Source organism: Eucyclogobius newberryi, unplaced genomic scaffold (assembly GCF_026437365.1).
Source record: "Eucyclogobius newberryi isolate DKJ021-1_F unplaced genomic scaffold, fEucNew1.0.hap1 SCAF_8, whole genome shotgun sequence".
NCBI classification, from domain to species: Eukaryota; Metazoa; Chordata; class Actinopteri; order Gobiiformes; family Gobiidae; genus Eucyclogobius; species Eucyclogobius newberryi.
This window is the reverse complement of record NW_027316500.1, coordinates 15,126,467-15,266,479: the sequence shown is the minus strand read 5'-3', so window position 1 is coordinate 15,266,479 and position 140,013 is coordinate 15,126,467. Positions and strand designations below refer to the sequence as shown.

General features: G+C 40.8%; 11 protein-coding genes and 1 long non-coding RNA gene across 32 annotated transcripts in view; 2 read left to right on the top strand and 10 right to left on the bottom strand.

Moving 5' to 3' along the window:
* Positions 1–639, bottom strand: part of ptpn20 (protein tyrosine phosphatase non-receptor type 20) — an 18,717-nt gene extending 18,078 nt beyond the window's left edge. For all 15 annotated transcript variants that reach the window (XR_011925326.1, XR_011925327.1, XR_011925328.1 and 12 more), the window contains exons 1-2: positions 490–639; positions 195–358 (exon numbers count right to left, since the gene is read on the bottom strand). Coding sequence is in view for 11 of the 15 variants with exons in the window: in XM_072436267.1 (XP_072292368.1) it covers positions 195–358; positions 490–613 (288 nt within the window). In the remaining 4 variants the exon portion in view is untranslated. The remainder of the gene's footprint in view (positions 1–194; positions 359–489) is intronic.
* A 1,497-nt stretch (positions 640–2,136) lies between these two features.
* On the bottom strand, positions 2,137–2,959 carry LOC140351312 (uncharacterized). Its single transcript, XR_011925354.1, has 2 exons — positions 2,635–2,959; positions 2,137–2,535 (listed from the first exon to the last, which is right to left on the bottom strand). It is a non-coding gene; the product is annotated as an uncharacterized lncRNA (long non-coding RNA).
* Positions 2,317–10,707, top strand: mapk8a (mitogen-activated protein kinase 8a). 5 transcript variants are annotated; one of them, XM_072437093.1, is made up of 12 exons: positions 2,317–2,428; positions 5,714–5,880; positions 5,969–6,098; positions 6,172–6,230; positions 6,316–6,454; positions 7,017–7,182; positions 7,632–7,703; positions 8,114–8,296; positions 8,370–8,494; positions 8,610–8,673; positions 8,854–8,931; positions 9,113–10,707. In XM_072437093.1, the coding sequence occupies exons 1-12, from the start codon at positions 2,393–2,395 to the stop codon at positions 9,286–9,288; spliced, it is 1,395 nt and encodes a 464-aa protein (XP_072293194.1). In that variant the 5' UTR covers positions 2,317–2,392; the 3' UTR covers positions 9,289–10,707. The 5 variants fall into 5 exon arrangements, with proteins under 5 accessions (XP_072293194.1, XP_072293197.1, XP_072293193.1 ...); XM_072437096.1 differs by lacking the exon at positions 7,632–7,703 and adding an exon at positions 7,330–7,401 and having other exon boundaries at positions 9,108–10,707; XM_072437092.1 differs by lacking the exon at positions 7,632–7,703 and adding an exon at positions 7,330–7,401 and having other exon boundaries at positions 2,318–2,428.
* Positions 9,396–17,838, bottom strand: arhgap22a (Rho GTPase activating protein 22a). The gene is made up of 10 exons (XM_072437091.1): positions 17,617–17,838; positions 15,393–15,589; positions 14,727–14,814; positions 13,847–13,975; positions 13,483–13,690; positions 13,280–13,412; positions 13,119–13,192; positions 12,580–12,701; positions 11,334–12,252; positions 9,396–11,198 (listed from the first exon to the last, which is right to left on the bottom strand). The coding sequence occupies exons 1-10, from the start codon at positions 17,648–17,650 to the stop codon at positions 10,979–10,981; spliced, it is 2,124 nt and encodes a 707-aa protein (XP_072293192.1). The 5' UTR covers positions 17,651–17,838; the 3' UTR covers positions 9,396–10,978.
* A 2,596-nt stretch (positions 17,839–20,434) lies between these two features.
* LOC140351277 (uncharacterized) lies at positions 20,435–38,635 on the bottom strand. The gene is made up of 10 exons (XM_072437056.1): positions 38,365–38,635; positions 37,586–37,721; positions 37,383–37,493; positions 37,171–37,303; positions 22,751–22,929; positions 22,536–22,609; positions 22,280–22,442; positions 22,120–22,202; positions 21,828–22,018; positions 20,435–21,709 (listed from the first exon to the last, which is right to left on the bottom strand). The coding sequence occupies exons 1-10, from the start codon at positions 38,483–38,485 to the stop codon at positions 21,221–21,223; spliced, it is 1,680 nt and encodes a 559-aa protein (XP_072293157.1). The 5' UTR covers positions 38,486–38,635; the 3' UTR covers positions 20,435–21,220.
* A 399-nt stretch (positions 38,636–39,034) lies between these two features.
* On the bottom strand, positions 39,035–44,337 carry LOC140351498 (inhibitor of nuclear factor kappa-B kinase subunit alpha-like). Its single transcript, XM_072437349.1, has 14 exons — positions 44,298–44,337; positions 44,114–44,202; positions 41,925–42,019; positions 41,776–41,865; positions 41,515–41,537; positions 41,337–41,425; positions 41,178–41,267; positions 40,971–41,095; positions 40,764–40,871; positions 40,561–40,696; positions 40,284–40,484; positions 39,799–39,901; positions 39,230–39,353; positions 39,035–39,167 (listed from the first exon to the last, which is right to left on the bottom strand). Exons 1-14 carry the CDS (start codon positions 44,335–44,337, stop codon positions 39,035–39,037), a joined length of 1,446 nt encoding a protein of 481 aa, XP_072293450.1.
* Positions 44,338–55,575: 11,238 nt separating this feature from the next.
* wdfy4 (WDFY family member 4) lies at positions 55,576–88,322 on the top strand. The gene is made up of 64 exons (XM_072437591.1): positions 55,576–55,764; positions 56,179–56,427; positions 56,850–56,961; positions 57,189–57,310; positions 57,382–57,510; positions 57,644–57,833; positions 57,910–58,099; positions 58,189–58,349; positions 59,056–59,288; positions 59,358–59,497; positions 59,571–59,692; positions 59,781–59,882; positions 59,959–60,149; positions 61,007–61,668; positions 61,745–61,835; positions 61,912–62,126; positions 62,203–62,294; positions 62,378–62,582; positions 62,663–62,739; positions 62,820–63,038; positions 63,107–63,285; positions 63,355–63,586; positions 63,836–63,975; positions 64,042–64,153; positions 64,222–64,412; positions 64,494–64,646; positions 64,739–64,812; positions 65,116–65,277; positions 65,354–65,442; positions 65,526–65,622; positions 65,693–65,883; positions 65,959–66,119; positions 66,189–66,308; positions 66,383–66,550; positions 66,626–66,766; positions 67,430–67,556; positions 67,625–67,776; positions 67,867–68,087; positions 68,168–68,292; positions 68,354–68,545; positions 68,619–68,725; positions 71,000–71,077; positions 71,553–71,744; positions 71,827–71,875; positions 71,963–72,174; positions 73,668–73,816; positions 73,878–73,992; positions 74,086–74,171; positions 74,248–74,310; positions 80,814–80,856; positions 80,943–81,062; positions 81,137–81,260; positions 81,334–81,443; positions 82,030–82,180; positions 82,294–82,385; positions 83,384–83,593; positions 84,357–84,477; positions 85,352–85,509; positions 86,041–86,199; positions 86,289–86,468; positions 86,598–86,780; positions 86,913–87,018; positions 87,764–87,887; positions 87,969–88,322. Exons 1-64 carry the CDS (start codon positions 55,744–55,746, stop codon positions 88,030–88,032), a joined length of 9,546 nt encoding a protein of 3,181 aa, XP_072293692.1. The 5' UTR covers positions 55,576–55,743; the 3' UTR covers positions 88,033–88,322.
* On the bottom strand, positions 74,954–76,615 carry lrrc18a (leucine rich repeat containing 18a). The gene has a single exon (XM_072437590.1). It carries the CDS (start codon positions 75,898–75,900, stop codon positions 75,136–75,138), a length of 765 nt encoding a protein of 254 aa, XP_072293691.1. The 5' UTR covers positions 75,901–76,615; the 3' UTR covers positions 74,954–75,135.
* Positions 88,323–89,703: 1,381 nt separating the features above from the next.
* On the bottom strand, positions 89,704–96,993 carry vstm4a (V-set and transmembrane domain containing 4a). Of its 2 annotated transcripts, none has more exons than XM_072437645.1 (8): positions 96,685–96,993; positions 94,820–95,263; positions 92,372–92,425; positions 92,186–92,293; positions 92,079–92,112; positions 91,527–91,672; positions 90,804–90,871; positions 89,704–90,201 (listed from the first exon to the last, which is right to left on the bottom strand). In XM_072437645.1, exons 1-8 carry the CDS (start codon positions 96,731–96,733, stop codon positions 90,049–90,051), a joined length of 1,056 nt encoding a protein of 351 aa, XP_072293746.1. In that variant the 5' UTR covers positions 96,734–96,993; the 3' UTR covers positions 89,704–90,048. The 2 variants fall into 2 exon arrangements, with proteins under 2 accessions (XP_072293746.1, XP_072293745.1); XM_072437644.1 differs by having other exon boundaries at positions 94,820–95,266; positions 96,685–96,990.
* Positions 96,994–98,810: 1,817 nt separating this feature from the next.
* cunh10orf71 (chromosome unknown C10orf71 homolog) lies at positions 98,811–111,712 on the bottom strand. Its single transcript, XM_072437643.1, has 2 exons — positions 111,559–111,712; positions 98,811–110,399 (listed from the first exon to the last, which is right to left on the bottom strand). Exon 2 carries the CDS (start codon positions 110,253–110,255, stop codon positions 99,411–99,413), a length of 10,845 nt encoding a protein of 3,614 aa, XP_072293744.1. The 5' UTR covers positions 110,256–110,399; positions 111,559–111,712; the 3' UTR covers positions 98,811–99,410.
* Positions 111,713–114,565: 2,853 nt separating this feature from the next.
* On the bottom strand, positions 114,566–119,230 carry drgx (dorsal root ganglia homeobox). Its single transcript, XM_072436900.1, has 6 exons — positions 119,048–119,230; positions 118,429–118,529; positions 118,053–118,154; positions 116,567–116,739; positions 116,143–116,252; positions 114,566–115,612 (listed from the first exon to the last, which is right to left on the bottom strand). The coding sequence occupies exons 1-6, from the start codon at positions 119,103–119,105 to the stop codon at positions 115,239–115,241; spliced, it is 918 nt and encodes a 305-aa protein (XP_072293001.1). The 5' UTR covers positions 119,106–119,230; the 3' UTR covers positions 114,566–115,238.
* Positions 119,231–120,535: 1,305 nt separating this feature from the next.
* ercc6 (excision repair cross-complementation group 6) lies at positions 120,536–131,159 on the bottom strand. 2 transcript variants are annotated; one of them, XM_072436222.1, is made up of 21 exons: positions 130,930–131,159; positions 130,634–130,862; positions 130,299–130,419; positions 130,110–130,224; positions 129,332–130,037; positions 128,157–128,288; positions 127,834–127,992; positions 127,092–127,227; positions 126,813–126,983; positions 126,556–126,732; positions 125,448–125,564; positions 124,971–125,066; positions 124,136–124,354; positions 123,492–123,602; positions 123,087–123,206; positions 122,827–122,921; positions 122,240–122,385; positions 121,716–122,159; positions 121,486–121,648; positions 121,333–121,411; positions 120,536–121,256 (listed from the first exon to the last, which is right to left on the bottom strand). In XM_072436222.1, exons 1-21 carry the CDS (start codon positions 131,123–131,125, stop codon positions 120,819–120,821), a joined length of 4,170 nt encoding a protein of 1,389 aa, XP_072292323.1. In that variant the 5' UTR covers positions 131,126–131,159; the 3' UTR covers positions 120,536–120,818. The 2 variants fall into 2 exon arrangements, with proteins under 2 accessions (XP_072292323.1, XP_072292324.1); XM_072436223.1 differs by having other exon boundaries at positions 129,332–130,034.
* Between the last annotated feature and the right edge of the window lie 8,854 nt (positions 131,160–140,013).

Below are 140,013 nucleotides of genomic sequence, written 5' to 3'. Positions count from 1 at the left end.
GCAATAATTTGAATATATCCTCCTTCAGCCACTAGGTGGCACACATGCACAATTCCTTCAACTAAAATGCTGTAGCAATTAAATTAAATAAAGATTCAATACATTTAGTACTGTACTTTTCTTAGCCCGGAAAAAGCTAAATTAACTTAAATTTATATTTGCATTTGAACCAGTATTCAGATGTGAGCACTGACCCTTTCTGTGGCAGGTTTGGTGGCACCCGCTCGACCCTGGAGCATTTCTGGAGCAGTGAAGGTGGACACTTCATCTGAGACGCCACAGTTCTTAAAGGCTAAGGTACCAGAGGCCGACAGCAGCAGAGAAGTGGGGCTTACAATGTAACACATGTTGTTTTGACCTGCAAAATAAAGAACAATTTCCTAGTAAAGTCCCACTAATTAAAGCTGTGTAAATGACTGCCACTCTTGCCTTGACCATAGTGTTTTTTAAAAAAATACAAATATCAAACATACTTATAAGTTCACATACCTTTATAAGCGACATCCACTAAAGACTCTGCAGTAGCCAGCAAAAGGGACCAGACCTCCTCCTCCAGCAGAGGGCCCCCTCGAACCTCTAGTACTTCAGCTAATGTCACAAATGTGCTGCTCATCCTGTACACATTTCCAATCTGTGCCAATATGTTCTATAACGTGGAAGAGGGAAAGATATTACACAAAAATTCAAATCAACCACTGTACTGTAGGTCAAAATAGCATATGTCTATAAGCATTTACATTCATTTCAGTATTCCTGTATTCCTTTCAGTTCAATTAAAGTTATATTCATTGAAATCAACAGTGCTATGTTGCCAGAGTTAATTCTCTGAACTTTCCACGAAATGTACCGTATTTTCCACAGACTCTTAGGTTATAATTAGGGTTACTGCATCTTGGTTTCTCAGACCCTCCCACTTTGTAATAGGCTTTAACGTCACCTGTGTCAACAATCTAAGTTTCTTTTCATCCTCCTCTGTTTGTTAAATACAGAGAGATCTATTTAACTCAAAATACTTAAGAAATAAATGTAGCTGTAGTATTCAACTCTTCTTTTGATTGATTCTGTGATCAAACATGTTCTTTTTCATCTCTATCTCACAGTCAGCTTAAGTTTGATTTGAGGAATTAATGTTGTTTAAAATACTAAACCCAACCTCTTTGTGATGTTAGTTTTCAGTTTTTAAACGGTTCATATTCATATTGAACAGTGGTTATGACAGAAATGTAAATAAAGTCTTTTAATCTCATATAAGGGATTCTTGTCTGTGTAGTGTAAAGGTTTAGATGATAATTATGCCTATGTCTTAGCACTCTTGTGTGTAACCATGTTGTGGTCTGTGTTACTGTGCAGTCTGACCTTTCCCGATTCATCTTTCACCAGCAGCATCAAATTGCTTTCTATCACTGCACTGCATTTAAGTGAATCTGACCCTCGCCATTCGTTACTCTTGACCCTATTGTGTTATTGCCACATATAGCCTACTGTAAATCCTCTATACTGACACTTGCCCCTGCCAAGATGTACTTATTTTCTGTAAGAAGAGCCTAAACCTAGAAGCTATTCCAGACTTGGGACACACTTTACCTGGGTCTCACTATATATCATATACATTTCACTGGTCACTCACTGTCAGTGTATAATTCAACTTTTGCAACAAACATAATAGACTAAGCATTCAACAGCCGTCTCTGTACTTACAGGCCTTATTATATAGTAGTAGTACTCAGTCAGTCCTGGGTAATTTGCTGCTAAATTGCCTTATGGATATATGTCCCATCTGGATGCACATTTCCTTTTGCATCAGATCACTTAAATAACATGTATGCATAATAAAAAATAGCACTTTCCTGTAAAAGAAAATGGAGACTAGCTTAAAGAGAAAGGTATTACCTGGCAACATATGTAATCAATGGCTGCGGTCTGATCCTTTGTGCTGTCTTCAGTGTCCCATAGTAATCCTGGGCTCTGGGACTGTGTTGCGATGTTCTCTCGGGGAAAAAAACACTGCTGGTCTCAACCCATCAGTCCCTCGATGACATTAACAGACCATTTAACAGACCATGGCGCCCTTTCCCTCTGCTCCATCACCACAGCCAGATGAACATTTCAAACTTTTTCTTTTTTACCCCCCCACCCCCTGTGTTTGGTGCTATTCTTGGGCCTGGCTACTTCTCTCTAAACACTTAATAGGATTTGCTTTTTGCGGTTTGACAGCGACAGGTCAACGCCACCAATAGCGCGCGGTGTGAGATCGGTGATTTGAACTAATCCGTCTGACGCCCAAAGGTGTGGTGGATCCCCGGTGGTGGTGGTGGTGGTGGTGGTGGTGCGCTACACAGCAAAAGGACGAAGGGTTGCGTAGGACTGGCTGCTGCAGGGCTGCTCCCCCATAATGATCATAACACTGCGGGCTCTCCTCCAGCACGGGGTAAGAGGACTGGTAGTAGATGGGTCGCTGCGGGAGTCTGCGCCGGGACGCCGCTTCCCCCCAGCAGCTCCGTATATTGCGCTTACCTTGTGCAGGCCCCGGGATCTCTGCGGTGGGACAAGGATAAATAACAGTCATCCGAGGGGTTTGTCAGGAGGCTGCGGTGAAAATTCAAACAACTCAGCTCTAACTTAATGTAATTCTACCTTGTGTCCTTCCACTGTCCCATGTCTTCGCGGTGTAGGTCCGCATACAGCGCTCACTGCTGGCTGAAGTCTGAATGGTGAGATAGTATACAACCACTGCACAGGATGCGTGCAGCGTCCAATGTCTGTCATGGGCTGTGCTGTAGCCTATAGTTACACGTGCGCCCTGGGCGATGGCAATACAACTGCCAGTGTGTGTGTTCAGTGTAGGCATATGGGACTTTCTTCTTTGGGAAATAGAGAAAAGGGTACAAAAAAGTCCCAGAAGAACGTTAATGGCCATGCACAGAAATATACATATTCAGTTGCAATGTTTTCCTCTTTATAAACCCCATCTACTTCATCGTTGTTCTTTGTTTGTTGTTGTTGTTTGACTAAAACATACATTGGAAAATGTCTGTACATAGGTTGACTACCTGTCCCTCTTTTGGTTGTTCTGCACAGCCACTTGGGCCACTGTCCATTGTCCCACTTTTTCTCTAATACAAAACAATGACATTTGGTAGATAGAAAACAGGATAGTGTTAATATTCCTTGCAAAAAATGTGTTGCAATTTAATTATATTTCAAACTCTCTACCTTTTTAAAAGGGATAAACACTGGAAATCATAAGGTTTTATAGTCTTTATCCATAAGCCTGGATGTATCATGTCATTTACATCCCTTTTAAGAGGAAAACGTCTTAATAATATTTAATAACACAACACATAAACACTATAATGTATTATAACAATCAATGTGAATGCAATGTAGCCAATTCTGAGCTGAGCTGAGCTACTATATACTATACTAAGGAAAATATAAACTATGGCCATGCACAGAAATATTATATAATATCAATAAAACATTTTTTAAACCCATCTATTATTTTTAAACACATTTATTTTTCATGAATATACTTACCAATAACCAACATTAAAGTGATACGCCTCGTCTTACTGATAATAACTCCTAGCAGGTGATCTAGTGCGTGTAGCTCCATGGCGTAGCTTCATGGTGTAGCTCCATGGTGTAGCTCCATGGTGTAGCTCCATGGCGTAGCTTCATGGTGTAGCTCCATGGTGTAGCTCCATGGCGTAGCTCCATGGCGTAGCTCCAAGGCGTAGCTCCATGGTGTAGCTCCATGGCGTAGCTTCATGTTGTAGCTCCAAGGCGTAGCTCCATGGTGTAGCTCCATGGCGTAGCTTCATGGTGTAGCTCCATGGTGTAGCTCCATGGCGTAGCTCCATGGCGTAGCTCCAAGGCGTAGCTCCATGGTGTAGCTCCATGGCGTAGCTTCATGTTGTAGCTCCAAGGCGTAGCTCCATGGTGTAGCTCCATGGCGTAGCTTCATGGTGTAGCTCCATGGCGTAGCTCCATGGTGTAGCTCCAAGGCCCGGCAGTGCGCGGAGGCCGAGCGGAAGCAGCGATATGGACGTGGTGGGTGTGTCCGTAGTGAGTGACGCGGCGCTGGGACGCATGCCCCGTGCGCACTCACGTCCCCGGCCTGTCAGTAGCAGCCAGATGGAAACGTAGGCAAGTAAATTTGGTGAGGTCATGTATTTTTAAGCTGCACAACGGAATAAATCATCATCCCGGATCGGTTTGAGCGCGTAGTGCGGCACTCTGTAACATTTCGGAGCTCTTACACCGGCGGAGAGATCGATAGTTTGATTCGGTGACTTGAGGTAAGATGAGGATTCGCACCTCTGCTCCTCAGACGTGCTTATTGTTTGGCCGTGGGGGAGGGTCGTGTCGTTTTCGCCTTCGTGCGTGTTGTACGTTCGCAACCAGGTTATTTCGGTGTCGGGATAGTGCAATTACATGTAATAATCGACTCACCTTGGCTCTGCGTTATAAAGCGTTCACGAGCACGTTGTCTATTTGAGGCACACGCCGATTGCGCACCAATGCTGATGTTGCGCTAGGCCATCCCGTGTACGACTACCTCCATTTATTGTGGCCGGAGCCGCGGATCGTGTCAGTGTCTTTCGGGATCCTCAAACCCACAAAGATTAGCACAGCGCACGCTTTGCCTCAACGTAATGTCATGTAACGTTGCGCATAATCTGCCCAGTCCACCTTTGTGGTGCAACATGGACACGGCAGAGTGTGTGTGTTCTTCTGGTGTCACTCAGTTGTGATTTGTGCGTTTGAGGAGCCAGAAGGAGCAAGGAGAGCTTCTACTGGGTTAAATCTGATCATTAGCTCGAGACAGTGCAGGCATCTGACATGATTTGTTTGTCCCTGCAGAAGGCCCACTGTGTTATTATAAAGCTGATGGTGGATGGAACTAGATTATTGTAGTTGATCATTTGGGAGCTGTGAGTAGTTCAAGGATGTGCTTTCCAAACAGTGATTCAATTAATAAGAATCGTGTTAAGTCTGTACACATGGGAGTAGTTTGTCTTGAGGAATGTGACTTCTGATATTACAAATCATTTTAGGGGTGATACAAAGGTTTAAAGCTCTGGTAAATGATGATATTATTATAAGTAATGTTCCTTATACCATAATAATGATAATATCATTTACCAGATCTTAAAACAATACAGTGGCTTACACTTTGCTTATTTAAGTGAGAAAACATGAGATAATGTCAGGCTCTTAATTTAATTGTCAACCTTTCTCTGAAAATCTATTTTTGATGTTGTGAGAGAAGATGCTATGTACGTATCTGTGACTCTGAAGCAACAGACGCGCATCTCTGACTCATTTAGTTGTTCCGGCCATCATATCCCTGATATGGGCCGAGCGCCTGGAAAACGGAAAACACACGAGTGTAGTTGTAACGTGTGGTTTTATGTACGCAATAAACAAGAGTTACTATTCATAGTCTGTTTCACCACAAATCTGTTTCTGTCATTTGTACTAATATTAAATGCTTCTATTTTTGTGGCTTTGTAAATGTAGATGTATAAGCGCTTCCTGTGGCCTGCTGTTGGCACTCCTGCTGATAGTATCAAATCTGTCACAGAGTTGCTGAGTTTAGGGTGTGACATTTAGCTTGATTCTCTCTAATCCGCTCTCAATTTGTCACTTGATTTTCTCATGCACCTCCGTTAATCAGCCGCTGTATTTATCTTTTTTGTGTTTACAGAGAACATTTTTTGATGCTCAGAAAGCTGCAGTTGAAGAATTCACAATGAACAAAAATAAGAGAGAGAAGGAGTTTTACAGTGTTGATGTTGGGGATTCAACATTCATAGTGCTGAAGAGGTACCAGAATTTGAGGCCTATTGGCTCAGGGGCACAAGGGATCGTCTGGTATGTTGTGTATATTATTATATTATATTTTTCTGTCTTGCGTATTCCTCTGTACTTTACACATTCGCTGACTTGTCATCCCTTTTAGCTCTGCCTATGACCAGGTACTTGAAAGAAATGTCGCCATCAAGAAGCTAAGCCGACCTTTTCAAAATCAGACTCATGCCAAACGCGCTTACAGAGAGCTAGTTCTTATGAAATATGTCAATCACAAAAATGTAAGTACTATGACGTCATTGCGTGTTCATTGATTCTTGGTCAGCGAGTTAATTGGACATGTTTTGGTTGCAGATTATTGGCTTATTAAATGTATTCACGCCACAAAAATGTTTAGAAGAATTCCAAGATGTGTAAGTAACCGTTCCCCGTTGTTGTTTTATTTTTTGACTCTTGCGGAAGCGTTGGCACACGTGTGAACAATGTGTGTTTGAGCAGATATTTGGTGATGGAGCTGATGGATGCAAACCTATGCCAGGTCATTCAGATGGAGTTGGATCATGAACGACTCTCGTATCTGCTCTATCAGATGCTGTGTGGCATCAAACACCTCCACGCCGCCGGCATCATTCACAGGGTACGAGCTGAGGAGGAGTGTCTTTGTGATGAGAGAACTTTGTTACAAGGACAGATCAAAACTATGAATGTCGCGATTTAAATGTTTTGTATTACAGTTATTGTGGGAAGAAACATCACAGTTTAACGATTATTCACGATTTACTGACACATGACCAAAGTGGAATACTTAATTTTCTTCATTCCCCAATGTCTAATATGTTACCATTCCTCGTGTAAAAGACCAGCTAATTAAATCAAACTTTCTGAATGATAAAGTAAAGATACTATTGTGACATAAACAGCCAGATGAAAACAAAATGCATATAGGTTTACTTATTGATTCTATCCATCTATAATTGTCACCTTTTTCTCTAAGTTCTTTGTAGTTGACTTGAATAATTGTGATTATTGTTCAACTGAATAATCTCGACATCCCTAATGAAAATTCATGGCAGGTGTAAATGCATAAATGGAAAAAAAATGAATAAACTGGACTAGCTTTAAACCTCTTAGAAAATAATAAACCGCGGCAGTATGAAAATGTTGAGCATATTCAAAGGGTCTTCGTTTTATGTCCTCAGGATCTGAAGCCCAGTAACATAGTTGTGAAATCCGATTGCACTCTGAAGATTCTGGATTTTGGTCTGGCTCGGACAGCGGCGACAGGCCTCTTGATGACTCCATATGTGGTCACACGTTACTACAGAGCACCAGAAGTGATCCTGGGCATGGGATATCAGGCCAATGGTTAGTGAACATTTGTGTCTCTAACCGTGTCCCTGTTTGTCGCTCTTTTTAAATCTTCAACAAATGCTCACTAACTGTTAAAACTAACCTGATCTGATGTGCGTTTTTCTCACCTCTTCTGGCTTTATTTACCATTATGCACAATAGTGGACATATGGTCTGTGGGCTGCATACTGGCTGAAATGGTTCGTCATAAAATCCTATTCCCAGGAAGGGACTGTATCCTTGTGTATTTTAAGACCTTGTGGCATTTAAGTATTTTATTCTTAATGCGGTGCCTTGCACGTACCATTTTATCATGACCTTCACCACTCTTTTGCTTTTGCGTGATCACTCCATTTGTAACACTGTTATTTCCACATTTGTTCCATTAATTTATATTTTGTCATGTTTTTTATTCTTTTGTTTGCATGACGTTCACCTCCTTGTCATGTGCACACCTTCCCCAGTGGATGTATGGTCTGTCGGCTGCATTGTGGCTGAGATGATCAGGGGAAGTGTGTTGTTCCCTGGCACCGATCGTATCCTTCCCATCATTGATTGATCATCGTATCACCATTTCATTCCCTCAAATGAAATCCATCATTGAATTGATATCGTTGGCCTCTTCTCATTTTGCTGTCTCCTCAAAACGTCCTTGATCATTGTAATGTCATTGTTATGAGAGCAGTATGAAACAACACAGCTTAGTGTCAGGTAATTAAAAATGCAGCAGTTATTTAAAGTGAATGCACCATATCTGCTGCGTAGCCCTGTGTGTATGTCCTCTACCATGTCAGTCATGTGACATAGGTGTGGTACTGTGTGTGTATTTGTGTACTGCTGCAGTCTGAGAAGGTAAAGACGCTCAAATGTCAACGGTGCGTCATAGGAAATGTATTTTTTTTCTCTCCCGATGTTCTGCTACTACTACCTTAACGGCTGTACATAGATATTGACCAGTGGAACAAGGTAATCGAGCAACTTGGCACCCCGACCCAGGAGTTCATGATGAAGCTGAATCAGTCAGTCAGGACGTATGTGGAAAACCGACCTCGCTACGCGGGCTACACCTTCGAGAAGCTCTTCCCAGATGTTCTCTTCCCGGCTGATTCAGATCACAACAAGCTAAAAGGTAAACAATATCATTTAATGTATATGTTGACAAAGTACACTATGCTCAACGCATCATTGTGTTTTATCTTTAGCAAGCCAAGCAAGAGATCTTCTGTCCAAGATGTTGGTGATCGATGCCTCCAAACGCATTTCCGTAGACGAGGCCCTAAAGCATCCTTATATCAATGTTTGGTACGATCCTGCTGAAGTCGAAGCTGTAAGTAGGAGACTTGAAATCTTGTGATCTTTTGATATGGATGTGGAAATAAATATGTATGTGCACAGTTATGTATGATGTCTAATAATATTTCCCACTTTTTCCATGTCTTTAGCCGCCTCCAAAAATCCCAGACAAACAGCTGGATGAGCGAGAGCACACGGTGGAAGAGTGGAAAGGTCAGTCACTACTAATGAGTAAATGCTGTGATACAATTTGACCCACAAAAATCATTAGCTCTTCTTTAGGGTTATAACATGCTTGCCCGATTTAATTGCATTATTTTCTTTAACCATAAACTATTTGTCATTGTGGTAATTAAAAGTGGCCTTGTTACTTAACCTTTTTTTTTTTTGCAGACCTGATTTATAAAGAAGTCTATGATTGGGAAGAATGGCATAGAAATGGCGTTATAAGAGGCCAGCCGTCTCCTTTAGGTATGTCCTCAGCAGAACATGGATGTACTGTGTTGTAATGTAATGTAATTAGAACATAATTTTCATGGATAGTTTTACATTTATATTTGTTAATACATCTTGACGTCAAATTTCACTCTGACACCTTCCTTTGCCTTTTAATAAAAGCGTTATGTGTTGACATGTATTTTTCGCAGCACAGGTGCAGCAGTAGTGGACAGCCCCCCTCAGCCCGCCTCCTCCTCCTCTTCAGTCAACGATGTGTCGTCCATGTCCACAGAGCCGTCTGACCCCAGCAGTGACCCCACCATGACCTCGGAGACAGAGAGCAGTTTGGACAGTCACACGTCACTTGGTGCTCTGGCCTGTTGCAGATAATATCCACGTATAGTATCCCCACACACACGAACACAGAAACAAACCCTGTCTAAACCTATGCATGTATAACACATGTATAACGGGGCACGGTTTACGCCAAAAATGTGTTGTTTTTTTAGTCTGTAGAGGTGCACTGTTAATGTACAGTTTGTCTTGAACTCTTCTCCTGCTGTATGATGTGGTTTTAAAATGTATAATTATGATTGTATTTTTGCTGCAAAGAAGAATCACAATAGGTTTTAATGTGAACTTATGATGTATGTTTTGAAAGAGAAAAAATGTGTATAAACTACATGCTGTTTTTAAGGTGCAACTGCACAGTGGGTACATCACAGCCTGCTGTTACTTCAATATTCATTTATGAGTATTGATCCAAATTACTAGGTTTGCTTTTTGTATTATTTTTATGACGGTTGATTGAATCTATTTTTTATTTTTGTGTCAGTAAATTTGACAAAGCACATTTCATGTTAAAAAAACAGCCAAATGCAAATAGATTGGAGCTTCTTTTTGTAGAAAGCAAGCCTCCAAATGACCGTCTATTTGGATTGTGTGTATGGACAATGACACACGTTTGCTACACGCATGTTTTAACAGCTTGAGGAATCTTTTTGTCAGGAAGAACAGGGTGAATGTATGTTCAATTGTGATGCGCTGTGACACTAATATAGACCACTCTTTGAATGACTGAACTGAAGATTGTTATAAAATCTTAATCTGAACCAGACACTTTTTGTTTTGGCAGATTTCATTTCAACACTTTTTTTTTATTCATTTAAGTGTCCTTAATCCCTTCAGTCATTTTGTTTTGGTGCACCTTTGTTAGTTCTACCTCTCACACACACATTAATGAAGTTGCAGTCAGTACTGTAAATCAAGACACAACATTGGTATTTATTTATGTATCTATTTATTTCAGGCTACGAGATGTCCGTTTGTATGTACTGTACTATTTATATGCATTTTTTGTTCTATAGTATCCTGTGCAATATAATTTTTTAGAATAGCGAATATGTACAAATTTACAATAGGCTTAGATGTACATAAATGTTTTCTGAGATCCAGGAAACAGACATTTGCCATATTATCCTTTGGCTCAGACAGTCAGCATGCTCGTTTAGGAGCGACCCTGATCCAAACGATCAATACCCAGTGGAATCCTGGGAGGTGTAGTGGCTTCCTTTTTTGTCTCTTTCATATTTCAAACGCAGCTCAAAATCTGTGTCACATGAGGAAGAAACAAGGAAGTCCCATTAGTGTAAATTATGAACGTGCTCAACACTGACAACAAAGCGAACCTGTATTTTACCAAGGCCACCTGTGTCCCACTAACAGATCAATGATGTCCCGTGCATTAGAGATGCAGTCTTGTCACCTTTTAACTCCCAACAAATAAATAACTACAATTACAATGTCTAATGTTTTCTCTTTTCTTTTAGGACATACACACACACACACACACACACACATTGTACCTCATGTCAAGGCTTTCTGTGATATTCTAAAGATTTGCTAATAAGTTAAAAACAGCAACATCATTTTAAAACAAATGCTTGGTCCAGTTGAGGTTTTGCACCAGCATTAATCAGTGTAGGCACAAGATGGCCGCTTAGAGGACACAATGGTAGTAGTACAGCAGTAGTGGTCTATCTTTGCTCCTATAGACCTCCTGAAGACATGTAGGCCTGGTTTAGGTTGTCCGCGCTGTTCCGGTCGTCAGGTCCCCCAGTGTTTTAAAAAAGTCCTCCATCTCTTCTTGAAGAAGGATGTTGCGTTTTTCTGCATCTTGATGAGCCCTTTCGGAGTTCCTGAGTCGAATCTCTAACATGTGGAGCTTCTTCTTCTCCTGGTCCAGCTCCTCCTCGAGCCGACTCACCTGCGTCTGGTATTTAGAGCAGGACTCCTCCAACCTCAGTCAGAAAGGGAAAAGCATGATTACTGTAGTTGCAAAATGTGTCCCCATTTAAAAAAAAAAACGAATAGCGTTTGTTTCTTTATGACACACAATGTTCTAGCATAAAACATAAAAAGTAATAAGGTCATACTTGCGGATGCGTGTTTCGTAGTTCTTCCTCTGATTTTTCAGCTCTTGCTTGAGCTCACTCACTGCCTCGTTACAACCCTCCTGTTTCTCTGAGTCTGGCTCATCCGGTTCATTCACAGTAATGCTCACAGTTGTCTCTCCAACATTATCAGTGTCCTTCACCTCTGTGTCCTTGTCTTTAGCTTGTCCTACTTTTGCGTCTTTATCACTGCCCTTGGGTTCTTCTAGTGAGATTTCATACGATGTCCACAGAGAGGAGGTATCTGCAGGCAAGCTTAGACTGGACGGTGCTACATTGTCGTACGCTGACAGTCTGTGGGTTGGAAGAGCTCTGTGGCTCAGCGAGGATGAATTAGTCCCAGAATCCTCATCTGAATCCTTAAGTGAAACAGTGGAGTCTTTTAGTCTTTCCCCAGACGACGTAGTTCGCCTGTGAGATCGCAGGGATGACAAGCCGTTCATCAACCAGTTACTGCCTCCTGCTGCAGACACATCTCCAGCTGACCCCCCTATTTTACCCCTTGGGCCTCCAGATGCTGCCCCGCCCTTCAGTGACGACTTCCATGTGGGTAATGGCTTGGATTGTTTGCTTGGACTCACAGTCAAATCGCTCCCTACTTTCCCATCATGTTTGCTTTCTGACTTTTCCTCGACTATGTCCTTCTTTTTACACCTCTCCTCAGTTTTAATGTCCAAGCTTGTTGCACATTGAGGCAGATCATCATGAGTGGCGTCTGGCTCTGAAGTAGAGGGCGTCTCTTGGTCTTCTTGGGGCAGCCACTCAGCTGTCCCACGTGGAACAGGGGGAGTATTTTGAGGTTGCGAAGGTGTTTTAGCATCTGGTTCAGGCTGAACTTTTTGGTAAAGCCTAGAATGTTCGCTGATCAGAACGGTCATTAGGTGCTGGACCTGAGAGCTACCTGCAGTAAACACACAAACATAACTTGAACATAAACAAAGAGAGTTCTCAAATATCTCAATATCCCGCTACTAAATGATTCTAAAATAAGCTAATTTGAACGAGTACGAGTGGGAAAAAAAACCTACTTACCGGTAAATCAGACTAAATTAACCTTGACTTGACCAGTTTAGCAATGGTCTTGATCCTTTAGTATCTAAGTATCTAAGTCCAATAAACCTTGAACAGTGTTTTTACCATAAAGATAAAGATGGCAGATTTGTTCTGGTTTAAGGAGCTGTTAAAGGAGAGGCGTTTACTTGTACATGTATTAGATATTATTACTAACCCTCCATCATTGTGACAGGATCCTCCATTCTGGGTCGAAGGACGTTTGGTCCAAACACAGTGGCCAGGTTCTGAACACTCATCTTATTCTCATTTGAATGACTCTGAACCTCGTCCAAGAACCTAGAAAATAGGAAGGTGTTTAGTGATGACTGCTGACTTTAATTCATCAACATGCACGCTTTGTATTTATTTAAATTCAAATGATTGATAGGGTAGTCTGAGTCATGTTTTTTCTTCTGCTGGTGTGTGGTCAGCAAATGTTTTTTTCAAAAAGCGGAAGGAAGAGGAGGAATGTAATTATACTGTCCATCAATGTGAGTCCACTTATTTGGTGAGGGAAATGTGGGAAGAATACGTCTCTATTCAAAGAATTGACAGATTGGCAAATCTTTTGTCAATTCAAACTACTTCTTCAAAGTGTCTATCAAAGTCTGTTATAGTGACATCAAATCTTTCTTTTGTGGTGCATTAGCGTAATACCAACCACATTACAGGCCATAAATGGGTAATACTATGATCATCAAAATTGTTACTTACCTGCAGATGTAGCAAAGGAGGTTGTAGTTGACCTGAGGAAGGGATTTAACCTGTTTGCAAAGCTCTACAATAGCCTGAAATAAATATATCTGAATTATTACAGAAGCAGTTATATAGTATGTGTATTTATATTATGTTTATTAAAGTTAAACATAAATTACCATTTCTCTATCCTTGGTGAGAAGTTGGGCACAAGAGAGGAATTGTGTGTATTTGGCAAATGGGATCACTGGCTCAGGCAGCTCTCTGATGAACAGCTTCAGCAGCGATGCCACCGTGTGGACATCAGTGGTACTGTTAAACGAAGAACAGCACAGGTAAAAAGACAGAAATATGAGCACTAAACACTTTCTTTTTATGTTACCTGTCAAATACAGGCTTTTCCCCTCGGTCAAAAGCATCCTGCAGCTCTCGGACATGATTGGTCTGTCCTGGAGCCCTAAAAAGACCCTCTTCTTTTAGTCCATGTTCACGAATGAAACTGACACACTGCTCCACCAGCACTGGCACATGTCGATGTGCGGACTGAGCCTCATACTGCATTGTCTCCTCTAAATGCTGTCCGAAGATGCCTGAGGACCAAAACAAATATTTACAACCAACATAATATTTAGTGTGTTTTGGTGCAAAAGTACCATTTGATGACTATATTTTATACTTGGAAAATCAACAGCAGTAAACTTAAAGAAGAAGGTTAAAGATACAATAATTAGACAAAAGCATCCTACCTCCTCCGAGCGGGGCCCAAATAGCTCTGCGTATAGCTCTGACCCAGTCCTCCATGTCACTCTGAGAGTTTGCCATAAGCAGATAAGACTCATGGCTTATTCCAGGCTTTTCCTTTTCTCCACTGACTCCTTTAAAAAAATATAAAAAAATATTACAATGTAAAATGTACAGTTTAGATATGCAGCATATGCTTAACACCCAAATGATCAGAATCAAGTGTAGCATTTCACATAAGTATTCAATTGTGCACTAACTTTTCTGGTCCAGGGTCCGTCACCTGTTTGCCTCCATGGAGATGTGATTACTTGCCTACTGCCATAATGTGGAGCATTCAAACTTATCTGTGTTCCATTTACCCGATTACAGGATTCATTCAAAAATACTTGTTATAGTGGGCGGGGTCACCTCTGCATAGCTCTGACCTGTAACTTGACCTTGTCTTTTTAGAGATAGAGTGTGTCCAAAATTCAAGGCAAAGCTGCCTCCTCTACCAGAAATGTTACACAGCACGCATTTAAGTATCTCACAGTTCCTAGACATCTCTGTAAGCAACTGGCCTCAGCATTTGTGACTGTGTCCTTCGCTGTGGTGTGCACTGCTGTATGTGGATTAAATGACCCAGAAAGGATACAATTCCCAGTGGACACCAGCAACTGTGTCATGGCTCTTACTCTGTATAGTTTCTGATGCCTTTCAAGGTTTAGTGTGCATTTCACATTCACAGTTTAATCCATTCATTTAACTCCAATTGTTCAAACATCAAAATAGGCATGCAAAAGTAAAGCAAAATAGGATTTTAGAAAATACTGGATATTTTCAAACAATGACAATTATCAAAAGGCGTCTTATAAAAGTGACCAAATCTCAGAGTAAACTGACCTGGCACTATTTCAAAAAGGTGGCGTCCAGGTTCATCTTGAGTGGCAGACAGCTCATTGACCTGACTGCCCTGAAGAGGAATACAACCCTGCAAGTGGAACCCAGAAGGACATGAGAAAGACAGGCTGACAGAGAGGCAAAAACAGGAAGAAAACATCACACCAATGCTTTTCAGTCTCCTGAAATCAATTGGTGGTTGTGGACTTGAACGTGTAGTGTATGTTAAACATTATTAAGCTCTCAGAACCGAGGTCTCTGGGCGGCCATCCAAGAAAGTAAGGCAATGATGATGGGGGCAGGAATGACTCAGGAAAACATCTCTTTATCTATTTATCCTTATTTACTTCCTGGTTTACACACTCAACCTCATCACACAAGAGGTCATAGGTCAGTGGCTAAGTGTCTGTACAAGCAGCCAGTTACCACATTACCAGTGCAGCAGCAAAGATCTCACGTAGAGTTTAATGGCAAGTGGGTAATAGTGGATGTCCAAATGGACAGTAGCAAGGGCCATTTTAAAATATGAACAACATCTCGTGTCTACATTTGCATTTTGACCACATTGTGCACATCATTATGACATTATACCTGACTGTGGTTTTGTCCATTCGTTGAATTAAAATTATTCTAGTGGAGGTGAAGTGTCATTGACTACTGGCTAGCTACCTGTGCTTTGGTCTCCTCTTGGTCCTTGTAAAAGTACAGAGCTTCAGTTCTCAGAACGAACCAGCGCAGCTGCCAGTTCTTCATAATGCTGCGCTGCCTCTTTAGCCAGCCTGCCTTTAGAGCCTTCTCCTGGTCCAGAGGAGAGCAGGGCCTGGACACTCGTGACAGCTCTCCGAGCACCATGCTCTTTGAACGGGCTGCATAGACACAAGAAACACAGGAACAAAAGGTTTGACTCTTCCATGTGGAAAAGGCTCTATTCAGTAAAAAGATTAGATTTTAAATTGAGATTGACAAAACATTGTTCACAGAAAGAGTATGCATTCAAATCAATCCTAAATAACACAGCCTACAAATGACAGGTCAAACTAGAAAGACTGGTTAATGCAGTTGACTAAGACTGTTCAGACATACTGCACCAGGCTTCAGCTTCCTTGCATAGAGAAGAGTTTTGCTGCAAATCAGCAATGCTTTAACATCTACAGGACAATTATTAGGATAGATTATAAATTAGCTTCTGCATGTAAATAGCATAGAGCAAAGGCAGTGACAGTATGGGGGCGGTCCTTAGGGATATGGCAGAAGAGAGATTATCAGAAGGCAGAGAGAGAGCAGAGAGGAGAGGAATCAATGGCGTTTCTTTCCTTGTTAATTGCATCTGGCTTTTTGCTGAGGACAGCAGTGAAGGTACAGTATCTGCACAGGCCTGAAATCTCTGTTTATGTATCCCATTTACACTCCCTTTTTGGACATTATGGAGGTCTATTGCTCTATATATACCATTTCCTTTTCATTTTTGTGTGACATAAGTCAAATAAGAGAATATAGTAGATTTGCAGCATATACAGCAATATACAGTAGCATATAAAATGACAGCACTTATTTTCTAAAGCCAAGTAACTTAGTGTCACGTGCATACTTAAATTACCTGTTAAAGTGATCTCTTGGCCTCTGATCTGGAAAGCCTAACTTCAGCAATGCATTTGGATAGTCAAATGTTTATATTGACATTTTATGTTATACATTCTTGGTTTTATCTTATCTTGAGCCTTCTGCAATAAAAATATTGAATATTAGATTGTTTAATATTAGATTGCTCTAATGTGTTTAATACTTTTTGTAATTCACCTGGTATAATATATATATATATATATATATATATATATATATATATATAGGAATAGTTTACAGTTCTTGCTTGACAGATAGTAGCTAACACATCATCTTCACTGGTGCTCCATTTGGTTTGAATGATAGAGGGGTCAGGAAGAGCAGAGCTGCAAATCTAATCAAAGAAGAATACCATGGAGCAAATGAGAGATGACGTGGAAGTGAGCAGACTGAAAATCACTGCCCTCTCCAACTGTGCTCATAAAGGAGGAAGATGAGGCGTTTCTCCTGACCAACATCTTATGACAGGACCACAACGTGTGCATTAGGAAAACCACCTTCACATTGTAAGTATCTGATGTCAAATATTTATAAAGATCAACTGCTCGGAATAGTTTCTTCATAGGCAAGTATAAGCCTCTCCTGTCAATAAGCTCTCCAATCCATATGAACGGTGTGTGGGTTGTCTATGGCAACCACCTGCTCTGTTGAATACACAAGTATTTATGTGCAGCATCATGTTAATTTCAGAGCCGGTGTTTGTTTTTATATTCCAGTTCCATCGTCATGTGAGAAGTATGCCCTGTCTATGCGGTGTCTCCTGTCCACAGTCAAGTGGATTTTACCCGAGTTAGAGGAACTATGTTTGACATTCAGCTGTCGTGATTTGTACGAGGAGCAAGAAGGGTCTCACAATCCCCAGACCAACTCAAGCGGTCTGCACACAACTCCACCAAGCAACAACTAAGCAAACCTTCTAGAAGAGGACTGCAGGTGTGAGCCAACCATTGAAGGAGGCAGCAGCCATGTTTTACTACAACCCAGTGTCTCCCCATAAGGGTCCCAGCCTTCTAGGTATAAGGAGGGATCATGAAAGTGGATGACATCACCCTGTAGTAGCAGAGCTTTAGTTGAACAAAGCAGATCAACTACTATGGAAACAGTCGACACATACATCAGATTATAGAATGACAATACTGCATCAATACAAACATAACACACACACACACACTGTTGGGACGAGCTTTGCAGACATAATAAAAGAATGACATTCACTACAGAGAGATGGATAAGAGGGAGAATAAAAGCCAATGGAGCAATGGGAGGTGCTTACCCCGGCGTGCCTGTTTTATCTTGGGGCTCAGCATGGTTACAGTTGCTGTGCGGCTCCCCTCCTACAGAGACTCGACTGCATCCCACTGTTCACGCACACACAGCAGACAGCTCCGGTGCCTCGCCCTGCTACACCTCATCCCTGCGCATCTTCCACTCGCCGGCTCTCACACACTCGCAGACACATTTGCGTGCACTTACAACCAGCACCGTCGCCGGTCAGCCCCCCCCCTCCTTCCTTCCTTGCCTCCCTGACACGCCTCTTTCTGGCTCTCCCTCCTTTTCTGCCCCCACTGGTCACGGCAGCGTGCTGTTGTTCTCCCACGCCCAGAGCCCTGCCCACTCTCTCTCCTCTTCAGTGTCTCTGCCCACTCGCTCTCTCCTCTTCAGTGTCTCTCTGCCCACTCTCTCCCTCCTCTTCAGTGTCTCTCTGCCCACTCTCTCTCTCCTCTTCAGTGTCTCTCTGCCCACTCGCTCTCTCCTCTTCAGTGTCTCTCTGCCCACTCTCTCCCTCCTCTTCAGTGTCTCTCTGCCCACTCTCTCTCTCCTCTTCAGTGTCTCTCTGCCCACTCGCTCTCTCCTCTTCAGTGTCTCTCTGCCCACTCTCTCTCCCTCCTCTTCAGTGTCCCTCTGCCCACTCTCTCTCTCCTCTTCAGTGTCTCTCTGCCCACTCTCTCTCTCCTCTTCAGTGTCTCTCTGCCCACTCTCTCCCTCCTCTTCAGTGTCTCTCTGCCCACTCTCTCTCCCTCCTCTTCAGTGTCTCTCTGCCCACTCTCTCTCTCCTCTTCAGTGTCTCTCTGCCCACTCTCTCTCTCCTCTTCAGTGTCTCTCTGCCCACTCTCTCTCTCCTCTTCAGTGTCTCTCTGCCCACTCTCTCCCTCCTCTTCAGTGTCTCTCTGCCCACTCTCTCTCTCCTCTTCAGTGTCTCTCTGCCCACTCTCTCCCCCTCCTCTTCAGTGTCTCTCTGCCCACTCTCTCTCCCTCCTCTTCAGTGTCTCTCTGCCCACTCTCTCCCTCCTCTTCAGTGTCTCTCTGCCCACTCTCTCTCTCCTCTTCAGTGTCTCTCTGCCCACTCGCTCTCTCCTCTTCAGTGTCTCTCTGCCCACTCTCTCTCCCTCCTCTTCAGTGTCTCTCTGCCCACTCTCTCCCCCTCCTCTTCAGTGTCTCTCTGCCCACTCTCTCTCTTCTCTTCAGTGTCTCTCTGCCCACTCTCTCTCCCTCCTCTTCAGTGTCTCTCTGCCCACTCTCTCTCTTCTCTTCAGTGTCTCTCTGCCCACTCTCTCTCCCTCCTCTTCAGTGTCTCTCTGCCCACTCTCTCTCTTCTCTTCAGTGTCTCTCTGCCCAATCTCTCTCTCTCCTCTTCAGTGTCTCTCTGCCCACTCTCTCTCTTCTCTTCAGTGTCTCTCTGCCCAATCTCTCTCTCTCCTCTTCAGTGTCTCTCTGCCCACTCTCTCTCCCTCCTCTTCAGTGTCCCTCTGCCCACTCTCTCTCTTCTCTTCAGTGTCTCTCTGCCCACTCTCTCTCTTCTCTTCAGTGTCTCTCTGCCCACTCTCTCTCTCTCCTCTTCCGTGTGTCTCTCTGTCCACTGCTGCTGCTGCACTCAGTATCAATTTCTCACTGTCTATAAATACGTCTGGCTGTGTGTCCTCTGCCTCTGTCTTTAAATTCCCCCCCAGCTGTTTGCTTAAGGTGATTTGATTAGCAATCTTGAGTATAAGCAGTGTACACTCAATGCCAGTAATAAGTGATTTATTATCAATATATCAATGCATTTTGATGATCAGATTGCCAGATAATGTAGGGTCTATATAGTTTGACTGTTTAAAATGTATTTAAAGTGCATATGACAGGTTAGACAACACATTTCGTTAATACATAGTAAATAATTATTATAGGATCTTACGAAAGAAATTGCCCATTCTTCCCCGTTTTGACAATTTTTGTGATATTTATAATTTCACTTCCTGGTTGGACATGAGCATTAGATGTGACGTAAGGTAGAGGCAATTCAATAACTAAGCAACCATACTGTAAACAGAGACCAAAATGCATATAAATGACACATCATTTATAATTTTGTATAATCATACATACTATTGTTTGTAATTTTCAACTTCTGTCATTCAACTTTTCTTCACAAAATGCAAACTGGTGTAAAACTATGAAAAATACAGAATTTACCACAAGGATTATCCCATACATCACACCGTATACAATCACTTACAGAAACAAAAAATATATCAGGCAAACGCGAACAGAAAATTCTACATTACCTGCCAACTCTTCCTTCCTTTCTCTTGTTGAATCGCTCTGGATTGGTAAACCCATAGACGGATCTCCAGAGTCTACTTTCTTCTCTCATTTCTGGAGTTAGGAAATGCAGGCAAACATACCAGCTCACCGAGAGGCCAAACAATAGTCATACTGATTACTTAGTCCTAGCCTTAATTGGTGGAAGTACTGAGAACATTCCAGTTATACTTACCAACATCAACACCAAGTGATGTGTGCCTTAAACATGCTGACTGGGGCAGGATCTTAAAGTTAGTCATAAGTGATTCTTTCCATTGAAAAAAATCTGGAGCTTTTCTTGAAATGAAACAAATCAGGATAAAAGACCAGTAAAATGGTATTGTAATTCTAAAAAAAAGCAGTCGAATTGTCTGTATGTTAATCACTCAGGAAGTGTGATGAAGAAGTGAAAACTGCTGACAGAAAATAAACTATTTATTTTTCAAATGTCACCCACAAGTTTACTTCTTGTTCCAAAATTATTTGACTATTAAGAGTGGAGAGATGTGCGTCCAATGGTGGAAAGAAAGATTCAAAAGGATAAAACTTTAATAGCTGACATTTTATATAATTACATTTATGTATGATTCATAAATATGTTTATGGTTTCACAGTAAAATCAAAAATACAAGTGCAAAGTGCATATCTTTACCACACATAATTAAGTAGACAACACAAAGGACAAATACAATGGTATATCAGTGACAAAAGTAATATATCATAGAGGTATTGCAGTGAGTGTGGGGTATGATCTATTATCAAGAAATATGGTGTTGAGCGACACAGGAAATGAGTATGTGTAATTGGAAAGACCAATAATAGAGCAGGGAATTTTTCTTGGCACATGACAAGGATCAGGTTATGAAAATATAATAGTCTTCTGTGTTAGTCAAAATTAACAATAATTATAAATACTGAACAAAAACATAAAAAATGTATAATCAATAGAGATTGCTTATAACCATATTCTGATCATTTTGTTAAGGTATATTAGTCTAATTATGTAAAAAGGTATTAAAACTCACAAAATACAAACAATATATATATGACTCACAGTTTGTGAACTACATATGCAATGACTTTAAACTTTTAATACAGTTTAGTCATGATCAGTGGGTGTCACAAAGATACAACGTAAAAGTATGTTCTTTCTAAATGTCTTCGGCATTAAACAGCACAGTAAGCTCTTACAAATGACATTAGAGAATATTTGGATAAGGAACAGCAGTACATCACAAGAGCACAATTAATCAACTGTAAACGCATAGTTAAACTTCATTAAGTGACCCATATCACACAACACTATAGCAGGGCTAGATATCTATGGCAGATTTGTTCTCTCGCGTTGGCCCACCACCTACCTGCTTTCGTCCCTCCAGAATAAAAGTTAGAACAGTTATCCAGCGTTGTATGGTTGACCTGTGTCTGGACCCTGTCTCACACTGCTTGAAGTAGATAGTGGTGCCATTTGCAATAGCTTCAAACTGCTCTATCAATAGCCATATCTCCCACAAGACTGTCAGTGCATTCATCACCAGCAGGACCACTACCCAAAACTCCTCTCCGACCAGTGTTAGCCAAACTGAAAGAGTGTGGCTGCCCACTGGCTTCTTGCTGAATAAGTAACTTGTTGCTGTTACTCCAAAGAGAACATGGGCTGCCACCATGGACAGAATGAAAAGGAGAAAGAGCCGATGGTTGCGCTGGCCCACGCATCGGTTCAGGAAAAGGCAATGATGGTCATAGTCTTTAATGCAGACGTCGCATAGCTTACAATGTTTTGTGTTGTCAGGCAAAAACAACTGAAAAAGCATCAACATGTCTTGGTTAATGCACAGTATTCAGAATAGGTGTGCCAATGATAAATCATATTATAAATCTGATGTATAATTTAGATTCAGGTGCAATCCCATTACTTACTTCACAATATGGGCAGAATCTATGATGACTTTGGTTATTCTCGACTAAATCAGCAACACAAGAAAACCTGGGATCGGCTTCTTCTCTTTTCAGTTGCCCAGGATCCTGGATTAACACCTTACAGAACAAGCACAAAACTATAGAGAAGTGGATCATTGACACTTGGACCAATGCAGAAGCTGGCCAAACACATTCACAAAGTTAAGGAAAATATTTTTCATAGTACTGTAGAAACATATTTCATTTGATTCAAGTCATATTTTTCTCATGCTGAGCACCTCTACAAGGATATTTGGCATGATTTTCTCATAGAAGCATAGGAGTGAATGGAACAAACCAGCTACGAGTGTTCCCAAGTAGACCGGATTAGGCAACCTGGAAAGGAGACATGATTGGTAAACTTTTATACAGAACTTAAACTTTATATTTCCCATAATAACTTCATACCAAACCTTTGATATGTTGTCATGCGATGATATTGAGTAAATATACTTCTGGCAAGCCAGGGGAACAGCAGACTACATATAAGTCCACCATACACACCCAACATGGCAGCTATGAGTAGAATGGTAGCACCGCTCAACAAGGGAAAAAACAGCGTCCAGTAATACAACACTGAAAACAAGTCACAAACATATACATATAAACCTTTATTTCAGAAAGTTAACATAACCTTACAATTGCAGTGTTTCAAGCGCATGACACTACCATGGGACTCTCTGGGCTTGTAGTATAAGGGCTCATTAATGTACCGACTCAGTAGTTTGGTGAGCTGCTGATGTCTAGAAAAAAATACAGAGCATAGCAATGTAGTAATCAGCACAAGAATCCCAAGAGAACTGCCAACATGCTGAATATTGTATTGACCAGAGGAAGACTTTCCTGCAGAGATTTACCAAAATCATTTTGAAAAACAACTTTACCTAAACGTTTTCCCCTGTTTGCAGAGATCTAATGGTGTGAGGCCACTATGGTTCTTCTGGTGGAGCATTCTGCATCCTGCTTTCTGCAGCAGAGTCCAACACACCTCAACTCCCCCTCGCTCTGCTGCAACATGAAGCGCTGTCGCTCCCTGCTGGTCAACAGCTTCTACTGCACATCTCTGAAACATGTTTTGATGCAAACATTACACACCGTTTTGGGAACAATAAAACGGACTAACATACTAACTAATTAACAAAACAACATCTTAAGATAACATATTAAGTCTATTTTTTTAATAGTAGAAAAAGCTTCAGTTGTAGTCATCTGGACTCAGTTTGAAAAAATAGACGTTTCGACTCTCATCCAAGAGTCATTGTCAATAACAGAATTTAGGTTGAGAACTCCGATATTAATACTGTTCTGTGGTAAGACCCGCCCATTGGGAGGAGCCTTCCTGAAGTAGAAAGAGTTGTTTGTTTCAAAAGAAACTCCCCCTTGTATCTACCGAGCTAGCCTATTCAGAATCTTAATGGGCTATTAGAAACCTCTTTGTCTTTGTGAGACCCTGGCTCAACCACCCTGAGTACCTGATTAGCATCTGAATGTCCTTTACCTTTCCAGGGGTTCAGAATCCCATTATAAATAACAGGAAGATGAAACCTAAGCCCTCCATTTCTGTTTAAAGAAGGTCTTTCTTTTTTAACAAAAATAGCTTCCTTAACTCCTCTTTCAAACCATCTTTTCTCCCTGCTTAAAACCTTCACATCACCGTCTTCAAACGAGTGATTAGAGGCTTCAAGGTGGAGATGCACGGCGCTCTGTGGTCCTGAACTAGTATTTCTTCTGTGCTGATAAAGCCTCTTGTGTAGAGGCTGTTTTGTCTCACCTATGTAACGTTCTTTACAACTTTCTTCACTGCATTGGATCGAATAAACTACATTGCTCTGTTTTTGAGTCGGCAACTTGTCCTTTGGGTGAACCAGTTTTTGTCTTAAAGTGTTTCCTGGTTTAAAATAAACAGGGACTTCGTGTTGTCTAAAAATTCTCTGCAGTTTTTCCGAGAGGCCAGACACATAAGGGATAGAGACACCCTTCCTTCTCTGTTCAGTTTCCCTTTTCTCCTGCTTCTTGGTTCTCTTCACTCTGTTGAGAGCCCAAGCGGGGTAACCACAGGCTGAGAGGGCATTGCGGACATGTTTTTCCTCTTTCTTCTTGCCCTCTGAGCTGGTGGGCACACCTTGAGCTCTGTGTTGTAAGGTTCTGATCACACCCAGCTTGTGCTGTAGTGGGTGGTTGGAACCAAAGAGCAGATACTGGTCCGTGTGTGTAGGTTTCCTATATACTTCTATTTGGAGTTTCCCGTCCTCTCCTCTGATCGTGGAACAATCAAGAAAGGCCAAGCGATTCTCCTTAGCGTCTTCTCTTGTAAACCTGATATGTGGGTCCACAGCATTGATGTGATCAGAGAAGGTTTCCAGCTCTTGTTTCTTGATTGTTACAAAAGTATCATCGACATAGCGGAGCCACAGTTTTGGGGCTATGCCTGAGAATGAGGACAGTGCCTTCTTCTCAAAGTGCTCCATGTACAGGTTGGCCACTATGGGAGAGACGGGCGAGCCCATGGCACAGCCATGAATCTGTCTGTAAAATTGTCCCCGGAATTGAAAGTAAGTGGTGTTCAGACAGATGTCCAACAGTTTACATATGTGTTCAGGTGTCAGTTTGGTCCTTTCCTGTAGGGTGGTGTCTTCCTGCAGTCTGATCCTCACTGCTGCTACTGCCTCAGAGGTCGGGATGCAGGTGAACAGGGACACCACATCATATGAAACCATGAGGTCATCTGGGTCCAGTTGGAGATGTTTCACTTTATCCACAAAGTTGTGCGTGTTTTCCACATGATGTTCCGAATTCCCCACAAGCGGAGCCAATATAGTTGTTAAATGCTTGGCCACATTGTAAGTGATGGAATCTGTGCTGCACACTATGGGTCTGAGTGGAACCTCCTTTTTGTGTATTTTTGGAAGGCCATAAATGCAAGGCATGGCTTCACCAGGATACAGTCTGTAATACAGAGGCCGGTCTATCACTTCCTCTTTTTCCAGCCTTTGTAAACAGTCTATCACTTTCTTCTTGTAGCCACTGGTCGGATCTCTTTTCAAGCGCTTGTATGTGGTCGTGTCCTCGAGGAGGGTGTGGACTTTGGCTTCGTAATCAGCTGCGTTGAGAATCACAGTGCAACGTCCCTTGTCTGCTGGGAGGATGTTGATGCTATGATCTTTTTCCAGTGCTGAAAGTGCTTTTCTCTCTTCAGATGTGATATTTGAAGGAGGTGGTTTGGCACTCTTCAGGGTCGCTGTGACACGTAGCCTCAGGTCTGCAGCCTCCGATTCAGTCATTTTGTTGTTTCTAATTGCCGTTTCAGTGGCTGTGATGTAGTCCTCTGTAGGGATGTGTTTAGAGGTGACAGAAAAGTTGAGACCTTTAGAAAGTACCTCCTTTTCTGCCTGTGTCAGAACACGATCTGATAGGTTCTTAATCCGCTATGTCGATGATACTTTTGTAACAATCAAGAAACAAGAGCTGGAAACCTTCTCTGATCACATCAATGCTGTGGACCCACATATCAGGTTTACAAGAGAAGACGCTAAGGAGAATCGCTTGGCCTTTCTTGATTGTTCCACGATCAGAGGAGAGGACGGGAAACTCCAAATAGAAGTATATAGGAAACCTACACACACGGACCAGTATCTGCTCTTTGGTTCCAACCACCCACTACAGCACAAGCTGGGGGTGATCAGAACCTTACAACACAGAGCTCAAGGTGTGCCCACCAGCTCAGAGGGCAAGAAGAAAGAGGAAAAACATGTCCGTAATGCCCTCTCAGCCTGTGGTTACCCCGCTTGGGCTCTCAACAGAGTGAAGAGAACCAAGAAGCAGGAGAAAAGGGAAACTGAACAGAGAAGGAAGGGTGTCTCTATCCCTTATGTGTCTGGCCTCTCGGAAAAGAGAATTTTTAGACAACACGAAGTCCCTGTTTATTTTAAACCAGGAAACACTTTAAGACAAAAACTGGTTCACCCTAAGGACAAGTTGCCGACTCAAAAACAGAGCAATGTAGTTTATTCGATCCAATGCAGTGAAGAAAGTTGTAAAGAACGTTACATAGGTGAGACAAAACAGCCTCTACACAAGAGGCTTTATCAGCACAGAAGAAATACTAGTTCAGGACCACAGAGCGCCGTGCATCTCCACCTTGAAGCCTCTAATCACTCGTTTGAAGACGGTGATGTGAAGGTTTTAAGCAGGGAGAAAAGATGGTTTGAAAGAGGAGTCAAGGAAGCTATTTTTGTTAAAAAAGAAAGACCTTCTTTAAACAGAAATGGAGGGCTAAGGTTTAATCTTCCTGTTATTTATAATGGGTTACTGAACCCCTGGAAAGGTAGAGGACATTCAGATGCTAATCAGGTACTCAGGGTGGTTGAGCCAGGGTCTCACAAAGACAAAGAGGTTTCTAATAGCCCATTAAGATTCTGAATAGGCTAGCTCGGTAGATACAAGGGGGGAGTTTCTGTTGAAACAAACAACTCTTTCTACTTCAGGAAGTCTCCTCCCAATGGGCGGGTCTTACCACAGAACAGTATTAATATCGGAGTTCTCGACCTAAATTCTGTTATTGACAATGACTCTTGGATGAGAGTCGAAACGTCTATTTTTGCAAACAGAGTCCAGATGACTACAACTGAAGCTTTTTCTACTATGGAACACGCCTGGACGAATGAGGGATTACACCGACATATTTCCAAGAATTTTGGGCCTAAAACCTTGGATTTAGTTCGGGAACTCGAATCTGTAGCCAGGAAACTAGCAGACAACAGGAACCACTTGAGGTTCAATCTTAGATGCAGAGAGAACAACATGATCCCGAAGAGCCTGCAGATCAAATCACCGGTCAGAGGACACAGAGCAGAGAAGATTTGGAGAAGGAGCCTTATGCAGATGCTCAGTGAAAGGATCCAGGAAAACAACGTCAGAATTGATAAATTGAAAGGCAGAACAGGAACTTTACAGGAGAAATTAACCAGCATACTCCCTGAAGAAGCTTTCAAAAGAGTGCTGGAGTTTACACAGACAGCACAAGAAGCACAGCACAGGAAGAGCAAAGAACGCCAAATCAAGAAGTTCAACATTCTTTTGAACAAAAAGAATGCAGGTGAGGTCGAGCTAGACATTAGGACTGAGACAGACAAATTAGAGACCAGCAAAAACAATTGGATTAAGAACCTATCAGATCGTGTTCTGACACAGGCAGAAAAGGAGGTACTTTCTAAAGGTCTCAACTTTTCTGTCACCTCTAAACACATCCCTACAGAGGACTACATCACAGCCACTGAAACGGCAATTAGAAACAACAAAATGACTGAATCGGAGGCTGCAGACCTGAGGCTACGTGTCACAGCGACCCTGAAGAGTGCCAAACCACCTCCTTCAAATATCACATCTGAAGAGAGAAAAGCACTTTCAGCACTGGAAAAAGATCATAGCATCAACATCCTCCCAGCAGACAAGGGACGTTGCACTGTGATTCTCAACGCAGCTGATTACGAAGCCAAAGTCCACACCCTCCTCGAGGACACGACCACATACGAGCGCTTGAAAAGAGATCCGACCAGTGGCTACAAGAAGAAAGTGATAGACTGCTTACAAAGGCTGGAAAAAGAGGAAGTGATAGACCGGCCTCTGTATTACAGACTGTATCCTGGTGAAGCCATGCCTTGCATTTATGGCCTTCCAAAAATACACAAAAAGGAGGTTCCACTCAGACCCATAGTGTGCAGCACAGATTCCATCACTTACAATGTGGCCAAGCATTTAACAACTATATTGGCTCCGCTTGTGGGGAATTCGGTACATCATGTGGAAAACACGCACAACTTTGTGGATAAAGTGAAACATCTCCAACTGGACCCAGATGACCTCATGGTTTCATATGATGTGGTGTCCCTGTTCACCTGCATCCCGACCTCTGAGGCAGTAGCAGCAGTGAGGATCAGACTGCAGGAAGACTCCACCCTACAGGAAAGGACCAAACTGACACCTGAACACATATGTAAACTGTTGGACATCTGTCTGAACACCACTTACTTTCAATTCCGGGGACAATTTTACAGACAGATTCATGGCTGTGCCATGGGCTCGCCCGTCTCTCCCATAGTGGCCAACCTGTACATGGAGCACTTTGAGAAGAAGGCACTGTCCTCATTCTCAGGCATAGCCCCAAAACTGTGGCTCCGCTATGTCGATGATACTTTTGTAACAATCAAGAAACAAGAGCTGGAAACCTTCTCTGATCACATCAATGCTGTGGACCCACATATCAGGTTTACAAGAGAAGACGCTAAGGAGAATCGCTTGGCCTTTCTTGATTGTTCCACGATCAGAGGAGAGGACGGGAAACTCCAAATAGAAGTATATAGGAAACCTACACACACGGACCAGTATCTGCTCTTTGGTTCCAACCACCCACTACAGCACAAGCTGGGGGTGATCAGAACCTTACAACACAGAGCTCAAGGTGTGCCCACCAGCTCAGAGGGCAAGAAGAAAGAGGAAAAACATGTCCGTAATGCCCTCTCAGCCTGTGGTTACCCCGCTTGGGCTCTCAACAGAGTGAAGAGAACCAAGAAGCAGGAGAAAAGGGAAACTGAACAGAGAAGGAAGGGTGTCTCTATCCCTTATGTGTCTGGCCTCTCGGAAAAACTGCAGAGAATTTTTAGACAACACAAAGTCCCTGTTTATTTTAAACCAGGAAACACTTTAAGACAAAAACTGGTTCACCCAAAGGACAAGTTGCCGACTCAAAAACAGAGCAATGTAGTTTATTCGATCCAATGCAGTGAAGAAAGTTGTAAAGAACGTTACATAGGTGAGACAAAACAGCCTCTACACAAGAGGCTTTATCAGCACAGAAGAAATACTAGTTCAGGACCACAGAGTGCCGTGCATCTCCATCTTGAAGCCTCTAATCACTCGTTTGAAGACGGTGATGTGAAGGTTTTAAGCAGGGAGAAAAGATGGTTTGAAAGAGGAGTTAAGGAAGCTATTTTTGTTAAAAAAGAAAGACCTTCTTTAAACAGAAATGGAGGGCTAAGGTTTAATCTTCCTGTTATTTATAATGGGTTACTGAACCCCTGGAAAGGTAGAGGACATTCAGATGCTAATCAGGTACTCAGGGTGGTTGAGCCAGGGTCTCACAAAGACAAAGAGGTTTCTAATAGCCCATTAAGATTCTGAATAGGCTAGCTCGGTAGATACAAGGGGGGAGTTTCTGTTGAAACAAACAACTCTTTCTACTTCAGGAAGTCTCCTCCAAATGGGCGGGTCTTACCACAGAACAGTATTAATATCGGAGTTCTCGACCTAAATTCTGTTATTGACAATGACTCTTGGATGAGAGTCGAAACGTCTATTTTTGCAAACAGAGTCCAGATGACTACAACTGAAGCTTTTTCTACTATGGAACACGCCTGGACGAATGAGGGATTACACCGACATATTTCCAAGAATTTTGGGCCTAAAACCTTGGATTTAGTTCGGGAACTCGAATCTGTAGCCAGGAAACTAGCAGACAACAGGAACCACTTGAGGTTCAATCTTAGATGCAGACAGAACAACATGATCCCGAAGAGCCTGCAGATCAAATCACCGGTCAGAGGACACAGAGCAGAGAAGATTTGGAGAAGGAGCCTTATGCAGATGCTCAGTGAAAGGATCCAGGAAAACAACGTCAGAATTGATAAATTGAAAGGCAGAACAGGAACTTTACAGGAGAAATTAACCAGCATACTCCCTGAAGAAGCTTTCAAAAGAGTGCTGGAGTTTACACAGACAGCACAAGAAGCACAGCACAGGAAGAGCAAAGAACGCCAAATCAAGAAGTTCAACATTCTTTTGAACAAAAAGAATGCAGGTGAGGTCGAGCTAGACATTAGGACTGAGACAGACAAATTAGAGACCAGCAAAAACAATTGGATTAAGAACCTATCAGATCGTGTTCTGACACAGGCAGAAAAGGAGGTACTTTCTAAAGGTCTCAACTTTTCTGTCACCTCTAAACACATCCCTACAGAGGACTACATCACAGCCACTGAAACGGCAATTAGAAACAACAAAATGACTGAATCGGAGGCTGCAGACCTGAGGCTACGTGTCACAGCGACCCTGAAGAGTGCCAAACCACCTCCTTCAAATATCACATCTGAAGAGAGAAAAGCACTTTCAGCACTGGAAAAAGATCATAGCATCAACATCCTCCCAGCAGACAAGGGACGTTGCACTGTGATTCTCAACGCAGCTGATTACGAAGCCAAAGTCCACACCCTCCTCGAGGACACGACCACATACGAGCGCTTGAAAAGAGATCCGACCAGTGGCTACAAGAAGAAAGTGATAGACTGTTTACAAAGGCTGGAAAAAGAGGAAGTGATAGACCGGCCTCTGTATTACAGACTGTATCCTGGTGAAGCCATGCCTTGCATTTATGGCCTTCCAAAAATACACAAAAAGGAGGTTCCACTCAGACCCATAGTGTGCAGCACAGATTCCATCACTTACAATGTGGCCAAGCATTTAACAACTATATTGGCTCCGCTTGTGGGGAATTCGGTACATCATGTGGAAAACACGCACAACTTTGTGGATAAAGTGAAACATCTCCAACTGGACCCAGATGACCTCATGGTTTCATATGATGTGGTGTCCCTGTTCACCTGCATCCCGACCTCTGAGGCAGTAGCAGCAGTGAGGATCAGACTGCAGGAAGACACCACCCTACAGGAAAGGACCAAACTGACACCTGAACACATATGTAAACTGTTGGACATCTGTCTGAACACCACTTACTTTCAATTCCGGGGACAATTTTACAGACAGATTCATGGCTGTGCCATGGGCTCGCCCGTCTCTCCCATAGTGGCCAACCTGTACATGGAGCACTTTGAGAAGAAGGCACTGTCCTCATTCTCAGGCATAGCCCCAAAACTGTGGCTCCGCTATGTCGATGATACTTTTGTAACAATCAAGAAACAAGAGCTGGAAACCTTCTCTGATCACATCAATGCTGTGGACCCACATATCAGGTTTACAAGAGAAGACGCTAAGGAGAATCGCTTGGCCTTTCTTGATTGTTCCACGATCAGAGGAGAGGACGGGAAACTCCAAATAGAAGTATATAGGAAACCTACACACACGGACCAGTATCTGCTCTTTGGTTCCAACCACCCACTTACAACACAGAGCTCAAGGTGTGCCCACCAGCTCAGAGGGCAAGAAGAAAGAGGAAAAACATGTCTGTAATGCCCTCTCAGCCTGTGGTTACCCCGCTTGGGCTCTCAACAGAGTGAAGAGAACCAAGAAGCAGGAGAAAAGGGAAACTGAACAGAGAAGGAAGGGTGTCTCTATCCCTTATGTGTGGCCTCTCGGAAAAACTGCAGAGAATTTTTAGACAACACGAAGTCCCTGTTTATTTTAAACCAGGAAACACTTTAAGACAAAAACTGGTTCACCCAAAGGACAAGTTGCCGACTCAAAAACAGAGCAATGTAGTTTATTCGATCCAATGCAGTGAAGAAAGTTGTAAAGAACGTTACATAGGTGAGACAAAACAGCCTCTACACAAGAGGCTTTATCAGCACAGAAGAAATACTAGTTCAGGACCACAGAGTGCCGTGCATCTCCATCTTGAAGCCTCTAATCACTCGTTTGAAGACGGTGATGTGAAGGTTTTAAGCAGGGAGAAAAGATGGTTTGAAAGAGGAGTTAAGGAAGCTATTTTTGTTAAAAAAGAAAGACCTTCTTTAAACAGAAATGGAGGGCTAAGGTTTAATCTTCCTGTTATTTATAATGGGTTACTGAACCCCTGGAAAGGTAGAGGACATTCAGATGCTAATCAGGTACTCAGGGTGGTTGAGCCAGGGTCTCACAAAGACAAAGAGGTTTCTAATAGCCCATTAACTATCCGGTGACGTCATTTCCGGTGAGTGTGTCGCGTTTTCAGAGCTGTTCGTTCTTAGAGCCTTTTACCGATTAATCCACGAATTATACACACTATTTACGCATCATATACACGAAGGTGAACGTTTGATTTCTCCGCAAACAATCCGGAGCCTCAAGCCGCTCGCTTTTCAGTATTTCGTGGATTAAAAAGCCCTCCTCACTTTCTAGCTCCAGCCTGAACTAGCCTAGCGTAGCCTAGCCGCTAGCGTCATGGCTGGATCTACCTTTACCTGTTTGAGCTGTCATATGTCGAGTCAGAACCCTGGCTCCTTCTCTGATGATAGGTGCGTGAAGTGCAGTGTAGTGGTAGTTTTGGAGGCCAGGGTTACGGAGTTAGAAGCGCGGATCCGCTGTTTAGAGGAGCTTAAGTCCAGTTATAGTTCGGTTTTAGCGCGAGGGCTACCGGACCGCGCTGCAGGGCGTAGCATTAGCATTAGCAGTAGCAGTAAGGCCGAGCTCAGCCCCTCAGCGTCTCCCGTGCAGCCGGGACTAGACCAGGAACAGAATAGGGACCATTTTGTGACAGTTCGGAGGGGACAAGGCGCTAAACGCCGAACCTCAGAGCGCCGTGAGCTTCACGTCTATAATAGGTTTTCTCCCCTCAGCGATCACACGCCTGCTGAACACACGAGAGAAACTCTTGTAATCGGGAGTTCTATTGTTAGAGACGTGAAGCTGCCAGCTGCTAGCGTTAGGTGTTACCCGGGGGCCAGAATGGGTGACATCGAAGGAAACCTTAGGATCTTAAAGCGGAGTAGGACCCGTTTCCGGCGAGTCGTGGTTCACGCAGGCGGTAACGACGCCCGTCGGAGACAATCAGAGGTGCTCAAAGTTCAAGTAGCCGCGGTGTGTGACCTAGCGAAGTCGATGTCGGACACTGTAATATTTTCTGGTCCCCTGCCCAATCGGATCAATGCTGAATTGTACAGCCGTCTCTCAGCATTCAACAACTGGTTATCCAGATGGTGCCCTCAAAACAACGTTGTCTTTATTGATAACTGGAGTGCGTTTTGGGGAAAGCCCGGGCTCATACGCAGGGATGGCATCCATCCGACTTCGGAGGGTACATCCCTATTAGTTCGGAATTTGACCGATAGTCTTAGTAGTGTTAAGTGACCATCTAGGGATGAGCCCCGGGCGCAGAGCAGCAGTTCAAGACGCTCCTCTGTCGCTGAACTCTCGCCCGTTCTGTTACATGTGAAGTGTTCAGATTCAAGACAGATAGAGACTGTGTGTGTCCCTCGTGTCCCTCGTGTCCCTCGTACAAATAATGCCAAAAAGTCACATCTCAGAAAAAATATTTCAGGCGTCAGACCAAATAACTTAAGGAAAATAACAATCACAAATGACACAAATACACAAATGAATAAACACGTAAAATGTGGACTGCTAAACATTAGAGCAATTTCCTCCAAATCGCTCTTAGTTAATGAATTAATTAGTGACTATAACATAGATCTTCTAGCTCTAACTGAAACGTGGCTTCAACAAGACGACTACGTCAGACTAAATGAGTCCACCCCACCCAGCCATGTTAACTTTCAGACTGCCAGGAGCACAGGCCGAGGTGGTGGTGTGGCAGTGATCTCCCACTCAAGCCTACTCATGAGCCCTAAAACTAACAATGCATTTCACTCATTTGAAAGCCTTATGCTGTCAATCACATGTCCAAATATGAAAAACCAAAAAGGAGTTTTGTTCATAGTTATCTACCGACCTCCTGGTCCCTATTCAGAGTTTTTAACAGAGTTTTCTGACTTTATATCAAACTTAGTGTTAGCCTGGGATAAAATAGTTATAGTTGGAGACTTTAATATCCACGTGAACATGAGTGATGACGCTCTCAGTAATGCCTTCAGCGCCTTGTTAGACAGCATTGGTTTCACTCAGAATGTAAATAAACCGACTCACACTCACAAGAACACTCTGGATCTTGTCCTAACGTATGGAACAGAGATTAGTGACCTCATTGTCCTCCCTCAAAACCCTATATTGTCAGATCATTTCCTAATTACCTTTCAGTTTATTCTTAAAGATCATCCAGTCCCACAAAATAAAGTTATAATGAAAAGGACAATATCTGAAAAATCTATCTCAAAATTCAAAGAAATAATAGAGCCAATATTCAGTGACATGTCATGTGATCCTGCTGAGAACAGTTTTAGTCCCAGTTTAAGTGATCAATGTGTCGACTTGACCATGAATTCTCTGAAGTCTGCTCTTGACGTTGTCGCGCCGTTAAAACAGAAGGTCATTAGGCCAAAGCGCGCCTCCCCATGGTACAACCAAGAACTGCGTTCACATAAACAAAAAGTTAGAAAGTTAGAGGGATTATTTCGTCGCTCTCACACCGAAGAATCCCTAAAAGCATGGAAAAGTTGCCTGCTGTCCTATAAGCAGGCTCTGCGTAAGGCCCAAACCAGATATTATTCAAATCTAATAGAAGTCAACAAAAGTAACACTAAATTCCTTTTCAGCACTGTAGCTAGGCTAACAAACTGTCACAGTGCAGTAGAGCCCTCAATCCCAGCTACACTTAGCTCTGATGATTTCCTCCTATTTTTTAATAATAAAATAAAAACAATCAGAGATAAATTAGATGAAATTACCCCCGCTATTAGCCCTGAACTAGCCCAAGCTGTAAATCTAACGTCCCATATAAATCCACCTGTAAACCTAGAAAGGTTCACAGCTGTTGATCAAGCAGAGATAACTTCAGCCATTATGTCCTCTAAAAGCTCCACTTGTGTCCTAGACCCCATTCCAAGCAGACTCCTCAAAGACATTCTCCCCCTAATTATAGACTCTATTCTGAATATAATAAATACTTCAGTAGAAAGTGGCTATGTTCCACAGTCCTTCAAACATGCAGTCATTAAACCTCTTCTGAAAAAGCCTAATCTAGATCCCGACCTATTGGTAAACTACAGACCTATTTCAAATCTTCCCTTCGTCTCTAAAATCCTTGAAAAAGTTGTAGTAAAACAGCTTTGTCGCCACCTGCAGGACAATAACTTATTTGAAGTTTTCCAGTCAGGGTTCAGAGCCCACCACAGCACTGAAACTGCACTAGTTAAAGTCACAAATGATTTGTTATTAGCCGCTGACGATGGACTGGTCTCAATCCTGGTTCTGTTGGACCTCAGCGCAGCGTTTGACACCATCGACCACAACATTCTACTGCAGAGGTTAGAATGTGATGTAGGTGTTGGAGGAACAGCCCTCAGCTGGTTTAAATCCTATCTATCTGATAGGTTCCAATTTGTTAATGTAAACCAGAGCTCCTCACCAAGCTCTAAAGTAATTTACGGTGTGCCACAGGGTTCGGTACTCGGTCCAATTCTGTTTACTCTTTATATGCTACCATTAGGCAACATTATCAGAAAGCATGGCATTAACTTCCACTGCTATGCAGATGACACTCAGCTGTATTTATCAATGAAACCTGATCAGAGCGATCAAGTAGACAGACTTAGTACTTGTGTGAAAGAGATAAAAACCTGGATGACACTAAACTACCTGCTTCTTAACCCTGAAAAAACCGAGGTCATTGTGCTTGGCCCTAAGCATCTACGAGACGCTCTATCTGAGCAGATAGTCACACTGGACAATGTCAGTGTAGCCTCCAGTTCTACTGTAAGAAACCTTGGAGTCTTATTTGACCAGGAGCTCTCATTTAAAGCTCATATAAATCAAGCTTGTAAAACAGCCTATTTCCATTTGCGCAACATAGCCAAAATCAGAAGAATCCTGCCTAAAAGTGATGCCGAAAAACTTATCCATGCATTTGTAACGACTAGATTAGACTACTGTAACTCCCTGCTTGCAGCGTGTCCTAAAAGCTCCATAAAAAGCTTTCAACTGGTTCAAAATGCAGCAGCAAGATTACTAACAGGAACAAAAAGAAGAGAGCACATTACGCCAGTGCTGAAGTCTCTTCACTGGCTCCCCGTCGAGTCTAGAATCAAATTCAAAATTCTACTCTTGACCTACAAAGCCATAAATGACATGGCCCCATCCTACCTCAAAGATGCTATAGAACCATATCATCCAAACAGAGCTCTTCGCTCTCAGAATGCTGGCCTTCTGGTGGTGCCAAGAGTCTCTAAAAGTACTGTAGGAGGTAGAGCGTTTAGCTACCAAGCTCCTGTGTTATGGAATCAGCTCCCGACCCATGTTAAATATGCTGACACAGTCTCTTCATTTAAGTCCAGGCTTAAAACGTTCCTCTTCGAAATCGCTTATGGTCAGAGTAGTTAGGAACAGAAAGATAAACCCACAGCTTCAGCTACGCTGCCCTAGGAGTAACTATGCTGGGGGAAGTATGACAGATTGAGCACTATCCTCTTCTTCTTATGACTACTTATGCTATCAAACAATATTTATTTTTTGATTCCACTTGCAAACTGTTCACCGCCTTCTTTTCTTTCTCTCACTCCTGAGGACCTGTGGACCCAGATGCCCCTCCCCTGGTGAAGTGGTCCCTGCCCTGTGTGGACGGTCCCTCATCTGCCTGAAGAGTGGGTCCAGCTCGCCTCCGACGGTCCCTCATCTGCCTGAAGAGTGGGTCCAGCTCGCCTCCGACGGTCCCTCTTCTGCCTGAAGAGTGGGTCCAGCTCGACTCAGACGGTCCCTCTTCTGCCTGAAGAGTGGGTCCAGCTCGACTCAGACGGTCCCTATTCTGCCTGAAGAGTGGGTCCAGCTCGACTCAGACGGTCCCTCATCTGCCTGAAGAGTGGGTCCAGCTCGACTCAGACGGTCCCTCTTCTGCCTGAAGAGTGGGTCCAGCTCCAGTCTCCTTGTGTCCGTCTGTCCGTCTGTGAGAGTCGGATCCCTCCTTCACTGGAACTCCTCCAGGTTTCTACGCTTTTTTCCCAAAGAGGTTTTTTGTAGTTTGTCCTGGCCGAGAAGGAGAGTCTAAGGACAGAGGACCCTGGGACATCGTCCCTCGCCACCACAGACATTGTCTGACTTCATCGCCACCACAAACATTGTCTGACTTCATCGCCACCACAGACATTGTTGATTCATTTCTCCCTGTGGCCCTCAGAGGCAACTGTTGTGATTTTGGGCCTTACAAAAATAAATTGATTTGATTTGATTTGATTTAAGATTCTGAATAGGCTAGCTCGGTAGATACAAGGGGGGAGTTTCTGTTGAAACAAACAACTCTTTCTACTTCAGGAAGTCTCCTCCCAATGGGCGGGTCTTACCACAGAACAGTATTAATATCGGAGTTCTCGACCTAAATTCTGTTATTGACAATGACTCTTGGATGAGAGTCGAAACGTCTATTTTTGCAAACTGAGTCCAGATGACTACAACTGAAGCTTTTTCTACTTATAACATATTGTTTTACTCAGCCGACCTGGTCTCGAAGCAGATATCGGACCACCTCTGTGTTGCCTGTGGATGCAGCCAGGTGAAGAGGAGTGACGTTGTACATATCTGTGTCAGAAAATCTGAACATCCCAGTCTCCCACAGATAGTGCACTGCAACGCTGAAAAATACAAGGAGTAAGAAGAGAAGTATAAGCATGTCATATATAGTATTCCATTTTTGGCACATTTATTTCTTACATGTTGCCACCAGTGACAGCATGATGGAGAGATGTCTTCCCTTGCAGGTCTATGATACGTATATCAGCACCATATTGCATCATTTTATATATTATATAAATGTTTCCCTGCCTGAAAGAAATACAATAGTCAAGTCTCACACTATTACTTTAGCAATTGCATTTCTTTACCTACAAAACATACTTAAATTAGAGACAATTTACCTGCAGGCAAACTGAAAGGCTGTCTGTCCAGAATCACATGTTATGTTGGGGTCTGCTCCATTGCTTAAGAATAAATCCACCATTGAACGACTCCCATGTAGAGCAGCATAGTGCAGAGCTGTGAAACCACCCCAACCTGGTGAAAGAATTCAATTTACATACACTTCATACACATCATTCATCCTCTAAAACAGTGTCTCTTAACCAGGGATACAGGACTGGTTTCTGACTTTAAAAGAACATGAATAGTTTTTACATTTTCAAAAAGGTCTTAGTAGTGATAAAAAAAACAACAACGTTAGTACCGGTAATCTTTTAGAGGATTGTGGACTTCAATACTATTAAAACTATTTTAATAATAATTATTATTATTTAAAAAATAAATAAAAAAATAAAAAATAAACAAATACAATGTACTACTATAGTGAACATATTTAATTGCCAAGAGTTAAGAAGTACTGTGAGAGAATGTTTAGGAGGTACTGTAGAATAAAAAGGTTTAAAACCACTGCTATAAATAGGTAAAATCACCACATAACATAAAGTAGTCTAAATAACCCTTCAAGATGAGTAACTACAATGTAATAACAATCAATTCAGTCTCAAAATCAAAAATGCACAACAGATCAGTTGGCCCTTGGGTTCAGCTAATGGGGATCCTAATAAATAATCCAAACAATTAACAATACAATACGAATGCAAAATCGTATAATGTTCAAACAATCATCCTTACTCATTCGCAAACACATTTATAAGAAAAGGAAATGTATGTATCTTACCTTTATGTTTTAAGATTGATCGGTCATTTTGGATGAAGTGTATGCACTGCTCTAAATCTCCTCTCTGTATACAGTCAAATATATCTCCACCACTCACACTACAAACCGGCATCGGGTGCATTGTCTCAAATGCTTTACACAAATATACACGACCAGGAAGTGCAATAGAAGTCAAACAAGCCACATCGTTTTGAAGGAAGAGACGCGAATAACGGTTATCCTACATCGTGAAGCTAAACCAAACAGATTGTGCCAGAACACGCCCTGAGAACGTCATTGGATAAAACAAGTCACATGGCCGGAAATACAGAAAATGTTTGTTTGCGGCATGGATCTATTGGTTTACGGCCTTTACCCATGGATCTATTGGTTTACGGCCTTTACCCATGGATCTATTGTAATATCGCCTATAACCGGACGCTGACGCTGATTCGCACGCTATTTGTTTCTCTGTTAATATTTTAATAGCTCCATGACTGAGTGACACATACATTTAGATTTAAGTGATTAAGTTACCTCCCTTGAGTTTTATTTCTAAATTTTGTACATGCTTCATTTTATAGTTGTTGGATGTAATCTTTGCCACTGTTGTACGTTCGTAGCTCATCATTGGCTGATTTATTTTGCAAAACCAGGTATCACAGAGTAATTTCATAAAGGTTTTGTGGGTTTAGGGAAAACATATCTGGTCGTTTTGGATACTGGTTTTAAAGAAAGACAGTTTTGCTCTGAGCTGTTGAGACCTCGAGAAGAGCAAGTTCTTGTACCGAGTAAGGTTTGTGTTGTAATGAAGCAAGCTCAGCCTAAGCAAAAAAAAAAGTTTAAAATACTTCATCAGAGATAATGCAGATAAATGTGTACTTACATGGCTGCTCTCTGTCCCTGATACAGGCGCAGATAGTCCTCTTTGAGGCCACATATATAGCTGACAGCTTCACCCCAAACCTTTCTCAGTGCTGCAAGTGGAAGCTGTGTCTTCGTCTCCCTCACTGTGCAGAAAATAAACAATAACTGAAAAAAAATAAATACATTTAGAAGATAATATGTATTGTCTCCAAGATAACATCATAGTCATAGTTTTAAGAAAGAAAACTGTCAAAGAGAGTTGAAGAAAATAAAAACAGAAAGTGTAGCCTTCTGAAAAAGACATGAATTGCTATTTTGGCAACATTTTCACTTCACTTTTTGAGTGATATTTGAACTTCAAACAAGACCATTAATGGCACTGTTGAGCACATTTCTCATGACTTGGAAATGTGATAAAATTATTATCATTATTGGACAAAGGGGAAAGAAATAAAACACAGGTGAACAATATGAGAGGAGAATGATCACACCAATTGGTAAGATCTCTCTTCGTCAAAGTTGTAAATAAGAATTAGTTCTCCATCGACCTGATGATAAATAAAATAAATATGGCATGCATTATCTTACCTATAAAATTAACACTATCTGGCAGAGTTCTAGCAGTAAGGGGTCCAGAGTATTTGATCAAGCTCTTGTCGAACAGAAAGACTATACAGTTGTCCCAGCCACGCTAAAAACAAACAAACGAAAAGAAAATATTTAAAACCGAAGTGATATGAACAAGATTATTTAGTCTACAATATAGCTAACACAAATATTTCCCAACTACAATTGACTAAATCAAGTGTTTTGAGTGAAAATAAAATAACTCTAGTTGTTTTTTTGTGACATATGATATAGTGCTACTCAATTACTCACAATCAAATAGAATTACCCCTTTTGATTGCTGCAATTATTGGCATAATGATTTATATTATAAAAATGTCCCCTGTAAACAACAAAATACTGTCTCCTGTTCTTGTCTTAGTTTAGACCTGGACAAACATGGATCTTAGTTTAGTTGTTTATATTTCAGTTCATAATGTGAAAAAGCTATGGTTCTGGTGTCATACCAAATCCTGGGGCAGACACTGGGCCGGTGGTCTGCGGGGGTCCAGAGAAATCCCTGTCTCCAATAAGAGCTCCTGGTTCAGAGGAGGAATGTGAGCCTGAGTCTGAGTCTCCAGTCGAAGCTCCAGTGAGTTCAGACTTTCATCTGCACTCAACTCTAAGGAGTGCATCTGGGCGGATGTCATGTCCAACACATGAATGATCTGAAATATAGATATATTTTCTTCATGATCCTGTTTAATTGTTATCTTTTTAATTGAATAGTTAAATATGTCCTGCCTTCATATCAAGAACGGTCTGCAGGATATTGAAACAGAATGGCTTGTCAGTATTTGCATCCTTTTCTCCACCGCGCATTGCAGGATCCCACAACAGTAAGATTTGCAGAAGAGATTCAATTGGCTCCAACAAAGGTCTATAGGCACATGAGACAGTTGTTACAATTAGTGACCCAACATAAAAACAGCAGCAATTGTTTTTACCTGCTGAGATTATTTGGATAGGGAAGATGTGCAGAGAATCTGACTTCTCCATTCATGTCTTCTATTGCCATAATATCTTTGGGACCTTTGTTTTTCACCTTACTTGTCCTTTTAACAAATAAATAAACAAACATAATTCTGTTAGTACTGATGGTGGGACACAATAATGAAATGGCAGACACATTTTTAATAGATTTATGGTCTTACCATTGTACTTGCTGCATGTGATGTAAAAACGGACGGATGCCACAAGTGCATTCAAAAATGACAGTCCCAAAGCTCCAGTAGTCCACTGTCAGAGTGTAGGGTTTGCTTTCAAAAAGCTCAGGAGCCTAGTAGTAAAGTTACAAAAGCTTTAAAACAGCAACTACAATGTTTAAAAAGGCGGATTATTTATACACTAAAAAAACTGACCAGATACTGCAGAGTTCCCACAAACAATGTGCAAAGACTCCCCTGATCAAGGTCTTTTGCATAGCCAAGATCAATTATTTTGTGAATAAACTGAAAATAAAGCAACGTAAACATAAGTATGCATTAGTGCACATGTAATAAACAAATCTGATGCAACACCTTTCCGTTGTTGTCCTGCAGAACTATGTTCTCAGGCTTCAAGTCTCTGTGGATGATTTTGTTTTCATGAAGATATTGAATACCTGCACCTGCATTTACAGAGTTTTTACCTATTAAACGTTGATTTAATTTCATTATTTAAGATTCATTAGATAATCAGAAAGTTAAAGGTCATTACCAATGTCTTTCAGAAGGTCCTGACCTTAGGCAGGTCGCCCCTATATAAGATATATCTTTATTATTTTTCCCCTCCATCCCTTGTTGGGAAATGGGAGGTTTTGTCTACAGGAGTTTTGTTTATAATCACTCTTCTATTGAGAGTGTTTTTCAAACTTCCTATAAGTTATCTGTTCTTTTCCTCTATATCTACCTGCGTTGCAACAATGAAATTTCCCCATGTGTGGACAATAAAGGATTATCTTATCTTATCTTATCTTACTCCATAGCAAGCAGAGGAAGATCATTTATAGCGATTGAGAGCAACTCTTCAGGAACGTCTCGTGCCTCAACAACATTAACATGGCTTAATCTTTCATCAGAAACAAAAATGTGTGTTTACCAAGTGGAAAAGACGGAGCTTTTTCCAACCTTTTCATAATTTGAATTTCTCTGCTCCAGCGATCCTTGTTCTTGGCGTTCAAATCTAAGCGACAAATCTTCACAGCTAGCTTTTCTCCAGTATCCTTATCGAACAAATGACCACCAGGAAAATACTTAACATTAGGTTTAAATGTAACATTTCAATTGCCTCAATGATAACACAACTGAACTCACAAGGTGCTGAAACTACACAATATTTTTGAAGTGTTCAGGACACTATGGCTGCCTCTGCTGCAGAATGACTTGAGATGAGGTCTAGCCCTTTAAATCAGGCTGTGTTTGTGTGTGGTTTTCATCTTTAGAGAATAATATGAGGCAGGAGTCAGAAGTTAAGGCTGCCCTGATGCTGGTTTTGGGTTTTACTTGTTTTATAACTGTTCAATGGTCACAAACAAGAAAGATTGATTCAAAAAGAGTTTAATACATTCTTGAAAGACACTCTTACATGGACAGTGGTAACAATTGCTCTTTTTTTTCAAAGTTAAATATATTTTGTGCATGTACAATTGTGTGCAATATAGTGTGACATTCCTTGGAATGTCACACTATATTGCTTGGCTCCTCCCACACAAAAATATTTGATTGCTGCTTTTATAGTCAATATTCATTTACAATTATATGTATCACGACCCATACTTGGTGGTAATAAGCTGAGTGGATGACAATCTGCACCGATTCTCTTCCCACCGCCATAATAACTCACACACCATATTCTTACATAGTTAAAGTGGGTTAAGTGTCTCGTCTAATTACACAATGACTCTGTGCAAGAAGCTGGCATAAATCTGCCATAGAGGGCCATCTTTCCCCATGAGCAACTAACACTCAAATACAAATTAAATTAGTTACTGTACTTGTCTATAGCTTACCTTTTGATGGAGCAGAATTATAGCTAAAAAGGACAGTTTAAAACTATTTATAGGTTTCAGCTTCTTGTTACATTCAACATTTCTAAGCCTTTTTATCCATGAAAAATAAGACAATCAGGACCGAAACTGTTCTAACAAAGTTTAAGACTGAAATAATCAGAACAGTGTGTCAGGCCAATAGAAAGCACCAAGGAATAAAAATGTGAGTGAATGGGCCAGGCTCACTCACAAGAGAAGTATTTATGTGAAAGAGAGCAGCTATTGAAGAATGTGCTGCCTGTTGCTGATGAATCACAGAATAAAGATTTATTGAGTACAAGGTTGGTGTTCCTCTAGGGGAGATACAATACATGAACTTGACCTCACTTCCTTAGAGGGGGGCTGCACATACTTAACTCGCCAAACAAACCTTTTGTAAGTAAATGTTGATTTATTTTCACTCACAAACATTCACTGGGATCATATTTCTAGCTGATCATGACAGAAGACCAAGAGGCTGAGCATAGGGGTAGACACAAGAGAATAGAAGGCATTTACTCTATATGAAAAGTTAGTAAAAGTATTTTAGAGACTAACATAGTGTTTATAGGCAACAAAAATGTAGTTTATTTGTTTTTGGTGTCTATAACATTAGTCATGGTAACTTTGCCACACTAATCTAGACGGTTATAGTTAGCCTCATATCAAACTAGTATGAATAAATGATGATTAGCTCTGACAACCAAGGCCAGCGCTTCTACAGTTTGCTAAAGTGATAAATGGCAGGAGTGCTCCCTCTACTGGTAAAAGATGTGAGTCAGTTAGATACCAACGCCAGTTGACCAAAATAAAAGGTTATTTATAAATATTTATATTTATTCATTATATATAAATATTTTTTTAAACAAGGGATTCAAACAAAAAAAAGACAACTAATTGACAGTATGGCTATATTTTATCTTAACTGATCATGGCATTTTAAACAGGCTGAAGCATAAAAAAACGTTATGTTGTTTAAGACTGAGTTGGCTGCTAATGTTATCACAATATCTATTTGAATGTAGTGTAATAGCACTTTATTCACCTCAAACAGAGAGCAGTTTATTCAGAATAAATGTAGGTTGTGAGGCCATTTGATTTCTGGTTTTGGGATTGTTTTAGTTAAAATATTAAAATTTAAATAAAATAACAGTTCTTATTGAACGTTCATTCAGATGACAAAAGTCCTGAGTAAGTACCAAAGGCATTCAGAGGAATTCTGATGACGGTCACATTTGGCACAGAAGCAGCCTTTGCTTATCACTTACATAAACTCAGACCATTGTTTACCTTGTTGGCTTCAGTAAACTCGCCCTCTTTGCTTGTTTTTGGTGGGAAACGTGACAGCAGCTGACTCTGCATCAGTTCTGGCCTTATTTCTGGCCATGAAGGCAGCATCTGTGATAGACACTATTATCCAAAATCCAAATATAACTCAAAACGTAATTTCATGAATAGAAAAATATAAATTTACCTTCAATTTCAGAGATTTTATTCTCAGTTTCTTTCTTCATGATCTCTCATTGACAGTGGATCTCTGCAACCTGAGCCATCTTCTGAGCCTCTGTGTGAAGATGAGAGATGTGGGATTCTGTAGCTATCAGGGTTTGTACAGATTTTAACTTAAGGTTTATCATGACTGTTCCATACGTTTTCCATAACCAGTTCCACAATTGTTAACAGATTTCTACGTATTAGAACAACAACTGCAAATGTTCAATTTTAGTTACAATTTTACTTGTTATGCCATGTATTATTCATCCACTAAATGGAACATGCTTTCTTAAACGGGCCTTCATTCACTAAAGGATTAAAATACAGCAGAGCAATTTTACTTTCTTTGCCATATTTCTCTTACTCTCTTATTTCTCTTTCTTTTACCCCTAAACAGCCCAGGCTTCACAGACTTGTATCAGGATGTCTGAACCTATGTTTTATATAACTTTTGAGGATAACAACCTTGTGCGTGTCTGCTGTAAACAATCGGTTGCATGAACTTGATCCTCTTTTTATTTTTGCTAAAAATATTTAATTCATACATTTCTGTTTGCCACAGGTTACGTAATACACCGTAGTATGGGGAATCCCGTAAGGCTCTGTACTGTACTAAATTATTGAATTTGTTTATTTGTGAAGTAGCCTGAAATGTAACATATATGTTATTTGCTGATGATCCCACCATTTCCAGTTCAGGGACAAATTTAAGAGCGTTAATCTTATCCCAAAATTTGGGATAAGAAATGGCTAAAATAAATAACTGTTTTGATCAAAATGAATACAGTAACTTAATAATTGGAGAAAACTAAATGGATGATTTTTTGGTACAAATAAACAGGAAGGTAAAATAAATCAAATGATCAATGATATTTGCATTGTACAAGTAGAATGATTGGGTGTATTATTGGAACGAGCGCTGGGTGAAAAAGTCACGAGAAACAGGTTAGCTCGTATAGGCTTTAATGTTTTACGACGACAAAACTCTATAACAGACAGTAACAGGTTTTTTTTTTTTTTATCAACAACCCTAACTTCCCGCTTGAACATCCCAGACCACCCCCACAAAACTTCCCGACAACCATTGCGGCAACATTAGAATGCTACACAGCCCCCATCTAGCATGATTAGCTGTCCCCAGTAAGCCGACCGTCCACCACAAAGTCTTTCAAATGCGAAGTGAGTCTCCGTCGTCTCCGCTGCTCACGCGGTAGCTCACCACTGGGGGGCCCAGGGGGGCTACCCAGTACAGGCTGGTTTTGGTCCTCTGGGGGCTCTGCCGCTGTGACCAAGTGTTGGTAGGGAGCAAGTCTGTCTCTGTGAAGAACTACTACTCTGCCCCACTGAGATAGTTTCACCCGATACACAACGTCCGACAGCCTCTCAAGGACAGTGCAAGGCCCCATCCAGTGGCTACAAAGTTTAGGTGAGTGCCCCTTCTTCCTGACTGGGCTATAAACCCAAACTTTGTTGCCCGGACTAAAATCTTGCCCCTTGCTGCGGGAGTCATAGGCCCTCTTCTGTTGGATTCCTGCGTTGGTGAGGTGTTCCCGGGAGAGATCATGGACGGCACGCAGCCGTTCTACCAGGTTGAAAAAGTAGTCCGGTCCCGCCTCCCCTCGTACTTCTGGCTCTGGGGGCGAACCAAAAACAAGGTCCACTGGGGTCCATAGCTCGTGGCCAAACCGCGTTGACTCTTGAACAGCCGTCCTGTAAGCCCACAGGACAAGGGGGAGGTGACAGTCCCAGTCCTTCTGTCAATTACTGGTGAGGATGGCAAGCTGTGTGGCAAGTGTTCGGTTAAAGCGTTCAACTAAACCGTCACTTTGTGGGTGCAATGGGGTGGTCCTGGTTTTCTTCACTCCCAGTCGCCGACACACCTCCTGGAACACCTTAGCTTCAAAGTTCCGCCCTTGATCACTATGGAGTTCCTCTGGAACTCCAAATCGGCAGAAGAACTCGTCCACCAGCTTCTGGGCAGTGGTAACAGCACTCTGATCAGGAACAGCATACGCCTCTGGCCACTTAGTAAAGTAATCCATAGCCACGAGGACGTACCGATTACCTTACCGGAACGGGCCCAAGATGTCAACACCCACCCTCTCCATGGGCGCCCCCACCTGATACTGCTGCAATGGGGCATGGGACCGACGAGTAGGCCCTTTTTGTGCACTACAGGCATCACACCGATGAACGAACATTTCCATGTCGCGTCTGCACCCTGGCCAGTAGAACCTCTGCCTCAGCCGCTGTAAGGTCTTAGTAACACCAAAATGTCCAGCTCCCACTGACCCATGGACACATTGCAGAACTTTGGGTCTCAAACTGTGCGGAACAAGGAGCTGCATGGTTTCTCTTAATCCATTTGGGGAACTCCAACGGCGATAAAGAACCCCATTCTGCAGACTGATGTTGGGCCATTGGGAATGCAGAGCCTTGGTCTTTGGGTCCAGCGCTGACACGATTGACCATTCTGCACGTTGGCCAGCCCCCACTCAGGAACGGACCCGAGCTAGGACTGGGTCCTGTTGCTGCTCTTGCTGGAGTTGCTGGGGGTCAATAGTCTCTTGGACGTCCGGCACCCCCAAACACTGCAGTGCCGCCACTTTGGTGCCTGGGTGCCGCTCTTCCACTCTTATGGCAAAACCGACACCTCTCTTCACATGGCCTCCGTGAAAGGGCATCAGAATCACTGTGTAGTCGACCGGCCCAGTGCTGAATGTCAAAATCGTAGTCCTGCAGGATCTCTATCCACCTGGCTAGCTGCCCTTCAGGTTCTTTAAAGTTCAACAGCCAGGTGAGAGAAGCATGGTCCGTCCGCAGGACAAAACGTTGACCATACAAGTATGGTCGGAAATGGCGAATACCCAACACCACTGCCTGCAGATCCCGACGGGTGACACAATAGTTCCTCTCTGGTTTGGTCAGAGAGCAACTGTAATAGGAAACAACCTGTTCCCCATGCTCCCCTTCGTGGGAAATCACAGCACCAAGACCCACATTGCTAGCGTGTGTCCACAATAAACATTTTATTTGGATCCGGATAGGCTAACACTGGTGCTTCAACGAGGGAACAGCGAAGGTGGTTGAATGCCGCAGCACAGTCATCCGTCCATTGAAAAACATGGCCCTTTTGGGTCAACTTGTGGAGGGGGCTTGCGATGGTGGCAAAGCCCTTGATGAACCTCCGGTAATAGGAAGCCAGGCCCAGGAAACTGCGCAACTCAGCAATGTCATTGGGGGTCGGCCATTCTCGCACCGCTGTAACCTTTACTGGGTTGGTGGAGACTCCTTCTCTGCTGACAATGTAGCCCAAGAAGGATGTTTGCTTCCTGAACAGGTTGCACTTCTTTGGGTTCAGGCGCAGGCCCACTTGACGGATGGCAAGGAGAACGTCCTTTAAGTTGTCTAGGGCACCTTAGTCTGCAGCATGGGCCAGTAGGTCATCCAGGTAAACCACACAACGGCTCGGGGGAATGTCTGCAAGCACCCTCTCCATCAGGCGCTCAAAGGTAGCTGGAGCGTTGCAGAGGCCGAATGGCATGACCTTGAACTGCCACAAGCCCTGGCCGATTGAGAAGGCAGTCTTAGGACGGGCCTCAGGAGCCAGCTCCACCTGCCAGTACCCACTGCGAAGGTCTAGGGAGCTGAACCATGATGAGCCAGAGATGTAGTCCAGAGCATCATCAATGCGTGGGAGGGGGTATGAATCCTTACGGGTTAGGTCATTGAGGCGGCGATAGTCCACACAGAAGCGCCATGTGCCATCCTTCTTCTGGACTAGCACTACAGGTGCAGCCCAGGGACTGTTTGACGGTTCAATGATGCCCGCCCGTAACATCTCCTCAATCTTTTCTTGTGCTGGCATCCGCTTGGCCAATGGCAGGTGGCGTGGGCGGAGGCGTATAGGGCGGGCCTCTCCTGTGTCAATGTCATGGAGGACCAGATCGGTGTGAGTGCAGTCTTCGTCCTTGGCAGCAAACACATCAGCAAACAAATCGAGTAAAGTTTTCAGTTGGTCTTGTTGTTCAGAATCTAGACCCTGGCAGCTTCTAGTGAAGAGGTCAGCGATGGCTTGGTCTGTCTCTGGGGAAGGCGGCTGCACCCGCAACGGCGGCTCTCTCTGTGGCTCTGGCAGCTGCACCCGCGACGGCGGCTCTCTCTGCGGGGCTGGCGGCTCTCTCTGCGGGGCTCTGCGGGGCTGGCGGGTCTCTCTGCGGGGCTGGCGGGTCTCTCTGCGGGGCTGGCGGGTCTCTCTGCGACGCTGGTGGCTGCACCCGCGATGGCGGCTCCCTCTGCGATGCTGGCGGTTCCTTCTGGGTTTGCTTCATGACTACATGCCTCAGGTTCACAGGACTTGTGAAGAGCTATGGTTTCGATGCCCAGATGTAGAGTGGCTCTGGACACGTCCACCACAGCCCCCCACTCACACAGCAGGTCAAGCCCAACAATACAGGAATCTTGGATGTTAGCTAGCCAGAACTGATGCCATACCTGTAGGTGGGCCACGGAAACCTGCAGTGTCTTAGTACCCAGCATCTTGGCCCGGTCCCCTGTAACTGTAGTGATGTTTTGCATAGTAGAGGCCCAGCCTTGAGGGATTTTGTCACTGCAGCTTGGCAGGGTACCAGGCTTGATTAGGGAGATTGTAGACCCTGTGTCCACCAGGGCACGACATGGAGTTCCTTCAATCACACAGTCCAAGTACAGCCCATGAGCTTGCCCCAAGCACCCGAGACGCATCATAGATGTGTTGGGGGTAGTTGTGTCTTCACTGGATGGTAGCTCCCTCTCGTTGCGATCCAGAATTAGTTTAAATCTAGCTGCTGGCCCATTGGTGCTGGTGCTGGGCAGAAGCGTGCGATATGACTAGGAGCTCCACACCTATAACACTCGCCTTCAAGTCTTCTGGATCGGCGACGTTGTGGGGTTGTGGTACGTTTTGCTGCCTCATCCACATTGTGTTCCTCACCCCAAGCTTGATTAACATGAATGTTATTGTGGCGGCGATAGCCTTCTGGACACAAAACCTGCTCCACCCTCTCTGCCTCCGTCAGTGCTGCTTCAAGTGAGGTGGGGAAAAACAAGCGCATGTGTTTACGAAGCCGTTCAGGCTGTAACCCCCTGAGAAAGGCCTGGACTGTGAGCTCCTCCTGCACCCTCTCTGTGAAATCAGGATGACCACGGCGGGTGTAGCTGCGCAGGTCTGCGGCATAGGTACCCAGGCTTTCTCCCGCCTCTCTACGGCGCTTTGCTAACCGATCCCTGGCATCATCTACAAAGATGCAGCGCTCAAATCTGCGCTGAATTGCAGCGTGAAGTTTCGGCCAATCACGGGGCTCCTCTGGCCGTAGATCCGTCAAAATCTGTAGCGCCTGTCCTTCCTGGGCGAGCGCAACATGTCCAGCTGTCTCCTCAGCCGACCAGCCGTTAATTTGTGCAGCGAGCTGGACCTGTAGCAGGTACGTGTCGGCAGGCTCCTCCCCGTTGTAGCGGGGAAGCTTGATCACCGATTGGGGAAGCTGTTGAAGCGGCTCCTCGGGTCTGCGGTCTAGTCCTCTGGGTCTCACAGACACAACGGCGTCATCACGGCGCTCTACCTGCTGTGTGTCCCGGTGCTCCGCCTGCCACGTGTCCCGGTGCTCCGGCTGCCGCGTGTCCGGGCGGCGCTCCGCCTGCCGCGTATCCCGGTTGTTTTGCCCGTGCGCCTGACTCCACGGCGTAGGGGCGCTCATGTTCCCGTTCGAGGTAAGCCGGTCTTGGAGTACTCACACGCAGTTCCTACCGCCGCCGCTGAACACGCCGGGGTGAACTGGCTCCATCCGGACGATCAAAACCAGCATTCTCGAGCTCGCTCCTCTGTGAAAAAGTCACGAGAAACAGGTTAGCTCGCATAGGCTTTAATGTCTTACGACGACAAAACTCCAGAACAGACAGTAACAGTTTTTTTTTTTCATCAACAACCCTAACTTCCCGCTTGAACATCCCAGACCACCCCAACAAAACTTCCCGACAACCATTGCGGCAACATTAGAACGCTACAATACAAACAGAGATGGCGCCACTAGCCGCCAATTACTACAGACTACAAACTAAAGCTTTATGGTGTACAGTACCAGAGACTGTGGCCGAAGAAGATGTGAAGAAGGAAACTATTTGAATCTGACAGTGTTTTCCCCTGAAGGAAAACAAAAAATGCCTGATGTGATTGACACGGTGCACCGCTTGGGGGAAGCTGAAGCTCCGCCTCCTCCTTCGGTGATGGAAACGTGACGATCACGATCTGTGATTGTGACTGCACATTATTGTATCAAGCGCTTTCCTTAGAAATGCGTAATGATGATTGTGCTTACTACAGATTGTTTTATGATTATTTCAGGCTCAAACAAGTTAATTTAAATGAAGTTATTATTTTAAATACACAAATGAACATCAATGGCCAACAATAATTTAAACTATAAATTGTCTCTGATTTCAGGCACAAACGAGTTAATTTAACATTCACAGCTAAATATTTAATACAAACAGAACTTTATTTTTTTATTTTTATTTATTTAAGGACAGCATTTACATTGGACAAACCAGATGCAATGTTTTAAGTGTATATAGCAGAATATGCTAATTTTAAACACCTGTCCATAGGGCCAATTTAGAGTTGCCAGTTCTACCTAACACATGCATGTCATTGGACGGTGGGAGGAAGCCGGAGAACCCGGAGAGAACCCACGGTAACACGGGGAGAACATGCAGACTCCACCCAGAGAGATCATGTGATGTTGGTCTGGTCCGGGAATCGAACCCATGATCTCCTTCTTGGGAGGCAAGAGCGCTAAGACCGCCATTGCCACCGTGCACCCCAATATTACTTATATAATAAATACAAATTAAGTTATAATTTTAAATACACAAATGAACATCAATGGCCTACAATAATTTAAACTATAAATTGTCACAATGATTTCAGGCACAAACAACCCTGTGCCCAAAAATATCACTAAAGTTGCAACAGAAAGACCTGGTGGGCCAGCCAAACAGAGAAAAAAAAAGGAGCGACACCGGGCCAGCCCTGTATAGGGCCGTAGTAGACACCTCTAACTAGGAAAACAAGGTACAAAACCCCCCTAACTACAACCCCAAACAAAACCAAAAATGGGACCACAACAACGCTTTCGCTAAGCGAGCCAGCTGGGGGCAGCCGAACCGAGCGTGAGAGCGGACAGCATGACGGGATGGGCGGAGCAGAGCTGCGAGAGACCGAGAAAGCACATCTGACCTCCATTTAAAGGCTCCAGGCCGTACACCTGGGACCAGGAGCCAATCTAATAAAAACTGAAAAGATCATTAAACAAGAAATTGAACAGACAAAATACACTTACATAAACTCAGACCATTGTTTACCTTGTTGGCTTCAGTAAACTTGGCTTCGCCCTGTAGGCTTGTTGTTGTTGTGAAACTTGGCAACAGCGTAATACATCAGTTTTGGCCTTTTCTCTGGCCATGAAGGCAGCATTTGTGTTAGACACAATTATCCAAAATCCAAATATAACTCAAAACGTAATTTCATGAATGGAAAATTATAAATATACCTTTACTTTCAGCGATTTTCTTCTCAGTTTCTTTCTTCATAATCTCACGTTGAAAGTGGATCTCTGCAACATGAGCCATCTTCTGAGCCTTTGTGATGAGATGTGGGATTTTGCAGCTATCAGGGTTCATACAGATTTAAACTTAAGGTTTATCATAACTGTTCCATACATTTTCCACAATTGTTTACAGATTTCAGACCATTGTTATTTAGTGTTACCTTTGGGTTCCAGTTCCAAACCTTTGCCAAAATCAAGCATAAGTGATTATTATTTGGTTGATTTGACTAAATTACTCTCAATCTCACTCCTGTTTATCTCCAGGAATGTTGAGACAATAAGCCACATCCCTTTTTATTTTATTCCTACACTTCGCTTTTGTGGTATTGAACATGTTCCTCTACCCCCAAGAAGAGGGGACCATGACCTATTATTAAAACAAAGTGAAGCATATTGGATTCATATACCCTGCACACACTGGCTCCTAAGGGGTTGAATGATGAGTTTGATCCCAACATTTTCTTAAATGGCTCTGAAGATGATCTACAGTACACATGTAGTTTTGAATACAACGCACAGGGTTTCCCATTTACCTATTTGCTTTATTCAATACATCTATGTATACTTTTCTGTTATTCATTTTGTACTGTATTAGTCACTATTTTTGACGTATATGGAATTCATTATTAGGTGTCACTATTTTGTCTTTTTTGAGTACTGACAATGTTTGTGCTTGTTAATGTGTTCTTAAACGTCAGTGATTGGCCACTTATATTTTTGAGGCCATTCCTATTTAAACCCCTGTCCCATCTTCAGTCACCCATTTGCCTGACCAAGGCCCGGTTGCCTATCCATCTGTAAATAAATTTCACTTGCAAGTAAAACAGTGTGTGGGATTTTCTCTCTCTAGTATATTATTCCTTGCAAATCTCTTTTCCATTTGATTTCACACCAGTTAGCTAAAGATTAGAGCATTCTCATCTCTAAAAAAAATGCTAAGCTGTCAAAGCCACTCATCTCCATTTCATCCTGAACAAGTGCATCATGTGCAGAAGAGTCATGTAGAGAGGAAGCTGGGGGGTCAATTACTTTCCAGTTTTTGTTTAGGTAAGTCTCACTTGGCTGCTCAGAGGACCGGGACGACTTTTGGGGACCACCGTTTCCGTCCACAAACATGTTGGGGATGTCCTGTCCAAAGTAGATCTTACTGTTGGCAAATCATGAGCCCGGTCACCAGCGCTGCCCTGAGCCCGGTCACCAGCATTGCTTATGTGGAGCAGCATAGTTGTGTCTTCTTGTTTTGTTCCTCTTGTTGTGGAGCTGTTCCAGCATCTGCCAGCTCCAGGACTAGAGTCTCTTGAAAGGACTTTTGATGGAGTGGTTTTCTTCCCTTCAGCTTACACTGTTCTTTGTACAGAATGTAAGCATTCACAATAGATATGTCCACGGAGTTATAGAAGATAGTTTTATACCACTTCTTTGTTTTATGGAGAACCTTGTAAAAGCCCCACCGAACAGCCTCTTCCTCAGCCTCTTCCTCCGACTGACTTTCCCACTGCCTCTTCCTGAAATCAAACTCAGAAATGTCACTTTCTCGTCTGGTAGACAGGGGTCTCGCTACGTACATTCAGGGATGGTGCCCCCGCCATCTCTAACATGATAATCAAAATGGCCCGCCATCCGTTTTAATATTTTTAATATATTTTCTATTCCTTATTAAGAATATAAGAGTTTTTTTTCTATAAGAGCTTCTCTATTAAGAATGTTCTTTTTAAAGCTTTCTATAAGTTATCTGTTCTTTTACTTTTGTACCTACTTGCGTTGCAATCCATAATGTAATACATCCATGGTTGCAACACCGACATTTCCCCATTGTGTGGACAAATAAAGGCTTATCCTATCTGATACAATTATTACAGTCGGATATTCACATGTATTAGATTAGACTGATTAGACTGCGCTGCCAGAGCTAGCTCATGTTAGCCGCTAACGTTAACAGCGTTCACTGTCGGAAGTCAGTCCTTCAGTACTATTATTAGCTTCTGTGCACATCTGCCACGCTACGCTGACGGGTTACATACTCAATATACAGTACCAAATACAAAATGTATTCAAAATAGTATCACAAATATAGTACTTTATGATATACATATAAGATAAGATAAGATAAGATATTCCTTTATTGTCCCACATGGGGAAATTTCATTGGTGCAACGCAGGTAGATACAGAGGTAGATACCTCTGAATATATATGATATACATGACCTCTATATTAATTTGCCTCCTCCGCTGGTTTCACCGTTCAAAGTCTTCTATCCGAGTGTTACGTTCCCGCCAGACTTTCTTTCTTCTTCGTCTTCTTTGGTGTTTTATGGCTGATATTGTGGCGTACATGATAAAAGTTCACTGCAAACAGTACGCCTGGCGACAGACAGAGGGTGCTCCTGAGCCCGTGGACTGTTGAGTCTTCGTTCTTGAACTCGTTTATTTCTTATTTACAATCCGGCTTATCAAAATGTAAAGGTAAGACCAGAAACCTTCACTTATTGGGAGTGTCTACAGAGCCGCGCAAAACTGCTGGGCTATTTGACCGCGCCGGGGTTAGACCGCGCCGGGTTAGGGTTAGGGTTAAGGTTAGGGTTAGGGTTAGGGTTAGGGTTAGGGTTAGGGTTAGGGTTAGGGTTAGGGTTAAGGTTAGGGTTAAGGTTAAGGTTAAGGTTAAGGTTAGGGTTAGGGTTAGGGTTAGGGTTAGGGTTAGGGTTAAGGTTAGGGTTAAGGTTAAGGTTAAGGTTGGGGTTAGGGTGAGCCATGAGGTTATATGGCCGCGGCTCCTGAAACTGCTGGGCTATTTGACCGCGACACGGCCTAAGTAATACTGAAATGAGATATATAGCATAAATCATTGTCTGTTGTCATTTAAATGTTCTTTAAGGTGGTCCTTTGGGTTCATTCGCATTTGTAAATCTGACTCTGAAAGAGACAGATTTCCTCACTAGCCCCATGACTAGCCCTGATCTCACCGCACGTCAATGAATCAAGCAAGTTTATATTAAACTTGTGAATTACCATTACGCTACACAAGAGGGCACTGTTTAGCTGAGTATGACTCATGACTGCTATATATGCAGTCAATGCTACTGTTTTTCTATTTATCAGACCTTGCTCAAACATCCATATTTAGCTTTATTCGATGTCAAATAGCCCTATAGTTAATATATATAATGTTTGACTCTGCAGACAAAAACAAGCTCAGCAATAAGTGGTATTATCTTATCTTAAAAGTGTAGCTTTGTATCTTGTTGCATTATAATGAATATATAGAAGTAGCTTTATTTAACCTATACATTGTACTTGAGGGGTAAGGACAATAGTTGACATATTTTCTCATATATAATTGCTCACATATAAATATTGTATTCAACAAAATGATTCAACAATTATTGCCCGTGCTTCCATAATCTGTCTTAAATATGTGGGAAACATTGCATTGTTGGTTGTTGCAATATTTAAAAGGAAAATGTAATCTAATAAAAGCAAAGATTTGAGCTGTGGGAGGGCCCCATCCAACCAGCTCGACAACAGTTTTTCACTTCTCCTTCTCTAAGGAAGTCAGAAAAGCACATGACTTGAACCAGCTGATGTGTGTTACTCTGCTGCTCAAAGTTCAGTCGGCTTGTGTCAGATTATTGCGCACAGAAGGTTCTGCAATGTAAGGACCAGTCATGCCTTAGCAAGTTTTAGCTTGTCTCCCACTGTTGACGTAGGAACATGGACAGATTCTTTACTCAACTTCACAAAACAGCTCAACAAATGTACTTCACTTCTACCTAGGGAATTTCCAGAATGTCTCTTACACAGATACAGGTATGTGTTCCTTTCTGTTCAGTGTATATATATTGTAGTATATATATATATATATATATATATATATATATATATATATATATATATATATATATATATATATATATATATATATATATCTATATATATATAATGTATATGTGTAAAATACAATGCACATTACTATATAGACTACTCAAACCATCTATAGTCTAATATAGGAACTATTTTAATACCTTGTTTGAAAACAGTTTAATCTTGTTTTGTTGTGCTTTTCATACTTCACATCTTATTTGTTTAAACATTATCTTTTAGTTTACATTTTCTAAGCAAAGGGGGTGAATCATTTAAATCTCACAACACCACAACTCTGTAGCTGCTTTGTATAAAGTGATAACCCTTTTTTTAACCTTACATTTTACATAATTTTCATAGGACCAGCCTGCTAATGGGGTGCGGATCAATAAAGAGACTGGGGAGCTGAGCGCCTCAGGAGAGTTATCTGTCTCTGTGGAGTTAAAGACAAAAATATTGGGGTCCTCTGAAGACCCTCAGCCTCAGAATGTGCTCATAAAACAGTTGCATGAGCTGAGGATTCACTCATATTTTGACCAGAAGAACGACAAATCCGTGCTAGCGCCAAAGGAGGAAGAGCTTGCCACAGTCCTCTCTCTTTATATACAGGTACAGTGGAAAGGGGAATGCTCTTATAGAATTGTACTGTAAACTGCATACAAACTTAACACACTTCTGTCAGCTCTTTGATGCTCAGGTGTATGTGATACTTCAGCCAACATACAACTCCAGGCATCAATAAGAACTGAATGAACTTGTTACTGTAGAGAAAACGTCCATACTTTGGTAGCCAGGCTTAGAAATGTAGAGTATGTAAACCTCATGATTGGAGATTTGACCAGAACATAAGGCCTTGCTTGTAAGAACAGCCAACTCAGCGATATGTGATATCCTCTTAAGGAATAGAAAAAGCACTTCTATTATTTATGGTGGCCTGCATTATACAGAGCAGTTGAGACTGTTAATGACTCATATTGTTGTGTTGATTGAGTGATATATTATTGATATACTTTAATCATCTCTTATGCTAGATTTGTGAGGATGGAGGCACAGTTGAAGATGTGAATTTAAGGGGACTTGCCGCTCTCACTGCTGACACTGTCATCCAAAACATCCACAGAAGACTGGCAGAAAAGCCTGCAGGTATTGCCTGCACATTGCACTTTAGGAGTTGTTATTGTGTAGTCACCATGACACTTCTGCTTTTTCTCAGATTTTGTTTTAGTTTTGCTGAACAACATTACATTAAATGCAAATTGTATACATATTGTGCAAGTGAAATATTTAATGCATTGGTGGAGACAGTCTACTTAGAATCTTCATACATATCCACTAATGTTGAATTAAATGGTAACAAATATATTTTACAGATGAAGCCCGAAAGGAAGTTGTGCATTTTTTCCAGAAGGAAGATACAAGTACAAACTTTAAAAATAGATGTTTTGGGTGGTTGCTGTTGAAATCTTTGAGTCTGCTCACAGCTGATGGATCTGTAAGTGATGATTAAATGTTTGCAGCTTATTATTATTAGTATTAACCAACTCTAATTCTATTTGTTCATAGGCTCTACTCTCCAGTTTAAACCTTGAGCTTCCTGTCGCTTTGGTGAAATGTCTCTACTTACTGGTGTGCTTGCCCCCCAGCCAAGAAAACCAAACCCATGAGCACTCCTTTCAGGAGCCACTTACACAAGTAAATGTCATTGCTGTTCTTATTTATGTAATTACGGTACATTTTGTCATATCTGTTTCTCTGTAAAGTGGTTTGTATATATAACATAATGTTATACGTACTAAATTTTGATTTTTCATTCATTTTCATTCAGGTTTTTCTCCACTTGTGCACGGTACCAGTGAATGTGGAAAAGTTAGTAGAGACTGAAGAGCTTCACTGTTTAATTATTGGCCTCACATCTCTGTGGGAGCAGACCAATGCTTCGTGGAGGCACCAATCATCTCGAGTTCTCAAGGCTCTTTCTGCTTCTGCAACCAGAAACATGATCCCAAGTTTGTTTGGTATGTTTATTGACTAATTATTAACGTGTTCTGATATCTGATACCTCTTAATCTAATTCCCCCCCTGTCTTATCAGGCAAGCATTGTATTCGTATCTGCATCCAAAACTTGCTGCACATTCGGACAGATATCTCTGGACCATTATTAGCTGAAGTAGCGGTTGTTGTTTTTAATTTCATTAAAGACACTTATGACATCAATCCTGCTCTTTTTGAAGAATTTGAAACCAGCAATGGCTATAGAGCTCTAGAGAACATCATGAAATGGTAAGAGAAAAAAAATGCATGCATATTAAAACTACAGAGTTTCTGACATGATTCATTTTTGTTGTCTGCTTGAATATTGTATATTGAAGTTGTGAAGCAGGTGTTCCTGATGACCAGTTTCTTCCTGTGGAGGAATTGATTGCACTTATTGCAACATTTATCATGTTTGGAAAGACGGAGCTGAAAGTGGCTCTTTGCATCAGTAACCCTCAACCTCCAGGCTTTAAATTTGATGCTCCTCAAACCACAGGTAGGTTCAGTCTTCACTCAACCTATTCATTGTTATTGGTCTCTTCTAATATTGTAAGTTTCCTCCACAAGAAAGCTATCCATAAATAACTTTGTGAAGCACGCATTAATTATTGACGGTAAGGAATGTTTGGTCCCCAAATGCCAGCATAGTTCAGAGTTTATTTATCCATCTGCCCTCTTATGACCCCCCTAATTTCCCAAGCTACCTGACTCTTCTCCCTGCTCTTCCCCATGGCAGTGGACCACACTCCTCAGGTTAACAGGAAGCTGAGATGATTATGTCTGGGATGATGAAGTGGAGCCTTCTGTACTAACTCTGTTAACATGCCTCACATCCATTCACCACTGGCCTACTACAAAAGCCATCTATCACAGACACGCAGCTTTCCATCCCACACTCAGGATCCGGGTGTCCAGAATAAATTCACATCAACAAACCTCTATCAAACAAAGGGCCAGAGCTTTTATTTTTAAATATGTGTATGTATGTTGGTGTATAATTTTAATTAGTTTAAAAAAAAAAAAATCATTATTAAGATTTATTTGTACAGGGCAGACTCGTTTGACTTAACATCTCATCCTCTCGTGGGTCTTGTATACAATATTAACCACCTCTATAACCCTGTTTAGACTAAATTAACGTTATTTGTATTGTTAGACATGTTCAGCAAGATCAGAAGTATTTATATTAACTCTGTTTCTAGGTGCAGTTGTCAAGAACCTCCCAGCCTTTCTCCTGCTACAGGGGTCGCTGCTGCGATCTCAGGACTCTCAGTTGTGTTGCCAGATCCTCCAAACCATGCAGAGGATTTGGGAAAAAGAGACTGCAAACTTTTTTCTTTTGGAGTGGTCAGTCCAGACAATGACTCAGTTGGCCTCTTGCGTGTTGTCTAAACCAGCAGCTGTACATAGACAATTTTTCTCACTCTTAGAAATGGTAATCACTGTCACATGCACCGTTTGCCTGGCAGTCGTAGAGTTATTTACTGTATGATTTTTTTTGTAGATCATTTTCAAATTAAACTTTATCCCCCATGAGACCTTGCGGGCCGTGCTCACTGTACTGAAGCAGATGTGGACAAGAGCAACTTCACAACAAACTAATGGGTTGGAGTTTGGAGTCGCAGCCGTCAAGTGTTTCCATAGGTAAGGAAACTAAATTAATAAGGAAGCATGCTCAAGTAGCATAACACATTAATGTCTCTTACTATTTTGTCAGGATTACAGCGTATAGTGGTCTTTTAACAGAGGTACTCAGTGACCTGGGCCTGCTCAAGTTGCTTCTTGGAGAACTGCGCAGAAGAGCTAAAATCCTAATAAAGGCTGTAGCTGTCACCACAGGTAAGAGTTTAGTATTTCCTTTTCTCAGGATGTGATATTGCCTTTTTAGAAGAGTTTCTAACTTGGTAAAATTAATTTTTAATTTCAGATACATCCCAATTTTCACACATTGATGATAATGAAAGTCTCCTCACTAACCACATGCTTCAAGTGGTTTCTACATTTACTTTGCGCTCAATAAAAAACATTGGTACACAACTATAACTTTTGTTATATACTGTAAATGCCAATGTTCTAATCTAATTCTAATCCAAAACTTCTCTTAGTTTCAGTTCGGGAACTCGGTATGATTCCCTATATCAAGATTTTCTTGAATGAGGATCAGTATCGAGACTCAACTTTGAGTATTTTGGAGCAGTTAGCTGAGATCAATCCTGAGGAGTTCATGAGTATAGCCATTGGAGCTCTTTGTTCCTCAACACAACAGGAAATCAGACTGAAGAAGGATCTCTTACAGGTACATCTGGCTGCAGCCCACATCACTGTCACACATCTTTAGCTGCAGGGGATTCAAGCTGAGCTGCAACTATGGCCTCTACATCAAATAGTAACAATTCCTAATGTACTTATAACATAATGGGTCAATGAATTTATTTCCTCAGCATGTGGGACTGTGATTGTGTTATAGATAACACAGATTGATTTGCTAAAATAGGTTTAGCTGTTAACTCTGGACTGATGTTATTATGCTGGCAGATTGTGCTGTGGCGCTCTGAAGATTACCACCTCTGTGAGATCAGTGAATCGGACAGATCTGATTAAAGTTAAATAAGTTACACACTAGTGTGTAGTGTCCATTTTATAGATGGCAGTGGTGAGAGCACTTACTATCACATATTTTGTATTCAGCATGTGTAGTTGTACAGGCTTGTGTTTGTTTGTGCCTGTAGAGATGTGTGTTCTTTGTGCTGGTGCTAACACAGTTAAAGCAGGTGACAACCAGATTGGGTCCGACCTGGGTTGGCAAGTGTTGAGAGTCATTGTGATTACTCCACTTTCAGTTAATCACATTCCCCTTTGCGTTCTGCCTCGCACATTACCTATCTGATGGATTAGCTGTCCAAATTGAATAAAGCTAATATGATTTGTTCACTCCCAAAAACTAGTTACACACAATGATTTATGATATATCTATATGTTTCATCAGTTTTTTTTTATTTTAATACCTTAATTGACCGAAGGAATGCTTTCAGAAACCTTTGCAAGCGCACAAGAATTGAAGGGTTAACACTTTAGTACATTTAACATAGTTTAATCATTTAAAAATTGACATTATTTATTATAGATTTTTGACTTTGTTACTTTTTATTTCAGTCTGTGTTGAAGGTCTTGGAGAGTCCTAACAGCTGGGATGCCTTCAGGAAGGCCGGGGGCTTCACTGGTTTACTTTCACTTGTGACTGACATGGAAGGAGCTTTTGCTAATCCACCTCGGGCAGAAGCACTGAAGTCTATTGGACATGAGCGTCTTTTGAAGATCCTTCTGCTTACATTGCACACTATAGCCCTGGCTGTCCACATACACAGGATAAACGGACACTGTTTTGAGACTGGTGGCTATTATGAAAGACTGACAGAGGCCCTGCTCCACCTGGGCTGCTTCCACTGTAAAACATCTGAGGAAAACTCCAACGAGGTGGACAATGTGAACCTTCCCCTGATTGCTGAGGACAACCAGTCACCAAAGAGAACATTTGAACAGTTTGTTTGTTTAGCAGAGTCCTCAATCTCCTCCCAATCGTCTTTATCTAAATCTGAATCACAACTCATGTTTCCAGTCACTCTCCGGACATGTATATTACTCTTGTCCTTCCTAAATCAGTTCTCCACAGGGACCTTCTCTTCTCCGGAGTTAAACTTAGATCCAAACTGTGATGATCAGAAACCAAATATTCCTGCTGCGTGTGATGGAGTTGAGGACAAAAGCAGAAAAGCAGCACCCAGTTTCTCTCTTGCCAGTACTGAGTCACACTGCAGGTATGATTTGTTACGTAGTTAATTCATGACATTTTTTCTGCCAAATTTGTACAGATTTTTAAAATGTATTTTGCAGATTAAGCTGTGATAGTGTTATTCTTCATCCTGGAGCAATTAGAGTTATTATGACTCTCTTTCCTTTGGTTTTTACTCTTGAGGATCCACAGGTATTTGTTTAAAAATTTAAGCCCTTATGAAGAAATATATTGGTACAAATTAAAACTATAAAGCAATCTTTTTCAGCTTTCCATGGACGTCCAATACTCAATTGTACACCACATCCAAGTTATGGTTAAATTGGAGAGAAACAGACAAATCATGTGTGAGGGTGGGCTGATTGCAACTCTACTAGCTCATTGTGGTCAAATGTTGATAGAACCAAAACACCCTTTACATCTGCCAGTCACTCGCATTTTGGAAAAGCTCTCCTCGCAGTCAATAACACTGAAAGACTTCAGGTAATATTTAATTTATAGTCTTTTATCATACACATATTTCATTTAAGAAATAATAATTATACCTTTTTTCTTACAGGAATTTCCTTTGCCTTGGAAATCCTCTCATGTGTTTGTCAGACAAAATGGCACAAAATGACTTGGAGAATGAGAAAACCCCTGACTCTAGTGGTAATGCTGTTTGTCTTACGTTCATTTCCATGTGTATTGTTTTATTGTTTCATTATGTCTTTTACTTTTCTACACCAATTCAGATGGAGGCCACTCATCGGAATCTTCAAGAAAGACCACAAAGAGAACCTTTAGCCTACTAAACTCCAAATGCTCTGTGGGGTCTGCCATTCCCGCTCACCAAATCGTCAGTCTTATATCTATGACATCACCTCGTAGCTACAGGCCACACAAAATATCAACAACGCCTGCTTTTGTTGAGTTTGATATGAATGAAAGTGGATATGGGTAAGCCAATGGGATTTTAGCGCTATAAAAAAGTTTGTTTCTATTTGAGACACCATTTTTTAAACTCTTGTACATTTCAGGTGTCTGTTCCTTCCCTCTCTGGCCACCGTGAAGGGGGTCAATGCAGACTCAATTCCCATTGGTGGAACTGGAGGAGGCAAGAACTACTGATTCTTTTTTAAACCTGCTGATCTTCAACCCAAGACATTAAACCAACCTTGTGTTATATTATTTTAGATTGCAGAGGGTTTCCTCCTACAGCTGGTCTCACTTACTCGTGCTGGTTCCAGATCAACAGGTTCAGTTCTGCTTGTGAATCTCACCCCATACGTTTCCTGTCAGTGGTTCGTCACATGTCCCGCACTGAGCAGCAGTTCATCTGTCTGTCCATTTCTCTCTCTGCCTGTGATGGCTGTTTGGTTATATCCACAGAGGAGGAGGCCCTGACATACCTGGGTTAGTCCAATTATGCCCTGTGTTAATTCCGATTGCACAGTTAATAAATTGAAGTATTTTATTGCCAGATATGATGGAGCCAGAATTTTCCAGCCCCACGTCTTTAGCAACTTCACTGAGGTTTCGCTGCTCTAGTCAACTGATCCCAGGACAGTGGCATCATTTAGTTGTAGTTTTAGCCAAGGACATAAAGAAAAGCTGCCTGGCCTCTGCGTATCTAAATGGCAAAGCTGTGGGAACTGGAAAGGTACGTTAAAAAAAAAGACTTTTACTTGCTTTCACTGTGTGTTGTTATATTGACATTCACCCCCCACAGATGAGATACATACAGCCATTTCCAGGCACGTATGTCTCCATGGAGCCAACCGCAGTCACAGATGTGTATGCAGTGATTGGGACTCCTGCTCTCTGGAAGGACTACGCTGCTTTAATATGGAAAGCGGGTCCTTCATACCTGTTTGAGGAACCTCTGACCTCTGAGGCCATCAGTGTTTTATACTCACAAGGCACTGCTTACCTCGGCAACTTCCTGTCTGTGTGCAAGTCAGGTGATATAATTTTCTTTTCCTATTGACCCCACCACACGTACAAATTACATTGAAATATAACACATTTTTGTGGTTGTTAGCTAGTGCTTGTATTATTGTCATTATGTATTATTTTGGCTTAATATCTTCATAAAGGCCCCAAAAATGTAACAGTAAAAAAGTAATTTCCCATTTCGTAGTTGCAGAAAGCTGATTTGTCTGCTTGCTTATTTAGAAATTGAAAATAATTTCATCTAATCCTCATTTTAGGTGTTGAGTCTAACCCTGTGCGACTGGTTCCTGAAGAGAGGATCTCATTTGGCATCAATCCAGCAATTTCAACAGTGACAACAGTTGCTCAAATCAGGGAGGATTACAACGAAGTAGACTGTCGACTTATTGCCAAAGAGGTGCGTTTTTGGTATTTGTATTTATGAGTCACAATAGTTTTTAGTGTTAATTCACTGCCGTTACAGGTGGGCATAACTTCACGGGATAACTCTACCCCTGTGTTTCTTGCCCGTAACATCAGTCAACACTTAAGTGGCACAGCACGGACCATTGGAGCAGCCCTTGTTGGTCATTTTGGTAGATATGGCTCATTTAAAATTATATTATTTGCAGATATTGTAGACACAAGTTTTTATTTTTCCTAGGTGTTCGTGCATTCACACCAAAAAATGCCCCCAATGGATTTTTGTGTGTTGGTGGACCTGCAGTTGTTCTGAGCCTGGTTGCGATGGCACCTGACGATAGCTCTCTTTACGCAGCAGTCAAAGTTCTTCTTTCTGTGCTGGAGACCGACTCAACTATGCAGCAAGAAATGGCACGCATTGATGGCTATAAGGTTTGTTACATTTAATTGTCAATATGAAATGTACTGTTTTATGAATGTGGATTAATACAATATTTTTATTCATTTTCTCAGCTCTTGGCTTTCCTCCTGAAGAGTAAGAGCAGTATAGTCAGTAACAGAACCTTGCAACTTGTTTTGTGCCTCTCCGACTCAACAGAGGCAAACTTCAGCTCAATTTACCAACAGAACCTTCCAGCATTTAGAGCACTGATTTCTGACCTGGATGTGAGTACGCTGTCCAGACAGGAATAGAAATGGTCCATGAGTAATTCCTTTCGCACTGTCCTCTGGAAGCTAATTAGAGCTGCATTTTTCAGGTGTGGCAGACCACTTCTGATAATCTGGACCTTACAGTTCTCAACCACTTTGCTGAAGTCTTGCAGTCGTTCAGGTATTTGTGCATGACTGGACCATAGCATTACAGCTGCAGTAGTAATTCAATTTTCTATTAACTCACACGGTCTGCTCATTACATAACATTCTGTCTCTCAAAGAAGGAGCTTCTTGTTCAGACATTGACAGACCCCAGTCGGCCCATCATTTACAGTGGCTAGTCCCCGGGATAACAAATAAACAGTATAATTAAACTTAGGAAATGTTTGGCATACATTTTCACAGTCTGACAAAGATGTGCATGACTGAGAGTGTATGAATCACTAAATTAGATTTTTTTTTTGTTTCTCTGTGATCTCAGTGATGACAACAGGAATGCAGGAATAATTCACAAAATTGGTATTTTACCAAAGATGTTGTTTGTGCTCACCAATCCTTCAATGAACCCTCGGAGGGTAGAAGTTATTTCTTCTGTCATCACTTTACTTTTGAAAGAATGTTTCAACCCCCTGGACATACACAGGTATTAAATCAGCTACTGCAGTAATTGTTATTATTTCTATTTTATATGCTTATATAAACCTTTCCTGGTTGTCAAGACTTGGACTTTTTCTAGTTTATACACTTCCCCCACAAAGCAATACAACTGAGATCTATGATCGTTCAGACAGCCATCACAATACAAGTGGTATGTATCTCATAAACCATATTTACACTGTGGGTGGGCTGTGGTCTTGGTTCGTTTTAAATCTTTCTTTTTTTGTGTTGCAGCTGAGAACTCAGGTCCAGTCAGTCACATTTATGTTCGAAACCAGATCTTGTTTGTTTTAGATGAAATCCTCAACAATGACAAGTTGCAAGAAAAGCAGTGAGTGCATAATACCATTCTATGCTGAGGTGCATAGATAATTACTAATTATGTTGGCATTTCTCAACAGGGGGCAGGTTCTATTTGAAACACTGGGCTGTGGTTGGTTCCTGCTCTTCCTTCAGTCCCACCTTCACCCTTCAACCATAAAACTGGGTCTTGTCTTGTTGAATCACATTCTGTTGAGCCCCAGTCGCCTGAACATCTTCAGGGAAGGGGTTTCCTCGTGCTCACTGATGGAAGAGCCTTCTTTTGCTTTGGGTAAACTTTGGATAATATTTTCCTTTATTGGAAAAAAATACTAGAATAATATTTAACTCACTTTTCAATTGATAGACAACCGGGTCCAGTCATCTTCAGTAGAGTGTCCTAAAACTGCTTGTTCAGGTTTTGATGTTCTGAAGGAGCTTCTAGCTTCTTCCAGCCTTTCTGAGGTATATGAGTTCATGGTGGCATTGCTACTTGGAAAAAGGTTGAACCACAAAACAAAAGAAAATGTGAGTTAAGCTTACTGTCAATCTGTTGATCTGCTAACTGCTTCACAACATTACCTTTTACATCTACAGTTGCCTTTGGAAGGCATTCTACAGACATATATTGACCTTGAAAAAAAACATCCGGCAGAACAGCTTTGTGTCGAAGCTGCAACAATACTTCTTGAATTGATCAAAGTCACCATAAATCCAGTATGTAATAAAAACTGTTGTTATATGTTTGGATTTCGATTGAATAAGGGACACATTTTTCTTATCTTTTACAGTCGATTGTTGGAGTAAAACAAACGTCAAAGACTTCAATGTCACAACCTGGTCTTGTATCAAGTGTGATGCAGTTCTTCTGTCTTCTTCATGACCTTCGACCCAGAGATCCACTTTGGACTTTGTCAGAGTTTCTTCAGACTCTTGCCAGTGTTGTGCATCCTTCACAGGTTTGTCGTAATACATAGTTTAACATCAGCTGAAATTTGTAGTCACTATGTATGTGTATTTCTCATTACTTTCAGGCCTTGGGTGATGAATGTGAAACAATCCTTCAGAAAGCGCCATCTAAAAAGCCAGTGTGTGATTTTCTTCACATTCTTCTCTTAGACAGCCTACACAATAGTTCTGCCAGCAGCAGCCACCCTGTTGTGATCCTGATGGAGGTGATTGTAACTAATACATTTTAACATTTTACCGATACGGCAGGAGTTTTGAGAATTTGGGATGGAGATTGTTTTTAGGCACATGGCTCTGTTGTGTCACTGCAGTACTAGCTTTCTCCCAAAAGATGTCACTCTTTGCTCAGTTACAATCCAACGTAGTTCAGCTGCTGTTGTTGAGCAATAATAATCATTTTAGTGAGAATAATGACAGGTAAAACACAGAAATCGAGTGTTTGTGGCTAAGGAAGTTTGACGGTTAGATCACAGCTTCGACCTGTGCATTGTTGTGTTGTCATTGAGTAAAACTGCATTAATACATTGCATGAATATGAATGTGGTGTGTGAAAAAGGAATTAGTGGTGGTCATAGAAGCTGTTGTAGATGTAGATTGTCAGTCTTGTCTCTGTGAGCAGCTGTAGCAAGAGAAGTTACTGGAACTTGTCTCCACTGAGTTGAAGTGAATGAGTGATGCAATGTAAAAGCATTATAAGACAGTAACTAAATATAATCAATGCAAGTCTTTTTGGATTTTATTTAACAGGTTTTGCAACAATTATTTGACATGTTAACATTTATCATCAAGTCTAGCAGTTTTGTGTTTTAACAGCATTTTAAACAGGTAATTCATGCCATTTATGACTGTATTTTTCCATTGTTTCTCAGTTTTCCCCAGATGGAGCTTCACTGGAACAGTCTCTTCTTTTCCAAACAGAGTTGGTTGAATTTGTCATTGACATTATTTACGTGCTCAGTGGTGAGGAAGAAAATCACATGAATTTAACTTCAAAAGGTAAATTATTTTTAGTTCCTACATGTAGCTTGTGTTTGTTCGTTCTATCAAAATGCTCTTTTTTCAAGACTGTAACACCCTGAAGCCTGAAGGACATCTAAACACCTTGATGGAGAATGCTGTGCTTTTCACTCAGACAGTGGTGCAAAAACTTTATAGTGGAACAACTGCAGGAGACTGTAGGAGTTTGCTACACTTCATTGCTGATCAAATTGTTTTGGTAAGATAATTTCCTAAGACAGAAATTATCTTAATTTTAGATTTATTACTTTTTGATCGCACAATATCACGCCACTGTATTATATTTCAGGTCTTGGAAAATGGACAGGCACAAAAAGACAAGATGTTATCAGAGTTCTATTCCTGCATAAACAGAGTGATGCTTTTCTTCCTGTCTCAACACAAAGATGTGGTGATCAGAACACTGGAGACAGTGCTTGACCGCTGGGATGTTGTGATGGCCACTTACAATGCCAATGTGAACTTTATGACATGTTTTCTCTACTGTCTGTTAATGACACAATCTGGAAGGTAATATTGCACATCATTTTGTGATTAGCGTTTGCAACAACGGACATTGTTGTAATTGTGTGTTTTTTATTTTATTTTAGGTTTCCTGAGGGATTTGAGTGTACGTATGGAAAAGTGCACGACAGAAATGTGGCATCACAGATATTCCCTGTCAAAATCAGACATGATGACAACAAGTCTGGAAGCAGCAGCAGTTCTATCTCAGGTATAAGATTGTGTAAGCTCACAAGTTCGGTACATCATTATACATTTTCTGTGTAATACAGATGATCAAAGGCTAGAGTCTCTAGTGGAGGCCTGTTGGTCACGGCTCATGAAGGAGAGGCAGTGGATGCTTGAGGAAAGTTTTAAGACTGAGATTTCAGCCAGCAATACAGCAAAGACACAGCCCGTCCTCATGACTGAAATCAGCCCTTTGTGGGAGGAGATTATCCATAAAGGCTGGCAACTGCACACGGGTGAATATGTCAAATATTAGATTTTATGATGTAATGTTTATGTGCAACAATCAAAATAAACTTTTCTTTACAGACTCTTTGAAGCGGATGTTTAGCAGTTCCCAGAAGACCTTTGACCGCATTAGTAGTGCTGTTTCTTCAGTTCTGAGCAAACTGAGCAAAGAGCCTTCAACTGTCGCGGTAAGCCTTGTTTGATCATTGGCCTTTACAGAGTTTGAAATCTCATGACTTCAGGCCTCTTGTCCCAAAGTCACAGCTATTTTTGGGCGATGGGCCTTCCAGCCCTGTGGGGATGTTTGATTATTTCTTTAAATGGATTTGGATTATCACAGCTGATCGCCCCTGAGTGGGCATAGTAATTGATATCTGTTAGGCCTATCCATGGGAACGCTTGCTACAACACACAGTTTGCTGTTGAAGGTTAAGGACACAGTTATTGTTGTTTTTCCCCCTGAAACACGTGGCCCACATCATTAGTTCCCCCACAACGCTTAAGACGCTGAGCCATCTGGAGCAGGGAGCGGGGACATATTACTCAGGCACACAGGCATGAAATTACCGCGTCTGTGTGTCTGTCTCACCTCCACAAAGTCTATGTGCGTTCTTGTTTGTGCACATCTTTCGCCCATAGAAATCACGTCGGCAATTATAGTGGTAGCAATCTGATGAAAACATTATTCATTTGATGTTATTTTTTATCATATCAGTCTTTGACAGGCTATCAGAGAGGGTGATGAATTGTTTTTCCATCTCAGAGGCAGGAAAGATGAGGAAGCTGCTGTTACTTCTTTTACTCTACAGAGTGTTGCACCATCATAGTCCAGTCTGCTCCATAATAGTAAAATAAATTATGTTCAAAACCTAAGTTCTATTATCTGACCGTTGCAGTTAGAACCAAGCAAGTAATTAATTTGTTTCTCTATCATGAATTTGTGTCTTATTGTGACTTATTTGCTTAATTTGAGCCACATGTTTTCAAAAGAGTATATTATTATGGTCTTCTGAAAATTAGACTTCTTATTCTTTTGTAAGTAATAAATGGCAATACATTGTCTGATAGTCTGTCTCTGCCCTCAGTCAAGCTTCAGTGCAATGCTTCGAGAGATTTATTTCATCAGCAAATGCAGTTTTCCATAATCATATCTGTGTCCTCATATTAGAAAGATAATTAACAGCACTAATGATCACGTTAAGTTCATTACACATTCTCTTGCCTGCCCAGAATGAAGTTGACATTATGTTGCCTTATCATCAAAGGTTGCATATTGTTGGGAAGCCATTAAAATGGAAATGAGTGTGATGTTCTGATGTTAATTGCAGAAGGAAGAGATGCGTTATGTATTTAATGCAGCATTTTAAAAGCCAATGAGGTTCCTATCTGCTAAATGGGGTAATTAATGCTATATATTACTTATGTTTGTCAAAATGAAGGAATGAAATTAGAAAATGATGATGCCAGCTCTTGGGGTTATCTGTCACAAAACAACTGCAGCCCACAAACTTCATTATTACTCTTTTCTTTCTATAGTTTTTCCCTAATCTCTGCTCAAATTACTGCTTTATTTAATTCGCCTTTCAACATTTGGAAAGAGATAGACAGTCACTCATTCTGACAAACCACTGTTATTTTCTAAAATGTACAAGTTTGTAAGTCTTTGGAAGGCATATACTTTTGCTGTTTTTAAATACTTTTATACTGCAATGTACTATACGTGTGTTGTTCCCCAGCCTGGATACATGGAAACGCTTTTATTGGGAAAATAATCTGTGTCAAACTTAATGCGAATTCTCCAAAAAATAAAACCTTTTGCAGCCAAAAGAAAGAAAAACAGATTAGGCAGAAAAATTATAACCCAAATGAGTGTGTTAACATCTGTAACTAAGACTTGATATAAATGGTTAGTGCACATTGATTTAGTCCATTAAACCGCTTTTCTGGGTCAGCTGTGAGGATGGACACATGTTGTTTCACTAGTCTCTGAGCGAGCACTACTGTGATGATGAGCTTAATGAAGCCGTTAACGCTCAAATACGATCGCGGTGTGTTTGCCCAACATGAGCATCCTGCAGTGTCAGTACGCCTCTGTTTTGGCTTTTTATTTCTATTTCTGTGCCTTACGCGGTCTCTTTTAGCTACAATGCACCCACAGACACAATGTTTTTTTTTTCCTTGAGTGTTGTCTGGCCCTGTAATATTAATGTTTATGCTAATTGGATCTCACAAACAAATTATTACATATGTTGACAGGGTTATTATAAGACTGTAGCCACTAGCTTATTTTGCCCACTGAATGCAATTTGCTACAAACGTAATTATTTGAATGTTTTGTAATTGCATGAGAAACAACAATACCATTATGAAAATAGGATCTCTGTGAACACGTGTGTGTCTTGTGTTAGAGATATTACTCTTTTCATTTACGGTCATTACTCCAAAGTTTGTTTTTGTTGCAGGAGTTTCTGTTTTCTATGGAGCTGATTCGACAGGATGGTCAAAAGATGTTTGAACGCATGAGGATGAATCACATACAGGTTTGACACAAAAATCTAGAACTCGGGAAGAAGAACTATCGAGCTTAGGCTTAAACATTTAAAAAAATTACATTACTATTCAGGTCAAACGTCAAAAACTCTATGTTAATGACAGCTGTGTCAAATGTCGGTAGAGATTAATTAACAAAGGATGGATACTAATGGACGAAACTTAAAATTTTCATGTGACAACACAATCCTGATCTCTATAGATATACAGATGATTACAGTATTTATTTTTGAGTGGATCCATCTGTCCTTTTACAATTTTTGTATATGATTAAATATCTATTAACTAAACAAACAAATTACTGTATTTAATTTTTTTCTATTTAGTTTCCATGTTGAGATAAAACATTTTGTGGTTCAATTGAATTAGCGTTTACCTTTGAACCTTGAATTTATATATAAATCTGCCTGAGTGAAGGTGAACCTGATTATGATGTTATCATACATTATATTATTTATCCTACAGCAAAAGGCCAGTGAGTGGGAGCGTTTGTCTTCCAAGTGGCTGGATGTGGAGGCTGAACTGTTGAGGGAGAGGGCTATTTTTGGACCCGGACCTGGAGTGCTCCTGAGCAGAGACTGGGTACAGGACGCCGCAGAGGGTCCTAACAGAACAAAACCTCACATTCGCAGAAAAACTCAAAGAAAATCTACTAAGGTATGTATACATTTAAAATGTTCTGGTGTTAAAAAACATAAAGTGGATGAAGAATGAAAACTATTTTAGTTTTTGTCACCAGGTGATGGTGCCATTGTGTTTGGGCTCAGGAAGTGGAGAAGCTGAAACAGGTCAGTATGTGTAATTGTACCATAATAAAAGCATAAATAAATTGAGGCTATTTTATCATTTATATTTACAACTATTATTCTAATCAGAGGCCAAGATATTGTGTGAGGTTGGAGCTGAAGTGAAAGAAAACATGGATGAGGAGCAGGACAGTATTCAGTTGACCTTCTTCCCTGTTCTGAGTGAAACTCCAGCAAGTGCTGAGGCTGCCTCTGAACCCAGCTCCAGCACAAACTGTTCCCAATCTACAGACTGCTCTTCCATTCGCATCATTCTACAGGAACTGCAAGAGGGAGACAAGGTACTTTGACACAAACTAAAGCAAAAGTTCTCTCCACTAATAACTTTATTAGGCTATTAATTACATGTTTGATCATCTGTGTTTTACTTTAATGTGGAGGCTCAGTCCAGTTCTTTTTATTCTTCCAATCAGTTAGAAACCAAGATACATGTTGACAGGGGCTCTCTTCACTGCGGCAACCAGCCGCGGCTTTTAATGTTTCCGACAGAAGTATTAATAAAAACAGTGGGAGGTGTTACAAGCTGTCTAACATTCACTTAGTAAGTGTGTGATCTGAGCGAGCGCGTCCTGGTGTCTCACTGTGGTTCAGTGTGTGAGTCCTGCTGAGCTTCCTGTCAAATGAACACAGTCATTAGCTGTAAAAATGCACACACTCACTCAGCGAACATGAATACTCTGAAACACACAAAGGGAGCGCTGCTCGTAATTAGCTCGCCAGCGCCAATAGTGTGATTATGGCAGTAATGTGTGCGGGGAGAAATCAATGGTCTGACATTAGGCGCTCAGTCAATAAAAGTCCTTCTTTCCTCCGACTTCCCATCATCGGCTTAATCACTCGGAGAGTGATAACGGATATCTGTGCAGCACAGTTATGAGATAAAGTCAAGTTTATTGTTTTGTATTCAATCTTCAACAACAATCAATTTAACTAATTTTAGCTGGTAGGATTTGGACACATTTAGATATTCTGCCATTAAATCAGACAGTTAAAAAGTCCTGAGTTACTGTACAGTTAATGCTCCCATCGCTTGTCTCTTAAATTAAGTTATATGCCGACTATTATTATCACAGTGGCATCTCGTTAAGTGTGAAAACAGGGGTTCTGATCACTTAGCAGGTTTACCATTGTGCATGTGGCAGTGATTAATTTGTCTAATAATGGCCAGCCCTTCTACTCCACCAACTGTGTCTGGAGTGGAGGTCTGATTTGATTAGTATAAATTGTGAGGGGCCTGGGGCTTTGTTAGAGCCCCATATGTTTTTTGGGTGCTGTGTCCCAGGGGGCTGCAGGGGGCCAGCACAGGACCACAGCCAGGTGCACGCACTCTGTGTGAAATGAAGGGAGACAATAGAATTAGCTGCATATCATCACCGCGCAGTTAGCATTAGCTACAACGGGTGCATGAGAAGCACCTTTGGGACCATAGTTACACAGCTGAAACAGAGTCTTCCACTGTCCATCAATCAGTCCTTATAATGAAATGTTCAACTGTGTCTTTTTAATAATGATTAAAATATGTGATTAAAATGATCAATCACGTAAAGCCTGAAGTGGCTGTTGTCATGTCTCTGAAGAGAGGTGTAAGGTGCCTCTCAAAGAGAGCCCCATGTTCACCCATGTTTCAGATGAGAGGCAAATTCACTTCCATTTGCTAATGTAAACTTCTTCAAAATGTATACAACAAATCCCTATAATTACTCCTCAGAATGGAATTATATTTGACACATATAACCGTTATTACTGATACTGATACTGAATGAATCCTTTTCAGGTCAAAGCTAAAATGTGCATAGTGACTGTAAGTGGCCTAAGAGTGACAGAAGGAGTACTGCTCTTTGGAAAAGATAGTTTGTACTTGTGCGAAGGCTTCACTTTAAGTTCTACTGGAGAAGTCTGTTGTAGAAATCACCACCCCAGCAGGTACGTCATCAAACATCCTTCATAATTTAGCAAATATTCATAAGTTGTTTTTCTTTGTCAGTGTGAGAAATTCCTACATTGCATCCATGCTGAGTAAAGATCCTCCAGTGTTCAGCTGCAGGCGCTGGCTCCATCAGGAGATAAAGGACGCTCGTTTTATGCGATACCTTTTAGAGGTGAGAGCGAAGCTTATATTGCTCCTTTTTCAAGTTCCTTTAAGTCTATATAAATGTAAGAGTTGATATGAATAACCTATTTGTGTTTATAAGGACAATGCTTTGGAGATCTTCATGAAAAATGGACATTCAGCATTCTTGGTGTTCCTCAACAGGGACCATGTCAATGCTTTTAAGAAGTACTTCATTTTCATGAATTAGACTGGGCTTTAATAGAATGTTATCTTTTATCTTAATCCATCTCCTTATGTGAAGGTTGTGCCTGACAGTGCCGTCATTAAAAGGAAGAGGTGTGACTGAGGTTATTGCTAATGCGAGGTAAGTTATGTTACAATCAAAATACAAAAAAATGTGTGTTACCTAGCAACCATACTGAAAACAAGAACCAAAATCCATACAAACAATAATACAATATAGCATCTTTATTTTGTTGAATGATCATTTAAACTGTCAGAAAACCAGTTTAGTGTAAATTGGCTGTTTTCAATGGCGCATCCGATATTGATGACGTCACAATTTTGCAACATAAAGTCAAAAAGGGTATGCCTTGAAGAAAAACAATTTAAATTTACTATAAGATAAAAATAGAAATAGGCTCAGTATGTACACAAAATCCATAGTTAATTGTACACATGTAGTGCAGAAAGTAAACAGTGCAGCGAGTGATTGATTCATTTAAGTGGCAGGTCTATAAGAAGTGTTCATGAGTCCAACGGCAAAGGGAAAGAAACTGTTCTTGTGGCGGGAGGCTCTGGTCCGGATGGACCGTGGCCTGCTGCCTGAGGGGAGTGGCCTCCTGCCTGAGGGGAGTAGCTCAGATAGTCCGTGTCCAGGGTGAGAAGGGTCGGCCGTGATCCGACCTACACGTCCCAGAGCCCTGGAGACGTACATGTCCTGCAGAGATGGAAGTCTGCAGTCGATCACCTCTAAACTCTTATTTTTCAAAGTTTCTTCACAATCTGCTATTTAAGGGAAGTAAAACTATGATAAATATTTACCACAGGTGCTATCCCACCAAACAAAGTCATAAAAACAAGAGAACCTGTCATATAGACTTTGAGAAACTGTTCGGTAGCAATACTATTTGATAGTAATGCATTGCTTTCACCATCCTTGTTAGAATAACAAACAAATTACATTCATTTAGAAAACCTTTCTGATCCTCCATTCATTCTGGTTGGATTTAGCCATTGAGTTTGGTGCCATCAGTCCAGCAAACCTTGAACCTTTTAATACTTTTTCCTCAACACCTTCCTTTCTACCTCCTTGTATGACAGATTTCTGCTTATGGAGTTGACAATTCCTGAGGCATGTCTGGCACAGATTGTTTTCATGAACGAGATACACACGATTCTCTGGCAATTTCGTATTATCTCCCTGAGAGAGAGACACAGGATTCCTTGTTAAATTCAAATTCATCAAGCTGGGGAGATTATTCACAAAATTAGGGAGTGTTTTGAATTGATTGTCAAATAGCCGTAGCTCCTCCAGATTTTGTAGTTTCTCCATAGATGTAGGGAGACAATCCAATTTGTTCATTCCTATGTTAAAAACTTTGAGTTTGGTGAGAGACCCCACAGTTGACGGTAGAGTATTTATAAAGTTATTTGACAGGTTGAGGTACTCTAAATTTTTCAGATTCCCCATTGCCTCTGAAACTGACTGCAACCTGTTGCTGTGTAGGTCCAACACTTTGAGTGACTGGATATCTCCGATATGGTTTGGAATCTTCTCTATTCGGTTCCTGCTCAGGTCCAGTTCATCAATGTTACCTAGTTTAAGGACACACTTGGGGAAATCCACAATTCCCATGTTTGCCAGTATGAGCCTGCGCCGGCCCTCCAAGGTGGTTCTTACAGCCCCTCTGGCCATCCTCAGGGTCACCTTTGTCCCCCTGACTTTGGGCATTGTTCTGAAACACAGAAGAGTGCAGGGTCAATTTAGATCAGCCGTTCTTTGTGATAGCTGCATCTGACTTGCAGAGATTTATTCAATTTTTGCTCTACGCGGGACCAAGTAAAAATGTGTAGTGTGTATGTTTGTGTGTAAATGTGTGTGAGGCCGATGTGATTTATTCAGCTATAAAGGCCTATGTATGGCCCGAGGCACTGGGAGAGGAATGAAACTGTGAACGCAGTGTGTCTCCATAAGTGTGTGCGTGTTTGCCCTGTGTAGCCCATGGGGGTATTTAAGAGCATGACTCTCTAATTAAGGCTAATGCAGGGGAACAATAGGAGAGAGGCGACACTGGGTAATACAACAAAAATAAATGAGAGCTGAAGCTTCCTCTCCATTTACTGGATTGAGCCCTCTCTGTTCAAGCATGTCATGAACAGGACAGCCTCTGTGTGCTGACGTAGAGACACTGTGATACTGTACTGCGTGTAAAGTCAAAGCAGGACTTTGATAAATTGGAGGGTGTTGGAGTGTGATGGGGACTCTCCGCTGTCTAAAAGAGCAAGGTGTTTGTCTGTTTGTGTCGGTGTTACACCCCAAGGCCCTCTCTCGCCTCATTCATCATCCTCAGGATGAGAGAGGTTTTTCAGCGCTGCTTGTTCCCATTATAACCTCTTATAGAAAACTATTGCGTGAAATTATTGCCTGCAATTAGATCACACATACCGGGCCAAATTCGATGATTGATTTAGTGTGGATTTATAGGGAGTCAGGAGTGTTCAGACATGGAGCTATTTGTAGGAAATCCTTTCTGGATTTTACTTTAGGATTTACTTAACTTACCTTTTGGTCTATGATGGTGGCGTAATATAGATATGTCTTAAACTCCTAAATATGACTTAAAACATTATTTAGTTAATTGTTAAGTGACTGCATAATGCATTACGTTAAAAAACACATACTTTGAAGACGTACAACTACAGTACGTTGTTGTTGTTGTTTTATTCCTTAGACTTTATTCCAGCTGGCCTTCTCCCACGCCAGACTGTATTCTTTTTTAGACTTTACCCAATAGACTCCATTCTTCAGTTCTAACTACAGTATGTAGTTGGACACTTGGATACCAACTGCCATAAAACACCAATGACAAGTCACATTCTCTGTGTGACATCATTACTGTGACTCAAGTTTGCTTTGAGGATGATGTCACAGTTGCCGTGACAATGGTCCAAAAAACAAACTAATCTGTGTGGGAACTGTAGGTGGCGGTAATGTAACACTTGGATACCAACCGGCATAAAACACCAAAGAAGAAATACATCCAGGACAAAGTCTGAGGAATAAAGTCTGGCGGTAATGCAACGCTTGGATGCCAACCGCCGTAAAACAACAACAACAACAACAACAACAACAACATCCAGGATCGAAAGATTAAAGTCTAAAGAATAAAGTAGATGCGGTGCACCTTTGCATTTGGCTGCCAGCCGCCATTAAAAGCAACAACAACAACAACAAATATAGCCGCAAGCGGCAATGATCGGCCCTCGCCACGCCGCCGCCACACCGCCGCCACGCCGCAAGAGGAGGGGGCGCTAACGCGCCCCAATTGTCCTTTTATCACGCCTACTGCTGAATCTGTGACGCTGTCACATGTTCTCCCCTTTGTTTTACCATCAAAAAGCAATTTTATTTTGAATTCTTGGCAAAATGTGCGGCTTTGCCGCACAGACACCGTGACTCTTTGAATGAAAATGTGGATAACTTTTGATGGTCCTGAAGATGAGTCTCACCAAATTTCAGGTTAATAGGGCTGACGCCCTGGGAGGAGTTTGTGAAAGTAAGTCTAAAGTGTAAACATGTTCTGGCCCCATTGGAATAACATGGGAGGTTTCGGTCATCGTTACGGCAACGCCATAACAATTATGACATGGGTCTCATTGACTTTTTTGATGGGGATGCTAAAATTGAGTTGTGTGTCAAATTTCATATAATTTCGCAAAACTAAACATTTAACCTCCATATAAAATCTGTAGGGGGCGCTGTGGCGCCAAATGAATTTATTTCACTTCAAGTAGGTTTAGGGCAAAGAGTTTAACAACTGATTCTAATTTGACGCAATTCGGACTTTATCTGCGCAAACGGCAGAAATTTTAAATATGGGAGATTTCTGAAATTTTAGTTACAGTTTGCGGCTTCGCCGCACAGAGACCGTGAGAGGTATCAATGTAATTTGGATAACTTTTGATGTCCCACTCCTCAGTAGCATTTTCACCAAATTTCAGCTTTTTAGGGCCAACGCCCTGGGAGGAGTTCGTAAAAGTACGACGTTTGGAAAAACTCCGAAGTCATGTTTAGCCATTTTTGAAGCAATATGGCCGACATTTGGTTCGGGGGACGGCGTTGCCGTAATAATATTTTTTTACTTCTCTTGTCACCATCTACCTCTGCGCCAAATTTCATGATTCTACGATCAGATTTTTTTTGGGTCATTTCCCATCTCTCAATGCATTTTTGGTACATTTGGTGGCGCTGACGCGCCAATTTTTTTTATTTTAGAAAAGGGAAATAGCCAGAATGTAGAGAGGCACGATTTTTAGAGGTGTGCAAATTTTTGTGACTTTTCGTCAATGTTCACTGGGTGAAAAATAGGGGGGTTGGTCCCGAGAAGAAGAAGAAAGAAAGAAAGAAAGAATAATATTCCGATGCGAAAACAATGTTTCCCATTTTTCAAATATCATAAACTATACATTTTCGGAAAGCGCTCGCGCTTTCCTACCTCATGGTGTGGGTCCCTGGTCACTGACGGGTACTTTCGATAATTTTGAGTGGGCTCCGCCCACTTTGTGTTTTTGGCCCTCTATACAGTAATAATGTTCAATTTTTGCATTACATGCTTATATGCACGGAACATGCAAGAGATGGGGAACGTATTCGTGAGCTACTTAGCGCAAATGAGTGCTTTATATGGGGATGACGACCGCTTCGCGGTCGTCATCCCAATGTAAAGTGCTCGTTTAGTGCGAACTTTTGCACGGGCTTCGCCCGTTTACAACGGTAATGTTCCATTTTCCTACAACTAATTAGTATGCACGGGGCGTGCATGAGTGGAGGAGTGCGTTAGTGAGTGTTTGGAAGTGGGCGAGCGCTTCGCGCTCGATTTCGTGCGCACTACGTGCGCACTTTCGCAGCCGTGCTTCGCACGGCCTTACGAGATTAATAGGCCTCTCGCCAGCTTGTTGCGCTCGGGCCTAACTAGCAGACACGAGAAAGCTTTATTTTTCTCTCTTTCTCTCTCTCTCTGTCTCTCTCTTTCTCTCTCTTTCTTTTTGTCTCTCCTCTCTCTTTCTCTCTCTTTTTTTTTTAACAGTATAGCGTAAAACACATACTTACAACTTACAACCACAGTAGGTGACTGTAAATGCACCTTTTCAATGGCTGCCGGCATTAAAAGCAACACAACTTTACCAGACGACAAACAGCCTGCTCTCATCTCGCTTTTACGGTATAGTGTAAAAAGCATACGGTACTTCGAAGATGTACAACTACAGTAGGTGTCGGTAACTGCACCTTTTCAGTTGACTGCCAACTGCCATTTAACACAACACTAGTAGACACGTGTCCGAGTTGTTGTATTTCCCAATGTGGCTGTTTTATGGCTGTAGTAAGTACTACAGAGTACTACATCTGTGTAGTAGATTTAGTGCTTCCACAAAATAATCTTCACAAATCACGCTGCCAGTTGCAATGGCTTCATTCATTGCATTGGATTTAGGTTTGTTAGTGAATTCTGAAACATGAACATACAGAGGAGTAACTTAAAATGGTCATACTTTATCATTCATAGCTGGATTCTAAAACGTACAACTGAGAAACTGACTCTTTACTAATTGCATAAAGACAAAAATTTGGAAAAAATGTGCCCAAGAAGAACTCCCAGACCTCGCTAACTTGAATAGTTAACTTTACACAAACAAAGAAAAGTCAAGTTGTTTTACAATGTTACTTAGCAACTAATGTGCTCGGCGCCAGTATTTTACTGCCATGTTAAAAGCCCGCAGAGGGAAAAGAGCACACACAGGCTGATGAGCCTACCTAATTGAAATAAACACATTTTCACAAAAAAAATGTTTAATACAAGTCACAGATTTTTGTAGTGTTGTTTAATTTATGCTCTTAGTAGTATAATTTTCATAGAGCGTTTACCAGTTTTGTTGGAATTCCTTCAGTATCATCTTACAACAGCCCTATTTAAACAGGAACTGCTGTAAAGTAAATTATGGCTGGTGTTGGCTAATGAATTTGGAAAAGTTGTACCTTTCCCATGCCCTTTGACACATTTTCACTCCATTTAGCTCCTGTTAACATTCTATTTCTTTGATAAGACTTTAAATCACAAAATGCAAGTTCACTCACAGTCTACAGATGGCATCAGATACTGCGTCTTCTACTTTCATTACTCTAAATTTCCCTCTTGTTCTTAACTGTTCCTACAGCTGTGTACACAAGATTTAAGTTTCCTCCATGCTCTGTCTTCTTCACTGCTCTGGTGCTCTCTGTGTGTTAAGTTTAAACATTGGTTACCAAGCAACAGCCGGGAGGAGTCGGGGGAAGCTTGGTTGGTTTCCGGTGCAGAGATTTTAAAATGAGGTTAGGTTTTAACTTGTCAAAAATTAGCGTTACAAGAGGAATAATTAATACAAGACTAAAGACGGACTATATGGCATGATATTTGCACTTGTTTGGCCCCGGTTTAGTTTCAGGTTTAGTCCTAGTTTAGTCCCAATTTCAATGTGGCATGTAAGTGTGGACACGCCCTAAAAAACAGGAAACCATGCCTGAATCAGTGCAGGTAGAACCATAGACATAAACTACAAATAAAAAGGGCAGTTCTGAATGTATTTTTGTATTTTTTGTTTGTTTTTCAGGAAGGTGCCTGTTGTTGAGAAGGCTGCTCTTCTCAAGTGGCAGGTACTTTTTTCACCTTTTTGTTTTTTGTTTATGTGATTATTACTATAAATTCCACAAATTGACTCTTTTAACAACTCTTTTTACAGCGAGGAGAGATGAGTAATTTTGAGTATTTAATGCATTTGAACACCTTGGCTGGTAGAACATACAATGACCTGATGCAGTATCCAGTTTTCCCATGGATTTTAGCAGATTACGAGTCTGAGGTATATCTAATCCTTATGTAACTGACATATTATGCTTTCAGATTCATACAAGTTAATCTGCATTTCTTGTATAGACACTTGATCTTGCCAGTCCGGCCTCTTTCCGTGATCTTTCAAAACCAATGGGAGCTCAGACGGAGAAAAGGAAGCAGATGTTTATCCAGAGGTTCAAGGAAATTGGTGGCAGCGAGGGCGAAGGTAGTTAAAGCCTTTTGTCGTTACCATATAAGAATGTTATGTTACTTTTATTAATATATCTTTACTATTATAGGAGATTTATCAGCACAGTGTCACTACTGCACTCACTACTCCTCTGCCATCATCGTAGCCTCCTTTCTCGTCCGAATGGAGCCATTTTCTCACACTTACCACACACTGCAGGTGAGGCCGTAGATACTTCACTTACATGCATGCAGTGGAATATAAAATATGACATTTAACGCTATCATTTCATTATTATTATTTTATTTTTTATCTTGTCAGTTTTAATTCCTAGTTATTTCTATGCCTTTGATTTTGTTAACATTTTAGGTTTGCAAACTCATTATGGCTTGATCTCAATATATATGCAAATAATTGCAAAAAGTGTCTAAAAGAACTCAGCAAAAAGCCACAGATGTTGCTCATTTACAATTCAGCATGCAATTGATTATAATAAAAAGCCATGCATATTTGATAGTCTGAATAAAGCAATAAACAGGTTTGCCTGGTGAATTACACTCCCTTTTTGTCTTCTAAAGCGCATTATGAGTGTGAAGTAATATCCATAACTGGATTTCCATCTCTAACTCATTTTGCCAGTATATATGCTATTTCTGTTCATTTGGGTAATTGTTTTAGTCCAAATTGCATTCTCTCTCATGAGAGCTCTATCCCAGATTATGATTTTTTACAGAAATAAAATAAAATGTTGGCCTCTTTCATGCATGCAGAAGCATAATACACTGACTTACCTGTCTCTACACAGGGCGGCTTTGACATCCCCGAGCGCATGTTTCACAGCGTGAAGAAGGAGTGGGACTCGGCCTCTCGGGACAACATGGGCGATGTCCGAGAGCTGATCCCTGAGTTCTTCTATCTGCCCGATTTTCTGGTTAATTCCAATCATATCAATTTGGGTTAGTGCAAAACAATTGTCAGACACTATTGTTAAACATTTGTGTGATCATATTATTTCATGCAAAAAAATTATAAAATAGAAAAATAATGAAAAGATTGTATTTGTCCTTAGGCTGTTTGGAGGATGGGACTCCTTTGGGAGATGTGGAGCTGCCTCCATGGGCAAAGGGTGACCCGAAGGAGTTCATTAGAGTCCATCGAGAGGTCAGTGACCTATGACCTCTCAAGTCTTTTACAAATGTCCAATCAGAGCGACCTTACAGTTTGTATTATTATCAAAGTAGCTCAGTGACATTCATAATGGTAAAATGATGATGGAAAGTGACTGCATTGTCAATTTCCTAGGCATGTCTGTATTTCATTCATCTAATGTTGGTTTAAGTACATATTACAGTCATTTTACTACAGTATTAACAAACCCAACAAAAGCTCAATTCAAATAAATGTCTCTTTATCCAGTATAATAGCAGACATGAAACTAAGTATAAAAGAGCAAGTGCGCTATACAGAAAGTGCACAATGACACAACAGTGCTTCTTTGTCTGTATTTGTCCTCTTCTTTTTGCACTATTTTCTTTTCTAAGTCACTTCTCTCTGTGCTTCTCTGTTCTGCATTTTATGTTGGCCTGATTCTTTTACAACCTGACCCTACTTTTTCTTTTCCTGGGGCAATGGCGATCATTATCTCTGTAATCTACTGAGCTACGCATATTGCCTACCACTGTCATAAAATTAGTGACTTTGGAAGATTGTTTTTCTTCTATGGACAAATTAACTCAGGACAATATATCCTAGTTATGATTTTTTGCTGCTTTTCTTGGAGGGAGTTATTAAGATTGGGGCACAGTATGGATGGTCATAACGCCCACTTTTCTCTGATTAACTGTTCAAAAACAATCTTTGCCTAATGCTACCGAAATCATTCTTTAATTGTTACATGAAGATAAGCTCATAATACAGCTGTGTTTCTGCTGTGTTAGACTTTAAAATGTAATTGTAGAAGATACTGTACAACATCGGATGAGATTGTTTGTGCTTTTATGTAGAAGTTTCTTTCCTATCCAAACTTAAATATTAACAATTTGACTGATGCCTTCCTCTTGCCGTAATAACAATTCTCTCCCCTGGATTGTGTCACCTTAATGTGGGTATAGTAGTTTTACTTTATTACTAAGTTTGAGAGTCTCTTGTTCTGTCCCCAGGCCTTGGAGAGTGACTATGTGAGTTCACACCTTCACTTCTGGATCGATCTGGTTTTTGGATTCAAGCAGCAAGGACCAGCAGCAGAGGAGAGTCTAAACCTGTTTCACCCATACTTCTACGCCCAGCGAGGAAGGGCCGACTCCAAAGACCCACTCATCAAAAATCTAAAGTTAGGATATGTGAGCAACTTTGGCCAAATACCAAAACAGGTACGGAATTACCTGATATTATTACTTGATTGTTTAGTAGAGATGGGACAAGACTCAATTCCTACGAGATGAGACACAATATTGGGTCCACACGAGACAAGATTTTGGCATCTCTGTGTGCATTTATGGCCTCACAATTATTTTTGTTATTTTATCCTTTTGCTGTCCTTATAGCACAGCTTTTTAACAGATTTTCATAAGGTATAACCATAGACCGTAAATATCTATGGGTAAAACTCACCAGCACTTAGCCCTTTTTTTTGTCCGAGCCAAGTGTAATAGGATACTACAAGATAACATATGTGTGCAGAATTATAAGAACTTGTGGCTTGAGATCTTGTCCCATCCTTATTGTTGAATGCATGAATGTATACAACGAGAAACAAAATATATGATCAGATCAAATCTTTTGATTTGAAAGTTTGATTGGGGCAAAGTTATACAAAAAAGGGTGTGAATCCCTTCCTAGACAAATAAGTATACAGTATATAATGAATGTATTGTGTATGGATGACATTAGTATCTTCAGTCCATACAGTGTGGTATATTAAAATGGGAAGCTTTTAAAACAATTTTAAAACAAGTAAAATTTTTCAATTATGTCTTTTGTACATTACTTTTCCCAACCAACGTTATTAAAGGTAATACAAAAAAGCAAAACAACGTAATTGCTCAGCATTTATTGAAAATGATTTGTGGATTTTTACACCTCACTTTAAGTCTTCTGTGCATTATTGTACAAATGGATTCTTCTAACCCACAGCTGTTCACCAGACCACATGCAGCACGTATTGGCTCAAAGAAAGAAGCAGCAGCACTTTCTGCTCCAACTCCATTTTTCTTCAAGCTGGACAAACTCAAGACCACTACACAGCCTTTCAGAGGTGAAAACTTTTATAGAAACTACTGTAATAGTTATAACCCCATAATGCTTAAACATCATTGCTAGCATCTGTTGAGCAAACTGGACTGCATTTAATTACTTCCCTTTTCTTGTGGTACAATTTGTATGGCATCTTACTTATTTTATTTTGCCCCATTTGATGCCAATTATTATATATAAAGATGTAGCAAAGTCTAGGGGGAATTGTTAAAAGCGGGTACATCCATAGATTAATTTACACTGGAGCGATCCGTTTGAGCCACAATATGGAGATGACTCTTTGGCTGAGCCCTACTTAATAATCTGACTATCCCTAAAGGCCCGCTGAGACAGAGGAGATGAATCCACGAATGCTCAGGGAGAGATTCCTGCATATTACGTTTCATATTAAATCTCACTGTGTCTGATCTGATCAATAAGCAGATAGAGATGAATAGGAGCAAGGGAAGCCCAGACTAATGCAACTCGTTCCTGGATTTTAAACACAGATCTGGTGATAGGATGTAATGATTTCTGCCTGTAGCTGCATGAATAGGTCAATTACAGGTACAATTATGGGCCCAAACACATACAACTTGTCCTGTCCAGAAAGAAGGTGTTCCCGTTGGACTCAGCCTCGCTTGGAGTAATCTGGGAATAGTTTTTAATTGCCCAGTTTTCTTCAGTCAATTTAATGAAAATCCTCTACAAGTTTACTAAAGTACCAGACTCTTTAATGTGATGCTTTTGAAGAGCCATTATCTTTTATTTGGTCAGGCAATTTTATACACATAAAGGTAGAATAAGGGCACACTTTTTGTTTTACTTTTTCAGTAGTTGCATTTTTACAAACAAATCACGCATGTTCTTTTATCCCTTTTTATATTAAAATCCAGAACTCTCCAAGGGACCAGTTGGGCAGATAATGTGTGTAGACAAAGAGGTCCTGATTTTGGAGAGAAACAGGCTTTTGTTGTCACCGGTGCTGAACTGCTTCTTCAGTTGGGGCTTCCCTGACAACAGCTGTGTTTTTGGAAACTGCAACTCCGGAAAGGTACTCTTCAATATAGCCTTTAAGCAGTGGTAGAGAGTATAGTATAGTACAATAGAAGTATGAGACTTTGTAGTTATCAGTACTTAGTCATATTCTGTGTATGCGTTTTACTTTTTAGAGTAGGCATCTGTACTTTATTTTCCACTAAATGTTTTAACCGGCCTGAAATGTAGAAGGTACTTTTCTTATGGTTTGAGGAGTTATTTTTAGCACATTCATGGTGACCATTGACTGTATGATGGCTACATCCTGCGTAAAGGTTTTAAGTTCAAGCCTGAGTTTTGAGGAAACAAAAATGTTATGTATAAAATTCACTAGAAAAACATTCAAATGTGGCTTTTGTTGACCAAAAAAATCACCACATTTAACACTTTACTTTTCACTTAAACATTTTTAAACGGGTACTTCAAAACATTTACTTAAGTAGATTTTTTATGTGACACCTTTCCTTGAGTATTTTCTCCTGTATCTGTACATTTAGTTAATTTTGCCTGAACATAAGCAACTTTTAATTTGAATGAATTTCCGTAGACGTTTGCAGTGTTTGAGGACTTGTGTGTCTGGGGTGAGACACTGTGTGCCGCTTGTCCATATCCAACCACCGTCATCACAGCAGGGAGCAGCACAGTGGTGTGTGTGTGGGACGTGGTTGTCACTAAAGACCGGCTCAGTCATATGAAACTCAGACAGGTGAATATGTAAATAATGTATCCATGATGTGCGCATTTGTGTTGTGCCTCATTTGTCATTTTAGCAATTTAACATGACTGTTTTGGCAGCCATTATACGGGCACATAGATGCAGTGACATGCCTGGCTGTGTCTGAGGTCCACAACATTCTGGTGAGTGGGTCTCGTGACTTCACCTGTATACTGTGGGATCTGGAAGAGCTCAACTATGTCACACAGCTCACAAGACACACAAGCAGCGTTTCTGCAATAGCCATCAATGAGCTCACTGTAAGTCAAGCAACAAATGTACCTCCTGTGTACCCATTTTTGTCTTTTTCTTGTTATTTTGGCTCTAAAGTAAGGGAGGATTCTTGCAGTTGTTACCTTGTTGTTCCTGTTGTGTGCACTCTTTGACAGGGAGACATTGCATCATGCGCGGGGTCCCAGCTGTACCTGTGGACCATGAGGGGTCAGTTGTTGGCCCGCTCAGACACTTCCTGTGGGCCTCAGGCAGACCTTTTGTGTGTCAGCTTCTCACAACGACTCGACTGGGATGCCAGGAACGTCATTGTGACTGGCTGCTCTGACGGCAGTGTCAGGGTGAGTAAAAGTTTGTACTGAAGTTTATATCTTGATTAGAGCTTCAAACATAGAAAGTGTAGTAAAGGGTTTGTGATCATTCTTTTATTTGGGTAATTAATGTGAATGTGCTTCTTTTTGCGTCTCCTCTAGATTTGGAGGACAGAACTCACACAAACACAATTCCCTGACTTTCCAGTGGAGGTTTTGTCTATGGAGCAGGGACGAACAGCACCAGCAAACACCAATGTAGCTGTTGGTAAGAAATAACACGCAATAATAGTCAATTCATGAAGTCAATATGGAGAGTAGTTGACAGGAGGAGATCTACTCCTGTTAATGTTTCCCATTAATGTTGGCTCCCTATAGTCTAAGTTTCCCCCTAAGTGTAAATCAATAACAATAACAGTTATGACAAATTATGAAAATTATACTGTTCAAAAAGTAGCTTTAATTTTCAAAACTGTATATTTAATTAAGGATTGTCTGTATCGCCATAGTCTCTGCAGAATCTGTGTAAAACAAAGGACTTGGTGTAGTAAAACAAATGTATCTTCAAAGAGAATGTAAGAATCCTATCACTGGGTAATTAGATAAAATGTGAAATGACTATTTTTAACTGCTCATTACGGAGCCATACAGCATGCTTCCAGATAACTACAATGCTTTGCCCATCCCTCACTAGCGATAGGGCTAGCAGGAATTATGTTGTTATAAAGTTATTAAACATAGAGGCCGTAAACACTGATGAGTAATTCTGCTGACGTGTGTGAGCGTGTTAGAAAGCAATAATACCCGGATCCAATTTGAGATACGTTGGTTACAGCCTCCTCAAGGAGTTTGTGCTTCAGAAATCACGATGAGACAGGTCTTTATGTAACACGGAAGCCTTTATATTCAGCCTGTTTGTTTTTTTCATAGCTGACCACATATGATAAAGGCTTTGGTGTGCACTGTAGGTTATAAAACATACTGCTAATAAAATACATTCCTTTTATCTAAAGTCGGCAGCTTACCTAAAACATGGGAGAGACATCTAGTGTTGTGTCATGAGCTGAACAGAGGACATCCCGTCTCACGGAGACGCTACAAAAACAACCCTGCGGTCACTGCGCTGGCCATGTCCAGGTATGGTACAGAAAACATGCTGAATATATTGAGCATCTCACCATAAAGTTGCCAGTCTGTGACATTTTGAATGTTGTGCAGGAGCCATGCCACTTTACTGGTGGGTGACGCTTGGGGCAGAGTTTTTACCTGGACGTGTGAGTGAGCCAGTCCCAACTGGATATCCACATTTGAACTACTACATCAACTAAATATTCAGACTACTGTTACATATCTATAAAGTAAAGTAAAACATTTATTCATTTCATCTTGATAAATGTTTATTTTGTTTTGTTTTAAAATATATTTATAAACTGTAAAATGTGATACAATTATTTCTGAACTACTTCTGTAAATACAATATGCTTTGCCTTTTGTGCAATGCCTTGAAGAAAAGAAACATTCATGAATATGCCAATGAATAAACTTTCTATTATTTAGTACTTTCTATTATAACTTACTTGTTACTATTTATTCAACATCAATTGTTGTTGACACATGAAAGTAAAAAGATGGATCTTGTTCTTAAAGCATGAAATTTTGTCTCTGTGTGTTTCTGAAAAAAAAAAGTTAAAAGTCAAACATTCCCTTCAGTCAGCACTTTTGCTTTTTTCAAGCATTGTAATGTATTTCTTTGGTGCATTTTTGTGGTATCAACAGTTCAGAGTGCTCACTGGTTGGGAACACAATTTCTTTGTTGTTTTCTCCACAGAATTTTCCATCAGAGTTGGAATGTGAATTTATGAGTATTTGAAGAGTCGTATTCACTTAATACACTCCATGTCCAACGTTGCATATCACCCATTAGTGCTGTGATCAGGGTAATATGTCTTTAAGGGACATCAGGGTAGCGTTCAATCTTCAATGGCTTACTTCCTATGAGAAATTTTATGATACCATATATTGTCCCAGTAATGACCGTTTGTTTCTAATAACCCTAACTTTACATAGACACCACTGCAACATTTATGCATAATCATCAATACTCCAAATATTGATAGTTTTGTCTTCCTTTCAGAAGTTGCCAGTGCTGTGAAGGCTTGTTTTCCTTCTGAGCCGAGTTCTCATAAGCACTTAAGCCACTCCCCTCTGTCATAACTAAAGAGGTCTCTCTCTTTAACCTTTATGTGTGTGGCTAATTGTGCTAAGTGGAGTAGCTTAATAGAGTGGAAAATAGCGCTCTTAATTTTCCCAGAGAGCGCGCAATGACCTTCTCTAAAGACAACGGCCATCTCCATTCTCTCTACCCCACTGGTTTTATGATATGAAGTGTCAAACCACTGGGTTCCTCAGAATAATTAAATCAAATAAATTATTGCACCTCGGCAGAACCATCTTGTAGCCTAACCCAATTATAATGCACTGTAAAGCTAATTATTAACCATGATTACAATTAGTCTAATTTGAATAAATGTAGTCATTAGCGGGTTCAAACTCGTCAGGGGCTGTGAACTGTGGGGGATGATGTCCTCTCTCTCACTGTGTGTCTCCCACTTGATGGCGCATTATTTTCCTTCAGACGCCATCTCCGTCTTCATTGCTTTTTTCACACACTGACCTTCACAAAATGGCCTGAACCCTTCACCTTTTCAGGGGGTTTGAGTGTGACGTCTGGAGTTAAATCTGCTTTGTCCTTTGATTCTGGAAGAACTATTACCTAGTTTTGTAAAAAAAAAACACCTTTAGACTAAACACAACCTGCTTGACAACTTTTTGTTGTGCAGTGTTTCAAATGTGTCTTCCCATGAGAGCTATGGCGCTTCAATAGCATAAATTACTAACCAATGACAAATCAAAACCAGTCCAAAAAATGTTCCCACAAACCCCTGAAATGTACTCTAGAAACCCACAAACATATTTATTGACCGCATACATTAATTATGATGTTATAAATGATAATGAAAAGCAGAATTTACAGATCCCTCAAAAGCGGCAGTAAAACAGCCCAGCCAAGAGTTTTTCTACATCATCTCCTGAGTTTAAACAAGAATAATACGGCATTCTTACATGCCCACACATCTGGTGAACAGACCAGCCGAGCCAACACACAATGTTAAGAGTTGAGGCATAAATCCAGTTCACTAATGCCATACAAAATGACAGTTTAACGTCAATAATTGTCTATAAATATTGTCCAGGATTAGTTCGGCTTGATGAGTTGAGAATCCTTTTGCTGCCCACTTTAAACCTGCCTTTCCTGGAAGAGGATCTGAGCGTAAACGGTGTCCGAGTCGGAAGGTGCAGGGTCCACACTTGGCAAGGTCGAAGGGTCAGGTCTTGGCCGGACCAGCTCCAGCTCTGCGTAAGTCAAACTGTCGTCCTGCAAAACTCGTGCCTGGATACGAGAAGCAGAGAATTTAGGTCGAAACGATAGACACAAAGATGAAATGTTGTTTGCTTATGTTTTCTCTATAAACAGTAGTGGTCAGCATTGTTATAGTCAACATCTGCCTTGGATTCGACATAAAACATTTGTTGACTGGATTTCAAAGCTCTGTCAGGACATTTTATTTATTCCGAGGCTTGTTTTCTCTAATCTGATCAGTGTGTTCCTGTGACAAACAGAATAGCTCAATTTCTGTATTTCACGGCAGAATCACGAAAATAGCACCCTTAAAAATCACTTCAGGAAACATCCGGCATGTCTTTTACACTTTTATTGTAGATATAAAACTAATGAAGCGCTCTAAATAAATAATAGTGTATGAGAAGCAATAAAGCTAAATAGAATTATCACGCTCATAACTGAATGAAGAGACTGTAATAAACTCCAGTCGACAATCATGCAGTCGTGAAACAAATTCCCCTTTGCATGTACTTCAGCGAGAGTCTGCCAGAACAACAGAGACATTTTATATTTTGAGAGATAATATGGAAACAGCGGAACGTCCCCAGTTGTGTCATTTAGCAGTAGTGGACTGAGTGAATATGACTTACATTAGCAGCTCTTTGTTGTAGCAGCTTTGACCTTTTGGGCTTTTGGGGTCTCTTTGCAGCAACAGGGACTAAAAACACAATAATGGAAGAAATACATGTGAAATAATGAGACTTTATACTTTATTCAATAAGAATTAGCACACTTTTACAAATACTGCTGCTTATATTATTATCGTTATCGTTGATACTACAATTAATGCTGATGCTGCTGCTGCTGCTACTACTACTACTACTACTACTACTACTACACAAAAGCAAAAAGATCTCAATGAAGACAAGCAGGTGGCGGAAAAATGATTCAGTGAACCTTTAAAATGTAAAAACACCTGAAAATGACCTGTTTTGTATTATCTGCTATGCTTTTAGACAAAGCCAGACATTTTTCTCACAATATTTACAGTGAGACTCGATATTTCTGTGTGGGGAATGTTATTATTTTCCATTTAGTCCCAGTTGATGTCTTTTACCACTATTGTTTTCCTTTCCAACGAAGTCCTCCTGTCAGGATCATGGGGTGCTGGAGCCTCTCTCAGACTTCTGTAAATGTCTGGACGAAATTTCATCCATAAAAACATCGACTGACACTGAAATGACTCCTCCACCCTCTGACGCAAACAGAAGACTGAAAAATCCCTATAATCTGAAGCCAAATTCTGCACTATATAACTCTGGCTTGCGACAGTGGGATAAGTGCCGTGGCATAGTAGGTTACATTACTCTTACCCTTGTTTGATGTATGCGGTGGGGGCTCCAGCGGGAGTTTAGGTGGTATTATTGTTCTGGCAGGTATTGTGGGTCTTGTGTCTTTTCTCAGAGCTTTTGGAGAAGAGCTGGACGAGCTGCTGGAGCTGGTCACAGTTTCGCCTGAGCTGTAAGGGAAAATACACAAGCTCAACATGTGGTTTGGGGCAAAGCTGGATAATACTAATACTAAAAGTATTCAAGTATATGCGTCTCACATTACTTTAGCAGAGGATATTGAGTGAAAGCTTAGTCAAGCTCTTTCTACTACTCTCACAGCAAATTACAATACTGCTACTGTGAGTGCTGCAAATACTATAAAAGTACATCTAAGACTAATCCTGCTGTTGTACTAGTAAGACTACTTTTATACTGCCATTGTTGCATAAAATGGACTAAAGAAACATACAGTTGCTATTCTACTCGGCATTAACTACTGATTTCAAATGCGAGATTTGTATTTATGTAATAAACGGACAATGCATATTAAAAACAAGAAAATGCAGGTGGAATATTATTTGAATTCAAACAAACCTGCTTTCTGGACACTTGACAAGAAGATAACTGGCTGTAAAAGAGTCAAATGTATTAGTCTAATGTGGTGGTGAATTAACAAACAATATGCTAAGTTTTCTTTTTACTTTTGAGTCTGTGTCTTCTGTAAAAGTATTGGCAGGAGAGGACCAAAGTGAAGAGGAAGATGGACAAAAGACCGAGGCAGCAGATCAGCACTGCACCCAGGTAAACATCTGAAAATGCACAAAGAATGAGCAAATGCAGTGGTGAAGGTGACAAAAGACATGAATAGTCAATGTTAGTGAGAATACCTGCAACCCACCGCCCCAGGCCTTCCCCTTTGCTGTTCTCATGAGTAAAGTGCACTGGAGAAACAGAAATTAAGAGTCTTAAGAGTATTATAAAAACATTTGTTGTCTGGAGGCACAGGTCCAACAGAGCCGACCGGTTTAGTGGTTTCCAGAAATATCATGAGGATAGAGACTACGACCTCATCCGCCAAACCGACCACACAAACACTACACACAGCAGAGAGGCCCAACGGACTGCTGTTCTTGGACTGTATTTGGGAGTTCCCCATTTCTCTACATAACCACTTCCCTTCAGGGTTTTTACATTCAATTGTTTACTCTTTTAGGAGAAGAACATGCATAGTCCTGGTCACATTGAGTGACATTTACAGAAGATTGTACAGGAAGAGTAACAAAAAGCAAAAGAACAATACTATTCTTACCTTATACTGACTATGTGTACCGCTAGTTTGTGTTTTTGGAAAGAATTTTTTACTTTATGTCCCAACACTGATACCAAATATTGCGTATAGGTTGTGTTCTTGAATTTTCACATTCAGATGGAGGGCAGGGGGCAAACTTTGGCTCCACAAACGTTTATTAATGTTATGGGGTTTTTAAATAATTACACAACTTTTTGAAGCTATTCTTTTTTAAAAGCAATTTTATTTATACTGACAGAAGATGTTTAATCTTGAGCCAGTTTTGGTTTTGTGTGGATAGACGCAGTAATCATTGAGGTATTAACCTGTTTCTATTCAGGAATACTGTAACCCAACATTTCATTAAAAGATAACTGCTATTACACAAGCTGATGAGCTGAATTGACATGCAGTTAGGGCACGCTACAGTTAATAATGAGAGTTGTAAATGGCACACAGCCTCACATTGCGGTTAACCAGCGGCGGGCATCAATAATCCACTGTTCACACGACTCCAATCTCACTCCTGGACACCTACTGAACAAAAAGTGAGCTGCACAGATTTCGTTTCAAAAAATCATCAGGTACGGATTAGGCCCATGTGTTTTGCCTCCATTCAACTGTGAAGACTCTGGAAGAAACCAGATTCTGAACTTGGAGTAGTGAAATTTAAAGTATGCGCTAATAAAACTAGATTTTATCGGAGCAAGACCCTTTCATTTTGAGAGAAGAAACAACAAGCGCATGTGGTCTGCAGTTGGGATTTCAACTGTCTCCCCAGAGCATTTTGTGGTGTAGGAGGCAGATACCAGCTTTGTTAAAATACTCAAACAGGGGAGATTCCTGGTGTAAAGCTATAACTTAGTTTCCTTTTTGTTTACCCTCAAAATGTCAGCGCTTGTGTTTCTGTCTCTGTGGCAAAGAGTGGCGGAGATGCCTGAGGTCGAGTGGCTTCCTCAGTGGGACATTGACCCAAATTTAGGTCAGGGCGTTGTCACATAAATTTCACTTTTAAAGCTTTAAAGTAAATTAAATATCTTGTGCGCCTAACAATTTCAAAGTATTGTAAAAGTATATGTCATTTCCATTGTGCTGAATTGGTGATTTTGAATTAAGTAACAAGCAATTATGTCCTAAAATGTTCCACCACGTTTGAAATCTGCAGTGTCCTTTCTTCCTGAGGTTTGCAGAGGCCTAAACTCAACATGCTGATGTAATGTATTTCAGTTTAAGCTGAGCCAGCTCAGCACTCTCTCTACCTTTCCCTCTGCGCTGGTGCAGACAGAGCTGCCTGTGTGAGGCTGTGAGCTCATTGTTTTGAGATGGAAATGCCAGAGAACTGGGGTCACACTCAAACACACGTGTGCAAGGTTTTTAACTTCAATAAATAGACACATACAAAATAAATAAATCCAATGTTAAATGTTCCCTCTGTGTTCCACTATCAGCTGTCGATTTTCCTTTATCCAGTTGTTTCCATTAGAGGATGGGAGCTTGAGTGCAGAGGGGATTCCTTGGAAAGAAATTTATGGATTTTGCATAACACTGGAAGATCACAGAATTCCCTGGTTTCTGTTTGTGTGTGGAGTACATTTTAGAATATTGTGAAAGAAAAGATACATAATGCAACATTTGCTAAAGAGCAAAGTAAAAAGGGCAAATTTGACATTGTTTAAAAAACATTTAAATATAGCATTAACACCCAATCAGGGGCACTTAAGTAAGACTGAGTTGAAGATGAACAAAACTGAGAATCTCTATATTTTTTTAATTATTTGAAAAACAACATTCAACATTTTTTTTTAATAATTACACAAAATATGTACTGCTATAAATGCATTGAGTGAGGTTCAGTTATCAAAGAATTGTGTGTTATTTATGCATTTTAACCACAAAACTTAAGCTTACAAAACAAATTTAATCTATTTTAATTAATCATCAGCTGTTTGTTTTCACTGTTTGAATCTATACATTTATTGTATTATAACCTATACTTAACATTCAAATTTTGTAAAATGATGTTTCATAGGATTGTGTGAATACTTGCCCATTAGCTGTGTGCTGCTTGTACCATTAGACGAGGCCCTCCATGTGTTCCTGAGTTTGTGTATCTCCTGAACCCTGCAGCTGTACAGTCCCTGGTCCATCCTGGACACATTAAATATCCACAAACGGAATAACTCGCCCTCCTGCTCCTCAAACAGGCGAAACTTGGGCCGAGGGAAAAGTCGAGTGTAGTTTCCATAGAGCTTAATTTTCTTGATTCCCAGTTTGGCAATGAGAAACTGATTTGGTTCTTGTGAAGGATGGAGCGATGAGCCCTGGGGGATTGTCGTGGGGGACACTGGAGGGGAGTAGAACCAGCGCAGGATGAGGACACTGTTGCTCCTCTTGCGTTGGGACACCAAGCAGGACAGGGTCAAATTGTCCCTCTCCGTTACCATAACGACAGGGCCCGGCATCACCGTTACGTTTAATGCATGGCAAACCTCTGCTGCATAAAACAAAATTGCATTCATTTTTCATCTGTTGTCAAGTATGGCTGCCAAGATTAATTGGTTAATTGATAATCATGATTATTCAGGTCATAATATAACTGCAAAAAAAAATTATCAAATCTAAATAAATAAAATTGTGAACATTTTAAGTTAAGTTTGATTTTAAAAAGCTAGTCACATACTAGGTAAATTATCTATTAGACCATCAATAATCATAAAATATTTTCTGTAATTATTATATATTAATTAATATATACATATTATATTAATCAATTATGTATTATTCATTATTAAATGTGCGGTCAACAAGATTGACCAATTTACAATGTTTAAAAGACACACTCTTGTGATCTGGGAATCTAATAATTTTGGCCTTTTACTGACCTTTCCTTAAATCTTCAGTAACAATGATTGTAAAACCAACCGTATAATTTGCCTTCTCTTGTACCCCACATGCATTAATTTCTGCAAATTGATTGATTTCCTGCCAATTTAACATAATTATTGCATTTTGGACTCAATGTTTTATGAGCACACCCTCAGTGGTGGCTCAGCTTTACAGCCTTGGACAGGCTCAATCTTTTTACAGCTTCTGCTTAACCTCATACAATGGGAATAGTCAGTCAGTGCTTGAAAACACAAGGGGTTTTGGGAAAACAAGAGTAGATTTCACCCGGTTTTTTTCACTTTTCTGTGTGTGTGTTTTATCTTTGTCCAGATGGGTCAAGTCCTTTTTGCAAGAGACACAGAGTCTGGACACAAGATGTGATCTGAGAGGAGAGGAGCATCCACAGGTGGAAAACATCCATCTTTGGTACAGTATACTCAAAACAGGCCGGTACCAACACAACAAGCTAACAGGGACCATCTGGGCTCCCATGCTGCTTTCTTGGTTTTTATGTTAGCTGGAGAATCTGCCTCAGGGTCCTCCACTGTTTGAAGTGACAAATCACAAGGGCAGCATCATTAGCAGCATCAAGGCATCTTCATGACATCTATTCTGGAATTTCCCCATTGTGGGACAAATAAAGGCTTATCTTCTTCTTCTATCTTATACAAATGACAAAATACCTACCACTGAGCATGTATTGTGTTCCCTTGATGATCATCTCTATTTACCTAAATTTGGGACTGGCTTGTTTTATTCTGTTAATTATCAAAAACATTTTCCCAAATGGAACAACAGATATTTCTAAATTAAAATGTTTGCTAAAGGGGACGAAAATGTTTTCCTAAATAGTTTCTTATGTAGTTTTCCAACAAACAATAAACCAGATAAGTTACTTTATGTTGTTAAGGTGCACAATCGTTTCCTGACTTTGAACTTAATAATTGATGGTCGAATCGATGATACAGCTAAGGTATGTGTTCAAATGCATTTTCTCTGTAGTTGCTGTAAACAAACTGAACTTACCTGTGAGCAGAACTTTAGTTAGGACAAAGGCCACTATAGAGAGGTACATTTTCCACAGTCAGTGAATCCATAAACAGCTGTTTCTCCGGAAGCTACATTGAAAAGTGCAGCTGGCTGCAGGACCTGCCAGAGCCGTACCCAGCATTAACTCCTCTTCTCTTTCTCCTCTTCTCTCTGTAATGTGAAACAGTATATGCTCTGTTCCTCAAGTTAGAAACTCCCACTTTTCTCTCTCCCTCTCTCCATCTGCCTCTGCCTATTTCGTTGTGTCCTGCAGAACCTAGGACATGTAATTTCCTGTGTTCTTGTGAGAAGTCTTGGACCGAGGCCCAAACCCCTCAAACGCAAGGAAAGTCTAGTGTTTGTTTGTGTGTTGGCCTCCATGTCTCATTTTTTGAATGTTTAAAAATATCCCAGAAATTGTCAAAATTTCATATAGTCTACTTCCCTTTAAAGATTAGTACCCTAAAATGGAAAGCACACTTCATTATACCAATCTTGTGAATGCTTGTTTAAATGGAAAGCAAGCTCTTACTTAAAGTTGTGTGAATATTGTGTGTACAGATGTTGAACTGCTTTTCCCTGTCTGGCTGCGGGACAGAGTGGCATGGGCCTGTCTCTCTGTGGTTGTCAGACAGTCCCAGTGGAGCGAGGCCTGCTGCTTTATTGGGCAGGGTAAAGTGCTGAGACAGGACTTCTGCTGCAACTCTGAGTCCTGCCAAAGCCAAATGGAATTACACAACACAATTAACCCTTCAGGTATTAAAAGACTTCTCACAAAGCTGCACAGCCTGTGTATTACAGTCTTAAAAGGATTAAATAAATATGATAGAACTTTCTTTAGAAAAAAAACACACAAAAACACATTATCATAGGAAAAGCTAATGACATAGCCTATGTTGTTTTATGGCTTATTGTAACTTTAGTGTGTTTGCGTATGTGTGTGTGTGTATGTGTGTCCACTGCTCTATGTTTGCTCATCTCTGCCTCCTAGTGGCGCACGATGCTACTTTCTAGAGATTGTGTGTGGTAACAGGAGTCGAGTACAGGTAAAATCCTTGTTAAGTAATCAATTGCAATGAATTATATATAATGATTATTAGAGACACAAATAATTTTAAAAGCACTTGTACAGAACTGAGGGTATAGGCAGGCTTAGTCAGCATAGCCCAGATGAACTAACGTTAACATTAAGCATTAAGAAGCTAACTAAATGTTTGGGTTATCAGCATTTTCCATGCAAACATTTGGTCAAAAACATCCAAATCATGCAGCAGATATGCATCAAGATGTACACTTACAGAGTGATGAAAATCTTGCTCCGTTGCCATAGCCTCAAGTCTTCTTAATATCACCTCTAAACAAGAGGCTGAAACCCATGAATGGTTATGAACAGTTCACAGCTTTTTTCCCCTGGCTAGCTTTACATCGATTTGTGTTTGCTTATTTTATTACAGTATATTTTTCTCTGTAATTTATTTCTAGAAATTGTTAAGGTTAGAATAATAAACAAGTTAGAATTGTTAATGTTAGGGCTATAAATTAGACCATAACATACTGTACATGTATGGGAAAACATGCATGTATTGGGAAGAATACTGTAAATATAGAATACAGAATACCTGCATTATTCTGTTACTTATACAGTTACTTTGTCTAATCTGAGTATGTGCGTAAATGGACACATTTACATTACTGTATTCTCAATACTTTTTCCTAATTTTCCACAAATGATTTCCTGATTTCCACAATGTATTCCTCTGGTTTTAGAAAATTAACTCTCTTCTGAATACCAGCAATAGCCATTTAAAGGCATGCACTGGTAAAAGGAATCAAAGGACTGCTATTAAAGGTGTCCACTACCTGCTTGTCTTCATGGAAATGCTATTATTTTTTCCCCAAATGTTCCACATAGCATTAAAGGCATCTTGCATTTATTCAATTACAGGTGTTTTTATTGTTCAAATATACCTTATTATACTATTATTCTTCTGTGAGTAGGCAGACCTCTCTGCAGTTCTGAACCTTTAACTTGTCTCCATATTGTGGAACATTTCAGCCAAATAAAAGGTTAATTAGGTTAATTTTCGTCTTAATTGATCAAACAATGATGCAAAGACCTCACACAAATTTGATACTTGTTTTTATTAATAATTCTTAAACATGTTTTTTACACAAAGCTTTTGTGATCATAGTGTGCTTTTTATTACAATCATATTACACAGCAACACAGACTCAAAACCTCAAGACCACATGAAAATGATATTCTTCAAAACAGAATTAGAATCACATAATTTCTTACACTGTCACACTGTGCTTCATACCATCTCCAAACGTCTTATTTGTTGGACACTCTTTAAAATGCCATGCAGATCAAAAATAAGTACATTTTTATATAAGTATCAGTATGGATTTGCACTCACATAAAACCTGCTACAGAATACAATAAAGTTTTTGCGTAGTATCTCAACATTCATAAGTTAAATGGAATGGTATTTGTTTTTAAAATAATAAACAGCTCGATACACTCAAAAGCAGCAGCAATAAATATTACACTCTTTAGCCAACACATTTTATCGATTGGGTCGATCGATCTTTAACAGCAAATTTGACTTTAAATATCTGATAAGCCTTCTAGCTCAATTTTGAACTGTTGGCCCTTTAACATTGTGTATTGTGAACTCAACCTATAGTAATTTATCTTTTGATTCCTGTATCCTTCCTTCTCACCAGTCAGACACTTCCATAAAGTCTTCCAGTTCACCCATGGTAATAATATCACGTTTCCCATATCTTGTGTTGACTAATTGATTGTCACCTTCTGATATTGCACCTTGAGATCCCTGTGTGTTGTAAACTGCATGGTGTACTTTGTCCACATTATTTACTGTATCCATATAAGGGGTTTTATCTGGACTATAGCTAAATCCCGTTTCAGGGCCTTCATGTTGGTGAGTCCTGCTTGATCTTGGTTGTTGGTCCTGAGTGACAGTTCCTGGTGTCATCGACTGGATTACTGGGCCAGAGGAGTTGGGAGCAGAATGGTAGCCTTTGGAGTTGCTGGAGTAATCTTGATATTGCGCATTGCTTGGAAGATTAGATTGTGGCTGTGGGTGTATTTTAGGTTTCAGGTGAGGTTGTGGGTACCCTTGGAGGGGTTTTCTTTGGGTAGTATTTCTACCAGACTCTCGTACGTTCAGCTGAACATACTTTCCTGTTTCTGGGTCAAAGAAAGTTTTTGTTTTGACCTCAACAGGCACGTCCACAACATAGTACTGACCAGAGCCTACATCTTGCATAACTCTTCTCTGTGTGTAGGCCTGAGGAAAGCCAGATTCGACTTGGTACTGCGTCACTGGTTTGGGAGCACGATGATGAGTGGGAGAAGAAGGGACTTGAGGAATTGACCTTGGGGAAGCTGAGGTGTGAAACAAGCCAGGGTTTTGTGATGAAGGGACAGGCACTGGAATCGAGGAATGTGGGGATGTATTGGCAACTGAACTAGGCCCAGTACCATGAATAGTGCGGTGTTGAGAGTGCTTTGAATGAGATGATGACAGATTTGAACCAGGAGGGGGGGCACGAGCAATGGAAATTGGAGGCGTAAAGTGAGGGGAGGCCACAACATCAGAGTTGGCAACTTCTGTCATGGAAGCCTCATATGAGTCCTTTGTCATATCTTTGGACAAATCCTTTTTTAATCTCCGCGTAGCTAGTCTTTTAGCTCGGCGGAGGGCCTTCTCACTCTTTGGAAGAACTGCTGGTGGTTTTCCAAATGAACGTGACACGTCACTGCTAAAACTGCATGCCGATTCAGGCCTGTCTGAGTCGTACAATGTCCTTATATCTGCCAGGTCAGTTGCACCGGTGGCAAAACTCTCCATGTCCTCTGACATGTTGCTGATGATGGAACGGGAGTCGTCTTCGTCTAGAACAAGGCTTCTTCTTGAAAATGGCCTGTACTGTGGGAGAGGGGTAGAAGGAGTTCTGCACCTCAGTGCATTTTGATCTCCTTCCATGGGGGAACCAACCCTGAATTCTTCCCCAAAGCTCTTATGGAATCGTGGTTTGATGGACTTGGTGAGAGAAGATCCTCGGATGGTGTTGTCTTTAACTTTGAACATGGAAGGTTTGGTTCCAAAAGCTGGGGAGGATGCACTGGAGCGGGGCAGAGATGGGGCTGGCGATACAAGAGCGTGGGGCCTGCCGGTGTCCTCTACGGTTTCAGGTCCATTAGAGTTGCTTCTCCTTTGTGGAGGTGATGGTTTCTCTGCTTCTGCTGTAGTCAAGGAGTAGTATTGGAGAGTTTCTGTTTTCTCACACTTAATTTTCTGTTCTTCTATTTCAGCAGTTCCCTCCTGATATACAGCTGGTCTTGCTCTGACGTCCTTCTGATTCTGGCTTCTGAAGAGTTGTTTATCTTTCCCTTTGTGTGTTTGATTTTCCTCAGAGCTCTGCTGTTGCCGAGTCCTTTCCTCTTCGATTTGAGCTTCTCTCTCTTCCTCAATCTGTCTTTTGATTCTCTCCTCTCGGATATATGCCAGTCGCTTCTCTTCCTCTTCTTGTCGAGTATGCCTTTGTTTTTCAATCTGGGAATCTTTCCTCCTCTGTTCTTCTTTAGCAGCATTTTTCTTCCTTTCCTCTGGTCTTTGTTGCTCTTCCTCTACAGCTGCTCTTCTCTTTTGCTCTTCAGTCTCAGCAGACTTTCTCATTTTTTCCTCACGAGCAGTTCTTCTCTGCTGTTCTTCAACAGCTGATCTCGCCTCTTCAATTGCAGCGGCTTTATGTTGCTGCTCCTCCTTAACCATCGTTCTGAGCTGCTCTTCATCAGCTGCTTGTTTTCTCATTTCTTCAATTTGAGCTATTTGTTTCTGTTCTTCTATTGCAGCTTTTCTCTTCTGTTCCTCTAATTTAGCTTTTGTCTGTTGCTCCTCCTGTAGAGCCGCACTTCTCTTTTGCTCCTCAATCACAACAGACTTTCTCAAATGCTCCGTATGAGCTGTTTTTCTTCTTGTTTCTTCAAATAGAGCTAGAGCTTCTTTTCTTTGATGTTCCTCTTCAGCCATCTTGTTTTTTCTCAGTTGCTCCTCTAAAGCAGCTCTTCTCTGCTCTTCCATTAACACAGCCTTTCTCTGCAGTTCCTCTACTGCAGCTTTTCTTTTCTGTTCCTTAATTAGAGCAGCTTTACTTTGCTGTTCTTCCTCTGCCATATTTTGGAGCTGTTCTTTTTGAGAAGCTCTTCTTCGCTGTTCCTCTAGAGCAGCTTTTTGCTTCTGTTCTTCCTGAGCAGTTTGTCTTTGTTGCTCCTTTTGTGCTATTTTCTGCTGTTCTTCAAGTGCTGAGCTTTTCTTTTGTGTATTGATTCTTGCAGCTTGTCTTTGCTGCTCTTCCTCAGCCGTCTTCCTCTGCTGTTCCTTTAGAGCAGCTTGTCTTTGCTGTTCCTCATGAGCAACTTTTTGCTTCTGTTCTTCGAGGGCAACTTGTCTTTGTTGCTCTTCATGTGCCATCTTTCTCTGTTGTTCTTCAAGTGCTGCTCTTTTCTTCTGTTCCTTGATTATTGCTGCTTGTCTTTGCTGCTCTTCCTCAGCCATCTTCCTCTCCTGTTCCTTTTGAGTAGCTCGTCTTTGCTGTTCCTCCAGAGCAGCTTTTTGCTCCTGTTCTTCTAGAGCAACTTGTCTCTGTTGTTCTTCAAGTGCTGCTCTTTTCTTCTGTTCCACGATTATTGCAGCTTGTCTTTCCTGCTCTTCCTCGGCCATCTTCCTCTGCTGTTCCTTTTGAGCAGCTTGTTTTTGTTGCTCTTCATGTGCCATCCTTCTCTGTTGTTCTTCAAGTGCTGCTCTTTTCTTCTTTTCCTTGATTATTGCTGCTTGTCTCTGGTGCTCTTCCTCAGCAATTTTTCTCTGCTTTTCCTTTTGAGCAGCTCTTCTTTGCTCTTCCTCCTGACCAGTCTTTTGCTTCTGTTCTTTCTGAGCAGCATGTGTCATATTTCTATTTTGTTCTTCCATAGCAGCTCTTTTGTTCTGTTCCTCGATTACTGTGGCTTGTCTTTGCTGCTCCTCCTCAGCCATATTCCTTTGCTGTTCCTTGTCAACAACTCTTTTCTGTTGTTCTTCTAGACACAATCTTCTTTTTTGCTCTTCTATCTGAACAGTCTTTCTCTGCTTTTCCTCTAAAGTGGCCCGTTGCTGCTCTTCATTGGCTCTTCTTATTTGTTCTTCTTGGACTGCTTTTTTCAGCTGCTCCTCTTCAGCAATTTTCCTTTTCCGTTCTTCACTTTGAGTCACATTGTTCTGCTGTTCCTCCAGAGCAGCTCTTTTTTGCTGTTCTTCTAAAGACAACCTCTTCTTTTGCTCTTCTATTTGAGCAGCCCGTCTCTGTTGTTCCTTTAAAATGTATTTCTTCTTCTCTTCTTCAGCTTTATGTGATTCCTCCAGAACTGCGCTTCTCGGCTGTTTGTCTTTATGCTCGACAAGAACAGGGCTCTTCCTTTCATCCTTCTGAACAGTTGTTTTACTGAGTGCATCGTTTTCCTCCGCTGTCCCTGCCTGTTCTTTATCTTCTGGGTGGATCTGCTGCTCCACCACTTTGCCCTTTCCCTCCTCCTCCGGGTGCATCGGGTTAGGGTTCTCTGCCTCTCGCTGTTTCTTCCGTCTTTCGCGGATTTGTGCAGCAATGGTCTCTCTCTCGCGCGCTCGCTGCTCTTCTTCTCTCTGAGCAGCTCTCTTGTCTTCCTCTGCTTGTTTTTCCCTGCTCTTATCCAGCATGTTCTTAATTCTATCAACTGTGTTTTTCTCTCCATTGTTCGTTTTGTCTCGAGGGCTTTGTTCGATTTTACTTTTTTGTATATTTTGTACCTCGCTATTGTTATTTTCTTTGGCTCCCAGTTTAAACATCCCAGTCCTTTGGTGTTGTTTCTCTGTGATGGGGAAAACAACAGGAGTGGGTTCTTTGCTCACTTTAATTTTTGCGTCTGACTGATTTTGTGAACTTTTCTCTTCCACATGATCTTCTTGTGAATCCATTGTAAACACTGGACGTCTGCTATGGCGACTCTGAATAAGTGGGAAAAATCCTTCTTTTTTATTTGGTGGCTGTTCCTGGAGAGTGTCTTCATCATCTTTAGAAACAATCACTTTTAGTCTGGCGTAGTCAGCGAGGGCAGATATCTCAGGTATTGGGACTTTTGGTTTTGGTTTTACTTCTACAGTACCGTCTGTGCTGTCCTGGAGACTTGATAAACCTCTTTGTCTGCCCTTTGCCATCGGATGTCTTCTGGTGTGATGCGAATGACTAGCTTCTAGTTTCACATCTTTATTACTTTTATCTTTTGGGGCGTTGTCGGTTTGTTTGGAAGTTTTAATATTCTGATCTTGCGTGCTCGCTGAACTGGATTTGTTTTGCAGTGATCTTGGATATTCTCGTTCCTTTGAGACAGCTTCTGCATTTCCAACATTTGAGCTGTTCTGTGGCCCAGTGTCTCTTTTGTCAACTTGAAAGTAACCCTCTTCAATTGGAGACTTATTGGTTTCATCCCTCTTTTTATTGTCAGTACTTTCACTGCTCGTATTGATGAGATTCGGTTGGTTAGTGTGTTTTAGTAACTGTGCTTGCTTTCTAACACTGGATAACACGTTTTGAACATCATCATTTGAAGGAACACTTTTCTGTGAAGAAAACTGTGTGTTGTTTTGAGTTTCCTTCTCAGTTACTGAACTATTGCTTTGTTGAGTTTTGTTTACCTCTTCAATTCCAGCTGTCACAATTCGAATAGCAATGTTGTCAATATGCAGGTTATCGTCTTGAGTCTTCTCATTACCCATGGTAGATACAGATTTGACTTTGTTCATTTCTGTTTTAGATGGTACTGTATGTTTTGTCTTTGTCCCAGCAATGTCTTCTTGACCTTTGATGCAAGTGGTCTCCAGGGCAGCATTAGTAGGTTTGTTTGCATAGACTTTAGTTTCTTCTGCTATTATGTCCTGTTTGTTGGGAAGGGGTCGTGTTTCAACCGACACTTGATTTTTAGCTGGTACAGTAAGTGTTGCGGGGACAACTTTTTCAGCCAGGTGCTCGGGGAGTAGTGTTTCACTTTGGGGTCTGTCATTTGTTGGAGAGTTTTCCTGTTGGAGAGTTTTCTTAGTAGTGCTGTCAGACAAGTTATTTTGTGCACTTTCCAGTGTTGTCATTGAGTCACTTACATTTGTAATATGCATTGTTTCATCATAATCATTTGCATATTTTGCCTGGGCCACACAGACTTTGTTAGAAAGTCTTGTGTTGTTTGCTTCAACATGTGAGCCATGTTTATCTCTATCATGGCTCCTGACACAGAGGATGTCTTGGTCTTTGTTGTCCTCTCTCTCGCATTCTAAAGGATTTCTTTCTCTCACTGTCACCATTATTCCCACGATATTTAAAGAGTTACTTTGTGCAGAGCTTTCATTATGAAATTGAAGAGAAGGTGTTGTGTTATTAAGATCAGTTCTGTCGACATTATCTCCTTTACTTAAATGATCTTCTAATGGTTTGTCCTCATGTGGTTTCACTGACTTGTCATCTGTTGGAGAGGTAAATTTTTGATCTTTTTGAATTGTGAGGTTCTCTGTGATTGTTGATGAAAATGTCTTAGTAGTATTTAATTCCTTATTTGTTTCTGTAGCCACCTTTTCTTTTGCTTTCTCATTGTTTTTTATATGTTTCTGCGGTTGCTCAGCAGGACGACCTGAAGCTGTAACTGCAGCTGGAGGTTGCAACACTTTGCTTGTGTCACCACTCATTGGCCGCTCTTGTTTTTTGTACTCCTCCTGTGATGGTGGCTTCTGTCGTATGTTTATATTTTGACCCAATGGCTTTGTAGGATTTTTAAGTCCGTCTTTAATGGCAAAACCTTCTTTGATTGCTGATATTTCTTTTTCAGCATGAGCCTTGATCTTTGATGTTAGAATCTCCTGTTTTGTTTGTGCTTTCTCTTTATGGGTCAGGCCTTTGATTGAGGTTTCTTTATTTGTTCCTAGTTTTTGATCAGTGGACTTTGCCCTTCTTTCTTTAGGGACTTGTTTTGCCACATCCTTTTGCTGAGAAATGTCATATTTGTCTACTTTCTCAACAGAAACATTGTTAAGCATACATGCATTATTTTTAAGAACGGTCTCATTATTTGTATGATCAGTCAAATTACTTAGTGATGTTTTGCATTCATCGACATGAGGTTGTTTGGCATCATCTCTCTGCTGAGATTTGTTAGATTTGTCCACTTTTTCAACTGGAGCATCTTCTTTGGTGGAAAAATGTTCACTAACGTCCTTTGTATCTTCATGAGCTGTTATATTACAATCAGATAATTTGAAATCTTTGGATGATTCACTATAAAAATATTGACTCTCTGTTGGGTCAGCATTAACTTTCTCATTGCCTTCTGTTGTATCAGATATTACATCACTGATTATACAATTATCCTCATTTGTGTCCAACTTGTTTTCTATTAGTTCATCTTTTTTGTCAGGTGTCATTGACAATTCATTGACATTGTCAATGGTAGATGTTTTATTTCTAGCAGTAGCTTGGCTAGAACCCTGTTTTTCTCCAATGTGCTCACAGTCATTTGCTCCTCTGTCAGCAAAGTCTACACTTGACATTGTGACTGGTGGTTCTTTGAATAATAAATTACCATTATCATTTCTCTGCTCAATATGTTCTCCATCTATCTGACCTTTCTGCTCTCCCTTCATCTTTTCCTTTATTTTGACCAACTCAGCTTTGGTTTTAGCTAATTCTGTCTTTGCCAGCTCCACGTTGTCTGGTTCACATGTCACTGACTGTTTGGACTCAGATTTGGATAAACTTTCTGCTTTATCTGTTGCATCTTCTTTGGGTATTTGTAGTGTTTTTGCCATTTCCTCACTTATGGTATGTTCAGTAACTTTAATGGCTGTAACTTCTTCTTCTTTTTCTTCCTGTGATTTTTGTTCCGCAATTGCAGGGTTTGTCCCTTCAACAGCAACATTTTCTATGCCTTTATTTGGATCTGGTTTTGTATTACCTGGGCTCTCCATTATTAGCTCTGTTTGTGCTTGTTTGGCTTCCTCTATCGTTCTCTCAACGTGCTCGACTCCTACTTGCTTCTCAGTGGCCTGTTCTGCTATGACCCTCTGCTGCTCACGACTGGGCTCAGGTTTAACTTGCTCTATTCTGGCCTCCTCACTACTTGCTGCCAATTCACATTTTATGGACTCCTCTTTTAGCTCCTTGGAGTTAGCATGTTCCACTACGAGCTGCAGCTCCTCTGGCTCTGGTCTCTGGGGCTCACCCTCCATTATGCACTCCTGTTCGTCTATTACATCCTGTACTTCAACGTGATCACAATTTGAGTTTTCTCCTCGTAACTGTTTTATCATTTCCTCAGCTGTGGGGAGGTCTTTGTCTTGTACACATCTGTACTTTGCAAACACATCCTTTTCCACACCTACTTTGTATTGCTGTGGTTTAAAACACCTTTCTTTCATTTCATTCATCTCAGTTTTATGCACATTTGTCTTATTCTGTTGCAAAAAGACCTGTCCATTTGAGGCCTGGTCTCTTATTGAAATATCCTTTACTTGTTCTTGTTTCTTCTCCTGTTCACTCTGTTCAAAGTGGTTTGTTCCTTTGATCCGAATCTCTTTTATGGCTTCGTCTTTTCTTTGACCTAATTCATCTGTGGCTATAGGCATTTCTGCTTGACTAGAAATGGCGGTTTGTTTTTTAGACTCTTGATCATAATATTTATGATTGTCTTGAGGAGCATTATTTTCTTTCATTTTGATTTCCTTATTGACCTCGTGGGGCGTTGGAGGGGCATAAATGTCTCTATATGTTCCAGGCTGCTGCTGTGTATTATAGCCAGCATTACCTGTATTTGCCAGATGAGGTGGGGCATACTGTAGCATCTGATTTGAAATATTAGAGGTCCCATGCGGTCTAGCGCTATAATTTTCCATTAACTTTTGTTCATATTTGTAGTTTAGCACATTTTCCTGCGTGTTTGTTCTTGGATAAGCATTTATATTTTGGTAATTTTGTGCTGAGGGAATTCCTGGCTTCTGTATTTGTTGGCTATTGGTCTGCCTCCACACATCTTGGGAATAAACATTATTATAATCATATTTGTTCTCTTTTAGTTGATTATATCTGTCCACCCCTGTATATTCCCCACTTGCTGCTTCATTAAATTGCTGCTTGCTATTATCTTTACTTACAAAGTCTCTGCTCTGAACGACCGCACCAAACCTCTGCACTTCTGTGTTCTGCTCAAGCTGGTTTACATAATTTCCTCCTTTATCACTCATGCTTTGCTTATAGGGAGTAAAAGATGATGTATTTCCATAAGGATTTTGTCCATTAGCCAGCTGAGTGTTCGCATAATACTCCGGTGTGTATCCAGTGAACCCGTGATGAGGTGCCACTTCACCTTGCATCGCAGCTCTATAGTATTCACTAGAGTTTTGATTCGGATAAAGCTGTTGGGAATTCTGCATGTTTTGAAAATATTGTGGAAATTGGATATTCTGCTGCATCCCAGGGCTATGGGTCTGATATCCATATTGTGCAACATTTAACTTGGTCCCTCTCTCTTCCCTGGGACTCACAAGTTTGTGTTGGGAATTTTGCATATGTTGGGAATTCTGTTGCATTCCTGGACTGCGAGCCTGGTATCCATATTGTGGAACATTTAACGTGTTCGCACTGTTTTCTACAGGATTCTCTAATTCCGGTTGAGAATTGTGGCCATATTGGGAATTCTGTTGCATTCCTAAACTATAAGACTGGTATCCATATTGTGGAACGTTTAACTTACTCATGTCTATGGGATTTTCAAATGTAGGTTGAGAGTTATTTGTGTGCATTCCTGGACTAAGTGCCTGATATGCATATTCCGGAACATCTGACCTGTATGTTCTATCATCAATGGAGTTCAAAGGTTCATTAGCAGAACATTCAGGAACATCGATGATAAAGTCTTTTGGTTCCTGCTTGTATTTCTCTTGTGTATCTTGGCCTTTAAATGTTGCAGGATTGTAGGTTGCTTTGACTCTCTTCCTGTTGTCTTTTAGGTTGTAAAGGAGGCTGGCAGCTCTTGATTTGTAGCTGGACATTTTCACATCTGGAGTTGAACCTCTGCTTTCTGCTCGGACAGGTGCATGCGCTACTGGTTGTGGTGAAACTGGATAGTGCTGCAATAATTGTTGTGGTTCTGGAGGCGGGTAGACTGGTGACTTTTGCATTTGATATGGGGCTGTGTATGGATTAGAATTCATCATATTCAATACCATTGGATCGTATGAGTTTAAGTAGTCATTGTTGTAATATCCATCTTGGCTCTGAGTCTCTATATTCCGTTCTGCCATCATCTTGATTTTTTGCTGGAGGGATTTTACAGAGCTGATAGTGTCCCGCACACACCTGGACATCTCACTGGAGGGGGATGCGGTGGAGGGCCGCTGTGATGGTAGCCTATTTGCTCCCAAACTCTGAGAGCACTTCCTATATTGTCCTGCAAGCTCCGACTCACAGCGTTTCTCCACGGCTGAAGCTCTGGGCATCATCGTTGAAGCAGATGTCGAGCGCTGAGGATTTATGGGAATAGGGGGTGCAAATGTGTTAGTGTGATATCCCTGAGAAAACATAGAGGGATGCTGTTGGGCCTGCAGTGAGAGCTCTTTGTACATAGGAGTCTCGTACCACTTTTGAAACTCTGAATGGGGCATAAACCCGGACAGTTGACCCCTGTGGAAGGGAAACCTGTTTTGGTCTCTCCAAACTTTGAAAGGACTAAACTCGCTGTGAATGAAGAAGTTAGAGTTGACCTGTGTGGACATGCTGTGAGAGGATGTCATAAAAGAGGAGGCAGAGTTCATTTGGGAAATGGCTGCCACCTCTGAGGAGTAGTAGTTTGTGTTTTGTGAGAATACTCCAGCGGAGGGGAAATAACCTGTGGTCATGTTTTGAGGATAAGATGAGAACTCAGACAGCTCCCTCTCTATACTCATCAGTGCAGACTTATGCCAGCTTGTCTCATCATTGTACATCGTCTCGTCCCCCTGTCCCTCCGAGTTAAAAGCCCTAATCAAAGAAGAGACTCGTGAGTGGCTCCGGTGTTGCTGGGAGCTCACCTCTGTTGTCCCATTGCTGAATTCACTGGGGGGGTGCTCCTGCTGAGGGGCCTCCACAGAGGATGGCTGAAACGAAGAAGAAAGCCTCTCCTGCGCCCCCCTCTCCCCATACACCCCCCATTGCTGATCCTTGTGGATCTCTGCTCCGTAGGTTCCTCTGTACATCCAGTCCTGCTGCACTCGGAGGCTGAAGCTCTCGTGTGCTGCCCTCTTCATCTCCTGTCTGTCTGTGTCCTGTGCGCAGGGTGACGCACACAGGTCCGAGTCATTGTACACGGCCTCATCGCCGATACACAGGCTCCTGAAGGCCCTGTCTGTCAGACTGCTCACCTCCCGGTCTGTCTCTGTGTCGCTGTAGCCGCCATCGTTGTGTTTGCGATGGCCACTTTTCCGACCGGAGCGGCGCTTCTCCACTGTCGTCATAGCGCAGACTCGCTGGAGCACAGAGCTCTGGACTCAGACCTGGTCATTCAGACCCAGGTGTGTCTGAGGGGGATCTGTCCTGGGATCAAGCCCACGGCATTGTGGCCCTCTCCTCAGTCTTCACTATAGGGGTGCATTTGCGTTCTAGAAAGACGAGAAAGTAATATAATTGTTACCTATTATTATCTACAGTATTTGTGTTTGAGTAAGCACACTTTCGTATACAAACATGATGTTCCTTATGTGAGAGTGGATCACTGATGGGGATACTTTCCTTCTACATTTAGCTTGAATGTACATTATGCAGTTCTGAGGACAGCCTGTAATCCCTGTTCTCAATAACTGCGACCTTCACAATCATGTTGTGGATAAAACCTAACTGTTGCTAGGCTCTGTGAAGACAGCCTCACGTGAGTTATTTTTGGAGAAGAGGATGCACCATTGCAATCTTAGATGGCCACTTACAAACACAGATGTCCTCTAAAACAGTCCTACAACAAAAGCCTGAATAATCAATTCTACATGTGTCACCAATGATTTTTGCTTGTGCTCTGTTGAGCTGACTTTGATACAGCAAGCGTTTGTGCAAGGTCTGTAGTATGTTTAAGTTACAAATGGTATGGTTTCATGTAAAATTCAAAGAAAGTTATATTTTAAGGCGTTAAGGTAATGTCATAGTTGTGCCCTGGTTAGATTCCCTGCAGCTGTTGTCACTTAGTTCAGAATATCCAGTGATTTATTAATACCTTCTGACCTGGAGGCCATTAACCTAATTTGTAATACATTTTACAGTCAAACTTGAACCTGTGGAATTATGATGATAAAATACATCCAATGTTATTTTACAACCCCATGAAAAAATATTTAACTTTTAACTACATTTGGACTACACATTTAAATTAGGATTAATTCATTGACTTAATAAGATGTGGCACAGATTGTTTGTGCTGCCTAAAATATTTAACACCTTTTTAATGTGCTTTGACACTATTAGGAGTGAAATTTCTTATCTCTTCACATGAAGCTAACTCCTGTGTTCTTCTGATTTCTCTTCATCGCTGCATGTTTCGGGTTCATTTTTGTCCAGTGACAAGACAAATAATTCCTGCGTTTATCACTAAAACTTAAAAATCAGCAATTCTACCTGGCCAAATGATAAAGAAATCGAATTTAGCAACTCACAGTACAAGTGATTGAAATTAAGAGGTGAAGTATACTATTATGTCCAACTTTGGCAACAGTTAATTTGGCTTAAAATTACATTTGCCTAGTGTAGAACATGTACTTGGCAGTTCAAACTTACATTGCAATGGTGAAATCCATGTAATCCAAACCCAATAAGTACAGTCCGTCTTGTAGTTGTAGTGTCTCTTTGAGTCTTGACTGGCATTAATGGAAAAACCTCAAAATAGTCCTGGATCCACTGTTTGTGCATTTGACCGATGCAGAGACTTAGGACCAGGGATCAGGGACAGAAATAGAGGAGTTGTCCCAGAGCGAGCATTCACCATGTAGGCAAGTATGAGTGTGCGACTAGCATGTGTGTGTCTGTGAGATCCTGGGGTGTCAGGTGTCCCACAGATGAAAGAAACAGCCTTACTATTTTTAAATCTGAACTGAGTAAACCACGTTGACAGTTACGTATGGGAGACTAACTGTCAGCAATATTAGATGGAGAAAAGGCTTGGAGGGATAAAATACTACTTTCAACTGTACGCTTAAAGGGGGTAAGGTGTTCTCGGGTGCTTTTAGGGCTGCAAGATTCATGAATTATTCAATTGCCCCCCACTGGAGTCCCGCCCACTGTTATATGTACAACAACAACACGTGGCCAATGGTCTGTGAGGATAGTTAGTTTGGTCAGTAAGGAAATTAATAGTGATTTAAAATAGAATGTCTCTCAAATGGGTGGCTTTGAAGGTAAGTGGAGAATTGAACTTGAGTCTTTAATATAGCAAGAGGTGAACTGTAGGCATCAGCTCTCAAGACGTAGTGGTAATCAGAGTTAATTCCAATTAAATTCAGTTTCGAAGTACAAAGTCTTGTAGTTATCTTGGTTTATTTAATTTTTGATGAGGAAAAGCTTGTGGCTCTGTTTAGTCCAATACATTTGAAGTTGGGCAACCATTTGGCCTATGTATGTGATGTAAATGTTAAACTAAAACTAGTGTTAAATGTTGTATTGCGTATGTTTTTAATTCTTGGACACACAGACTGTTGCCATAGCCTTACTGCAGAAAAGGCCAAAAGGCAGAGTGGGCGTGATCTGTTCCCCTCGCTCCTCCTGTAAGCCCTCCCCTGTCCCGGGCCACTGATGCTATAATAAGAGATTGCTGGAGCAGATAGGGCGCTGGCGGGTGCAGGGCTGGTCTGGCTGGATGATGGACACACACACATGCAGCTAATGGAGACACACTGCTCTTCACTGTCCACACATGGAAAACAGCTCACAGTGTCTCTGAGGAATCACTTTTCTTAAACCAGCCCTCACTCATCTCTCAGTGCCACTGTGCCAAGTCGATCTAAGTTTAGCATCACTTATTGATACTTTCGCCCCTCAAACTTCTCGCTTTAATTACAGTTTTTTAACAATAATAAATTACGGATGAATTATTTAGTTTGACTTTTAATATAATGTAGCCTTTGTGAATGGACGGAATGTTGTGATTTTACATAGGGTTCTTAGTGGTGTGAGTGGTGTGATCTGGCTCAACTAGCCCCCCCTGGTGGACAAACAAAATATATGCTATGAGTTGTAACAACATTTGGGGGAATTGTTTGGTTTGTGTTTCAAATTGATTGATTTTTTTTTTTTTGTGTGTTTTTAGTGGATATCACAAACATTTGTTACATAAAACATATTTTGTTGTTTACACTTTTCCATTCATAAATGGTTCTAAATGATTCTAAATGACTGTGTTATTGATAATTTCTGTGCACGGGTAAAGCAGTGATGACATTGTGTCTTTTAGAGTCCCAAGTCTGAAAGCTGTGGTTTGGCTAAAGCCTGTCTATAAACTGCAAAGTAAAGACGCAGCCCGGGGCCTGCCTCTGTCACCCGACAGCTGTGTGTCTTGATCTATTTTGTTTGTGCTGCCTCTGAATGGGTGAATGTGCGGTCCGGCCCCTGTTTCAGGACATATTTCCCCACATCGCTGCAAAAATATTTCATTACTGCAACAAAAGAAGCCCATTAACTGCACTGTAAGAACAGAGTTCAACTGCTGTCCCCCGTATTCACCATGTTTGTCTGCTTTTCTGGCTGCTCTCCAGCTAATTTGATATAACAATGCTCCACAAAACTGCCTCAGGACTTTTTTTAGGTGACAGAAAATTATCAATGATGCCACATGCACAGCTGAATGTCAACACCAACTTGACTTGTTTATGAAATATTAAAGCCGTGAATTATAGGCAGCTAGCGGAACTTAATGATGATCGGAGTCATTATAACTTCAGCTTCTTTTGTTTTGGCTAATGATTAAATTCCATGACTACTGTATTCAATTTTGAGGATATTGAATGTGTTTTCTGCTTCTTTTGTGTGACTTGGCAGCGTTTGCTTGTCCATAATAGTACATTTTTGGAACAGGAGACAATTTGTATAGGGATATTACGTTATCGTTAGCTGCCATGTCATAAGGCTTAACATCTTTACTCCGAGCCTCTTTCATACACTTAAACACAGATTATGATATTATAGCAGATGATGTATTAGTTATTTTGGGACATGCATACATACAAAAGGACACCTGGATTATAATAGGACTAAATAATGTATTGATGGAAGATTATAAATTATTTGTTGGGAAGACATTTTCAAACTTTTGGAAGAAATATGTGTGTAATAAAGTGTGTATTTGAGTAAAAAAAGAAGGGTATAAAAGTAAGTGTTTATTTTTCATTTTGATTATGAGTTTGAGCTGCTGTGAACAGGAGGATGTTGAATCTGGGACGACTTTACATGACATTACCCTCCTCTGTGTCACTTGGGTGTTTCCTCATCAATTATTGATCTACTACTTCATGGTAATACATAATTTCCTATCAATTATTTATGATAATGTCTGTGTAGTTTACTTAATTGCATTATTGACTATCAAAAGTAATTTCCTGAAAATCCTCAAGGACGCAAATTGAATCAAGCCCAAATACTACTAGCTTTTGTGAGTCGAGCGGCTAACGATCTGCCTAGCTGGAGACTATGAATTGAATTTTTAAAAATACATATTTCAATTTAAATCCCAATAAAATGTATTTAGATTCAAATTTACCGCAGTACAATTTGCAAGAGGCATAAGTGTTTTTTTAATGTAAATAAACCATAGTCACCCAATTGGCCCCGTCTTTGCGCTTAGAGGAAGCTGATTAATAATGCATCTGAACAGATGGCTGAAGCGAGAGGCAACAGGAGAGGAACATGAGCAGCTACATCTTTAATTGTTTTAAAGAACGTGTCACAACAGGACTGGTGTGCCCCTGTCTGCCGGCGCTATGCGCTAACAGAGGAGAAATATACACCAATCTGTCACAACACATCAACTACTGCACACCAGAGTCAGTAAAGTGCACTCCAAAACAGACTAGCATTGAGCCGATTCCATAAGCACAATTACTGTACATTTAGTCAATAAATAATCGGTGTCCTGCATTCAGTTTACGATTACATGCAATAATATTCACAATGAACTGCTGTCTTCAGTAAAAACGAGCAGTAATTCACATTATCAGATGGATGTGTCTTAGTCAGTCCTTGATGAATAAGAGTGCATAAAATACTGCAGATCCAAAACACACTTGTGCTTTTTTGGGACATAGCCCCAGATATTTCTCACAAACAATTTAAATGCATTATTAAATAAACATTTGAGTCCATAAGTACAGTACATCCAGTGGTTCAGAACTCTTTTTCCAGTGTTTTTTTCTTCAGTCGTTCAATTGTGCTTTGATTTTCAGGAACAGACGTCACAGTTTTGGAGTTCATCACTTCTTTTCCAGTGCATCTTTGGAGCAATGGCCGTGTTTGTCTGCGTGGCTGCCCAAAATTTGCACCTTAGACACTGGACTGACACTGGAGCTGTCCGGGCCCCTCCCGACACTGCTGGGCACCTCTAAGGATGGTCCCACTGTGGGTCGGGGCAGAGAGGGCGCTCCTACGCCCGCTCCTGACAGGACCCCAGCCCCGTGGCCCACGCTGGACCCAAGCAGGTTTGCGGACTGAAGCACAGCCTCAGAGTGCTCCCGGGCCTTCATCCTCAGGGCGGCTACACTGGCGGTGCGGTTACCCTGGCAACCGTAGGGCGGCAGAAAGGACAAGCCCATTGGGTCCGGTACGCAGCAGGAGCACAGGCCGTTACCTGTAAGTAAACATTAAGAATAAACTTTGATCGGAACTTTAACAAACCTCAGACATCAAACAAAGTCTAGATTTGATATTATGTCATACTTTTTGTGTTTAAATGCCTTCATAGACATAAAGGTGGGCAATATATTGAAATTTAGATTATATCTTGATTTTTGTTTTGAAGCTATGCCATTTGAATGTGTTATATATATATATATATATATATATATATATATATATATATATATATAACAAATATATATATACTAAAAAAGGAAAAAAAGGAAAATATGAAACTTAGAAATAAGGGTATAAAGTGATATTTCTGTAATTTTGTCATTCATTTTACAATTTCACATTTGTCTGATAATTGAACCTCGGCTACTACGTTGAAAGGCATGTTTTTACACATTTCTGTTGGATTGACATAATGTCTGACAATTGTTATCGGGATACTCCCAGAAAATATGAATAGATATTCATTTTTGTCAATATCGCCCATCGCAACAAAGTCATAAATACACATTGCAAATTCAGAATTACCTTTTAGTGTGGCGACCTGAGACAGAGCCTGGGCATATGTGGCTGAGTTAAGCAGTGTTCCAGGTATACACGACGGAAAGAACGGACCGGGACCCACCGCTCTGTTGATGCTGCATTATAACACAAATAACAAATACATAATAAAATACAAATCGTGATCAATAACAAAAAGACACACTGTAAAATGTAACTTTTGATTTGTCAAGATATTCTAAAGTTTTATATATCGATATATTTTGTTTTTTAAATAGTTAACTGTTAAGTAGGCACTTTCAGCACACTTTTTTTGTGGCTTGAAGATTGTTTTATTGTCCCACGTTATAGAGGACTTTCAAATTCCTGTTTGCACTTAGAAGTGATTGAAAAGGCATAAAGATTTTGAAAGCAAATTGCACTTTTCAACTCTTTCGGTGTGTTTGCTCACCTCTGTTGCATCTCCAATGGCTCCTTCTGCTTTCGGGCCTGGTCCACGGGGGACTGGGAGTTGATGCTGCGGGACGGAGGAGAGCCCTCACCCAGAGACTCTTTGCCCCCTTCAGTGTCCGCTCCCCCTCGCTCCGTCTTCCTCCATTTAGCTCTGCGGTTTTGAAACCAAACCTAAGATTAGGAGAAAACAAAAATATGAAATTTTGATGTTTCATTGTGATGTTAAAACTGTGATCTTGAATTGTGACAGAGCAATTTCCCTACATTATCCTGAAAACTAACTAGGCATTGAAAAGAGAATGTAAAGCCAAGTTGTGGTATCTTAATCAAATGAAGGTCACTGCCTATAACTACATTTAATTGAGCAATTTTTCATTATCATATTTTAATGACTTTCCAGTGACAGTTGTGCGGCGCAGGCTATGATGAAGTCGTTTATTTCCCTATTTAGTGATTGTTTGACAACATCAGATTCGATTAGGACCGGCTTCTTGTGAGCATTAATCATGATGTGTGTGAATGGAGAGCGGATGTGCCGCTCCTGCGCGGAGCTATTGTGGCAGAGGTACAAATGGTGTCAACAGCGAAACAAAACCATGTGCATTCATTCAGCATAAAGAAAAGACAACATTTTGGTGGCAGGACAACAATACACGCCATGGACTTATCTCACCCTTGCACCTTCCAGCGAGAAGTCGCGCCCCCCCATGCGCTCGCTGCTCTGAATGGGCTATAATTGCTCCATTAATCTCAATTTGCTGTGCTCTTAATGCGGGGGAGGCCCATTGACACTTTACAAAAAGGGGGGCACAACACTACAACAGAAAGGAAATTTATTTTCTAATAATAATGTAAGTTTAATATCCCTGCATACTGCCATGGATTCATGTTCAGATTTAATAATAGGAATGTGGTAATCGGATTACGAGGGGAATGATTTGTTTACAATCCCTAATTTACAGCGCTGGATTCCATTATCAAGACCGCCATTGGGTTTAAGCAATAGTAAGATGACCCTGGGGAACAAAAGGCAAACTATTATATTTCTCACAATTAGATCTGCTCCACAACAAAACCCAAAAGCAAATCTGGAATGCAGGAAATTACATACAGGACACATAACTTAATTACATCTGGCCAAGTTTATAAACGCGCGCTTGTGCAGGGCAACAGCAGAATATAAATTGACAAATTTAAGGTACAGTATATACTGCTATAGTGCTCAGCAAAGAACTCAGGTGTGTCTCATTTTGTTCTGTTTTGGGGACGTGTTGTACCGTTGAGACACGGACAAATTAGTGAGGAACATTATCGCTGCTTAATTATGAATGACCGATTAATCAAGCTAATCTAATATTCACCATTATGTTGATGTTATTAAAGTGTATCGCCAGAATGACAGAGTGGCTTAATTTACCCTCTGTCTCGCACGTGGACACACATGCCTTGGACGCACCGGGCGCACGGTATTTCTAGTTTTTTACCTGCACTCTGGCCTCGGTCAGGTTGATCTTCATGGCCAGCTCCTCTCGCGTGAACACGTCCGGGTAATGTGTCTGCGCGAACACGGCCTCCAGAGCCTCCAGCTGCAAGTGCAATAAAACAGCCTTCAAAAAACTATATTTGCACATTTAACTATTCCACGTATTCCCGCAGACGTGTGTGCAGGGGTATTTACTTACAGGCCTGTTGAACTATAAACATTAGGCCCCTGTGAAAAGCTTGCCAATACTATGTTTCTAACTTTTATGTTGAAGGTTGGTGAGGATAGCTTTGCTGCTATAAGTGTTTTTTTTATCTGGATTTAAGGCCTTCAGGTATCTCTATAACTTTGGAGTTTTTGCTTCTTTCGTAACTTACCTGTTGCAGTGTAAATGTAGTTCTGTTTCTACGTTGTTTTCTGCGCAAAAAACCGTCATCAAAGTCCGTAGGTGGGTGGTTTCCAAAGCCACTGGAATTTACTAAAATGTTAAACAAAAATATTGTTATTCATGCATGTAGCCTTAACTGTTTGGATTATTGTACATGCAAATTAAAAATAATTTAGAAGTGCTTCGGGATCAGACACACACCCTGTGAGTCCAGGGAAAGAGCGGATAAATCAGAGCTGTAGCTCTGGACATCTGTGTGTCTGGCCGGGACCACAAACCCGCTGCGCCCCGGGCAGCCGAGTTTGGGCCAACAAACCAACAGTGACACGAGAAAAGATCATAAAAATGCACTGATTTTATGGTCAACTGAGACTGAAAAAAATGACATTTAGACATTAAAAACATCACTGTGCATTTGTGCGTCAATTCCCGTCCTTTCCGGAAGACAGGGAGAAACAAGGAGAGATGGAGTGAAATTATAAGCTATACTATAACGAAAACGTAATAATAAATAATAAGGCCTTAGTATTGCGCACAACTTCACCCACGGCAGCGTTAAATATGTCTAAAGTCTTAATAAACAGTAAGAATAAGAAGATCGCTCTTACTTGTGTTTGTGCGGCAGCATTCTCCCTCCAGCTGCGGCGGACAGTGGAAGTAAAACATCCTGGCGCGTGGGAAAGTTTGAGCGGGCAGTTTGGAGCGCGCGGTGCCAAAGAAGAGCGCACGAGGACGTGAGACTCTGCGGAGGACTGAAGTTGAAGTGTTACTCCTGACACACCGCGTGTGTGTGAGAGCAGGAGGAGGATGAGGTTGATGTGGAGCGGATGCAGCACTTCTTCCTCTCTCCGCACGCGCGTGCACGTGTGCATGGGAGGTGCCTCACCCGCACCTTCTCGGATGTCACTCTCTCTGGGGGTGTCCAGATGTCTCCATAACTGTGTAACTGTCTACACAGTGTTAAGGCGTTCAGCTTGGAACAATCTCATGCCTAATTGGCCGTAATCGGATTATCAGGGCTTTGTCTCACCCCAAACCCTCGGCCCGCGCTCGTGCGCGAGTGTCAGAGAAAAGACAGTGGAAGGAGAAGTGCATCCGGGCGGCGGCGGCTCTACTTCAGCTTTGGTACAATATTCATCACAAGTGATTGTTATTCCAGAGTCAGGCATATTCCCTGATCATAAACACGCGCTCTAGGCCAGTGCACTTTTTATTTGGTTCTTTCATATATTAAAAAAAGCTGGATGACTTCTTTTGGGTTTTAGATTGACTGTCGGGCGTGTTAATGGCTCGTCAGGGTGCGTTAGGGCTGCGCTTTACAGGAGCTTGCGTATGTAGAACACTCACAAGGCCACATTTTTGATTTTGTTCACAGCAAGGGGTCCCGCGATTTATTTCGCTTCCTCAGATAAATGATGTGCTGCGGGACCCTTTCAATTAGTTTTAAAGCGCATCTGGGACGACAGAGCGCAGACGCCATGCGTCTCTTAGGTGAAGGCAAAATGAGGCTGCGAGAAGCTGCTGAAATTTAGAAGAGGAGTGTGGGATTGGACTAAACCACATAAAGTGCAGAAAATCCCTTCTAATGGCGCGTAATTGGTTCTGTAATATCATTACAGGCGTATAATGGCCAGTTACAGGGCCCCGCGCTATTAAGGCTTTCCCTGGCGTGCAGCGTTTATGTTATTAAAGGGGGAATATAATGATATTTTAGTTATTAAATGCGCGTAATTAATTTATGCACCACTGAAAATAAAGTTGTTATTATGACCTCGGTGAGGTACGTGTAGAAAATTGAAATCAAATAAAGGTTGATAACTTTATCCTAATATTTGGTCTAGACAACTCTGACAACACAGGCCTGAAGCTCGTCTTCTCAGTAAAACACTGCATGTATGAAATACACACAAACCTCGGCTGCATCAGGACCATGGTCAGCACCACTCTTAAAACACCTTTTATCTTAGGAGTTCCCTCCATTGTTTTTGGTTATTAATAGTGCATCGAAGCAAAAACTATGAATATAATTTATTGCACAGTAGCAAACACATTCCAAGCCAATTTAAATAACCATAAATACATCATGTCATTATATTTGAAATGATGATAAACATCAGGTTTCAGTTTCTTGTACAAAATCAGAATGCACAGTCAAGTGAGGCAGCTATGTTAAAAATCACCTCTGAGTATAGAATTACTCAAATCAGTGTGTTAGGTAAACAATATATCATTTCAAGTATGACCAGGTGCAAAAACAACAGTATTGACGTGGATATGTCACACTACACTTGACACAAACAAACCCTTTCCTTAAAAATGAAAAACAATATTATCAACAGAAAAGTCATGTATGGAGAGGAGTAATAATTAGCACTTTCTTTAGTGAAAGTTTGGCTTGAGTTTCCAGAGGCCTTCCTGACCAGCCATGCGGTGAAAGTCACAGATGCTCCGTAGCAGCTCTCTAAAAACAGGAGCCTGAGCTTGAGTAAGTCGTGGTTTAAAATATTCCAACACTTCATGAGTACTAGCTTGTCCGTCCACATGCGCCTGGAAGGCTATGAAGTTACGCAGATCAACTAACAGCTCGTCGTGCTCTGTGTGTTGAGCTGTTGGTCCACTGGTTTGCTGAGCATCAGCTTCCTCTTCCTCTTCTTCATCTCTTTGGCCAGGGGGGACACTAATGTGATTCCGAGCTCTCATCTTGGCCAACAGAGAGGAGGAGGCGAGAGTGGCAGACGCACCATCATTCTCAGGCCCCTCTCCACTGAAGTGCATCCCAGAACCTGGCTTTTTGGACTTCTTTACTATTGCAGCATCCTAAAAACGCACATTAATGCATTAAACATCAGTATAATGTAGAAACACAGAAAAAGCACAATAAGTCAATCAATACCTTGCACTTGCTTGGGGTGGAGACAGACTGAACAGTATGCCCAACAAGAAGAGAATTTTTCTTCTGTCCAAATCTTTTTCTAGAGGGAAAATATAAATGTATAAGTAATGACAAAAAAAAAAACAATATATATTTAAAAGCAGAAAATTCCACCTTGGTGGAGGAGTGGAGTTGTATGATTGCCTGCACCGCTGACGAGAAACTTTAAGGGCTTTTAAAGCTTCTCTGGCGACTCTGTTGGCCTCAGCTTCCACCAGAACGTAGTCTGGGTTGGAGGACTCCATGATGGTGTCATGTTGCATCACACTGTGGATACCTACAAGAAAACCGACAGTCAACACTTAGCAATAAAGGTTCACGCAGTATACGTCCTCAAAACTCACCTGATTTCTTGAATAGTTTTGCCAGAACATAGTCATCAGATTTTGCCTCCTTGTCTTGTTCATCTTCACCATCAGCCTTCTTATACTCCCTTTTCTTAACCAGGTGAGATATTCGATGTCCTTCAAAGCGCGCATCTCTGGAGTGTTTGTGTTTCTTTTCTTTGTGTCTTGTGCTGTCATCTGTGTGACAGTGTTTCCGCTTTGCTTTATGTTTCAGTGGACTGGTCCATACAGAGTCCTGCTGTCCACTCTTCTTTACGTTTTCATTGACTGCATTAACAACTGCACATTGGTTGTTGTGAGACTTTTCATTATGTTGTACATTTTTTGAAAAGTTGTTGCTTGAACAGGACTCATTTACTGAATATTGTGTCCTTGTCTGGCTCTCTGCATTAGTCCTTTGTTTTGAGGCTTTCTTTGGCGCCTTGACATCTGAGCCAGTACCTGTAATGTAAAAAACACAGGAATCTTATTTAATCCCAAGTCCCAAATCTAAACGTTATAACAATTATATAAAAACTTACCTGCAAAAATTGCACTAGTTTCTGTTCCCTGAGCACCATTAGGGTCCGACAGCGTGAAGAGCTCGTAGATGTCATTGGACTTGAAAAAGCGTCTTTGTTTTGGGTCTTTCAGCACGCGGTTGGTTAGAAACTGCTTGAAGATTTGCCTGAATTTAAAGCACAAAGAACATAATTAGATAATTGTGCTTTATTTTGGCTCAGCAGGAATTCCCAATCCCCTGTCACAGCAGAATACTTAAAGTGATTGAAGAGAAAATTAGTCAACTTCTGTATTATAGGTTAAGCCACACAGTGTATTGTTCTTGCCTTTTGGAATTTGCGTATAGACCTAAAATACACAGAACATCATTTTAGGGCTCCTAGAGAGGTAATTTAATACAAATGCAAAAAGCTTTTCAATTACTCGGCAAAGCAGATTGTAAGATTCAGTTATAAGTCATGTTATAAACTATAAATCAATGTGTGAAATCAATAGCAAACAACCAATTCAGAGAGAAAAAACAAGATTGGGAAGAATGAATGATGCCTTTATTTGATTGTACAGTTTGATTGAATGCGTTAATAAACAATATGAAATGCAGACTAACCTGTGGTAGATTTTCTCCTCAATGGTCCCTGCAGTCAGCAATCTGTAAATAGTTACTTGCTGTTTCTGACCGATCCTCCACGCCCGCTCACGCGCCTATGATAAACAATGCGTTTGGTTATAATGTTGCACCATCTGAGATGCATTAACAATAGATAGAAGCATTTGTTGGACATATTTCAAGACGTATGGATGAAATACATAAAATAATCCCTCTCTGTAAATTTCTTGATAATGTCCTTTGTTGCAGCTGGGACAGACCTGTGTGTCAGTACTGGGGTTCCAGTCTGGATCATAGATGATGACCCTGTTGGCTCCGGTCAGATTCACTCCCAGACCTCCAACTCTTGTGGTCAACAAGAAAATAAAAATGGAATTATCCTGAAAATGAAATAAGGCAATGGTCAATTACTTAACTTGTATCAAATTCTAAAAAATATATGATTTTGTTTTTCTATATATGCTGTATTTAATACGGACTTAATTTTAACTCATAGTCAGACGTACTTCATTGACCTACTGCAATACAAAGTGAGTGGTCCCAGTTTGACCAACAGATTGTCAACATTAGTGCCCCCACCTCAAGGTGAGTGGAGTATCACTGCAGCCTGCCTTAGGAGAGGATTTTCAATGGATACAGGGCCATTAGGGACGGCTAATCCTTACCTCGTTGTAGCGTGCAATGAGGGGCTGCCGGGACGCGATCGGGGTAGTACCATCCATCTTCAGATAAGAGTAGTTATTCTCCCTCACAAACACCTCAAAGATGTCCAACATCTAAGAAACATATGAGAAGTGAAAAGATGGCCGACACGGACTAAGGAGAGGTCTGAGATTTGTATTATCTCTAAAAGGATTAGAGCAGATTAATATTACATGGATAGAGATACCGACGGGAGACTCTCAGGTTGCCTGAGGCATAATCTCATTGGTATTGACTACAACAGCTGGGGCCACACTGACATGTGCTACTCGTGCACATACAACAACATGGTCTGAACTTTGAAAACAAAGAACATTTGCCTTTTGCCAAAAGGCAAATATTACATATTGAGATTATACAATATTTTATTAATACAAACCATTTACAGTAGCACATTTTTTAGAAAGAATGTGCATGTCTGTGTCAATAAATTACATTTCTATGTTTATAGCATCAGATCTTGATGAATAAGTCCAATCAAATGAGTGATTTAGGGCTCTAATTGTTTATATCGGTTTATTACCCAACTTGAATTTTGAAAAAAAAGAAAGACAATACAAACCCAAACTAGGTGAATATGACTAGTCAAGTGTACAGTGCTGCTCACCTGTCTGGACTGAGAGAAGAGCAGAACTTTGTGACCCTGTTTGAACCAGAGCCGCAGTAGAGACTCCACCACGATCAGTTTGCCAGAGCGTTTCCAGAAGCCAAAGTGCTCCTCCTCAGTCAGCTGGTCCTCGGGGATTCCCCTCAGTATCCGGGGGCCGCCCGAGAACAGGTCCGGGTGATTGCAGATCTTTCGGAGAGCTATCAATCCTGAAAAAACCTAAGATATCCAGATAAAGGTGCAAATGTTAAACACTACAATGCAATTAGGTGATGTAATTGATATTGAAGAGTGGCATGTTTTACTGTTGTACCTTAAACAAATAAGCGCTTTTACTTTAGGCAGAAGTGAGTTACATAATTTATTAACACACAAAAAGGGTACTTTTCTTGATGAAGGCCCAGTGGTCACTGCATTAGTAATGGTGGTTAATGGACTGAGAGTGACCACTGAATACGCCTCCAAAAATGAGTGTGTGAGCAATTTACTGTGGTAACCTATGGCTCTACAACTACGTCCATTTGGTCAGTGGTGATGAACAGTCAAATATCTTTCCCTCCTGGGCCTGACTAATGCAACTGCACAACTTCCTTAAGGGAAGTATCTGCAAACATGCTAAAACAAAGCAATTAGATGTTAAACAAAATTCACACAATATAAAACATGATTTAATCTGCACTTTGTGGTTTCTATAAAGAGGGGAAGCCAAAATTGAAGTTGTGAGCCATGTTTATACAAGTTCTTTACGTGACTGTATTATAACTATCCTTTTTGAAACAAAGACATTAAATAAGGTCAAATAAAGTGTATGTCAACACATTGTATAACCTTATACCTGCATGTCTCCATTCAGTATCTGGTAAACCTCTTTTGAATCCAAAAATCCTTGGTAAACTTGCCGCTGATCATCTGTTAATCTGCAAAACAGGACCTGCACACAGACAAAGGCTGTTTAAAAGAATGGTAATGAGCAGCAAACATCCCCTTTAAAGCCCCTAGATGAAGTGAAGTGTGTGAAAAAAGAAATTAGAAGAAAGTGGTGTCTTTTTTAGCACCACATGATCCTCAGGGACCAACTTAATGAGCTGAAGTGGACTGAGAAGTCAACCAGCATCACGCCAGAGGACAGACCAGAGACCAGCAACCTTAATGAATAACTGACTTTATTAGGTGTTCACCTCACAATTCAATTCATCAAATGTACATTCATCAAACACTCTTTAGGTGTGGCAGTCACAAAACATTATCTAAATCAGATGATTTTATTCAATACTAAGATCGGTGTCAAATGTGTTGCAGGACTCAAGAATACCTGCTCATTCTTGTCTGGAAGAGACAAGTTGGCCTTAACGTCTGCTTTCATCCGCCGGAGCAGGTAAGGATTTATGGTGTCTCTCAGCACACATGCACATTTATAAGCTGTCTGAACCTGTAGACAAGAAGAGCGTTAACCCTCTAAGCAGAACAGTCAACAAACTGTTTCAACACACACATAATTTAGTTTAGTCTCTTTAACAACGCCTCAACATCTGACATGTGGGTGTTTCCTGGGGCAGGATTGTTGCCGAGCCCCATTCCACCATCCCATCATCTCGCTGTCCCTCTCAGCATAAAGAGCCATGAAACATTGATCAGAGAGCTGTAGTCTGAGGGGACAAAATCCTTCCCTTTCCTGTCAAGTGCTGGCCAGCAGAACTGTAGTAAAGTGGGCAGGGGTCAAAGCCTTTGCAGGGAATACAGATGGCCTGCTACACCTCATCCACGACCGGTGCTAAAGGCCAGTTAGCTTTAAACATTAACTCACTGGGGGTCCACACACGCATCAAAGCGACATCATAGAAGCCTGGAGAGGACAATTTCAGAGGGACCCGGGACTAAGTCTTAGTCTAAATAAAGTAGAAACAGCAGATGATCCAATAATCAGTGCTACTGTATTTATGTATTCAGCTCAACTCAAAAGGCACAGTCTACTGTATCCATCGCTCTGTGCTCAGGCCTACTCTGTCTGAGTATAAAGCAGCAGAGCACAGCTCTCTCTGACCATTTAATAACATTAATAATTAGTAAAGGTTTTTATTATCGACAACGGAAGGAGCATCAATAGCTGGCTTAAATAATTAAATCCATACAGTCAGAGGGTTATTAACGATTGGACACTAATGACAAAGGGCCATATTTTAGCTCACTGACGTCTACTTTAGCCTCCTCTTTCCACACACAAGGGATTCAGTTATACTTCTATATGCTTTCATTATGTTGTTACTCAGTACCAGTGAATACCAGTGCATTTAGCACTGGTATTCACATTCTGCTGTTGTTGACATTGTATTATTGTACAACAGTGTATTGTACTTTCAATTATGATCTCTAGTCTATTGACAAATAAAGATCATACATTTAACAAGCCAGTATTTTGTTACCTGAACAGGTGAGGCATTGCTGTATCCACCCATGGTGATTGGCACAGAAAACTGCTCCATAAACACAGGCAGCGTCCCCAGTTTACCAGGGAAAACAAAGTCGAAAAGAGACCATAGCTCCTTCAAATTGTTTTGCATGGGAGAACCTGACAGAATGAATCGGTGAGGAGTGCGAAACTAAAAAAAAGAATGGGAGAGAAAAGGATCAGGATCAAATCTGTTAATCACACAATAAATGATTTTGATTAGTACATCACCTGTTTGCAAGCCACAGTAACTCCAGCATTTGGATTTCTGATTTTATGGCCCTCGTCCAAAATGATGTAGTGCCAATCATAGCGCTGCAATATGTCCTGCATGGTCCTCACAGCTGAATATGAGGTTATCAGGATGCCGTGACAAGAGGCAATCTCTGGAACAAGTTTCGCCTGCAATGAAATCAAATAATTTGACTGAAAAGAAGAGTCTCAATGTTCATTTGAATAGATCTTTGGTGCCCTCCAGGGGAGACAAAAAATCAAACTTGAGGCACTCACCTTGTTGCTTGTGAAAGAGCCAGTTTCATGTAGGACAGCCACTCGGAAAGGGGGCCACCAAGTGTGAAACTCCTTCACCCACTGGTGCATAACAGTTGCTGGACAGACAATAATACTAGGACCCAGACCAGCATATCTGCAAACAAAATTTTTTTGTGATCCTTTATCTTAAAATAATCACAAGCAATGCATTATTGCAATATTTAATCAAAATGGACACTATCAAAACAAAAAGGCAATTGATTTACAAGGGTTTATTTGTGTAGATTTGTGTCAAACAGAGCTTTGTCAACACACACACTAATGGGCTGGTATGAACCTCTGCTTGGGGAAAGCTATTGATACTGGGCCATAATTGAGTTTGCAAGCAATCAATTTGTGGGCGTCTATAGAAGACAGAGTATTGATCACAAGGGAAGCTCCACCTTCTAAATGCACACTGTTGTGCTGTGCAGTAAAAGCACATTATTACCGTCAGTGCGTGATCTTTTCAGGGACTAATTTATTGCCCTGCACCCACTTCAACCACAGTTTAAAAGTCTGAAAATTTGTTGAGTGTTCACAAGCAGACTCAACTCCACATATACAGATTTCTCTGATGTCTGCAGTAAGAAAGTGAAGAGTCTGATAATTGAAACATGTTTAATAATTCAGATGAACACTCTCAAGCTGAACTTCCCTAATCAAATATTCATACCATACAGACACACAGTCGCTGCCCACAGATTGTGTTGGTACGTACCTGTAGTTAGACCCTCGAGTTCGAAGTTTGCTGTAGCTCAAAGCGGCCAGAAAGCAGATGACCTGTATGGTCTTACCCAGTCCCATCTCATCTCCAAGGATACCTCCCGCCTGCTGACAGTGGAGCTCCCACAGCCAGCGCACGCCTGTCTGCTGGTATCTAAGAGAGATTGAAAAGGAGTAGTGTTAAAACTACACTACAAACAGCCTGTCGTACACCAAAAACTGAAGCTATATGTGGTATAGAAGGAAAAGCTTTATTGTCAGCCCCAGTCAACAGAAACTTGATAAAAAGTTGGAAGAGGTGGAACTTAGAGGTGGTACTTGTAAAGTTTCTTCCAGAGAAATCCAGGTACTTTGAAGCCCTCATCAAATTCAGCGTCACTGTCATCTGTGAGCTCCTCGCCTCTCTCTCTTCTCTCCTCCCTTTCTCGAAGTCGATGCCTCTTCCATTTCCTAATAAGTAAAAGTCTACTTTAAGTATAAACATTTTAGCTAGCAAACTTGTATAAAGCCATATAAATACTTAATACTGTTAAAATGTATAAAATGTAGTCATGGGTTACTTGTAGGTCAGTTTCCTCCAGGTGACCTTACCTCATACACAAGTGCAGTTCGAGTCCTAGTGAAATCAGCGGTTTATTTTAAGATCTGCCTACAAAGGTGTATCGATAGCAAATGTTTTGAGCGGCAGGTATTTCCCTTGAGTTGGGGGAACTTTTACAGCCAAAAGGAAATGTAAAGGAGTTTTAAGAGTGCAGAAAAGAGGGCAGTTAGAGCTACAGTCGTCGCACAGCAAATGAAGATTGATATAGACAATTAGTAGTGAGAGTTCCCCAGAAAGGTGTGAGGTGGATAGGATAAGAATCCATCTTCATTTGGGCCTGGTCCTGTCACCCTGCCTCAGAACTGGTCCTTTAGCTGGGCCTGGGAGACCACACTCTCTAATTAAGTCAAGACTAAGCATTGGTTCAGTTAATTACACTTTTCTGCCCCCCCCCCAAACTACAAATACTGCCCAGTCTAATAATATCATTCTTCATATGAGCTAGCCTGGCCATCCAGGCCATGTCTGTGCTAGTGAATTGACATTCAATCACTGTACTGTAGGAAAAAGGACACATGCCAACACAATTTATTTGGCCGCTATAAATATGAAATCTCATTAGAGCTGCTCTTCCATTAATTTGAGCATTAGTGTGAGTGTATAAAACCATGTGCAGGAGGATAATTAGGCCGATGTGAGTGGAGAGAAAGAAGTCCAACAGGGAGTGAATTTGCTTAGTCAAGACACAGCTGCCAATCTCATCTGGGATTAGCGCTCCCACTGCGTGAACAGCCAGCACAGACCAACTGCATTCTTCTGAACTGAGGGGAATAACAATGGCACACCCACACTGCAGCCTTAAATACCTAATCAGGTGTTTGTCAAGCTTGGCAAGGAGATAGAAAAATATTGTACACATTAAAAAAAAAAAAAGATATACACAGTTTCATACCTTATTCTCTGTCTGTAGTATTCAACATCTCCATCATCTTTAAATCTCTTTGCTTTCTTCTTTTTCTCAGTGTCTTCGTCTGAACTCTCAGGACTAAACTCTGCGTCACTTTCTTCCTTCACCTTCATCCTCCTTTTACCTACAGTCTTCTTTTTGTATGGTTTTAACTCATATTCTTCATCATCACTTTCACCAAAGCCCTCCCCCATAGCCTCCCGCTCCTCTTGGTCTGGGTCCATGCATTCGTCACTCGGCACATACTCTGATCCCTCACTGTCAGTTTCTCCATATTCATTTTTACGTTTTTGTTTCTGTTTAGGAATTGTTGGATCAGTCTTAGGCCGCGCTTTGGGATGAGCTTTCAAGGCAGTTATTTGGAGTTTCCGTATCTTCTTTTTAAGCTTCTTATCTTTCGGGGATATTGTTTTGTTTTTAATCTTGAATTCTCCATTTATGCTGAGGCTTGAGGGCTTTTTTTTCCTTAAAATCGGTGGCTTTTTTCTTTCTTTGGCAAGTTTGGCCTGATCCGTCAAGTATTGGTCAAAAGCTGAGTTTTCAGCTAGCATCACTTTTCGGGGCTCCTTCTTTTCCTCTTTTTGTGGGATTCGAGTACCAAATGGTGTCATGTGTCCTTTGCGAATAAGTTCCTCCCACTCTGTCTCTTGCGCTGGCATAAGCATACTGCCAAGCGTAGACGGGCCAGCTTCTAGTATAAGACAAACCTTTATGAATTAAACAATGCCAACATATTTTAATGTAATTTTGCATAACCTTTTACCTTCTTCTGAATCATCTTCAGCTAAAAGCTCAAGTTCAAGTTTCAGAGAGTCGTCTCCTCCCAGAATGGACTGGAGTCTTTTTTGTTTGGCTCTTATTTTCTTCAGCTGTTTTTCCTAAAATCAAATTACAATTGAATAAAGCAAGAATATACACCAAATATACCAAAGTAACTGAACTGTTAGGTTACCTTATTTTCCTTTTGTCGTTTCACAGATTCAATCTTTCTGCTAATATCTTTGCTGGAGGCAGCATAAGGTCCAAGCTGATCAATTATCTTATTGATATGTTTTAATTCTGTTGTGATTGACCTTAAAGCAGACACACAATGGATGAGTTTACTTAGAATTAATTAATACAACAACTTCAACTAAACACAAACTGTGTGGTACAGAAAAGCTCAGAACCCAAATATCAACACTGGCAATAATGTGCATTTGAGGTTGTTTTTTTTAATTAAAGGATTCTGTGAAGTACAGCTGTTGACGTTGTTGTCATTTTTAACTTAATAATTTAAACCTTTACCTGACATCATCAAGTACCGACTCATACTCTTTTTCTGCCTCTGCTTTAGCAGAAGCAAGACTTGCTTCCTGGATGGCTTCATCCACTTGTTGAAGCACACCTTGCTCCAGAACCTCTTGGTCATAGACAGCCACACCAAGTCCTTGCAGCTCATCTGCCCCTGAACTGGCTGACACAGCTTGGATTCGCTGTCTGTCAATGTGCAGTAAGGCCCCAGACCGCTTTGATCCTAAAAATTCAAATGAATGTCATGTTTTATGTCTGTTAGTTATCAATTAGTTGGTGTCTAAATATACCTGTAGGTCCGTCGCCTGGTCCTGAACTTGCAGGGTAAGTGGCAGCAGACTCTGAGTCTTGGTTGCTCTCTGGAAAAGGGAAAGATGCTGTGCCCCCTGCAGGCCCATCCTCCTCTGTCCCACCCAGGGTGAGAGCAGCACTCACCGGGCTGGAGAGGGAGGCAGAAGCTTGGTCCTCTGAACCTTCAACAGGCATTGTGGTAGACCCTGTGTCACATGTCAAAACGTCACTGAAACGGCACCTGTCTGTTCTTCTGAGCATCTATATACAGTAACTAATCCCAGCTTCAATGTAAGCAATCTAATCCAAGCAATGTATTATTTATAGAAAAGAAAAACACTTTTCAACATTTGCAGTAAATTTCATACATTTAACATATAACTGAGTAGTGAATGGTTGAGGTTTGGAGAAAGGTGGTTTAAATTATTTTCAGAGACAAACCATTCTTTCGATTAAACAGTGCGTAAACAAACCCGTTCATTGTGGGTCGCGACTCTCGACACAATAACAGAATGTAGCGTATTAAATGATCAACGATCACCTTTTATTGTGATTAAAAAATCACGATAAAACCTCCTTTGTTTACGTAGCTACATGCTAAGCTAACAAGCAAAGCACAGCTGGTCATTTAAAGAGAAATTGTGGTCTGTTTGCAAAACATTTTGACCAAGAAAGCGATTTGTAGGAGCCAAAAATGCACCGAAAATACCTCAGCAGAGGATAATATTTTAACATAGAGAGATAGGAAATTCATTCATACTTACAAAACGATTAGTTACACAAGCGTCACTATTTCCATAACATGTTGAAGCGCTTCCTGGTTTCCGGTGACAGGAGGCTCGTGCGCGGAGGTTTCAGCGGTGAACAGCACCCTCTACTGGTTCAACAAGCAGCTCCACTTTGGCCTGTAGATGGCGCCACTACATAAGATTTTGTATTGAGGGCCAAGAACACAAAAGGGATTCACATTTTGACTACAGCTCCACAACTCGAGACGTGTCACTAGGAAAACACGTTTCAAGGTGCATTCACACTTTCACAAACACCACATTGAAATTTAAGATTAGCCCTAATCTACATCAGGATTAAACTGGGCTCAAACCAGTACCAAACAAGTATTCGATTGGACTCAAAACATGTCAAGGTACATAATGGTGACGGTCCAAGTTACAAGTCAGATCTGTGGAGATATGAGCCTGCTCATTCATCTATGAATCTATAAGTAGGTATATTAATAATATTAAGCAATAAAACACATGGGTAAATTTAATGCCACAATGTGAATTAGAACACCCAAGGCAAAGCAATAATATCTCCATGAAGACACGCAGGTGGCAGATCCTCCACCTGAAAATGTACTTACTGTACCTTTTATTAAGGCTATTTGACTCTGGGACACTTTTATACAATTGTGAATCATTGTTTATTTATTTGATCAAACTATGCAATCGTTTTACAATTATCTGAAGAGTAGTGCCAAGAAGTTTAATCCACAGGATTTCAAAGTTTATTTTTTGAGTCCTACAATAATAAAGAAAGGCTTTTCAATTAAACTATTCCTTCTGGTGCACTATAATGAAATTGCATTGCTGAGAGATAGATGTTTCTGTCACCTTTCACCCCCACATATTAAGTCTGAGTGCTAAAACTTTATTTGCTTAGAAATGTGGGTCACTTTCATTGGCCTATTGAACCTTTTAATTAGCAGAAAACGTATTCCCTTTTGACTATGTAGCCTGTGTTCTATTGAACTTGCAGACTCAGTAACTCCAATAAGTCCTGGGTTTACTCACAACTTAAATAAACCACAATGTTTTCCGACAGTTCACCATATTGAAGGGAACCAATGGAATGTAAATATACTGTATTTAGTCTCCACTGTGCATTTAATTTAAACCCAAACTATTATTACCAAGGGCAGACAAACACGCCGTTAACAGACCCCACACAAGTATAAATATATTGGGTGGCAGACTTGTATTCGTGGACATGCACTTGTGTATACACGGCTGGAGTCATATGTAAAGGGTCAGTGGATTTATTGGCTGTTAATCCTCATGACTGCAGTATATGATGTTCACACTCCTGCCTTTAGTCGCCATGTCATGACAGTAGAATAACAAGTTGAGAAATGAAATTTAGAAAGGGAGTAGGAGTATAAGATATATGGAAACACAAGCAGTTTTATTTTTACAGACAGGCACTATGGTTTTATGCAAAAAAATGTATTTTATGCAGAAAAGGTATAGATTTAAAGGCATATCTTATTTAATTATACATAAATGTCTATATCCTTTAGAAGTATATTATCTGTCTTTGTCAACTGTGTGGAGTATGAATTAGTGTCATACATTCATCACGAAGATACAGTACATTCATCTTCCCTACTAAAAGTTCATAAATGTGTAACCACTGTTATTATGTTATTATGTTAGTGATGAAAAACGTCCAATTATAATTGCCTTGTACAGGGGGGAGTCTGACCAAAAGACAGACATAAAGATGTTGAGGTTCTGATTTGGTGTGATGGATAAAATAATAGAAAATTAAAATGCTCTATTGATAAATGCAAAACTGATTGAAGAAAGTGGACATAAAGAAGATATAGGGTAATAAGAATGGTCAAGACTTTATAAGGAATATTGTCCACCTTAAAGGAATATCTTATCTTATAAAGTCTTATCTTATAAAGTCTTGCCCATTCTTGAAAGCAGCCAGAAATACATGTTCTACTACGAATGCTCCTTACGGTTAATAAATCATCAAAGTTTTTTATCCATATTGACATTAACAATTGTCCCCCATGTGTTTCTTCGTGTGTGTCTGCTAGTCATTACAGGGGTGTTTATCCATGTGCCCAGCTCACTGACATGCCACAGGCCTGGTCCAGCTGCTTGTGATTTCAGACAGCAGCAGGTGAGTGCCCATAACACAAACATAGCAACAGTATTCTTTATGAGCAACTTGAATCTTTGTTGTGATGTAGCAGTAATAGAATTAGTGGTAGAAACAGTACTTGCACGAGCAGCAGGAGCAGCAGAAGGTATAGCATTTGTAACAACAGTAAAATACTAATTTAGAATTTATGGATGTACCAGTTTATTAACCTTTGTAATTAATCCGATGAGATCTAGATCAAGACTATGCAAAAAAAATGTCAAATAAATTAGCTCAGAGTTGTGAATCAGTTTGTACAGTGGAATCTCCTTCAGGGGTGTCCTGGCGCCAGAGGTGACCCTATTGTGAAGACACCTAGTAGTAGCAGTAGCCATTAAGTACAAGGCCCAAGTAGCAGAGGTAGTCGAAACAGTAGGAGTTTTAGCCTTGAGCATTAATGGATGTTGAAAGGTCAGAAGTTGTATTGGCAGTGCAACTTAACACATCACAGACATGACTTTATGCAATGTAAAAATACATATAATCAATCAAACCTCAGACTCAGTAGGACCAAACCCCAACAGAGAGGATCAGTAAGAGCTGTGTGCTGCTGCGACACTTCACATAAACCAAAACCCACAATGCAGTTCTGCGCCACCACTCAAATGTAGTTTTCCATAGTGGATGTGTGGATGTGGATGCGTCTTAAATCTCCCCAAAGTATGGATTACTGTTCATTGATATGTCTTAGCTCAGATGTGGCCTGGAGCGGCTGTGGGCCAGAACAATGGGATCTGGCTTGTTTCTGTGATATACAGTGGCAGCTCTGCCCTGACTCAGAGCTGCCAGAAGATGACTAAAACTGAGAAAGAAATGGGAGGACGATGAACAACATTACTGGAATTTGCTACAATAATGTGTTTTTTTTTAAATACAAGTATATGTTGTGATAGAAATAATAATCATTATTATTATTAGATTCATAAAAATAATTATATTCATCATAATAAATGTGGGGAAAGTGCACATAATTTACCTTCTTCACCAGTTTAGTTATATCACTGGAGGAAATTCTTGTAGGAATGTACGGTTTTATTTTTTTTAAGTAAACGGATAAAATATCCATGTTTAACTTGCTGTTGTGTCCAATAACCAGGATTTGGCAATATTGATCAACTAAATCCCACAAAAAGTTGTGGGTTGAGTTAAAGTAAAGCTTTTCGCTGCCAGATTTTTTGAACGGCAAAGGCGTCTAGGCGACTACTGTAACAACATTCTGGATTACACAGAATACTGTATTCCCAACGCTGTTTCAATAAATTTAGTTAGATTTGATTTTTGTGAGAATTAAACTAGGACTAGAGTGGTACCAAACAGGTCTGACCCAGCACTAACCCAGAATCAAAACAGGATATATATATATATATATATATATATATATATATATATATATATATATATATATATATATACAGTATATGACAGTATATGACAGTATATGATATATGTATGACATACAAGCCACATTGTTTGGAGAATATTAGCACCAATATTCTGAGTTTCTTGGACGCCCTCTGTAATGTCTTTCACACTAGGAATATGTGTTTATAACAATTATTATAATAGTCAACTAAGTCAGCGATACATTTTTAAATTAATCAACTAGTCTTCTAGATTGAAAGTATGTATAAAGTGTATTATTGATAAAAATCACAAATAGTTTATTTTCATATGTGTTTCAGAGTCTGTATATTCCACATAACAATTATTATAATTTTTGTTGCCACTTCCATCTTTTGGAGATATTATTTCACCCACATAAGATACATCTATTTCAGCTTTATTATTTGTGTTTATTGTCCAAGTCTTATTCAGACACATAAATGCACAGATGTGGAGCCCTGACGCTCACAGTAAATTACTATGTAACAGTGAAATGAAAATGTGCTTTATTTAATTTTTTTAAAGTACCGTAATAATATGAAGATTAATTTGTCTTTTAGATATTATTATGATTTGTTATTTATATGTGGGATGAAGTCAAAGCAAAATGTTCTAAAACATTTGATTTACTGGTAGAAAGCCTCGAGGGAACAATGAATATATTTGGACTGAGCTGGTGGTTAGGGTTAAGTCTCAAGTTCAAAATCCATTGCTCCTTTAAAAATATTAGTAGATATTCTTAGGACACTTTCTTGGAAAAGGAACACTGCAGTTTCATTATGACATGGTTTTTATTCAGTCAATACTACACGGGAATCGGGGGGAATTCTGCAAAATAAGATAAGATAAGATAGTATCCACACAAGGGGAAATTTCGTTGTTACAACGCAGTAGAACAGGAGGAGAGGACAGATAAGAAGTTTCAACAAAAAACTCTTATTAACAAAACTCCTCTCCTATCTTAATAGGGAATGGAGGGGGGGAAATAAAATAAAATAAAATAGATAATAAAAAATACAGAATAAAGATAAAAATCAGATAATAATAATAAAATAATGATAATAGAATAAAATAAAAAATAAAATAAAGTAAAAATAACTAGCACACGACTAGGTAATACTAGTAGTAGGTAAGTAAACTGTATAAAAAACAAAATAGAACACAGGTATTGCACACGGTTGATTCAGTATTGCACATGAATATGATGGTATTGCACATGGTTACATCAGTATTGCACATGTTCAGGGCTAGCAGTGTTTGTTGTAGAGTCTGACAGCAGCAGGAAGGAAAGATCTGCGAAACCTTTCCTTCACACAGCGAGGGTGGATCAGTCTCTCACTGAAGCTGCTCTCCAGAGCGGACAGAGTGTCCTGCAGTGGACAGAGTGTCCTGCAGGGGGTGAGACTCATGGTCCAGCATAGATGTGAATTTAGCCAGGACCCTTCTGTCCCCCACCTCCTGCACCGAGTCCAGAGCACAGCCCAGGACGGAGCTGGACTTCTTGATGACTTTGTCCAGTCTCCTCCTCTCCCTCTCTGTGATGCTGCTGCTCCAGCAGGCCACACCTACAGGAGCTGATGCCACCACAGAGTCGTAGAAGGTCTTCAGGAGTGGCCCTGTCACTCCAAAAGACCTGAGTCTCCTCAGGAGGTAGAGCCGACTCTGGCTCTTCCTGTACAGTGCGTCTGTGTTGTGAGTCCAGTCCAGTTTGTGGTTCAGATGAACACCCAGGTACGTGTGATGCGTTTGTTCATCACTTTGCTGACTCTGGAAATATCTTTGATGCTGCTGCTCCATCTGTTGCTGTTACCCCAACACATGAGAATAGGACTGATGATCAAGTATTTTCCCTTAAGCCCTCTTTATAGCTCTTTATAAATCCAAAAAAGCACCCTCGAACCTAAGTTACTTTTGTTATCAGCCCCAATAATAATAAATTGTTTAACTCATGTTTTCACACTCACAATTCCCACATCCCCTTACTATGGACAGCAGCTTTTCTTCTCCCTTTGCACAAAGGAGGCTAGAAAAATGATTTGAATAATTTCTGTCCAATCTCAAAACTATCCTGCCTAGCAAAACTCTAAAATGAAGCTAATAAGTAACCAGGTGGGTGCTTTCTTAACCAAATATTAATATTTAAATATTTACCAGTCTGGATTTAGACCAGTGTATAGTACTATCACAGCTGCTACCAAAGTTATAACTTATATTGCTATTTTATTGGACAATCATGAAGAATGTGCTGCTGTTTTTGTTGATCTGTCAAAAGTCTTTGATTCAGTGGATCACTGTATTCTTTTAGATCGTCTGGATGCTGTTGGGTTCAATACAATAAAAAAAATGTTTTGCAGATAACTTCACAAATAGAGCTCAAACTGTTTCTGCTGATGGCTTTCAAACTTACCTTAATAAAGGTGTTCCTCAAGGCTCTGTCTTTGGACCACTGTTTAAATAAACTCAATTGGGCATAATCTAAAACACAGTAGCATCCAGTTTTATGCAAATGATGCAATTCTGTGTGCTTAGGCACCTTCTTGTGCACAAGTGATTCAAATGTTCAAGATGATTTTCACTCCATCCAACAAAACTTAATTTAACATTAATTTAACACAGTTTTGCGTAAGACACTCTAGTGACCCAAAAAAATATATCTATTCTTAGGCTTGATGGTAATATGATTGAACAAGTACCCCATTACAAATACTTGTGCATCTGGATTGATGATAAACTCTCCTTCAATAAACAGAGAAACTTCAAAGAGCTGACAAATAATCTTAAAGCCAGATTGTCATTCTTCTTTAGAAGTAAAATGCTTTCCCCTTCACTGTAGAAAACAGTTAATCCAGGCTACATTTCTTTCAGTTCTCGATTATGGTGATATTATATATATGCATTCTACAGCAACAGTGTTAAAACCTCTGAACTCAGTTTATCACTCAGCTCTAAGGTTCTTTACAGGAGAAGGAGACAGAACTCAACACTGTGAATTATTCTCTAAAGTAGAATGGCAATCATTGGGTGCAAGACGAGAACAGCACTGCCTTTTGTTTGTGTATAAGGCTCTAGTTGGTATTTTGCCTGATTATTTATCCAGTTTATTGCTCATCAGTTCAGGTATTTACCATTTGAGGTCTCAGGACATTTTTATCTTACATTCCCATTGTATAAAGAGAGGAAACATTTTTCTTTTCTTTTAACAACTTTGCTCCCTCCCTGTGGAACAAAACATTTTTAAATTAAATAATGTTATGCCTTTTAATGACTTTAAAGAACTGGTCAAGGACTTCCCACAGTGCTGATGCTCTTGTTTTGTATAATTCATCATAAATGTGATTTTTTTGTATTGGTTGATTTTATTTAATGTTTATTTGTGTTTTAGCGTCCTGTGTTTGTTTGTTGTTTATTTTGTGTCTTTTAACAGGGTATTCATTAAAAAGAGAACTTTTCTCATTGGGGTTTCCCTGTATGGATATATAAAATGAATGAATGAATGAATTTATTATTAAAATAAGGTTTAAGAGTATTTTTTCTGCTTTTGCCTTTGTAATATGGGAGAGCTGTAAATATATTTATGTATTGTATATTTTTCTCAAGAGGAATGTTCCACTCACTGATCTCTCTCTCTTAAACAAAGTGGAATTTAAATTGGTGGTTCTGGTCGTAACACTATCCCGAGTCGGTTTATGTCTGCCCAAATGTATCCCGGGAAAACTGAAATAAAAGCATGTATTGATGCTGAACAGAGAGCTTTACGAGTCTGGGGACCTCTGTCTTTTGTCCATCACTTTGTCCTTCATCTGTTGCTGTCTCTTTCTGACACTGATTTACACCAGGTCTATGAGGACTCTGCCTGCCCGCTCTGAGTTTGTCTGCGTTTTGAGGGCTTGATTTACTTCAGGAAAGCATCACAGGATGTTAAGGGACTGAGACGGGCCCCCCATCTGTTAAAAGGAGTTATAAATTAGCCGTAAGCTTTGTTAGCAAAAGACGTGTTCCTTTGCTTTCCGTCTGCCACACTTTATCCATGTTGGGACAGCGTCTGTTCTCGCTGGGTGTCATTAGTCAACTCCAGGAGCATAATCCTTGTCTCCAGTGACTCTTAGGTGGTAGCTCTGTGTCAGTATAGATGCATACCAGTCATATTGTTGGAGCTTCAGTCTTTAAGTACCCTTTCTGTTATTGCAGACTGATCTATAGACAGATCAATTTGAAGTCCATGTCCAAGATTATAGAGTTGAATGACCAAAAATGATTTATAGTCATGGCTGAAGTGCATTAGCAAGTATTTGCCTTATTCCAGTGCAATTGATGGTTACTCCCAATGTTGGACTTTCTCAGTGTTTATAATACGTTTTTTTGTAATTGTATTTAGACATTTATTCTACAACTGTAACACACCCAACCCTGCTTTACGACGAGGTGCCCAACAGGACTCCTTTATAATTAGGAATCATTATATTACCAATTAATGAGCCCCCCAAAAATACGTATGTGTCATTTAACATCCAGTTTATCAAAGTATACAGATCTTAAAACGGTCAGACACAGAATAATTCTGTAATCTTTGCAAAATATGATGAGTTAAAGCAAATACATTTTGCATTTTGTCAAAAGTTCATAACTTACATGGCTCTGTTTTCACATTTCCTTAGTTTTAGATTTTTTACAGGATCTTGGCAAATCCAAACCACATGATTACGATTATGTATCATGCAAGTAACTGAGAAGTGCGTTGAATTTACTCCGCCAAGGTTAGGATG

What these genes read in the sequence shown, in the direction of transcription:
- mapk8a (XM_072437093.1), top strand. Translation starts at nt 2,393, where the DNA reads ATGATCATAACACTGCGGGCTCTCCTCCAGCACGGG. An exon ending in GGGCTCTCCTCCAGCACGGG is followed by an intron (nt 2,429 to 5,713) that starts GTAAGAGGACTG and finishes TTGTGTTTACAG; the next exon opens with AGAACATTTTTTGATGCTCA. An exon ending in CACGGTGGAAGAGTGGAAAG is followed by an intron (nt 8,674 to 8,853) that starts GTCAGTCACTAC and finishes TTTTTTTTGCAG; the next exon opens with ACCTGATTTATAAAGAAGTC.
- arhgap22a (XM_072437091.1), bottom strand. Translation starts at nt 17,650, where the DNA reads ATGCTGAGCCCCAAGATAAAACAGGCACGCCGGG. An exon ending in GAAAAGCCTGTATTTGACAG is followed by an intron (nt 13,413 to 13,482) that starts GTAACATAAAAA and finishes TTCGTTTAACAG; the next exon opens with TACCACTGATGTCCACACGG. An exon ending in CTCCTTTGCTACATCTGCAG is followed by an intron (nt 12,702 to 13,118) that starts GTAAGTAACAAT and finishes CCTATTTTCTAG; the next exon opens with GTTCTTGGACGAGGTTCAGA.
- LOC140351277 (XM_072437056.1), bottom strand. Translation starts at nt 38,485, where the DNA reads ATGCACCCGATGCCGGTTTGTAGTGTGAGTGGTGGAGATATATTTGAC. An exon ending in GATATCTGCTTCGAGACCAG is followed by an intron (nt 22,930 to 37,170) that starts GTCGGCTGAGTA and finishes AACATGTTTCAG; the next exon opens with AGATGTGCAGTAGAAGCTGT. An exon ending in CAAGCCCAGAGAGTCCCATG is followed by an intron (nt 22,443 to 22,535) that starts GTAGTGTCATGC and finishes ACTTGTTTTCAG; the next exon opens with TGTTGTATTACTGGACGCTG.
- LOC140351498 (XM_072437349.1), bottom strand. Translation starts at nt 44,337, where the DNA reads ATGAAGAAAGAAACTGAGAATAAAATCTCTGAAATTGAAG. An exon ending in TGGGAACTCTGCAGTATCTG is followed by an intron (nt 41,096 to 41,177) that starts GTCAGTTTTTTT and finishes CTTTACTACTAG; the next exon opens with GCTCCTGAGCTTTTTGAAAG. An exon ending in AGACCGTTCTTGATATGAAG is followed by an intron (nt 40,485 to 40,560) that starts GCAGGACATATT and finishes TCTATATTTCAG; the next exon opens with ATCATTCATGTGTTGGACAT.
- wdfy4 (XM_072437591.1), top strand. Translation starts at nt 55,744, where the DNA reads ATGTCTCTTACACAGATACAG. An exon ending in GCGCTCAATAAAAAACATTG is followed by an intron (nt 59,883 to 59,958) that starts GTACACAACTAT and finishes AACTTCTCTTAG; the next exon opens with TTTCAGTTCGGGAACTCGGT. An exon ending in AACCCCCTGGACATACACAG is followed by an intron (nt 65,278 to 65,353) that starts GTATTAAATCAG and finishes CTGGTTGTCAAG; the next exon opens with ACTTGGACTTTTTCTAGTTT.
- lrrc18a (XM_072437590.1), bottom strand. Translation starts at nt 75,900, where the DNA reads ATGCCCAAAGTCAGGGGGACAAAGGTGACCCTGAGGATGGCCAGAGGG.
- vstm4a (XM_072437644.1), bottom strand. Translation starts at nt 96,733, where the DNA reads ATGTACCTCTCTATAGTGGCCTTTGTCCTAACTAAAGTTCTGCTCACA. An exon ending in AAGCAGCACACAGCTAATGG is followed by an intron (nt 92,426 to 94,819) that starts GCAAGTATTCAC and finishes CTGTTTCTCCAG; the next exon opens with TGCACTTTACTCATGAGAAC. An exon ending in CCTGGGGCGGTGGGTTGCAG is followed by an intron (nt 92,294 to 92,371) that starts GTATTCTCACTA and finishes GTGCATTTTCAG; the next exon opens with ATGTTTACCTGGGTGCAGTG.
- cunh10orf71 (XM_072437643.1), bottom strand. Translation starts at nt 110,255, where the DNA reads ATGACGACAGTGGAGAAGCGCCGCTCCGGTCGGAAAAGTGGCCATCGC.
- drgx (XM_072436900.1), bottom strand. Translation starts at nt 119,105, where the DNA reads ATGTTTTACTTCCACTGTCCGCCGCAGCTGGAGGGAGAATGCTGCCGC. An exon ending in ATGCTGCCGCACAAACACAA is followed by an intron (nt 118,530 to 119,047) that starts GTAAGAGCGATC and finishes TTAACATTTTAG; the next exon opens with TAAATTCCAGTGGCTTTGGA. An exon ending in CTACATTTACACTGCAACAG is followed by an intron (nt 118,155 to 118,428) that starts GTAAGTTACGAA and finishes TTGCACTTGCAG; the next exon opens with CTGGAGGCTCTGGAGGCCGT.
- ercc6 (XM_072436222.1), bottom strand. Translation starts at nt 131,125, where the DNA reads ATGCCTGTTGAAGGTTCAGAGGACCAAGCTTCTGCCTCCCTCTCCAGC. An exon ending in AACGACAAAAGGAAAATAAG is followed by an intron (nt 130,225 to 130,298) that starts GTAACCTAACAG and finishes ATTTGATTTTAG; the next exon opens with GAAAAACAGCTGAAGAAAAT. An exon ending in TCATTGCACGCTACAACGAG is followed by an intron (nt 123,207 to 123,491) that starts GTAAGGATTAGC and finishes TTTCATTTTCAG; the next exon opens with GATAATTCCATTTTTATTTT.